General features: G+C 32.6%; 4 protein-coding genes and 2 long non-coding RNA genes across 8 annotated transcripts; 2 read left to right on the top strand and 4 right to left on the bottom strand.

The window, feature by feature from the left end:
• Positions 1 to 36,619: 36,619 nt before the first annotated feature.
• Positions 36,620 to 40,252, bottom strand: LOC120067230 (Leucine-rich repeat protein kinase family protein). The gene is made up of 2 exons (XM_039018756.2): positions 37,626 to 40,252; positions 36,620 to 37,365 (listed from the first exon to the last, which is right to left on the bottom strand). The coding sequence occupies exons 1-2, from the start codon at positions 39,898 to 39,900 to the stop codon at positions 36,848 to 36,850; spliced, it is 2,793 nt and encodes a 930-aa protein (XP_038874684.1). The 5' UTR covers positions 39,901 to 40,252; the 3' UTR covers positions 36,620 to 36,847.
• Positions 40,253 to 61,446: 21,194 nt separating this feature from the next.
• MTR4 (RNA helicase, ATP-dependent, SK12/DOB1 protein) lies at positions 61,447 to 72,589 on the bottom strand. Of its 2 annotated transcripts, none has more exons than XM_039018846.2 (14): positions 72,121 to 72,589; positions 71,150 to 71,350; positions 70,840 to 71,058; positions 69,963 to 70,304; positions 69,111 to 69,215; positions 68,140 to 68,250; positions 67,114 to 67,364; positions 66,261 to 66,384; positions 65,219 to 65,501; positions 64,966 to 65,120; positions 64,518 to 64,664; positions 63,327 to 63,559; positions 62,401 to 62,665; positions 61,447 to 61,864 (listed from the first exon to the last, which is right to left on the bottom strand). In XM_039018846.2, the coding sequence occupies exons 1-14, from the start codon at positions 72,388 to 72,390 to the stop codon at positions 61,586 to 61,588; spliced, it is 2,985 nt and encodes a 994-aa protein (XP_038874774.1). In that variant the 5' UTR covers positions 72,391 to 72,589; the 3' UTR covers positions 61,447 to 61,585. The 2 variants fall into 2 exon arrangements, with proteins under 2 accessions (XP_038874774.1, XP_038874775.1); XM_039018847.2 differs by having other exon boundaries at positions 71,150 to 71,382; positions 72,121 to 72,505.
• Positions 72,590 to 81,637: 9,048 nt separating this feature from the next.
• LOC120067925 (phloretin 4'-O-glucosyltransferase-like) lies at positions 81,638 to 85,014 on the top strand. The gene is made up of 2 exons (XM_039019566.2): positions 81,638 to 82,912; positions 84,475 to 85,014. Exons 1-2 carry the CDS (start codon positions 81,906 to 81,908, stop codon positions 84,896 to 84,898), a joined length of 1,431 nt encoding a protein of 476 aa, XP_038875494.1. The 5' UTR covers positions 81,638 to 81,905; the 3' UTR covers positions 84,899 to 85,014.
• Positions 85,015 to 95,611: 10,597 nt separating this feature from the next.
• On the bottom strand, positions 95,612 to 97,499 carry LOC120068340 (phloretin 4'-O-glucosyltransferase-like). Its single transcript, XM_039020078.2, has 2 exons — positions 96,633 to 97,499; positions 95,612 to 96,321 (listed from the first exon to the last, which is right to left on the bottom strand). Exons 1-2 carry the CDS (start codon positions 97,436 to 97,438, stop codon positions 95,727 to 95,729), a joined length of 1,401 nt encoding a protein of 466 aa, XP_038876006.2. The 5' UTR covers positions 97,439 to 97,499; the 3' UTR covers positions 95,612 to 95,726.
• Positions 97,500 to 103,953: 6,454 nt separating this feature from the next.
• LOC120068342 (uncharacterized) lies at positions 103,954 to 105,330 on the top strand. Of its 2 annotated transcripts, XR_005479172.2 has the most exons (3): positions 104,016 to 104,583; positions 104,731 to 104,760; positions 105,125 to 105,330. It is a non-coding gene; the product is annotated as an uncharacterized LOC120068342 (long non-coding RNA). The 2 variants fall into 2 exon arrangements; XR_016525359.1 differs by lacking the exon at positions 105,125 to 105,330 and having other exon boundaries at positions 103,954 to 104,583; positions 104,731 to 105,027.
• A 31,837-nt stretch (positions 105,331 to 137,167) lies between these two features.
• On the bottom strand, positions 137,168 to 140,707 carry LOC150032181 (uncharacterized). Its single transcript, XR_016524965.1, has 2 exons — positions 137,571 to 140,707; positions 137,168 to 137,364 (listed from the first exon to the last, which is right to left on the bottom strand). It is a non-coding gene; the product is annotated as an uncharacterized LOC150032181 (long non-coding RNA).
• Positions 140,708 to 142,990: the final 2,283 nt, after the last annotated feature.

A 142,990-nucleotide genomic window follows, 5' to 3' on the forward strand; every position in this document is an offset into this window, starting at 1 on the left:
ACCAACATTATACCATTAACATTATCACTAGACAACAACCGCATTAATCCAGTAGGATTGAATTAAATGAATTATGGTGATAAAGAATTGGGTGATACTTCAGTTTTTGGTAATGAGAGATCATCCATACTAGATTATATGGATTGTGGTCATCTAGAGCAACGTTGTGGTCCTTCAGTAGATGGTAATGAGCAACCAGCAGGATTGAATGAAATGAATCGTGATCATAGAAATGTGTGTCGATCTACAGCAGTTTCAATGGTTCCACTATCTGTGTCTTCAAGTCATAAAGGAGAGTTGATTATGTCTAGTACCTCTTCATCTGAGATAGACGTTGAAGTTGGTCAACTATTTTTGAGTAAAAAGGACTTGAACATGCGATTACCTATTTGTCCATCAACAAAAAATTTGAATTTAGAGTCAGGAAGCCAACCAAATCTTTGTTCACTGTCAAATATATTGGGGAAACTTATAAGTGGAGCCTTCATGCAGTGAAAACAAAAAGGATGTAATATATTCAAGATCACAAAGTACTCACATTCGCACACATTCCATCACAATTCTGAATCATGACCATAGATAGGCAACTACTATGGTTGTTGGTCAGTTGATTAAAGATAAGATTACAGGCATAAGATGTATTTGTTGTTAGGGATTGATGCCCTAAAGTCTAGTGTCCTGTAGTTTGTAAACAGTTTGTACGAATGCTTGTGATGTATAATATATGATATTTACTTCATTTCTTGACTGTACACATTTGGATGTTTTATTTGCTTTAACACAAACCAATAAACTAAAATCTCTGGTTGTCTTTATGTAATTTTAGCATATATGTGGTGACATACAAGTGGATCATGTCTTAAGTGATAACCAAAATGGTCTGTAGTATATGGATATAGGAGGGAAACCTTATCCTGGTAACGCTATGGATGTGGCCCATTTTGTGGAATAGTTACGAGTGTTATGACTTGTCACAGATAGTCTGATCTTAATCATTCGTGTAGGGGACATGCGAGCGGTGGCGTCCTATACAAAGAGTTTGTATAAGACCTAACCACGAAGTGTTAACGTCTCGTTATATAACGCTATTCATGACAGAGACTTCACTTCACTAGGATGACCATAAGTAACATGACCTCAATCCTGAGTTAGTTGGGAACTCCTTCCATTGAGGGCAGTCCTTTGATTTGCATGGGTGCGAATGGCCAGGCCGCCGACTCAAACCTACGCAAGATGGAATTCACTCCTTCCCCGAAGCAGGGGTAAGTAGATAGATAGCTCCCTTAAGGGCTAATCCCAGGGCTTGAACGATGTGGCGTCACACATCTTCTCATGGCTCGAGAAGTGTTCACACATAATTGGACTATGTTGTATTGTTCATTAGAGGAATCGATGGTACTTAAGGAGTGAGATGTAACTACAGGGGAAAACAGTAAATTAGCCCAGCTGTACTTATGAGCATCTGTGAACGGTTATCGTACTCATAATTGGTTATACTCAATGGACATAGAAATATATTTGTGGTAAGAAGAGTTCAATTATCGGTCTTTAGTAGAATGCTTGGCATTTAACGGATGGTAGATCTCATGGCTAAAGAGTTTAGTCAGCTATTCATGTACCGTTGGAGCTTCGAGCCATAGGTCTATAAGGTCCCCTTGGTAGCTTAGATACAAGTTGAGAATTAGTTTTTGGGTCAGTTTGAAATGTTCAAATTGACAAGAGAGAGCTCGATTATATATGATATCAATGAACTAGTTAATTATATATTATATGATTTACTAAATGTATGAGATACATTAATTGGGAGGAAATTAGATATAAATATGATTTATATCAAGTAGAGGAGAAAAAACTATGGTTAATATATGATATCAAACTATAAGTTATGAATATAATATGATTATATTTATTAAATTTATTAATTGGACAGTTATGGGATAGTTGCCCGACATTTTCTCCGCAACCATAAGATAGTGGGAAGTTCATTTTGATTTTCGTAACTGAAGAATAAAATGAAAATGGTTTTCATTTTGCAAAAGAGACGCATAATTGCTCACGGTGTGAATCGCAATCGATCGCATAGTACTTGAGAGCCTATACGATAGCACATCACGTTTACTAAACGATCGCACACCCACGCGCACATTCTCTAAATGATCGCTTACCATTTCCTAAACGATTGCTTAGCACCTGAGCTTAACTAAATGATCATATAGACGATCGACTAGTTTTTCCTACACGATCGTGTACCTTGCCTAAACGATCAAGCATCCCGACTATACGATAGTCATTCCCTTCTCCCACTTGCTTGATCTTTGTACACAATAACCTTTCCTCCTCACCTCTACCAAATCCGAACAATGCTCACACTTTGGATTCTCACTTCGAGAATATTGGGGGCTTCGAGTGGTGGTGTCATCCTCATTTCCTGATGTTTGTGCAAAGCCGTTCGTGGTAGATGACTGGAGGTGCTAAATGATTGCTTGTTGGTCTAGCGAGAGTGAGTCTTGCTGAGAAGAAAGTATTCAACTGGTATATTTAATCGTTCTCTCGATATTTATCCTTTAAGTATACCAGTGATTTAGTATTGTTAATGCATATCTGCATGTATGAATGTATATGTGGAAATTCTGTCACAATGAATTGAAAAGATCCGCTTCCGCTCATAGATACTCTTGTATAAGAGTTCCTTCATTTATAAACATCATCATATCATTGAGAATATGAGGAGAGATTATGACGTGAACATAAGTTACGATAAAGCGTGGCATGCAAGGGAAGTCGTATATGATCTCACTAGAGTTACTCCAGAACATTCATAGTTATACTACATGCTTATGAGAAAACGTTAAAAATAGAGAATCATGTATAGTGTTTGAGATCAAACTTGAAGGTGATGTACATTTCAAGTATATGTTTATGGCATTAGGGCCTTATATTAGAGGTTTCGCGACCATGTTGGTTGCAGTTTCTATGGATGGGAACAATCAATTATACCCACTAGCATATGTAATAGTGGACAATGAAACCAATCGATCATGGAAATGGTTTATGCTGAATTTGAAATGCACTATTGGAGAACCCGATAATCTGGAATTTGTGTTCGATCGGATGGTATCTATCAGCAATGCTATTCGTACATTTTTTTCCACGACATTTCATGGATTGTGCGCGTGGACCATAGAACAGAATCTTATTACATACTCCAAGGACAATACAGTCGTTTGGATGTTTACAGATGCAACAAGGGCATTTCGCATGATAAAGTTCCAAAAAAAATGGGATGAACTTCGTAGTTTTCAAGACGGTGTTGTCACGAAATATCTGGAAGATATTAGTCTTCAAAGGTGGACACGAGTTTATCAAATAAAACAAAGATATGACAACATGACGTTCAACAGTGCGGAGTGTTTCAATTCGTTAACTAAAGAGTATCGGCTATTGCCTATAGTATGCTTGATTGAACATATTAGAGGAATGCTCCAATCGTGGTTCTACAAATGGGGGAATTATTGAGCATCTCGAACAACATTGCACTCTGACTACTGTGAAACCTAATTGGCAAGTGAGGTCGATAAGGACAGACGATATCGGGTTGAGCCTATTGATTGTTATTGGGTCCACGTGCAAGATTATCGATTGGATGGTATTGTGATTCTTCACATGAAGAAATACGCGTGTAAAGAATTCGACTCACTTGATATCTGTGGTTCACATGCAATTGTGCCGCCAGGGAATGAAACATACCCATCCAGAGTCTTTGCAGTCGATTTTATACAGTGGATTCTCTAATGACTGTGTATATGGAGCCTATAAATCCACTTAGGCACATATTTGAATGGAAGAAACCTCCTGGATATGTAGAAAAGATTATCCTTCCTCCAAAGTTTGTGCCACAAGTCGGGCAGTGGAGAGTGAGAAAAATACCATCTGAGGAGAATTTCGCAAATAAATAAAATGTGGTAGGTGTGGGAATTGTGGGCACTATCGAAAAAACTATAGTGAACTGCTTACAACTGTGCGACATGCTGAAAATGGCAGAACTGACTCAAATGTTGGTCGAGGTTGATTGTCTAAATATAGACCCAATTGGCACTTTAATTATCTCAATCTACTCCCTTTGTATGTCTCGATCTCTCATAATGTCACTCATGCTCTTGTTATATATACTTTTACAATGTCACTCATACTTGTGCATATATTCATGCATAGACTCATGTTTTATGTATTAGAGTCTTCGAATGTCACTCATGCTTATGTACAAACTCTTATGAATACTTCAGAATGTAAGTCTCGCTCTCTCAATGTATCACTCTCTCCATAAGTGTTGCTCTCCCTAAAAGTCTTGCTCTCTCAATGTATCGCTCTCTCCATAAGTGTTGCTCTCCCTAAAAGTCTCGTTCTCTCTTAAAGTCTTGCTCTTTAAATATATAGTGTTAGAATAAGTTACAGATTCTAATGAAGTTTTATATACATAAAAAATACATGTTTCACATACATAAAAAAAATATATTTTTTATACACATAAAAAAAATATATTTTTTATACACATAAAAAATACAGAGTGTTTGCCCACAACTGACATGCTAACTGCATCTTATATTCACTCGTTCTCTCCTGAGTGATTACGGAAGGATCAACACCAGTCACCAAATGTCCTAGTAATTTTACTGCAAAGATGCCACAATCAAGCGACCCGTGCTGTATGTTAGCATTGATAGGTCAGGAGATTTTTCAATGGGATGTGGATAGGTCTGGCTTTGAACGTTTCACGTTACAGTAGTGAAGTAAGAATGGTACTGTGGCAGTCAATGGCTCCAATCAAGTTCCCTGCTTCGTCATTAGTGTGTATGATGGAAGTGAATCGAACACGAATATATGGCCTCTGCTAATGTCCATAGCAAGGACCATCCAGTGTTCACTGATGTTCATTATTGTATACATGAAATCCACATCTGTCCATTTGACATCAAATTTACCAGTGACGTAGTCCTTGTACATGTCTTCATCTTCCTATACTAAAGCAGCTTTCAGTCTCTGCTTATTCTTTATCCATTTAAATACCTCACTACGAGCATTAAGGTGACTCTGCAAAATAAAATGAGAAGTTAAGTAATGAAATATATCATAGTAAAATGACTCTACACAACAAAATATATCAAAGTTTACCCTTATTGCAATTGGCAAGTTGGTGAACTTGTGCATGCATATGTCAGATCGGTTATTAAACTTTTCTTTCATAAAATGAAATAAAGTATTTACGGTCTGCACAAAAAATTACTATCTCAGTCAAAGTACAAGATATCCAATTGTGAAGGAGTCAAGACTAGAAAACTTACATCGCACTCAACCCACGAACTTGGTTAAATCAATTCCTTGAAAAATTGCTTCAATAGTGGCTTAAAGGAATTCTCTCAAACCTCGTTATTTGTATTCTCATCGGTGATCCAGCCCATCATTTTTGTAAAGATAGTAAGTGGAACATCATGTGCTACATTGTACCCAACAATCGTTCTGAATAGTGACGTAAGCACAGCCAGGAGAGGATACTTAACCTTTTGACTTTCAGACGGAAGGTGTACCCTAGTTTTGTCATCTTTTGTTATTTTCTTCTTTTGTTGAGCTTGAGGTGTATAATTATCAACATCTTTCCTCTTACGACTAGTTCTTCGAGATTCCTACATAAATTGATAAGTAAAAATTACTCATCAAGAAATATAAAAAAAATATAATTTCAAATCACGAAATATAAACAAAGATTACCGATCAATAAATTACTCACCAATGTAACTCCTTGCGTGGTCGTAATAATATTAGAAGGATCAGCCTCTGGGATGTCATATGTATCGGCCTCTGTATATGGCATGGTGAGTAAGACAGACATGTTGGTCTCTAGATGTGGGATATTAGTGGGTGAGGTAGACACGTCAGGCTGTGTAAGTGGGACGTCGGTCTCTATAAGTTGGACATTAGTGGGTGATGTTGTGGTATCGGGCTCTAGAGGGGGGATGAAAGTAGGTGTAATGGTGGAATTTTGAGGCTCTAGAGGGAGGATGAGAGTATGAGAGGGCAGTGGTATTAGGATCAATAGGTGGGATGAGTGACATCGTGGCATCATCATTTGCATGTGGGATGGATGACCTTGTCGTCTTCTCAATCACCGTGGAGCCCTTCAATTAGTAAACATAAATCGATGAGTTCACGAACACGTAAAAACTAAATATAAAGCAGCGATAGTAAATACAAACCTTGCACATAGACTATAACAGTGACTGGATGGCCGACAATTGTGCTTCCATGTCTGTCATATTTTTCTCGATCTTGGATACACGACTATCTAAACTCGATATACGGCCATCCAACCTCAATAGTGAGCTATCAATGCTCCAGAGGTACGAATAAACATAATCGTTGGGATTGGCTCCCTCCCTACGACCAACACACTCAAAACACTCCTCATCCATAGATCACTCTCTATGGGAATCCACAAGATGGATATCACGTGGGTTCAACTCATCCTCATCGCGTACTCCCCCCACACATCATGGAATATATCATCACTAAGTGTGTATGTCTCTCCTTCCACCCTTTTACATTCAGCATCCTCGTGCTCAACATGCTCGTGTTCATCATTCTTACCTCAACGATGATCAATTGCTTTCAAGACTACATCCACTACTTGACCTACTGTCGCTTTCAACACTATCATCATTGGCACCTAGATCGAATATAGATCATCTGTCCACTAAGGTATCCCAAAACACCCTCTCAGCATCGGTCATGACAAGACCCTTTTTAACCTTTGTCTACATTAGCATCCCAGTAAAATGGTGAAGGAACTCGAGTGATGAGAACCTTGAGCGGAAGCGGATCGACCAAATTCCATTAATTATCGAATACTAAGTTTATGGTAAACATACAATAGATATGAATTTAAAATAAATTACAGCATGCTATTATGAGAAAAGAGTTCAAGAAATATCACCTTTGTAGAACCCTTTTCTTCAAGAATCCTCCCTTGAATGGACACGAACCTTTTGAAGACCTTCTTAAAAAATAACCTCAAATAGAAACCCGGACACAACCACAATGGAGTCCTCGGTATTCTCAAGGTGAAAATCCAAGAGTGGTGGGCTTTGACTATTTTGGTTAGGAGGGAAAAGACTTGAGGTGGAGGAAGAAGAAGAAGATTGAGAGTTTTTCACACACTACTCAAAAATACAGAACTCTTCTGTAAAAATCCTCTCAATTGTTTAACACAGTTCAACGTAGAAGAAAAAGAAAAATTGTTTTTCTTTTATTCTTCTATTGCCAAATTTATTTGCACTAATTAAACCACCCTCATAGGTAGAAGTTCACAACTTACTCAGGATTCAGGTCATGTCACCTATAGTCATCCTGGTAAAATGTAAGTCTCTATTATGAACGGTATTATATAATGAGACTAAACATTTCGTGGTCCGGTCTTATAAAACTTCTTTGTATAGAATATCCCCGCTCGCATGTCTAATACATGAATCATCAAGATCGAATCATTTGTAGCACTTTACAACAATTGTAACACCTACAAAGCGGGCCATACTCGTAATGTCACCAGGATAAGGTACCCAAACTTATTCATATACTGTAGACCATTTAGGTTATCACTTAAATATGATCCACCTGTATGTCTCCACATACATGTTTAAGTTACAAAGATAACCTTGAATGTTATTTATTGGTTTGTGGTTAATGCAACTAAAATATCACATATTTTATAGACAAAGTGAATAAAATATCATATATTTTATTAATCACATAAAGAGTTTGTTCATACAATATTTACAACCTATAAGACCCTATGAGACTTAGGGTATCAACCCCAACAATCTCCCATTTGACCTAAAGCTAGTGGGGTGTACAATATAATAAAAATACATAATACACAAAGAATAAACTACGACATAACATGCCTAGTACAATATCTTCCACATGCCCTGATCCAGCAGTGGTCTATCCCATAGACCCATACTCTGCAGGTGACCCTCAAACACTGTAGCTGTGAGGGTCTTCGTAAACAGATCAGCAACATTGTGCTCCGAAGCTATCTGCATGACAATCACATTCTCTCGATGCATAATCTCTCGGATGAGATGATACTTCCGCTTTATGTGTTTGTTGCACTTAGGACTCCTAGGCTCTCGGGAATTAGCCGCAACACCACTATTATCACAATAAAGTGTGATGGACTTTGACATGTCTGGAATAGCTTTTAGATCAGTCAAGAATTTCCTTAGCCAAACGCCTCCTTAGCAGCTTCATAAGCCGCTACATATTAAGCCTCCAGGGTGGAGTCAACGACGCACCCTTGCTTGGTGCTTCGCCATACTACTGCCCCTCCGTTAAGAGTGAACACTGATCCTGAAGTGGATTTCCTAGGATCCCTATCAGTCTAAAAATCAGAGTTCATGTATCATGTAAGGATCAAATTCTTAGAACCATACACAAGCATGTAGTCCTTCGTTCTCTATAGATACTTGAGGATATTCTTAACGGTTGTCCAATGATCTAATCCTATATTAGATTGGTATCTACTGACTATCCCTACTACATAGCAGATGTCAGGTCTAGTACATAACATCACATACATCAAACTGCCCACGACAGATGCATAGGTGATCCCTCTCATCTTCTCAACCTCTTGAGGTGTCTTAGGACACTGTTCCTTAGACAATATAACTCCGTGCTTGAAAGGCAATAAGTCGCTCTTGGAGTTTTGCATCGAATATTTGACAAGCATTTTGTCAATATATGACGCCTGAGACAGTGCTAGCATTTTGTTCTTTCGATCTTGAAAGATTTGAATACCCAAAAAAAACTGAGTCTTTCTCAAATAATTCATTTGGAATTGGGTCGCTAGCCAGATCTTAACTGTAGTCAGTAAACCTACATCATTCCCAATGAGTAGGATATCATTTACATACAACACTAGAAAAACTATTGAACTATTGATGATCTTCTTGTATATACAAGGCTCATCAACGTTTTGATTAAAGCCATAAGATTTGATCGCAGTATCAAACCTTATGTTCCAAGATCGAGATGCTTGTTTCCATCCATAAATAGATCGATTAAGCTTGCAAACCTTTTGCTCTTGACCTTGGATTATGAATCCCTCGAGTTGCACCATATAAATGGTCTCCTCAAGATTATCATTCAGAAAAGCAGTCTTGACATCCATTTGTCAAATCTCATAGTCATAATATGAGTCAATGGATAGGAGGATTCAGATAGATTTAAGCATGGCAACAGGCAATAAAGTCTCCTTATAGTCAACTCCCTCAACCTGGGTATAACCCTTTGCCACCAGTCTAGTCTTAAAGGATTGCACCTTCCCATCAACACCCTGTTTTCTCTTATAGATCCATTTACAACCTATAGGTGTAACCCGATCAGGTTGATCTACAAGATTCCATACTGAATTGAAGTACATAGACTCCATTTCGAGAACCATGGCTATGATCCATTCATCTCTGTCAATATCCTCCATTGCCTTCTTGTAAGACAATGGATCCTTAACTTTGCCTTCAGCTACCATAGCTAGGGTTTCAGTTAAACCCATGTAGCGAATAGGTGGGTTCGCAACCCTCCCACTACGTCGAGGTTCCTTTAACATTTGAGGTAGATTTGACCAACTAGATGAACCTACTTCAACAACTCTTGTTGAGATACTAGGCTCTTCAACAACTTTTGTTGAAGATTCAGTAGTTTCATTGGAAATCTCATCCAACACAATTTTGCTTCTAGGTCAGTGCTCCTTTATTTTGTCTTCCTCAAGAAAAGTAGCATTTGTCAATACAAATACTTTGTTTTCTTTAGGATCAAAGAAATAACCACTTCTTGTTCCCTTGGGATAGCCTACAAATAGGCACAACCTCGAACGTGTTTCCAATTTCTTAGGATTAGCCTCAAGCACATGTGTTGTGCAACCCCACATTCTGAAATGATGTAAACTAGATTTACGACCATTTCATAACTCCAAAGGTGTTCTGGCAACACTCTTGGAGGGAACGCAGTTCATGATGTACGCTGCAGTTTCCATTGCATAACCTCAAAACGAGTCAGGTAAAGAAGCGTAACTCATCATAGACCTAATCATGTTCAACAGGGTTCGGTTTCTCCTCTCTGATACACCATTTGGCTAAGGTGTACCAGGTGCTGAGAGTTAGGATACTATTCCATGTTCTATCATATAGTTCTGGAAAGTTAAATCAATAAACTCTCCACCTCGATCAGATCGAAATGTTTTAATCGTTCTATTTAATGCATTTTCAACTTCATCTTTGAATTGTTTGAACTTTTCAAAAGATTCAGACTTATGTCGCATTAAATAAACGTACCCATATCTTGAATAATCATTAGTAAAAGTGATGAAATATTCATAACCTCCCCTAGTTTTTACATTCATCGGACCACAAAGGTCTGAATGTACTAGCTCTAGAGGTTCTTTGGCCCTATGACCTTTTCCAGTAAAAGGCCTCTTAGTCATCTTACCTTCAAGGCATAACTCACATATAAGTAAAGAATTTTCTTCTAACTCACTTAGTAGTCTATTCTTCACCAACCTCTCAGTCCTATTAAGATTAATGTGTCCTAGTCTTAGGTGCCAAAGTTGGGCATTTTCCTTAGGAGAAATTCTAAGTCTTTTATTTTGAATTACAACAGTTTTAAACATCTCTATGTTATGGAGGGCATTCGTTGCTAACGGCCTTAGCACATACAAATTATTTTCCAGTTTTGCAAAACATATATCAACACCATTCTTTGTAATAAACACTTTATTGAAAGAAAAGTTGATTTGATAAGAATGTTCTAATAAACACTTTACAGAAACTAAGTTTCTTTTTAAATTAAGAACTACATATACATCATTCAAAATGAGAAATTTTTTCTGTAAAGTTAACCGGAGACCTCCCACAGCCACAGCTGAGACTACGTGTCTGGTTCCAACTCGCATCGTCATCTCACCAGCATTAAATTATTGCCAGGAACTAATTCTCCAAAATGAAGAACAAACATGGTTAGTGGCTCTAGAGTCAATAATTCAGGCAGAACCATCATTCTCCACTAAACAAGTTTCCAAGACAAACAAATCACATTAACCTTGTTTGACCTTCTTCTTTTCTGCTAAATATCTGGGGCAGTTCCTCTTTTAGTTCCCATCCTGGTTGCAATGGAAACATTTTCCCTTGTCAATCCTAACTGGTTGTCTACCCCTTGGTGCAGCAACTCCTGGGTTAGCAGCAGCCTTCACCTTTCTACCCTTCTTCTCCTTCTACTAATTTTTCGTGCCAAAGGAAGAAGGTACAGACTTAGTTCCAGAGGTCGAACCTTTGTGTAACTTTTTGGAAGATGAAGCAACATTTGTTTCACCCTTCTTCTTCTTGCTTTTCAACAAGGATTGGAAAGTCTGCAGCTCGTTGAGCAGGATAGTCAGGTTGTAGTCAATCTTATTCAAAACAGCATTGCTACGGAAGTGCAGGAAACTTTCAGGTAAAGATTCCAGAATAATGCTAACCTAGTTGGCCTCAACGATGCTTGACTCGTTCATCTCCACCACGTTGAAGTGGATCATCATGTTGAGAATATGTTCTCGAACAGATGCCCCCTCTTACATACGGGCATTGAAGATGTACTTGAAAGCGTCATGCCTGAGCTGTACAGACGGTTGTCCGAACATTCCTCTCATGGACTCCATGATCTCACGGGTTGTGAGCATGGGCTCATGTTTCTTGGCCAAGACTTTGTTAAGGCTGGCTAAGATATACGCTCGAGCCTTCTCGTTTTCCCTTGTCCAGCGCTCATATGCTTCCCGAAAATTTCGAGGAGCATTAGGAGGTGGAATGGGAGGACACATCTCCATCAGGATGAAATGCAGGTCATCGATGATTAAAATAGTGTTGATTATGTTTTTTCGGCTAGCGTAGTTCTCTCCAGTTAATTTATCAGCAACAAGTAAACTAAGTATAGTGGTAGCCATTTTAAAACTTTGCTGAAAAAGAACAAACTTAATTTAGTCTACTTGTATTAAACCACTTTTAAGAAAACCAATCAAGTTTTAGCAAAATAGTCTAGTGTACCCTAAATGACATCTATTTTGCAATGATACTTCAGTGAGGGAGGACAAAAGTCACCGTAGGGTGATCAATTGCCCATTCACTGAAATGAGACATTCTCAACTATTAAATAGAAACAACTCTGTGTAACTGTAACTATTAATCACCATTGTTTGGTTTAGAATTTGTTAACATCCTTAACAATTATGTATAAGTGTAACCCCTTATTTTAGGTTCTTAAGTCTCAACTCAATGAGCCAACCGTAGGAAAAAGTAGATTGGAACAAGAAACTAAAGCAACGCTATCCATTTCTGGAGATCAAATAAAGCGCCATGCAATACAACCATCCTTTAGGGGGACACCCACGATGCCTCGAGGTGATGCATGAAATTTTATCCAACCTAATGAGAGAGACGGGGGGATGTGCTGTTACACGTCCCGTTCCCACTTATTATCAACACTCTCTCCATTTACCTTGGTATTGACCTACCCAAAAGCCATCTGTAGGAGAACACTCATTGTGCTCGATGTTGATAGTAGATCTCACGATGTGAACTTTTAGGGAGAAACGTGTAAAGGTAAAATTGAAGTATTATATACCCTATTTTCCTCCCACTGAGTATTTTACCTAGGGTTCATTAACTTAGGAAAATTTGGCTACTGATTTTTTATCTAAGTGTTTGTTTAATTTGCTCATAATTTTTTTTTTTTTTTGTCTTTGATGATTAAACAATTTTGATTGAAGTCCCATTAAACTCTTTAATAGACTTTCATCAAACTTGCATGCACGTAACAAATCTATCTAATTCACCTTTTTAGGTAGGTTCCTAAGTAGGGGTGCGATGTTTCCATTGACTTAAGTACCTCAGCCTAGCCAGAACCCGCCTTAGACAAAAGGTCTCTTATAGATACATTTGTTACATCTTTAATCTTTTATTAGGAATCAATTTAGTCCTATTATACCGATTTAAAAGATTAAACTCAGATTTCTAATCTCATTAGAAATGTGATCTTAGGTCTATCTCAATCATATTTTTAAAAAAAAATTAAAAATGATTATAACCTAAGGTTTGCATGCAACTCTTTATTATTGATTTTAATTCTAACTTCGTTTATTATAACAATTATAAGTAAATGAAACAATTAAAACTAACCATTGCATGCTAGACATACATAAGTTATTTATAACAATTATAAATTAACCTAAGATAATGTCATGCTTCATGCAATGTTCATTCATTACTAATATATAACATTTATATAACTAAGTAATGAACTATGCTATAGCATACATTCCATAAAATCATTCAAGCTTATATTATAAAACTTATAATATAAATAATGCATGGATATGCTATAATGCATGCATACATATACTATAACTTTTATATTATATGATGCATGAGAATGCTTTATGTAATTTAAATCATGCATACTAGTATGGTATAACACTTATAATATAAAATGATGCATGAAAATAAATGCATAACCTATGGTAGGTTTTAAAACTATATGACATACATTATGACATATAATAAAAACATACATCACATATATATTTATACTAAAAGTTGATGGACCAAGATAGAACCTCTCTAAAAAGAAAAATAAAGGCTAACTATTACAAGAATTTGAGTCAACCAGTTCGGAACAAGTGAACAGGGTCTTGAACCTTTCGACCCAAACTGCTCTTTAAAGAACACCTTGCAGTTGATCATGTAGCAAATGCATCATGCGTCGAGCAACTATGCGCCGAGTTTATGCAATCGCGTAACTAATGACTATGTGGTGAGCATAATAGTCTACGCGATCGTGTAGCATGTAAGCATGGGTCGAGTATTCAATATCGCACGATCGTTCAGCAAGCGAGCACCTATGCAATCATGTACCCAACGCAACATGATCGTGTAGCAAACACTACATTATCGCGTAGCATTAGCTATGTGATTGTTTAGCAAATGCTACACGATCGCATAACAAAAGCTATTCGAATGTTTAGCTCTAGCTATACGATGTGGTAACCTCTGTTTCGTCTTCTTCATTGAAACACCGATCTGCAACCCTTCTTTGAAGCTTCCGGAACACCAAGAGCGACTCAAAACTAACAAATTTACAGATCAATTGCAATATTTAATGTCCAAAAACATAGGGGCCCTTTACAAACCAACTTTGTAAATTTAAAGAAAGCCTTAAACGAAGAGTTTTATCCCAAAACATTCATCAACACAGCCATCCACAAACATTTATCACATAAATGCAATGCAAATAATAAAGCCCATCAGTACTGTAAACAATTCAATACAATAATGGAATTTGGAACCAGAAACCTACAACCTAGCTCTGATACCAATTGAAGGAACTCGGGTGAGGAGAACCTTGCGTGGAAGCGGATCAACCAAATTCTATTAATTATCAAATACTAAGTTTACAACAAACATATGCATTTAAAATAAATGACAACATGCTATTACAAACATGTTATTACAAGAAAATAGTTCAAGAAATATCACCTTTGTAGAACCCTTTTCTTCACGGATCCTCCCTTGAACGGACACGAACCTTTTTAAGACCTTCTTAAAAAATAACCTCGAACAGAAACCTGGACACAACCACCATGGAGTCCTTGGTATTCTCAGGGTAAGAACCTAGGAATGGTGGACTTTGACTATTTTGGTTAGGAGGGAAAAGACTTAAGGTGGAGGAAGAAGAAGATTGAGAGCCTTTCATACACTACTCAAAGATACAAAACTCTTCTGTAAAAACCCTCTTAATTGTTCAATATAGTTCAACGTAGAAGAAAAAGAAAAACTATTTTTCTTTTATTCTTCTATTGTCAAATGGAATAACCAACCTCACTAATGTGAGTGGAGAGAAAAGATGAGGAAAAGAATTGTAACTCTCTTCCTTATTATTCAAATAATAATAATATAATATAAATAAATATGATAACTAACTTATCACATTATATTTGTATTAAATTATATGTTATATGAAATATAACATATATCTTATAGTTTTAATATTGTACCATATACAATATAAACTATAGTTTATTTTCTCTATTATATGACATTTAGTATATATCATATTTATATTAAATTTAAAAATTATGAATCTCATTCATAAAAAATATAATTGAATCTCATTCAAATGTTTATTTCCTCCCATTAAGCTATAATGTATTAAATACATTATGACAATTATATCATATATCATTGAAATAATTTAATTATATCATATATAATTAAATCCTCTATTAATTGAAACATTCAAATTAATAAAAAAAAAAAAAAAATTATCAACTAAATCCTTTTGAGCTACCAAAGGGACCTCATGGACCCGTAGCTTGAAGCTCCAACGGTACATGAATAACTAATTGAAGTCTTTAATTACATTATTCACCATCTGTTTGTTGGGATTGATGCCCTAAAGTCTCGTGTACTATAGTTTGTAAACAGTTTGTACGAACGTTTGTGTTGTATAATATATGATATTTACTTCATATCTTGTATTTGCTCAGTTGCATGTTTTATTTGCTTTAACATAAACCAATAAACTTAAAATCCCTGGTTATCTGTATGTAACTCAAGTATGTATGTGGTGACATACAAATGGAACATGTCTTGAGTGATAAACAAAATGGTCTGTAGTATAAGAATATAGGAGGGAAACCTTATCTTGGTAATGCTACGGATGCGGCACTTTGTGGAATGGTCACAAGTGTTGTGACTTGTCACAAATGGTCTGATCCTGATCATTCGTGTTGAGGACATGCGAGTGGGGGCGTCCTATACAAAGAGTTTGTATAAGACCTGACCACGAAGTGTTAACATCTCGTTATATAAAACCGTTCATGACAGAGACTTCACTTCACTAGGATGACCATGGGTAATATGACCTCAATCCTGAGTGAGTCGGGAACTCTTGCCATTGAGGGCGATTCTTTGATTTGTATGGGTGTGAATGGCCAGGTCGCCAATTCAAACCTACCATTTTGGGGATTCGTCTGATTTGGGAGCTGGGAACTCAGATACATAAGATGGAATTCACTCCTTCCCCAAGGCGGGGGTAAGTAGATAGATAGCTCCCTTAAGGGCTGATTCCAAGGGTTGAACGATGTAGCGCCACACACCTTCTCTTGGCCCTAGAAGTGTTCACACATAGTTGGACTATGTTGTATTGTTCATTAGAGAAATCAGTGGTACTTAAGGAGTGAGATATAACTATAGGGGCAAAACGATAATTTGGCCCAGCTGTACTTACAAGCATCTGTGAAGGGTCATCATACTCATGATTGGTTATATCCGATGGACACAAAAATATATGTGGTAAGAAGAGTTCAGCTATTGGTCTTTAGTGGAATGTCTGACAGTTAACGGGTGATGGATCTCGTGACTAAAGAGTTTAGTTAGCTATTCATGAACCGTTGAAGCTTCAAGCCACAGGTCCATTAAGTCCCCTGGGTAGCTTGGATAAAGTCGAGAATTAGTGTTTAGGTTAATTTGAAATATTTAAATTGATAAGAGGAAGTTTGATTATATATGATGTAATTGGACTGGTTAATTATATATGATATAATTGGCTAAATGCATGAGATACATTATTTTGGAGGAAATTAGATATAAATATGATTTATATCAAGTAGAGGAGAAATTACTATAGTAGATATGTGATATCAGACTATAGGGTAAAAATATAATATGATTATATTTATTAATTATTTAATTAGTTAATTATATGATAATTAACCTAAAATATCTCTCGGACGTGCGTTAGTGGGGAACAACGTCGGTTATTGTAACCGATGAATAAAAATGAAATTTGTTTCATTTTGAAGAGTTCGATAGTTCGAAAAAAGATCGAAGGTTTGCATTGGTGTGAAAAAGTAATCGATTGTTTAAACTTGAGAGCCTATGCGATAATTGCTCAGCGCCTAAATGATCGCATACCTCGCGTCTAAACGATCGCCTACCTAACGCCTAAACGATCACACACTAAGTCCTAAACGATCAATTAGCTTTCCTAAACGATCGTATAGTGTGTCGTGTTTGCTAAACGATTGCCTACTGTTTTCTAAACGATCGTTTAGTAAAATCTACATGATCGTGTAGTTTCTTCTAAGCGATAAGCATTTTGCTATGCGATAACTTCATGTTCTCTCCCACTTGTTTATCGCCTACACGATCAATTCTTCCTCCTATCTCTACCAAACTCACCAAAGACCACACTTTGGGTTCTCACTCTGAGAATACCTGGGACTCTTTTCTGGTGTATCGTCCCCACTACATTCGTGTGTTTATGGTTGTTCGTGCTGCTGTAGTCGACGAATTTGTTAGGCGTTGGTTGATCGGGTAGAGGTCTTCCGCTGCTTGAGTTCTAAAGTTTGAAGACCATCTTCAACTGATATGGGAACTTTCCCTTGTTATTTCGTGTTCAAAGCATGCCGTTAATCACTGTTTGTTTGCATAACTATGTGTTTGAATGTATATAGTGTATTTTGGTCACTATGAAATTGGAGTGATCCGAACATGCTCATGGAACTCTTCGGTAAGAGATCCTTCACTGTTGACTATTGGGCACTCCACTGAAGACCGACAGTTACACTCTTCGCACTACAAATATATTTATGTATCCATTGGATATAACCAATTAACATACGATGACCCTTCACAAATTGCTTGTAAGTACAGCTAGGCCAAATTATCGTTTTTCCCTTGTAGTGACATCTAACTCCTTAAGTACTATTGATCCCTCTAATGAACAATATATCATAGTTCTACTATGACTAAACCCTTCTCGGGCCAGGAGAGGGTGTGGTGCCACTTTGTTCAAGATCCGGAATCAGCCCTTAAGAGAGTAATTTATCTACTTATCCCTACTTCGAGGAAGGAGTTAATTCCATCTTGTGTAACTGTGTTCCCAACTTCTCAATCAGACGAATCTCCAAAATGGTAGGCTTGTTGAGTCGGCAATTTGGCCACTCTCACCCATACAAATCAAAGGACCGCCCTCATAGGCAGGAGTTCATAATTCATTTAGGATTCAGATCATGTTACCTATGGTCATCTTAGTGAAATGTAAGTCTCTATTATGAACGGTGTTATATAATGAGACTAAACATTTCGTGGTTCAGTTATAAAACTCCTTTGTATAGAATATCTCCGCATGTCTAATACATGAACGATTAAGATTAGATCATTTGTAGCACTTTACAACACTTGTAACACCTACAAAGCGGGTCATACTTATAGTGTCACCAAGATAAGGTACCCAACTTATCCATATACTACAGACCATTTAGGTTATCACTTAAACATGATCCACCCGTATATCTCCACATACACGTTTAAGTTACAAAGATAACCTTGGATGTTAGTTTATTGGTTTGTGGTTAATGCAACTAAAATATCACATATTTTATAGACAAAGTGATTAAAATATCATATATTTTATTAATCACATAAAGAGTTTGTTCATACAATGTTTACAAACTATAGGACCCTACAAGATTTAGGGCATCAACCCCAACAAATGGTTAATATCAATTTAACAATCAAATAAGAATATTATGCATAAAGTAGACTTACATTGTTAGACTCGAATATGTCTCTCTCGAGTACTTTGAAGGACACTGAGTGGGAGCATGACCATCGTAATATACGAGGCAAAGCCACTTTGCTCCTTCGCTCAGCAATGTTGTAAACCCCGTACTCCATTTTTCCTACATAAGTGAGTAATAAACATGTTAAGTAAAATTATGAAATGAGATAAAGAAAGTAGGTAGATGGAGGAAGAAAATTCTAAGTGTTAGAAATACTTAGTCAAGGGTGATTTTTAGATAATATAACAAGTGAATATTGGCTAAGTATGGAAGCAAAGTGTAGGCATGCGTTGATGGAGAGGTGTGGACACATGGGGTTACGTGTGTAGCAACCAAGGCTTGTAAAGGTTAAGTGTTGAAGGCAAGGATAAACTATGCATTGGTACTAAGGATGAACGCATGGGTTGAAAGGCATAATGCATTGATAAGGCTTGCGGCAGCCTCAAGTGTGTGCGAGCAAAGGCGCTGGACGATCGTGTAGCAGATGAGCGACGCTATATGATTGGGTATGCGATCGTCTAGTAAGTGAATGGCACTACACGATGAGGTAGGCGATCATGTAGGCAGGCGCTGGGCGATCGTATAATAAATGTGCAGAAGAGCTAAGCGATGTGGTAGGCGATCGTGTAGTAATTGCGCGGAGCTGAACGATGCGCTAGACGATACGAAGGATCTCACTAAACAATAGCGCTATACTTTGGACGATAGCGCTAACTGATGGGAAATTGGCACTGCACGATCGGCATTAGCACTAGACGATGAGCTGCACGACAAGCACTATCCGATAGACATTGGGCACTAGACGATGGACGATAGACGTTGGGCGCTAGACGATGGACGTTAGGTGCTAGACGATAGACGATAGGCGTTAGGCGTTAGACGATGGAGTATGCGATGTATGCAAGGCGTTGAAACTCGATGCACGTTAAATTTATATTATGAGGAAAAGGCGTAATGTGGGTTATGAAGGAAGGGAAGGAAAAACAAATTAATTAAAGAAACTCATTAATTGGAATTGGTCGGAAGCACTAAGTGCTGGATGAGGTGGCGGTTTGACCATTGAGCAGGGGAGGCAGCAAGAAGTATAAAAGGAAGAGGAACTTCAAAAGCTCGGTTTTCGCAAACGACTTGAGCAAATTAAGTGAGATCAGAGCCATTTGAAAGCTGGGAGAACCTAAATTTTGAGGTTGTTTTTTCGAAGAAAGATCTCATGAGGAGGAGAACAAAAAGTGAAGAATTTGCAGAAGGGGCAGATTCTCGGATTAATCAGGGCTTGGAGTGAAGATTGGAAGCTTCAAGCCACAAGGAATTTGGATTCGAGATTTTAAGGTAAGAAATTAACTCAATTCTAAACAAGTTTGTAGAATAAAGTTTCTTAAAAAGAGTTCTGGATTTTGAGTTATGAATTTTTGAAGTTGAAATAGAGAATCGGTGCATAAACAGGCAGCTGCTTGGGAAGAATAAGCAAGCAGCTCACCATAGTGAGCGAGAGCGAGAGCGAGGGCGAGATAAGAAAATGAACGAGAGAGAGAGTGAATTAAAGAAGAGGTGGATCTCGCTAGAAGTCACAAATCTCGCTGGTTTTGCGCTAAATCTCGCTAGAAGTCACAAATCTTGCTGGAAAGTCACAAATCTCGCTGGAAAGTCACAAATCTCACTAGAAGTCACAAATCTCGCTGGAAAGTCACAAATCTCACTAGAAGTGGTAAATCTCGCTTATGAGGATGATCTCGCTCATGAGGATGATCTCGCTCATGAGGATGATCTCGCTCATGATGATCATCTTACTAGTAATGTTGTTTTGTTGGTGAAAGTTCCATTAGTAAGCGAGCTACATGAAGCATTTTGCTGAGAATTCTAAGGAATCTAACTGAGGATTATGTCCTTTCAGGCCTAGAGGAGCTAGAAGAGGCATATAAACCGTTAAAAGCCCCGACGAGCTGTGAGTGACTCTAAATGCTTTAAATGTTTTTAGTAAATTATTAATGCTTATTAATGTCTAGCAATGTATGTTTACTAAAAGCTATTTATGACAAAATAGTTACCAGAAAACGCATCTCACATTAATATTATGTTTATGCTATGATTTTCAATGAACAAAAGGATGCGTTAGTATAGAAAGCTTTTGGGCAACTAAGTCATTAAGAGATAAGAATAAGCAAGTTCAGTGTGAGTAGCTCAGTACTGAAGGACTAGATGAGAAGGTACTGAAGCTTAGTCCTAGGTTTGAATAGCTCAGTACTGAAGGACTAGATGAGAAGGTACTGAAGCTTTGTCTTAGAATTTGAATAGCTCAATATTGAAGGACATGGAGAAGGTATCCGAGCAACTCGTTACTGAAGTACACGGAGAAGGTATCTGAGCAGTAGTACCTAAGGTATGACGGTACTTAAACTAGAATCACATGAATGTAAGAAAAGTTGTTATTGGTAGTGTTGAGATCACTCCACACTGGCTATAGATTGACGTTGAGGCATTGGGTAAAGGTTCTCTCTCAACTAAGGATGTAAATTATGTTTTTGGAAGTGAACAAAAGGGTTCCTTCCCAGTTAAGTAGTAATGTAGTAAGGAATGATAAAGAATGAGCAAAAGGGCCACTCTAGACTAATAGACTAAGGGCATAGTCTAGCAAAGTAAGAAAAGTGCTATGTGATGTTGATGATGACATAAATAATAGTTGCCAAGTTTATGTTTTCAGTTTAACCTTTCAGTTTTAATATCAAATTTATGTATGAAAGTTATGCTTTAAATATTAGTCACTCACTGGGCTTCTAGCTCATGTTTTCAAATGTTTTCCTTTTAGGTAGCGGTCAGTTCCCACTGCTCTACCACTCAAAGGATCAGGTTGAAGGAAGCTTAATTAAAGACCTGTATTAGTTAGTACACATGTGTCAATCAGATAGGGACTAGTATTCTAGATGAGGCTCACTAAGTTGTAATATTCATGTATGAACAATGCTATAAAACCCTGTAATGTAAATGTGTTAAGTTCTAAGTTAATTTGTTCGTATATTGATGAAATGTACATATTCAGGGTTTGAGCAAAATCTAACAGGTTAGATAGGTAGTTAGTGCCAACAAAGGGTTGGTAACTGCTGTAGTCACCATTCAATCAAGGTTAAGAGGGTAATCTGGAGTGGGGTGTGACAAATGTTCCCAGCTATCGATACTGCTAGGATCTCGTACATCCATACCTAAATAAGATTTAACATATGTTAAGAACAATAGTAATATTAAATCAAACAACACGATTATTATGTTAAGCACATTTACCTGGAACGCTTGTGGAAATCCATGCAAAGAGTACTTCGCGACATAATTTTTATTTCCTTTCACCTTCGTTCTGTATAAATTAATCTTATCATTTAATACAGTCTTTAGGGCATTGAGTGTCCTCTCCCAAATAATGGTACCCCAGTTTAGACAGTTGTAATACTCTCTGTTCTGAACATCCTTAAATCGTCTAAGTTCCACTACACTTTTCTACTTGTTCTTTCTCATAATTGCAACCTTCGTGTAGTACACTAAGGTGATCTTCACAGCATCCTCATCATCTTTGAACTCCAACTCCTTGTATCTTTCTTCTAGTTGACTGATATGTAATGTGTCCTTCGTCACTCGATTACCAAAATACTCGACTGCAAGTTCATATGAGGACTCCTCATTCTGATCAACTCGCGTAAGGGATCGCCATAAACCAGTCATCAACAAAAAATCATACTTCGAAAATGTGTAGACCTTTCCACCAACAGAGAATCTCATTGAGTCAGCTCTCATGCTTTTCACTTCTCTCAACAACATATGGTGGATAATTGGGCTGTTGAACACCATGTCAATGTCTAAAAATTACCCAAAAATTGTTCTCTTGAACATCTCTAACTGTCGTGGGGTAAGCTTCTCCTTCACAGTCTTGTTCTCATTAGCAAATGTGGGCCATGCTCGTTACTTGGCCGGGAAATTGGTCAATTATAGGTATTTTGAAACATGTTGGCATCTTAAATCACTCTTGTATGAAATAAAGATTTAATCAATAATTCATTCAGAAAAAAATTGTAAATACAATATTTTGTTTAAGTCTTACTAGAACCATTCTCACTAGACATTGTCTTGTTAGTGTCCCTCTCTTTCTGGTGTCGTTCTTTCTGGTGTCACTCTCTCTGGTATCACTCTCTTTGGTGCCATTTTCTGGTGTTGCTCTCTCTGGTATCGCTCTCTCTAGTTCTGGTCTCGCTCTCTCTAGTATCGCTCTTGTCGATTTCACTCTTACTTATCTCACCCACATTCTCTATTTTTACTCGTTTTCAACCTCAGAACACATCGAAAAAAAAAAAAAATAAAAATTATAGGTTCACGATATTTCTAAACCCCAGAACGACTCACTACTTCTCCATTATCGATCAGTTTAGGACATAATCAGCACAGATTGAAATTACTTATCGATCAGATTCGATTTGTCAAAGGTAGTAGAAGATTTTGCAAGCTCAAATGATGGATTTCAAAAGCAGCGAGACCGTCCAGAGCTTATGAGCGATACGAAGCTATTACCTTTGAAGAATTTTTAGTTTGGTTGATTTTCAGTAAAAAGGTAAGAAGACAAAGAGGTGACGGCATTTACGTAATCTAGTATGGCGATGATGTCAGCAGATGGTCAATTGACTTTATTTTTAAAAAATGGGTCATTTGACATTTTGGGCCCAAAAAATAGGTCATCAATACAAAATTTTCATGTTTTTTTTCCTTTTTTTTTCCTCCACAATATATTTAACCGGTAATTGAATATGTGACTTCCAGATTCACATAGTATAAGCATTATGTTAGTGTTCATTCTAGATTCTTCTATATTTTATTTCTCATAACTTGAGATAAATTACATAGTTGATTAAAATTTTAGTACTAAAATAAAATATGTCTCATTTTAAATGTATTTTTTTAAACATTTTATTTGTAGAGCAAATAGTGAAAGAGAAAAAATAGGAATGAGGAACGATAAAATCTAAATTCAAAGAAACAAGAGGAGTTAGAGTAAAAGAAAATAGAGTGAGTGAGGAGTGAAAAAAAAATCGAAAAACCAATGGAACAAGAGTGAGATCCCAACTCGCAAGTACGATGTTCCATTTTATTAATTTTACATTGATATGACGTAAGCAGAAGATGAATAAAACATACTTTTTAAAAATAAGGTCAGATTTCTTTCTAAAACGGGTCATTTGTACTAAAAACCCTCCTAACTTGAGAAAATTTGAACATTTAATCTTTTAAAGGTATATATGTAAATTAATTAAGTGTATGTTTGGGAGTGTTGGTTAAAGTAGTAAATTTAGGTACTATCATATTGATGTTTGATTCTACAATTTTAAAATTGGTTTTTGTATGTCTTTAAAATGATTTTGGGTTCTCATATTCGTTTAAAAATAATTTTAGGATTACCAAATTAGTAAAAAGAACATTTTTATTTAATACATAAATTAACTAAATTATTGTGATAAATATATATTTTTATTATATTTTTTATTTGTTTTATTGTTAAATAATATAGGATTGATATATTAAGTGAGAAAAATATACCTAATAAATATAAAAAGTAAATAAAAAATCTTAATTATGGAAGACATGAAGGAGACATAAGAAGTTCATACCTAAATAAATAAAGTCTTCATTAGTACTATGGAAGTTCACAACTAACCAAAGTTTCCATAAACAACACATTGTCAAGCCATTTTTTTTCTGGAAGCCATCCAATTTTTGTCTCAAGCTTTATATAACAATGAACACTTTCTCTATTTTCTCTTCTAGTAAAATTTTGTTAGTCTTTAAATGCAACTTGTCACATCCTACAATCTTAGGTAAGTTCATTGAAGTATCCACTACCTCATAATGTTTATTGTTGTAAAAATGTATCATTGATGTAATAGAATTATTTGAATATTAAATACATAAGTTTGTATTTTGTATACATAAGCGAGGACTAATAGGATTAAAGTCGTTGCAAAACCTTTTTGAGATGTTAAAATTAGTATAGTTCAATTCTATACCTAGATTTGGGTTGTGGTTGATAACATGATAGTTAATGTTATTTAAAGAATTCCATTATTTCAGATGTTATTATCTACCCTTTCAAAATAAATAAATAAATAAATATATAAATAAATAAATAAATCTGTCTACCTAACTCAAGATCAATAGCTATATCTGGTTGAGTGGATTCAATCCAAATAAATTAGTTGTTTTTTAGATAAATTGGTTGGTTAATGCCTTAATGAGTTATATATATATATATATGATCCTCAATTTTAATCTTAATATTTGGAAATCTTTAAATTGATCAATTATCCTGCTTTTAATTGTATTCAATGAATCAATATAATTTTGTTGATAATAATAAATTCATTGCTAATATTATGGGTCACGTACATTTCTCCCTTCAAATAAATTTATTGCTAATATTGTGGGCTACATACATTTTTCCTATTCAAATTTCAGCGTAAATATAATTTATCAATTTTATGATTTACAAGGAACAATTTTATGTTAATTCATAATTAAAGATAAAAGCAATAATATCGCTCTAATTATATACAGCAATAAAGTTTCTAAAAAAAACAAAACTCAGACTAGACAACTTCATATTAAGCTAAACTTGAACCGTTTATAAATATTTTTATCCATTATATTAAATTAAAAAATAATTTATTCTCATAATTAAATATTTTTTATTTTTTATTTTAAAATTAAAAAATGATTTATTTTCAAAATTAAATATTTAAAAGGTTAAACCAACGGATTGAAATGGGTGAATATTATAGATTTTTGGAGGTTTGCATTTTTTATCCTAATTTTTTTTTTTCTATTTGAATTAATTTACACTCCCTGTTGAAGTTTCGTTTTTAAAACAGCCAATCAATAACCCAAACTAAGTTTTATTAAAAGTAAAATTTAACTAAAATTCTTACTTTCATACATGAATCAAATTATGCCCTTAGTTAAATATTGCGCTTTTATTTTATTTAATGAATCAATTTAATTATTAATTTCAAACTTTAATTTAAATCAATCTAATTAATTATTTAACTATTAAAAATATATATTTTTTAAATTTTGATTTGGATAATTTTATTATGCACTTAATTACAACCTTTAATTTAAATCAACGACTTTTCTTCTCAATTTTTTTTTTTGTTAAAACTTCCGTATTCGTTATTTGGTAATTAACAATTTATTTATTTATTTATTTGATTTGGATAGATTTGATTATGTGCAAAATTTAAAACTCTAATTTAAACTTTTTTTTTATTCAAATTAATTTTATTAACTATTTAATATAAAAGATATTTTTCTTATTTTTATTTGGACTGATTTGATTATCTACCTTTTTTTTTTATCATGTTAAGTTTTTAATGATTAAAAAAATATTTTTTATTGGGATAAATTTGATTACCCACTCTTAATTTAAACCACAACGTTCCGTTTTTTTATTTGTTTAAAATCATACTCATGGTCTAGTAGCTAAAATAATATCTTTTATATATTTTTTTTTTTGTACAACATTATTTTTTTATATTTATTTATATAGATTCAATTATCTATTAAATTTAAAATATTAATGCGAACTAAATATTTTGATTCAAAATTGAAGTCAAATTTTTCAACGTAAAAATGGATCTTAGCAATATATTATTTTGAATTTAATACATTGTTTAATGCTTATAATTTAATTATCTAATATAATCCTATAATCATCAAATAAAAGGGACAAAAGGGGAAATAAAAAAAAATTTCCTGAGCCCCATTTAGATAATATAGATTATTTAGACAAAATTGTATGACATTTTTTCTTGCTATATTGGTTGAAGTTTATAAGAATAATTTTATTTAGGCAATTGTGAGATGATTTTAAATGAAATCGAGGAGTCTAAATTAATTTAGTCATTTATAATTCAAGTTGATATAATTATAATTTCTAAACCACATAATTTAGAAGTACAAATCTTTCTTCCTTTAATTTAGTGATGGTTCCTATACGATTTCAACAAGAAAATTTAATTAGTACAAATAAATTTGGTTTTATTGATTTGTAGTAGCATTATAGTCTCTAATTTATAATTCTCTTATACTTTCTCTTCAATGTTGACGTTGATCTGAAGGCTGATGAGTTTCTTCTCAAATTAGGGAGATAAATTTTCACTTGGTAGGTGGTGGAGAGACGATCAATTTGTTGAAGTTTTCTAATCTTTAAATCTTCTGAATTTTGAATTTAAGAATTCTCTTGATCCCCTGGCTTCTAACTAAAGGCTCTAACTTCAAATTCAAATTCAAGAGACCCTATACGAGCTTGGGCTTGGTTGAATTTGAACTCAACTTTTAGGCTTGGGCTTGATCCAATCTATTTTAATAGGTCTATTTAAATGTTGTCTAATCCATTTTAGTAAGTCCCGAGCTAACCTAACTTCAAGTCTAATCGTCACGTGGCATAGTTTGACTAGACCAGTTAAGAATAATTTAAATTAATGACATGATAATTTGTGATTGATCGAAATTTCTTAATCAACAGTGACTTTTTTCAAAACATATATAGTCCTTTGAGTCGCCTTTACTCACTCACCCCTTTTTTGAATTCTAGATATCCTAAATATTTCTTTAGTAAAGTAACAAATGTCCAAATGTTAAGATAATCTAGAGCCTTTTTCAAATATTTATTTACAATCTTTAACATAAATAAGAAAAAAATTATATTTAAGATAATTATATAGGGACAGTGAACATTCGATATAATTTGAATACCTAACACAATAATCTAAGTAAACAACATCAACTCATATATCTTGAAACTAATGACATGCTCAATGTAGTAAAACATAGAGGATATATGAAAAAATCGACCTCATTAAAATTAAACCCTAAATCATAAAGATCCAAATTGGTAAATTAACTTAGGTCCCATTTGATAACTAAACCATTTCGTTGTTTGTTTTTTATTTTCGAAAATTAAGGCTATAAACACTATTTTTACATTCAAATTTATTTATTTGTTATATACTTTTTACCAATAGTTTAAAAAACCAAGTCAAAATTTGAAAAAAAAAATAGCTTCTAAAAAATTGTTTCTATTTTTGAAATTTGGTTAAGTATTCAGCAATTATATTTAGAAAGATATAAATGATTGTAAAAAAATGAAAGAAAATAAATTTATTTTTTATAAACAAATAAAACAAATACGAAATGATTACTAAATGAGATTAGAAATAATGAAAAAAGAGAATAAATAAAGTAGGGAATTTGCGTATTCATCGGCATCACATGTACACTACAACCACTCTCAACTAACTACATATCACCGGTACGCGTAACCTCACCTTTTTAAATGTCACCATATTCCGCTTTTCAACTTTAAACCCACATGGAACATTTCACACCTTATTCTAATTTCCACTATAGTAATGATTGTCATATAATATAGTTTGAGTGTCAACTCAAAAATAACAACAATAATATTCCCATATATGTTTCTTGTCCATTAGTATTTTAAGTTTACACATAGAAAACACGTAATCAAATTATATCTTTTTTTAATTATATAATATATAGAGATCGAGTCGTTGATCTTTATAATGATAATTAGTGTCTTATCTATTCACTATGTTCAGATTGAATAAAAATTATTAGATATTTAAACAACGGAAAATTTTTGAAAAAGATTAGTATTCTTCTCATTCAATACAAAGATATATATTATAAGAAATATAGCTAAACAACCCCTACTTCTAAATGGTTAGAATTTGACTTTAATTTCAAAATATTTTCAACAAGTAAATTGCATCATAAAAAATTTGTTAGTTCACAAACTTTTGTTTTAGTAAAACAAATTTGGATATAAGGATTTAAACCTTAAACTTTAAGAAAGGTAGTACATGATAATTATCGTTGAGTTATACTCACTTTTAGTAAATTACACTTTTATTAACATTATATTTATATCTTGTTTGGGAACAACAATTAAATAGTTAAAAATCACTTTGAAATATATATTCAACCGAAATCTGTTGAATCAACTATGGCCTAAAGAGCCGAGTTTTATGAATAGCTCAAGGTTGAGCCTTAGGCCAAGGCATAGGGCATGAGGCTAAGATAATAAACATAAGACTTAACACACAAGGTATGAGGCTAAGACAATAAACATAAAGCTTAAGACACAGGACATAAGGCTAAGACATAAAGAATGAGACTAAAGCATAAGGCATGAATCCCAAGACATAGGACCGAAGACATGAGGTCCAAGACATAAAGCTTGAGGCCTAAGGCATAAAGCATCAAGTATACGATATGAGGTATGAGGTCTAACGCATGAGAAGGCATGAAATCTACAATATAAAAACATATGTTACCTAAAGCCTGGGACTTGAAACGTTAAACATAAAGATGAAAGATTTGTGCATGAGGGCTAACGTATGAGGTTCAAAGCTTTAGGTCATGATCACAAGACACCACCAAAGTGAGAAATAACTTGTGAAATGAGCAAGAGGCTAGACTCTCAAGGAAAGTTTGAAGCCCAAGGTTGATCTTCATCATCAAAAGCCTAAGGTCAATTGTGGCTTGAGGAGGTTATTCCTTAATGCCTAGTACAACCAATTACTATAAGAATCGACCATATTTAAAGAGACTAGTCCTTATAAGAATCAATCATAGTCTTGAATCAATGAGTTTAAATATCTAGTCAAGCCTATAAGGATTCATTATAATCATGATGTATATAATGATCGAGAATCCTAGTAGATTCTTAGACTGCATTAATGAGAAAAATAATTCCCTAGCTTACAAAACAAGACTTCTTTATAAGCAACGAAATGTGACAATCCTAAATATACATCAATATATAATACTTTTTCTACTATTTCAAAGGTATTCATAAACCTAATGCAAACTTAAGTGTTAGAATGTGAGTGGTTTGACGCCACATTAGGGCACATGTCTATTTGTATTGTAGGATAAGTTTAACTATCCAATATATAAATTTAAAGTTGATCCGTTGTTTAGTATCTACATTTGGGGCCATTTGTGGGGTTCTCTTTAATTTTAACAAGAATTATCTTTATTGGTCATACTCATAAATGATTTTGACAACTAAAGATGAAATTGAAGGGATTTAATCTCAATACGAAAACGATTTATCATTTTGTTCCAATTTTATTACAAAAAAATTACAAAACAGAAACACAAAAAATTAGGTTAAACATGCTTTATACTGTAATTAATTAGGGAAGATGAATTACAACCTTTGTAGAACCAATTCTCAAAGATCTTGTCCCAATCTTTTAGATTCACTGCACGATCAAACCACAAGCAAGACACGACCACCGATCTTCTCTATTATTCTCTTTGGAACAAGGAAGCTTATGAGAGCTTTAGTGTTCTTGGAGAAGGGGAAGGCAAAAAAAAAAAAAAAAAAAAAAAAAAAAAAGAGTTATGATTTTTTTTTCATTTTACGAGTGGGAGAGAGATATTTTGTATCTCTTAGTCTTATAGGATCCAAAATAAAACGTGTCCCCTCATCCTATTAACCATTCCCCTGCAATGCATGGGAGTTAACTGATTAATCTATTAATTTAGAATTTAAATTAGATCTAATTTAATATAAATAAATAATTAATCAGATTAACATTTATTTAATTTTTAATTAAATATCACATATTTAATTAATTTAATATTTAAATCATATTCAAATATCATTCTCTCTCATAACCTATAATTTAATATGAATCTCATTCACATTAAATTTACTATATAGGTTCGATATGAACCAATTCATATTATTCAATATTTGAACCTCAAATATTATTCTTTCATATTATAGAGTATTAATTTTGAATCTAATTTAAGTAAACTATATATGATAATGTATTTATATACATTATATTAAATTGTATCGTAGACAATAAATTCCCTTAAACAATAATTTGACCACTTCAAATTTACAATACCTAAATCCTTGGTTAATCCTGTTATGAGCTAGTAGATAGATCTTATGAACCTACAGTTATAAGCTCCAATGATACGAGATTAATTAATTAAACTCTTTAATTAAATTAATCAACATTAATTAATTACTATGGGGCACTCCACTATAAACCCATAATTGCACTCTTATAAACTATAGAATATTTATGTGTCCATTGATTTTTAATCATTTCCTATAAGTCAATCTTTCATAGGTTGTCCGTAACTACAACGGGTTCAAATTACAATTTTACTCTTGCAGTTACTTCTTGTTTCTTAAGTACTACTGATCTTCTAATGAACAATCTATTTATGGTCCAATAATAAACAAAATCTCTCTCGACCCAGTAAGAGGGTAAGGCCTCATTGTTCAAGTCCTAGAGTTAGCACTTAAGGGAATAATCTATCTATTTACCTTAAAGGAGGGAACGAGTGAATTATATCTGGTGAGGCTATGTTTCCACCTCCCTACTTGGTATCGTCCCCAAGATGGTAGGCTTATATCAAGTTGGCAACCAGGGCCACTCTCACCCATACAAACGTTTCTTTTTGTCCAAGTTACTTGTTTTTTGTCCAAGTTTCTTCTCTTTTTGTCTAACTCACTTCCTTTTTTCTTTGTGAGTTTCGAGAATATCCCCATTCATAGGTCCGAGATCCACATCTATGAATTGAAAGGTCCGAATGATCAACTCTGCAATCAATTGTTAGAATCAATAGGTCAAAAGATCATGACCCTCCTGAGCAGGAGTTCATAACTCACCCAGGATTTAGATTTAGTTCCATGGTAATCATTTGAAATATTAATTTCTTCAGTTAATGGTGTTATAACGACAGATTATATATTTCACGATCCGGTCTTATACAATACCACTACATAGGATATTCTCACTCATATGTCTCCACATGAATGATTTGAATCAAATCGTTTGCAACAATTATAAAGTGGGTCGAATCCATAATGTTACTAGGATAAGACACCTAACTTTGTTCATATACTCTAAACCTTTTAGGTTATTACTTGAACATAATTCACTTGTATGTCAGCCACATACTATTCAAACTACATTAAAATAATATCGGATCTTAGTTTATTAGATTTGAAATATGTGATTAAATCAATAAAGATTATTTATTAAAGATAAATAACATTCTATTTATATAGAAAATTTGTTCACAAATTTACTGACTACGAGTTTAGGACATAAATCTCAACAGAAATCTATAACCTAATTTTGAGAGTTGGTATGGGTTTTGTGACCCGATTGTTAAGGAGTTGGGACTCGAAGAGACGATTGACACACTAACTATTGAGACAATAAGCAACAAGTCAAGATCTATAAAATAGAGATCCAATATATAACAATTCTCCACCTCTATAGGAGGTCAGAACAATTTTCTTTGATGATCAAGCAAGAGAAAAGTTCTAGAAGAAGTGCAAAGCTAGAGTGCATGAAGCACAAGGCACTCCAAAGTCCAAAGAGATATGCTCAGTGAATTTAAGTAGGTCGTCTTTCTATCAAATTCATAGAAGAAGAAACAAACGCAGATTACATTATCAACCATGTAATGATATATTTATTACGATATTAATAATTTCAAATATCAAGATCCAACATATCTAGGTTGCGCTTAGGTTGGGGCATAGCCGCATAGGATATGAGACTAACTGAGGCATAAGACATGAAGTATAACACATAAAGCTTATGGCATAAAGCATGCACGAGACCTAAGGCATAAGGAGTGAGATGTGAGGCTTAAAGCTTAAGGCACGATGAACGAATTTTTAACATTTAAAAGGCATTTGTTCACACAAAAACAATACCTTTTAACTATCATAATATCCTTTTATATATATATCATTTTTTCAACACCACAAAAATAATGTAGAATCATTCCAACTCCAAAGGAAAAAAAAAATAGAAACTTCATTAATTTTTAATTACTACTAAACTAGGCTCATGTTGACTATCATTTCTCATTTAAATTTCATGATATGCATTGAATAGAAATTTAATTAAGAAGAAAATTGATAGCATAGAAAAGTATTTTCTTAATATTATTTTAAATATGAAATTCGGATGATATAAACTTAGTTTATAACTACCGAATTAAGTAAGAAATAATTCATTGATGTTGTGTGTAATAGAAATTATGGATTCGAATAAACTTTTATGCATTTGCCCAAAAACAAAATTAGAAAATAAAAAAGAAATATAACAAACTTTTGTGTAATCAAATGATTTTGTGGGAAAAGCAGGGCACATGGAGGTGGCAGTTGAATTATGAACTAAATAAATTATTGTCTCACCGGTAGGAATTAGTTCTTTTTTATTTTTATTTTTTAAGTAATGTACTCGATAAAGTTATTGTGTATATCTTCTTCAATTTATGTCACTTCTATTATTATAATAAATTTTGGCTAAAAAAATTTTAAACGTAGTTTCAAAAAACTTTTAAAGCAGGGCACATGAAATATATATATATATTAAAAAAACTTATAAAAGTGGTTTAAAAAACTAACAAAAGTAGTCTGACATTCAAATACAAGTTATGGATATTTGAGAAAGGGATGAAAACTCATAATTATTTCACCACTTAATATAAATTTAGAACATAATTTAATAGTAGCTAATCCAAACATAATTCAAAAAATAGGAAAACAGGCAAGAAATCACCATTCATACGAGTCAAAAGTTTAATTTTCTAACTTAAAAGTAAAATGATCAAAAGTAATTGACATAGTTTTCAGTTTAATCTTCCATTTTCATTATACCGTTGTTGTACTTAAAAAAAAAAAAAAAAACTCTATTAACTTAAAAGAAAATTAGATGAAATATAATATTAAAGAAATCTGTGAAAACATATTATTTGTAATGTATTCGTGGGTATTATTTGTAGGTTTTTATTTATTTATTTTGGTATAGACAAAAAAGTCTTAACATTTCAAGTGTTAAGTGAATCAAAGCTATTTATTGCTAATCTTGGTCGGATCTCCGATAACGATGGTTGGTAAAAAATGTGGTTTTCAAGGTACTCATTATCTGACACACCCTTGAACAAACCAAACCAATTAACATATATCTAATCATCTTTGATCTATCTCTTCAAATCCACAATATTTTCAACTATATCAACTTTCTATCAACAAATTGTGATGGAAGTAGGTCAGGAGGAGGATAGTGTAATTAACCTAATTCCCTCATCATTTTAGTGTGTTTTTGGTGACTAGTTAGGCTTCCTGTAGTATCTTGGACTAGTCTCACATTTAGTTTCGAGGCAATATTTTCAATTTGTTGTTCGGAATCAATTACAAATGTGAGAATGTATTAGTAGATGATGTTTTAATATTCTGAGTGACTGTGTTCAGTGAACTAATTGAATTGGGTCGAAAGATCATTTATTTTTCTTAATGTCTTTTTTAGTGAGGTTGTTTGGGAGGACATACTTTTCTGGGGAATGTGTTCCCATAGAATCTCACATCGGGATACACAACTCAATTTGATCTGGAGAGTTGCTTGGTATGTTATTATTTATCATGTTTGACGCAAGTGTAATATGTGTGTTTATGGTACTACATTGCATCTTCTCCAAGTGATTAGTTTGGATGTTTGGTGTGAAGTTTTTATTTGTTGTTATAAGTGGATCGGGGCTCCTCTTGTAGAGATTCAGTTTTTATGTTTTGTTTAAAAATCGAAGAAAAATCTACTAGAAAAAAATAAAAAAAATTAAGCAACAAAATGTTTAAAAATCACAAAATGCTAAATTACTAATTTAAATTTATGTTTTGTTTTTATGATGTTTCCAAAAATATCTACCGAAAATGATATTTTATCGATATTTCAATCGAAATTTTCATAAAATTAAGATCTCGATATTTCCATTAACATCCACATCTTAAACCCTGATACGAAGGGACTAAAATCGAAAGTTTTGAAATTTGTATTAATCAAAATTGAATTAAACACGAACAACATTGATGAAGTTGATAGTTGAATGAAATTTAAACCAAGAGATTGAAGAGTAAAAAACCAGTTAAAAATCGTTATCCTTAAAATAGAAAGCAAAAGAAAGTAGAGAATTAATAGAATGAATTAAAAAATTCCATAGCCTTGAAGACACGTAATTCATAATTATCAAAAGCACCCAAAAAGCTATAAATAATCTCTAAAAATGCCCAAAGAAAGAGAGACACGTAGTTTCAAATATTTGCAAAGAGCCCCATGTGCATTCATTACCAAAAAAGCAAGTCCCTTTTTTTCCCACCCCACAAAACTTCACTCAAAATAAAATATCCTTTTAGTTTTTATATTTTCAATTTTATTTTTTGTACTTAGATTTTTTCTATGTTTTTACTATAAATTTCAAAAATATATTGACATATTTTATTTTATTATATGAAAATTATTATTTAATCAATTTTGGTAAAGATTTATCTTAAAGGACTAAATTTAGTATTATTGAAAATTCAGGGATTAAAATTAAATAATTGAAAATGTAAAGACTAAAATTAAACAAATTTCAAAATATGGAAACCAGAAATGCAATTCTGAAACCACAGTTTAAAAATTTTATTTGATCTATATATTTTTTATTTTTAAAAGCATTTTAAAAATATGGAAACCAAAATTAACAAAAATTAAAAGTACAAAAGTTAAAACGAATATTTTAAATACAAGAACTAAAATACCAAATACAATATATGGATAAAAGTAGTATTTAAGGGGAAAAAAATACAATCAACATTCTCTCTTTTTCTCTTTCTTCCAGCTTTGTTACAACTCATTTTATAGTTGCTTAGAAAAAGACATGTGAAGTGTTTTGCTGGCCTTTAAAGAATCCCAAGCTCTCTTTGTCACCTTTCACAGCCTGGAAGAATCATTGGTTCAAAGGCTAAACCTAACTAGCACAAGCTGTATGTTATGAAGCAAAGATCAAAGATCAACTTCAATACACATATTTCAAACTTTTCTTACCAATAATCTAAAATCATAAATTTACTTAATCAAACTTGTATTGATCCAAATATTACTTGTAAACTAGTTTATAATTTTTTTTCGTCGACATGATACATTGAATTATTGATGTAATTAAATTTACTATAATCTATAAGTCTAAACTTTTGAGTTGATTAGTGATTTAACTAATATCGAGAAGACGTTTTACGTTCGGATGGTTGAGATGTCATTTCCTCCTCAATTAATATCACATTTCCATGACCCATAAGCTAAATTTTTTGATTGATTAGGACATGTTTGGTACACAATTTAAAAACTGAAATTTGAAAACAAAGAATTTAATGAAAACGAAATTGTATTTTATGTTTTCAAATATGTGTTTGGTAGCAAATTTATAAATTAAATTTCAGGTTAAACAAATTTTTAAAATGTGATTGAAAATATATTTAACTACTTAGTAAATACTAGGTTGAATATAAATGTTACTAATTCATTTCGAATGTGTTTTATGTTAAAAAATTTGTATAATTACTATTTCGTAATATCATATAATATACATAATATATTGCATATTTTAAATTTAACAAAAACAATTGAGTTTTTAACATGAAATAATATAATTGTCATTGCTTTTAACATTTTCAATATAATTTTGCATTTAATTTTGAATTAAAAATCTAGATATACTGAAAACATAAAAAAAATGTTTTCAATTTGGATCACAGAATCCCAATTTTTGAAAACAAAATGCAAACTGTCAACCAAACATATATTTGTTGAATTAAGTGAATCTGAAAAACGTAAAATAGAATTGAGTTACATACCAAATGGGCCCTTAGGGATTTGAGGTAATCACATTAGTTAATAGTGCAATTAATAAAAATTTCTTACAATTATATTATAAAATATTTAGCATTTAAAAAAATTTGTAAGAACTACATAAGATTGTGGTCAAATTCGACTCCAGAAAAGGAATGAATTTGATTTAAAAGGTAAGGAGTATATTTATATATAGATATATATATACTTATCATACAAAGTGAAATGGCTTAAAAATCCAAGAACATGCAGCAAAATTCCATCGTTAGGCATTAATAAAAGAATGAAGCAAACAAAGAGACAAATGAATTGCACTAAAAACAGTGACATCCACTAAAACAAACAGCTCTATGAGATATTTTGGTATCTTGTTTTTGTTCCCTTTGGTCTATCTGCAATCCATGGAGTCAAATGTGTCAGCAAATCCTGAAGGTTTTGAAGGAATGCTTGTGTGGGTCTGGGAGTAAGAAATGTCACTGAACATCATTGTGGATGTTCCTTCATTTGCTTGCCATCTTTGAAGAGCTTGAGGTAGGCTCATGTGCAGATCGATCCCATCCGTTTCTTCTTCGTGTTGGCTCGTAGGTTTCCATTGCTCGACGAGAGGGCCAAGGATGTTGACAGCGTGGCCCATGTCAGGTCTTTGATGTGGCTCGCGAGCTGTGCAGTGTCCTGCTAACTCTGCCACCTTTAATATGCTCTCCATGCTCTCCTCGTCTGGGTTGAGAGCTTGATCGATCGCTTTTGGAATGTTCTCTTTCATGATCAACACTCTTCGGAACCATGTGACCAGATGAGATCGCTCGTCCGGCATTGTGTCATCCAATGCTTTTCGACCTGTGATGATTTCCATCAAAACTACTCCAAATGCATATACATCGACTTTCGTCGTCACCCTTCCTGTTGCTGTTAAAACAAGATTGAAACGAAAACAAATAATTGCATGTCATTGAAGTTCAGTTCACATAGACTAACAATGCCTACCACAAACTAAATAAAAGCTTTGCAATTGCACACAAGAGTCCATCGTTAAATTAGCACTAGACTCAAGTTAAACTATAACCTATTTGATCGGATATCCTATTATGAAACCATGCTAAATTACCTCATGATTATAAATTAAGCAATTAAGTTTAATAGAACAGGCGAAGGCGTTGTTTAATTACCTGCATATTCGGGAGCAAGATAGCCAAACGTTCCGGCCAATCGAGTTTCTACAGAGTATTTTCCGTCGGGTGCATTTCGAACCAAACCAAAATCAGCAACCTTAGCTCTCATGTCATCACTAAGAAGTATATTAGAAGGTTTCAAGTCTCTATGAATGAAACTTTGTTGGGCTAAGCTATGTAGATATTCTACTCCTCTTGCCACATCTAAAGCAATTGTAATTCTTTGCTTCCAAGTAAGAGGAGGATAACCATTCTCTTGCCAATCAAACAAATGTTGAGTCAATGTCCCTTGAGGCATGTACTCATATACCAATAACCTCTCATTGCCATTGATGCAATAACCCAAAAGAGCAACCAAATGTCTATGCCTAACTTTGGTAAGCACAGCAATTTCCGCTTGAAACTCACTCATTCCTTTGGTACCCATTGCCCCAGATTCCATCCTTTTCACAGCAATTTTAGTACCATCATGTAACTCTCCTTTGTATACAACTCCAAATCCTCCCCTTCCCAACACATTATCCTCACTAAAGTTGTTCGTCACCTGCTTCAAAACTTGTATCGAGATGGCCACATTTCCGCCCTCGAAAACATTAATATCATTGCTAAAATCCTCACTACTCTGGCTTTGCAGCTCACTTGGAACTCCAGCATAACCGTTCAAGCCACTCCCTGCATCACTCTTCACAATCTCCTTGCCATTTTCAGGATTATTCACTTTCCCAAACTTCTTATGCCTGTTGCTTACATAACATTTGAAGCCAACAAACAGAAAAATAGCAACAAAAACAACGACAGCAATGACAACACCAACAATCACACCAGCTGAAACGGAGGATCCATTGGAAGATCCTGAAGTTTTCCCATCAATGTTGGTGCCATTGGAATCAATCTTTCCACCTCCAGCTCCACCATCATGTCCTCCATTTCCAGGGCTCAAACTAGTCCCAAGCAAAGGATTACCCTTCGTGATCAAGCGAACTGTTGTAGCAAACTTAGGTATCTGTCCACTCAAATTGTTGTTCGAAACATCGAGATTCTGAAGTTGTGACAACATCGTCAAACTCTCCGGTATCTCGCCAACCAAATTATTGTCATTCAAATACAAATTCTTCAAACTCGTCAAGTTTCCAAATGCAGGAGAGATCACTCCCACCAAATGCTGCTTTGCGAAGTTAACAGTAGTAACCTTCCCTACAGTACAAACCACAAAGCTCCAATCCTGGCAAGCATTATTTCCTTCCCAAGCATCTGCCAGCGAAATCGGGTACCCAAACGCCCCGGCAACCGCAAGAAGCACCGAAACCTGAGCATCACACGGCCCTGGCGTCGTCTTACAAAACCTATTGACACTACTAAAAGTCGCCTGAACTCTTGAATCAAACACAGGCAATGGCCCCTGAAGCTTATTGTTATCCAAACTAACATTCGACAAGCTAGAAAGGCTCATAAGAGAAGGAGGAACAATCCCAGTAAACTGATTATCACGAAGCTGAAGATCAAACAAACTTTCACACTTGGAAAAGTCTGGAATCTGCCCTGTGAACTGATTCTTCTGAAGCCAAACCTGAGCTAATTGAGTCATAGACGATAACAAATCAATAGAACCCGACAACCCAATTAGCTGATTGTTCAACCACAAGCTCTTAATCCCAGATCCACCGAGAGATTTGGGCAAAACGCCAGTAAGATTGTTGTAAGAAAGACGAAGCTCCTGCAAACTAGAAAAGGAATCGAAGAAATCCGGCAAAGACCCAACAAGGTTGGCATTGCCAGCATAGAAACTAACCAAACTAGAAGCCTGAGTCAACTCAGTCGGAATGGACCAAGAAGCAAGATTAACATTCTGGGTCAGACTCAGAATCTGCAAGCTAGTAAGGCCTTGGAAGGCACCAGGAGAAACAGAGGAGAAATTATTGTTGTCGAGATAAAGAGATTGAAGGAAAGAGAGATTAGCAAAGGAAGGGATTGGACCGGTGAAGGAGTTGCGTTGAAGAGAGAGAGAAGTGAGCTGAGAGAGGGAGTTGAGATCGGAAGGAAGGACGCCGGAGAGAGATTTGGAAGCTAAGTTAATGGAGGTGACTCTGTTTGAAGAGTCGCAGCGGATTTCTTTCCAGCTGCAGAAAGGGGTGTTGGTGGACCAGCCGGTGGGGGTCGGGGAGACGGCGGCGGCGAGCTTCTGGATGACAGCGGCGTCGTCTGCGGCGGCGGAGAGGAGGGAAAGGAAGAGGGTTAAGGTGGAGAGAGAGAGGATAGGGTTGAGAGAACCCATTGGAGGGTGAGAGAAAGAGAGAGGGAGAGAGAGAGGTTGAAGATGAAGTCGAGTTAAAATGGCGGTACGGCACTTGGTGGGATGTTGCAGAAGAAGAATGAAAGAGGAAACTGTGGGGATTTCGTTAAAATTACATCTCCATGTGAAGCATTTTGCTTACTCATCTCTGTGTTTTATTTTTAATAATTGCCAAGCAGCTGCTCAATTATTTACTATTTTCAAAATTTTAATTTAATCCATAATCAAACCGTTCTTCACTGTTTTTTGTTTTTTGTTTTTTTTTAAAAATAAAAATAAAAATAAAAAGAATAGTTCCTCGCTGGGTTTAAAATGTCTATTTCCATGGAAACATAGAGTTCTTGATTTCACAGAAATGTTGTTAGAAATATCACTAAAATGTCACTTTCGATGATATTTCTTTTAAGAAATTATAAAAATAAATAAATAAATAAATTTAAATTTATAAATAAATATTTTATAATTTTTAAATAAGTTAACCTAGATCATTTATATTATATTAATATTATTGACATATTGTTACTTATTTTTTCATATTTGGTGGATGTTTCTAAACTATAATAAAAACATCGATTTATTTCTCATGCCAATATCGAATGCCTGGAAATATAGACATATCGACGGAAATTTAATATTATGGCTAAAGGTATGAAAGAGAATCATTTGTTTTTTTTTTTAATTTTCAGTTTTTAAAAATTAAGTTTTTTTATTTTCAATTTTTTATTATAGTTTTCTTTTTGAATTCTTTAGTAAATTTTAAAAATAAAAATAAATTTTTAAAAATTATTTTGTTTAGTTTTCAAAGTTTGACTTGTTTTTTAAAATATCGGTAGAAGGTAAATAACAAAGTAAGAGATTTAGAGATTGAATGGATATTTAGGATAGTTACAAAAACTAAAAATAAAAATTCAAATGGTTATCAAATGGGAAATTATATTTGGTAATTATTAGAACTATGTAAATTTTTTAATCCGCAACCAATGATTATCATGAGACAATCACATAGTAGTGGCCTAAAACAATGTGTTTAAAGCTAAATTATACAAAATGCCTATCAACTTTGTACTTTGTGTCAAAAATACCTTGAACTTTCAAAAGTTTCAAAAATACCAGATTAGTTTTTGGATGAAAATTGTTGGTATTTTTATAAAAAATGCCCCTAAACTTTCAAAAGTTTGAAAAAACCCTTAAACTTTAAAAAAGATAAGAAAAAAAAATATATTTGCTGTTATATGAACCGAAACGGTTAATACTGTCTTATATCTTTATTTTTCATCTTTTTTCTCCCCTCCCTTCTTCAATACTCTCTTACTCCCTTTTTGTTAATTGTTTAACATTTATTTATCTAAAATAACTTGGTTCTTTTTTAACTTAAGAAAATTTCAAACAAATTGATTGAAAGCGTTTTTAAACTCTTTTTAATTTATTTTTTAATTATTATTATTTTATTTTTTATTTTTTTTTGCTATTAGGTATTAAATGTTTATGTTCATATACTAACGGTGAATCTATTTTTGAACTTTTTTTTAAGTTAGGGGTATTTTTAAACTTTCAAAAGTTTAGGGATATTTTTGAAACAAAACATTAATGGTTTCTATCCAAAACTCACGCTAAGGTATTTTTTTTCTTTTTGAAAGTTATATTTTTTTAACTTTTGAAAGTTAAAAGAAGTTTTTGACACAAAGTTCCACGTGCAGGGTTTTTTTTAAAAAATAATTTATCATAGTTTAATACATAATATTTTGTCAATGTGAGCATAACTTATTTGGCATGGATGAACTTATATTATCAATTCAAGATTTGAAGTTCGATCCCCCCACCTTATGTATTATAAAAAAAAAAACAATACATCATTTTATTACTAACCATTTATCTTTATAATTAGGATAATTATGAGCTAATACAACATTTTTACATAATTGCAAATATAGCAAAATTTATCAGCAAGAGACTCTATCTTTGATAAACTTTTATTAGCGATATAATCTATTATTGATAGATTTTGAAAATTGAATCTAAATTTTATTATATCTATAATATTTTTGCATTTTATTATATTTATTAATACTAGGAGCCTGACTTTTACTAATGGACGGTGATACTTTACTATATCTTTAAAAAAAATTATTTATTTTATTATATTTAAAAATAATCATTTTTTTTAAAAGATATTAAATTTTGTTTAACCATCCAAGAAAATTCAGGCGGAAAAAGCGGGGAAATTTGTAAGCAAAAGCCGCAGCTTTATGGTCCAATGCAGCCAAAAAATCTCAAATCGATGTTTAGTTTGAAGCTCATTTTCAGCCAACCGACTTCTTTTCCCTTTTTTTTTTCCTTATTTCATTAGGATTGGGATTTAAAATTCTCTAAAAATTACTTATTTCTTTTTTTTTTCATTGGAGGTTTGAAGATTACGTGTATTTGGTCAATAAAGTTTTCAAATTTAACTTTCATTTAACTTTTTGATTATGTGTTATTAAGAATATGGTTTTTTTAATAAAACAACTAATTATATGAAATAAGAACTATCTATTCTCTCTTAAATTATTTTTTCTAATTTTTTAAAATAATAAAAGAATAATTTATAGAACTTCTAAACTTATTTTTCAAAATTAAATAACTAAAAATATATATTTTAAATAATTAGGGACCAAACATATTTATTCTTAAAAATTTAAGGACTATAAAGATCAATTTAAAAAATTTAGAGGATATTTAAACCCAACTTAAAGTTGATGGGTATAGCTCATCCAATGTTTGGGGTTTTAATTATAATAGTTGGTGTTTCTAATTATTATTATCTACAATTAATCACATCATTATTATTTTAAATTTCTCTTTGCACATTTTATTATATTTTTAGTCATAATCTATTTTCCTTTTTGTTATAATTTTTACTATTTTCAATCAAGGCAAATTGATTGTACCTCGAACACCGACTATTATAACTCAAATTAAAATAGCGTACACCCCAAATATAGACTATTAGAATCTATAACTATAATGACTAACCCAACATCCCAAACACTCCCGAATTTGAAAGGATAATTTTTCCTAAAAATTCCCATCAACACCTTAATATTTCCACAATTTCACATCGATTTTCGTGATGAATAACCTTTCCATTATATTTTTTAAAAGTCGATGAAATATAACAAAAATAGCAACTATATCACTAACATTAACTTAAAATTAATAATAAGAAAACTAAACTATTTTAAATATTGTGAAATATTTATAAGTGAGTTTAAGTATTAAGTTTTTTATATGCATATTTTTTTAAAACTATTTTTCGACATTGATATTTTATTGATAGTTTCAATTGTATTTTTATAAAATTGAGATATCAACATTTCATTACCTTTATTTACGACTAAATATATGTTCTAGATTTGAATACTTTTAAAACATTTTATATTTTATCCGTTCTCAATTATTCTAGTCATGTTTTTAAATGCAATAATACAAAATACTTCTAAATATATACATAAGTTTCAATTATATCCTTAAATTTCAATACATTTTATTTTAACTTTTAAACTTTGAAATTGTTTAGGAAAAAAAAATAGAGAAAACCTTTTTAGAATTTGCTATAAGGAAATTTTATTAAAATATTGGATGAAAATTGATCTGAGATTCGATATGTAAGAACAAAAAGGCATGCATGACAACATTTACTCATTTGGAACATTAATCAGGTAAATTAGTTTACCTACTCACTTTCTAAAATTTTATAGTCTTACTAAGTACTACGTCATATAAGTTCATCATTAATCAATTTAAGCATTCATTAGCAATGAGGTAGATTGAGGTAAAGTGAGTATAGCTAATTGACGATTGACATGCACTATCTTTTTTGAGGTTATAGGTTTAAATCTACATACCCTACTTGTACAAGAAAACAATAACAAATAATAAGCACTAGATTACAAAAGAAAAAGAGAGAGAAAGAAATTAAGGATTAAAGAGAATTTGTCAGAAACAACACGTTTAAGTTTTTACTTTATAAAACTAGTATCTTTTTTTAAAACTCGTAAAAATAGTTTTTCTCAGTCCATCTCGGGCGAGAGATGAGATTTTAGTTAAAAAAAAATCAACTTTTTCCAATTTATCGATTGTTTGGGACTTTTTCAGTACATCTCGCTAGATTATATACCGAGATTATGTGCATCTTGTGTTGGGAATGTTCTAGAACTCGCATTTCGTGTTAAACATTCTATTTATCAATATTAAATTGTTGATTTTGCATTCAATTATGAAAATCCAATAAACATATTCATGGCTATATCTGAATACTGTAACTTTATATAGTGACATAAACATGATCAAGTTAACAGTATATAGCCTAAATGGTCTAATAAATATAGGGATAAAATTAGGTATCTCATCTTGGCAACACTATTGGATGCGACCACTCTATAGTTGTTACAAAGAGTTGTAAAGTGCTACAAACGATGTGATCTACAAATTGTGCATGTTGAGACATGTGAGTGGGAGCATCCTATGCAAAGAGTGCACATATAGACCGAACCACGAAAATAGTCACTTTTCTTTATAACGACCGTTTACTGTTAAAACTAACTGTTTCATTTATTAAATAACCTAAGTTAACTCGATCTTAATCGTGAGCTAGCTATGAACTCCTATTTATTCAGGATTATCCTTTGATCTATAAACAGTGAGAGTAAGCCAATAGTACTGCTCAATAAGCCTCTCATTTTGGAGATAAGACCGGATGAATAGCTAATGAACTCCTATTTGTTCGAGCTTGGGTGAACTTTCGAATAAAGGCTGCACAAGTTCCAGTCACAATGATATCATCAACATATATTAAAATAAGAATGAAGATAGATTGTTTGTCGTAAATAAACAATGAGCTATTTGATTTTGCAGCAATGAAACCCCAATCAATTAACCATGAATTCAGTTTAAGAAACCATGCTCTAGGACTTTGTTTAAGACCATATAAAGCCTTGTGAAGCTTGCACACATGTGAAGGTTTTTCTTTGTCAACAAAGCCGAGAGGTTAAACCATATACACATCTTCATGTAGATCCTCACTAAGAAACGCATTATGCACATCCAATTGTTTAATGAACCAGTTAAAATGAACAGTTAAAGATAACACAATATGAATCATTGTAGGCTTAAGAACCGGGATAAATGTTTCAAAGTAATTGATGCCATAGGTCTGATCAAAACCAGGTGCAACCAACCTAGCTTTGTATCTCTCAATGTCACCATTTGGCTTTAGTTTCAATTTGTACACCCATTTGTAGCCAATGACTTTGTATTCAAACAAAGGGTGCATAAGAGTCCATGTATTATTTCGTTTTAGAGCATCAAACTCAACTTGAATAGCTTGTTTCCATTCAGCAAACTTAACATCAGTCTTAAAGGTAGAGGGTTCACTAGGGATAGAAGGGGAAGAAGAGGCAACAGAAGCTAGCCATACTTTAGGCTTGACAATACCAGCTTTAGAACGAGTAATCATGGGATGATTGTTGGTAGTAAGTGAAAGAGATGAATATGGAATAGATGGAGATGAGGAATGAGAATTCAACAAAGGAGAAGATGAGGCAACAAAAGGAGAAGAGGAAGAAGTCATCGAAGGAGAACATGTGTTGGAAGGTGATGCTTCAAGATGTTGAGAAGAATTTGGATGAAGGGTAGTAGAATGGTGCTGAGCCATAGAGCTCGTTGTCAATGAAGAAGAAACGGTAGGAAATCCAGGTGGTTAAAGAGGAGAACAAAAGGCGAGAGAGATAGGGAGGTCAGGTTGTAATTAGAGATGTGCATGGGGCGGGGCAGGGCCGGGGATGCCATTCCCCATCCCCGTCCCCGCTCCCCATTTCATTCCCCATCCCCATGAAATTCTCCACAGGGATCGAGGCAGGGATTCCCCACGGGGAATTTGCGGGGAAAAAATTACCTCCCGTTACCTTTTTTTTTTTTTTTGTAAAATGACAATTAATTTAAAGCACTAATGTAAGCAAATTTTAATTAAATAATTAACTTTATCACTAAATTGTTTATTATGGTTAGTTTTATATGAAAATTTGAATTTAAAGATAAATTACTTAAATTTTGGCCCAAAAAAACTAATTAATTTTTTAGTAGAAAGAAATAAATATAAATCAAATTATTCACATATATAATCTAAATTTAAACATTAAATTTAAACATATTCATTATCTTTCCTAATAAATAATCAAATCTGAAATTTAAATGTAATATTTATATAATAATAATAATAACATAATATTAGATAACTATACTAAATCATTCCCCGTCCCCACCCCTGACCCCGTCCTCGCCCCGTTCTCCGTCCCTACCCCGATTAGCTTTTACATATTTATTTAGTATAGTTATCTAATATTATGTTATTAAGAATGCATTCCCTGTCCCCATCCCGTTTAGCTCACGGGGAATTTTTTTCCCCACTATCTTCCCCATTTCCCGCCTAATCGAGGAATCCCCGTCCCCGTGGGGAAATTGGACATCTCTAGTTGTAATGGAGATATAGGAGAAGGAATAAATAATTTTGTGGCTGGTGAACAATGTTGGATGAAGGGAACATAACAGGAGGCTGAAAGGTTGAGAATGACTGATTAACATGAAATTGCTTAACTGACTCAAGGGAAACAGAGGAAGTTACAGATAGAAAGGATCGTTCATTAAAAACCACATGTGGAAAGATATAAACACGATCAGATAATGGATCAAGGCACAAATATCCTTTGTAGTTGACATTGACTCTAATAAAAATGCATTCTTTAGAATGAAACATTAATTTGTTAGAGTTATAAGGACATAAAAAGAGAAAACAAGAGCAGCCAAAGGCACGAAGTAAATGGTAATCAGGTAAGACATTGTATAACATCCCATAAAGGGATTTAAAATATAAAATTGAGGTTGGTAATCAGTTTATCAAATGAATAGCCATTTGAAAAGTAAAGCTCCAAAAGGAAAGCAGTAACTTAGAACGAGCTAATATAGCTAACCCCATTTCAACATGTCTAATTTTTTACTCAATATGACCATTTTGCTGTGGGGTATATGGACAAGATACTCCATGTGTAATACCAAGGGATGTGAAAAAATAGGGGGAACATTGGCTCGGTTTTGAATCGACATAACAAAGGCATTATACTCAATTTCTAAGCCTTCTAAAATGTAGCCCAAGTGATCTCTATAAGAAATTGGTTCCCCAGTAGCAACAAATTGATCAACAATTTCTTTAATCTGGGACAAGTATTGAGAAATAGACTAATCAACTTTCATTATTTTGTGAAGTTTAGCCTTAAGACCCATAATTCTAGCAGTAGTTTTAGAGTCATACATCCAACTAAGGGACTCTTAAATTTCATAAGCAGACTAAAGAGAAACAACTTCACCCATTTTTTCTTCATACGGAGAAGAGTAAATTCAGCATATTAAAATCATATTTAACCGTTGCTAGTAAGTAAAAGCATCACTCACCTGGGTTTGATTTAACATCAAGAAATTGAGGAGGACAGAGAACCCTTCCTTCCAATTAGCCTTCAAGCCCATTCACAATAACAACATTGAGAAGTTGAGTCTTCGAGAGAAGATAATTTGTGTCATTCAACTTAATAGTGAATGGCTGGGGTAGAGTTGGAAGCAATGGAGGAAGGCCAGGATAAGAAGATTTGGGAAAAAACCAGTATAGTTGGGGGGAGGATAGGTTGAGTATGAAGGTGAGAAGAAAAATTGTTAAGTCGGAGGTATTATTTGTGGGTAAAACTAAGGTTGAGGGTGGGTTGGGATTCGAGGGAATTGAGGTTGGAAAAATTAGGGTCGTCAAAGAGGCACATTCTGAGGTCGAGTAGTATAGATGGGGGTTTGGGGGAAAGAGATACTGATCAGTGGAGTAATAACATTAGAGGATGTGGGTGGGATAGGAGGATAAGTTGTTTCACTCACTGGTGGAAGAGAAGAAGAGGAAGAAGCTTCACTGGTCACCATTGACACCCGAATTCTATATATTTGAGCTTTTTTGGTGAAATCCCGAAATTCATATATTTAAGCTTTCTCAATGAAATCTCAGACAGGATTAACATCACTATTTTATATATATCCCAAATCTTATCCAATTTTTTGAAAATTTTAATCTTTTCCAAAATTTAAAATATGTTGAATCAATTTGGAAAATCCATTTTGATAATAGGAAAACCCATTTAAAATTTTCGAAATTTATATAATTGTGAAAACATAAATTATGCTAAAGATTTGAGAAATTACGTAATAATTTGATATAATATTTAATAAACATAATCGAATTTAGAAAAAATTTAAAAATAATATAAGATTTGAGAAGATTACATAAAAGAAAGAAAAAAACTTTAAACTTCAAAATTAAAATGAAACTTTCAAAATTCATATGTACAATTGATAATAAACCTAAAGTTTTGTAACTTTTGTACATAATTTAACGTAATTATATTTTAATACAGCTAATTCAAAATGTGGTAGTTAAATTAACACGACGACCTTGGAAATTGCAAGTTTCAAATACCAATTAAAAAAGGAAACATAGAACATGGGTATGCTCTTATGCTATTCTACTTTAACACATTTCAACTCTAAAAGGATAAGTAAATAAATAAATTTTGTTTTACAAATGTTCCCTTCCCTTTACTGATTGCTAATTCACCTTCCACAATATATACTTATATAATATAATATTTATTAAAATAATCCCATAGTATACAAAACTTGATTATTGCCACCCATGTTCTACGGTCTCATTTTGTGTCATATTTAATAAAGAAATTAATAGAGAGTTCTCGAATATGTTTTATTATGGTTGGTTGAATAAAATACATATTGTTTTGTCTATCTAATTTTAGTTTCTTAACTTAAATTTATGTCATAAATATTAAAGTGGGAACTACACTTTTGCAATTGATTATGTCTATTAACTTGATGTGAATATAATCTATCATATTTTCACTTATAATACCCAAATCATTAATAAATGTCGACATTGATTTATGTATACTAGTGACTTGTATCAATAGTTAATATATATGTGGATTTGAGATAACAACCACTTTTTTCTCCCATTTCAAAGGCTATTGTTTGGATTGGATTTTTAAAAATATTATGTTGATGCCAAATTTTGACCAAAGAAGAAATGTACCTAAATCATTGTGACCAAAATCTGTACGTCGGTGTGGAGTAAGCCTACACACTCTGACACCTAAATCAGAAAAGTTGAATGTTCACAATCAATCTAACTCAAAGTCTAGAACTTAGTTGTTCAATGTATGCCTTTCCTTCTCTTATTAATAGTTTTTTTTTTTTTTTTAATCTTTTTCCTATTCTTTATCCGTTTTCTTCTCTTTTCTTTCCTTATCCTATTAGGATTTTTCATTGGACGATTGCATGCGGATCTCTCTTAGGTCGAGGTCGGCTGACCCAGCATCCTTGCTAGGTGCGCTAAGGTTTCATCCCTTAAGGCCTAGTAATGTTGGGTCTTTGGTCATTGGGCCAACATAAGAGGCTTGGCCTCGGTTGGGGTCGAGATCGACCAAGCCCAATTTGTCCTTAGGCATATCCCTCCAGTCTTCTGTAGCTCTAATTTGACCATTTTACCCTTGATTCCAAAAACCACCCTTGAATATGATGGTAGCTACAATTACATTTTCAAACTTTCAATTGTAAAAATTAGATATCCTCAAACTTATACAAGTGCTAAAATTGAAAAGTTGTCAGAAATAACCCTTAAATGTTTCCATATTTCAGAACTAGCACTCTTTTAGAAAATTCTTTGAAATAGTTTTTCTCGGTCCATCTTGATGAGATCTACCATTGAGATTTAGATAAAAAAAAGTTAACGTTTTCATATTGTTTTGGACTGTTTCGGTGAAAGTAGGCAAGATTAACACCGAGATTCTATATATTTTGACTTTTTCGATGAAACTCATGCATGATTAACGTCGTGACTCTATATATTTTCTAAATCTTACTTACTTTTTCTTAAAATTTGATTTTTTTTTCCAAAATTTAAAAAATGAAATTATAATTATCTATGATCCATAGGAAAAATCCATTTAGATAATTATAAATCCATTTGGAAATTTGGAAATTCAGATAATTGTGGAAATATGAATTGGATGAAAGATTTGAAAATTTATGTAAGATTTGATAAACCTAAGACAAAGTTTGAAAAGATAAAAGATTTGGAAAAAATTACTTAATATTTGGGAAAATCGTAGAATCTCGGTGTTAATCGGAGTGTTCATCGAGAAAACCGAAAAAAATCAATAAGATGAAAAAGTTGGGTTTTTTTTTTTTTTTAATCTAAATCTGGTATGACTTAGAAAAACTAGTTTAACTAGTTTACTAAAAGGGTGTTGTTTTTTAAAGATGGAAACTTTAGGGGGCTACTTTTGACAAATTTCCGCTAAAATTGAAGTCTCAAACTTATAATAATAATCAAGACTCATGTTTTTAATGGTGCTTTTAGTTTTGTAAGTTAGATCTATTAAACTAGGTTCACATTTGTACTTATGTAAGGTGATGTAAATTTTGTATCACAATCTTGTGTATCACCATTTTGTGTATCATAATTTTGAGCATCACGAGTTTTTTCTACTTTAATAAGAAGTTTGAATTTTATCCTCTTATTTTCATTTTTCTTTTTTTATTTAACAAATATTCAGATATTGATTAGCTTCCACAATATTTATTTTTCCATCTATTTCATTTTCTTAACAATATCAAAGTTGTTTTGATTACACAATAGTGATAGCAGCTCCAACATTTCCCTCACACCATATATTTTTCTAAAGTACTAACTTTTCTTTCCTTTCTTTTTATGTTATTTTTCAGTCCAAGTATAATATTAAAGTGGAGATTTATGAGGCTCTATTGGATAATCATATAGTTTTTTAAAATTAAATCTATAAACATCATTTTTACCTCTAAGTTTCTTGTCTTGTCATCTACTTTTACTATAGTTTTCAAAATCAAACCAAATTTTATAAACTAAAAAAAAACTTATTTTTGAAAACTTATTTTTGTTTTTTGGAATCTAGCTAAGAGCTCGACTCTTTTACTTAAGAAAATGCAAAGTATTGTGAGAAGATGAGAAGAAATAGGCTTAATTTTTAAAAACTAAAAACTAAAAACAAAATGGTTATCAAATGTCGCCTAAATTATAAAGACATATGTGTAATTATTTTAATCATAGCTTAAATTGTCAATTAGATCTACATTGTTAAAAAGATATTTGTAATAGATAGAACAATAAGGCAAAAAATCTAAAAGTATAGTATATCTTAAAAATATTTGGAAATATGGAAGTGTTGTCCAATCAACTTTTGAATTTTTTCTAAAATTTCCCTCACTTGTTTTGTGCATGCTTTCTTCTTCTTCTTTTTCTTTCCTTTCTTCCATTTTTTTATTTTCTTTCCTTTTCTCCTTTTTTCTCCTTTTATTTTCTTTCTCCGTTTTTCTTTTGAATTTTCTTTCCTTTCTCCGATTTATTTTTATTTTTTTATTTTATTTTCTTTCTCCAATTTTTACTTTCATCTCCCAATCTTCTTATCTCTCCAAGTATTTTCCTCTCTCTCTCATCTCTCCAAGCATTTTCCTCTCTCTCTCTCCAAGCATTTTCCTCTCTCTCATAAGTGACTTACCACCAACAAGTCAAAGTTAAATTGTTATAGCGAAACATTAAATATAAATAACAAATGAAAACGGATTTGAAAAAAAACTACTTTTTTTTAGTCCTCGAGTTTGCACCATTTTTAGAAACATTTATTAAAATTTTGAAATAAGAAACGATAATAGTTATTGAACAAGTTTATTTCTAAAAAATGAGAAATGAGAACGTTATCAAATAGACCAATAGTTTTTTTTTTCCCTTTTTATAGGACTTTAAGAGTATAAAGTCAATCAGTAGTATCACTGATAACATGTTATCAGTGATACTATGATATCATGCTATCAATGAAAACTTTTATGCACAATCAAGTAATTCCGAGGAGTCATTTCATCTCAAATACTATGTTACATAATACATAAATACTATAGTGATATCCTTTACATTGATAGCAATAGAAAGGTATCACTCACAGTAGCTATTAATAATATCCTTTATGACTATCAAAGTATTATTCTATACCTATATGCGTCAATAACGATATACAAACACACTACATGTATTAACAAATTAATCAAAAGACCCTGATTATTTACAAACAATATAATATGAAATCAAATTCAAACAATAAAAAGCATAAAAACATTATCATTAATAGAAACGTATTAGTAATAGCCACTATTTGGCTATCATTGATAGAAATGTACCAGTGATATCAATGAATAGTTCATTCTCAAATTGAAAGTTATAACTAATAGCAACATCATTAATAACAACTATCAATGATAGTAACTGATAGCAATTTCTCGAATTGAAAGCTATCATTGATAGCAACTATCAGTGTTATTCACCGATAGTAGCACCACTGATAGCAGCTATTAGTCATAGCAACTGATAGCACATTTCTTAAATTGAAAGTTATCACTGATTGCAGTTATCAGTGATAGCAACTAATAACACACTTCTCAAATTGAAAGTTATCTCCGATAGTAGCTATCAATAGCAACTGATAGCACACTTCTCAAATAAAAAAGTAATACTGCTAGCAGTTATCGGTGATAGTCACTGATAGCACACTTCTCAAATTGGAAACTATAACTGATAGCAGCTATCAGTGATAACTTTCAACTTGAGAAAACTGGAAAGCAACACGCAAAATAGTGGTTGGGCATGAGTTTTTTTTGTCTTTTACCATTTTTTATTCTATATATGCAATTATTTTATCTTTGTAATACGTATTCTATTATTTTGGATTTAAATTCCATTTATACAACTAATCTTTATTAAAATTCAAATGTTCATAGTAGATCAACAATAATTAACATGTATTTAAATCACTATATTTCTTATTTGTTGTATAAAGAGAATTGAAATTCAAATATGGCATAAGAAGCTAAGCTTATGGAAACTTAAGTTAGGAATTTAGGGAACTATTTGTCGGATATAAATATTTTTGGTGGTGTTATACAAATATTAAAATATAATGATAATATATAGTTGGATTTGGTGAAAAATCACTTCATTAAATAAAATGTAACAACATTAGGCGACCGCGTTCCTTCCAACCAACCACATGCATCATGCATATGCTTCAAATCCAAACTAAGATTTTATTTATTTATTTATTCTATTGAAGTACAATCCAAAATAAAATTTTATTTTATTTTTGTTCCTTAATTTAGTTTATATACGTTTTTTTAAAATGGTTTCAAATTTATAAGACAGTTTCAATCTAAATTTATATCCCCCCCCCCCTATAATGAACAATAAAGGTGGCTGAATGTATAACTAAAAAAGAAATTTGAAGTAATTGATATTAAACTATTTTTAAATATAGAAAAATGAGTTAATTTATTTACAAATATAATAAAATATTATTATCTATCACTGATAAATACTAACAGATATCTACTAGTGTTTATCATTAACGTTGATTAACATTGATAGATGCATATTACTAATGATACTGACATTTTGTTATATTTATAAATATTTTTAATAGTTTCGTCATTAAAATAATTACCTTATTCTTTTCGAATAAGATAAAATTATCTCATCTTCGAGAAAAGTAAAGAAGGTAGCCTCCTGAATTTTTGGTAGCAACATTCTTATTTCATAATTAAATGTCTTAGCTAATAATATAGATTTAAATATTTTAACATTTTGGGATTATCTAAATTGAGTCATTTTTTTTTAGTTTGCTACTAAAGATAAGTGATTTTGGTTTTTAGGATGATTTTTGTGTTTATAAAGCTACCTATTGGGATGTATGTCCTAAAGTTTTATAGTTAATAAGTTATTTAAAATAATATTTGATTATTTTATATATGTAATTATCCATTAAAGAAAGATCCAAGGTTATTTTATAAAACTGTGGATCATGTTCGAGTCATAACTGAAATGGTCTATAGTACATGAATAAGGTTGAGTGTCTTATCCTGGTGATACTATGGATACGACCCACTTTGTAATTATTACAAAAATAGTAAAATATTACAAACGTTTTGATATTAATCGCTCATGTAGAGATATTAGAGTGGGGGTATCCTATTCAAACAGTTTGTAAAAGACCAGACCGTAAAATGATTGATCTCTCTTTATAACATCGTTAACTGAAGGAATTAATATTTCATAGGATGACCATAAGTACCTCAACCTCAATTCTGAGTGAGTTATGAACTCCTGACTATGAAGACAATCCTTTGATTTGTATGGGTGAGAGTGGCCTGACTCGCTGACTCAATAAGCCTACCATTTTGGGAATTTATCCGAGTAAGGAGCTAGGAACAAGACTACACAAAATAGAATTCACTTCTTCCCGTCTTTAAGGTAAGTAGATGAATTACTCCCTTAAGTGCTAACTCCGGGTCTTGAATAATGGGGGCCCTCCCTCTCATTGGCCCGAGAGACTTTTGGTTATGGTAGGTGAAAGAGTTAGCTACACGCATGTAAAAGCAATTTGAATGATAAGCACTCTAACTACATTAATTTTAGGATTCAAGCATGCATGTTTATATCATGAAATAGGGTTTTAGAAAGCAACCTTGGAAGAACTCCAAATTGATGCAATCCTCATCTTAATTCAGATCACGAACGCTTTGTGGACTACTGCTAGAATCTTCTCTACTATTTTTCAACCTTAAAATGGATGATGGGATCCAAATTGAGATGAGATCGAAGGGAACTTTGAGAGTTGTTGTGGTTTGGTGTAAAGAACAAAAGAGAGGACAATTCTATTTTATTCTCCAAATTGCATGAAGAATTTTCCAGTAAATAGTTCTTCTATTTAAAGATGTTCATGCAATCAAATTGCATAAAATGTTAACACCAAATCAATTTTAATTTAGTGGAAAATGTGGTGTTTAGGTTAGAGGAAATTTTGGGAATTTTCCACTAAATTTAATTGATTTTAAAAAAACCAATTTATATAAGAAATTTTAATTTTAAATAGAATTAATTTAAAATAAAATAATTTCTTTTAAAAATAAATTTTAAATATAATTAATTCTAAATAAAATTAACTTTAAATAATTAATTAAACAACTTAATTAATAATTTAATATTTAATATTAAATTAATAATAAACACCAATTCCGAACATGAATATTATTCATGTGAAATATTTAAATAAATATTTAAAACTCTCCAATTTGTTTAATTCAATAATTAAATGCTTTAATTATATCACATATAATTTGCTCCCTTAATCTAAATTTGAACATTTCAAATTCTCTCATCACACTATCCTAAGGTTTAGTTTGATATGAGCTAGTAGGGAATTTAAGGACCTACAGATCATGAGCTTCAACAATCTGAGATTAATAAGCTAAACTCTTTAACCTAATTAACCAATATTCACTAACTACCGGGACACTTCAGTAAAGTCCAGTAGTTGCACTCTCCTCACTGTAGATATATTTCTATCCACTTGATTTAACCATGATTAGTAAGCCGAGATCATTCACAGGTTGTTCGTAATTACAACTGGGTCAAAATTACCATTTTACCCCTGTAATTACATCTTGCTCCTTAAATCCCACTAATCTTCTAATGAACAATTGGTTTGTGGTCCAACCACCAAACTGGGTTCCTCTCGAGCTGATGATAGGGTGGGGCCCCTTTTTCAAGACCCAAAGTTAGCACTTTAGAGAACAACCTATCTACTAACCTTAGAATCAGGTAAGAGTGAGTTCCATCTTATAGTAATATGTCCCCAGCTATCTACCCAATCTTACCCCTAAAATTGAAGGCTTATTGAGTCGGGGATGTTGAGCCACTCTCACCCATACAGATTAAAGGATAATCCCGAATAAAAGGAGTTCATAGTTAGCTTAGGATTAAGTTCGAGTTACCTAGGTCATCAAATAGAAATAGTCAGTCTTATTGGTGTTATAAAGTAAAAGTGACTATTTCGTGGTCCGGTTTTATGCAAACCCATTGCATAGGACATCCCCACTCACATGTCTCTACGTGACCGATTCAGGATCATATCATTTGTATCAAATACAAAGTGGGTCGCATCCATAGTATCCCTAGGTTAAGGTACCCAACCTTATCCTTATACTATAAATCATTTTGACTATTACTCGAACTTGATCCACTTTTATGTCTCCACATAAAGTTCAAATATTCATGCTATAACCAGAGGTTCTTAGCTTATTGGATTTAGGATTTAAAAAGGTGTAATTCACATATTCAATAACATTTTTACTGAATAACCTCAATAACAATTTTATTGTCAAATAGAATATGTTTAATGTTTACAAACCACAGGTTTTAGGACATACAACCTAACAGTAGGACCATAAACAGGTTGTTCATCAGAGGATTAGTGGGACTTAAGGAGTTAGATGTAATTACAAGAATAAAACGGTAATTTAACCCAACTGTAATTACAAACAGTTAGTGAAGGATCAACTTACTGTTGATTGGTTATATCCATGGACATAGAAATATATCTACATTGCGAAGAATGTAGTTGTGAGTATTTATTGGAGTGACCTGCAATTAATGAATGTTGATTAATTTAATTAAAAAGTTTAATTAATTAATCTAGTTTAATTAGAGTCTCTAATCTATAGATCCATTAGGTCCTATTGCTAGCTCACTAAAGGTAAAACAAAAATCATCTAATTTTGGATTAATTTGAATTGTTCAAATTATATGAGGAAATTAATTGTATGAGATACGACTATTATAATATGTATAAATACATTATGATATAAAGTTAATTTTGAATAATATCTAAAATTGTACTTTATTAAATGAGAGAATAATAATTTGAATAAGATTCAAAGATTAAATAATATGAATGATATTCATATTTTAATTATAGGTTAAATTTAATATACATGAGATGCATATTAAAACTATATGTTAAATTTAATATGAATAAGATTCATATTAAAATTATAAGTTATATGAGAGAAATAAATATTTGAATAAGATTCAAATATTATTTATATGAACGAATTTCATATAAACCTAAAGGTTAAAATTAATATGGAGATTCATATTAAAATTATAAATTATGTGTGAGAATATTGTTTGAATATGATTCAATTGAAATTAAATATATGATATTTACTTAATTAATATTTATTTAATTATATGTATAAATTTGATTTAATATATATATTAAATGAGAATGACTCGTGAGGGAAATTGTAACTCCTCCTCCAACAAATTCTTTCACTCTCACTTTAAGAAAATCGGGGTAGAGATTTGTTGAAGAAGCTCTCTACATTTTTCTCTTTAACACATCAAAGAATTCTCTCTCAAAGTTTTTATAGAAAAGTTCTCCGTAAAAACTTTCCCATTCCAAAAGCGAGATCTCACCATCTCGATTCTTGTTGGAGAATAGTACAGTTTCCAACTGGTGGTGTCCATTGTTTATGGTTGTTCGTGTTTTTGGACGTAGCTTTGAGTTTGAGGAAGAATTTCATAGTACAAAGTGTTCGTGACGTGGAGAGGATTTCAAGTTTTCAAGGGTAAGTTTTTCTTTCCCTAATACTTATCATATACATGTTCTATGTATTTTCTTTGTTTTTCAAGTTTTCCAAAACGAATTTCATTGGCACATGCTTTCCCGCGCTTCTACTGAGGAATTCGATTCGTTCACTACCATGTGTGTCTTCACCAAGTTGTAAGTCAAGTCATGTGGTTTGTTATTTTTTTTTTCTTAATTGTTCGAATTGGCGTTGGGCTTTTGTTACAAGGATTAAGAGGTAGTTTGTACCTGGGATGTCTTTTTTTCCTAAGTGTATGAAGTGTTTGGTTGTTTTGTTGTCTTGTCTTTTAATTTTTCAACTTGTAATTTGTTTGTGCCTTCACTTAAGGTGGTGAAATTCAATTAACTTTTGAAGGGGGAAAAAATCTTAGTGCCAAGTTTAATGTAATTATGATGTTTCATTTGTTTAATTGTATGCTTACATTTATATATGGTTGCATTATTGATATATACTTTTGAAGTTGCATCTCACGTTATTTTAAAAATCATGTCTCTTCATAATCATACTATTCTCACACAAAACTTGCTTAGGCCTAATTATAAGTTGATGCCATCAACCAATTTCTACATCTACTAATGAAAAATACACAAGTGAAAACAATAAATGCAGATGGTAGATTGTATTCAAACTTTTTTTTTTTTTTTTATTAACCAACAAGAGCTTAGCTTAATTGGCACAATGTTCATACTATCGATCTCAAGATTTGAGGTTTGATTCTCCCACCTCACACTTTAATTATAATACCTTTAAAAAAATAACTTTTTTTAAAAAAAAATTAAAAAAAAAAAACAATAGTAACTAAATAATAAAAATACTCAAAGGATTATAGCATATATTTGAATTTGTTTTCATATAAATGTAAACAAAAACATTATAAATATGGGGTGAAAATACAAACTTTTTATTAGAGATGTCAAGCTTTTCCAAAGATCCACTCAATTAAGGATGGTGCATACTTTTTCCTCAATTTTAATTAAGTACAACGCATTGAACATTATCATTGCTTTGAAGAGTGCATAAGAGGACCGAGAAGGCTTCACCAATCTTACCAATACCCTATTAAGGATATATCATATTAGAAAGACGATGGAGATAGACTTCACAATTTTTATAATATATAAGTGTTACTTCTCTCTTCGTCAATTGATTTTGAGATATACCACATGTTTATTTAATAGATAAAACTCATATAACTAATATAAGATTATACTAATGTCTTAGCCAATCGAGTTATGTTTGAAACTAAGTTTATGGTAACAATTTTCATGATAGAAAAGTTCCTTATTTGCAAATTTGAGCATTATTTAAATCATTCTTAAACTTCTAAAAGTTGTATTTATTTTTCTTTTAATACATTAAAAAGTTTCTAATAATTCCCCAATCGTCTTCTGGTACGTGATTTAGGTTGTATGTATTTGTTGTTGAATGGGTTTCAATCAATATTAGAAAGACCTTTTTTAGTTCCCAAATTTTGAAGAATATATGTGTTTGGTCCCTATATTTTCAAAACATATCTTTTTAATTCATGAATTGTTTTAAATATGTATATTTAGTTCATAATTTTTAAAATCTTCTTTTTTAGTCTCTCAATTTTTAAAAATAGATTTAAAAAGTTTGCAGTAATATTTTATTACAACTTATTTTTGTTATTCAAAATGTCATATAATTAGTACTTTAGGAACCCTTAAGGGGCCTTTTTAAATATAAAATATATTTAAAGATATTTATATTTTATAACAAAAAGTTTCAAAAGAAAAAAAAATACTTTTGAAATTTTTTGCTATAAAATGTAAATATTTTTTAGATTTTTTTATTTATAAAAATTTCCCACCCTTCCTTTTTGCTTTAAACCTATTCTTAATAACTTAGGACTAAAAAGTTACAATTTGAGAACTCAAAGATTAAATGCACCCATTCTAAAAGTTTTGGGACTAAAAAAAATATGTTTTGAAAACTCAAGGACCAAACGTACTTATTCTTCAAAACTCGAGAACAAAGTAATTTTTTTAAGAACATTTGTTTATGAAAGCTATTTTTTTAATCCAAATAATATTTTTTTTGAAAAAAAAATACACTTCTGATGCTTTCTATGACACGCAAGTAGAGAAGGGGTACACAAATATGAATTGAGGCTACTTCCGAATGAGAAGAGACCCTCAGCCTTTGTAGGCATGGTTCATAGTAAGTTCAAAAGAATTTATAAATTACTATATATCTATATCAGCAATGTGTATCATTCTTTTCAATAGTTCTAGCTTGGAGCAATCCTATTTGAGATATCCTGTTGAGAATTTTCTTTGAAAATGTGAGAGTGAATACAAAGTATGCTAAAAAAAATTGTATTGATCTGTGAGGACAATCTCCACTCTCACTATTCGTCTAAGAGAAATTGGTAATGTGACTATGTTGCAAGTGATGTAGGGAGTTGTCAGATTCGTCAAGAGTCAAATCTAGATTATGAATCTTAGACATGTGGGAGTGGGCGTTACAATGGTATCAAAGTGGAACTTTTGCTAGTGTAATGTGGTTTAAAGGCAAACCAAGGAGGAAGCCAATAGGCATGTGATACTTGAGTAGATAAATACATTAACAAACCAATATCACATCTAAATGAGAGAATAAAGGTAAAGTATGTTGAATATGAAATTATGTTGGATGGTATGAACTGCCTTCACTCTTGTCTCCCATTAGTCGTTCAAGACTACTAAGTAGCATGACTAGGGTGTAGAGATGCAAGGAAAGAATGTGTATATTTTAGGAAAATTGTATTGGGTGGCAAATTAAGTTTAGTATTTAGCAATTATGACTTTCACTTTTCAAACTTTGTAAATATGGAAAATATGCAATCCCTAAATAGTTTATTGGTTAAACAATTATGAATTTCTAATTATTTTTTATTACATAAATCCCTAAACAATTAATTGGTAGAGAGAGAAAGAAAGAAGAAGATAAAAGTAGCCACTGATGGTCAGTGACTAAATGTGCGATGGTCGATAGAGGTAAGCGGCGGAGAGATGAAGTAGTGATTGGCGACAAATGGTGTGAGATTGGTGAAAGAGAGATGTTGGGGGAAAGAAAGAAAGAGAGAGAAGAGAAAACCGACAACTGACAACCGATGATCGATGACCGGACATGCAGCAATCGACAGAGATAAGCGACGGAGAGGGGGAGCAGTGGCCAACGAAAGATCGTGTGGAGTAATGCTGGTTATTTGAAGAGAGAGATGTTAGGGGAGGGGGAGGGATTTGTTGCTTTCGAAGAAGTTCAAGGTTTTTTTTTTAAAAAAAAAAATAGGTGTACTAAGAGATATCAAGTATATCAAAGGCATCAAATATATCAGGTGTATCGATTGTCTCGAATGTATCCGATATATTAAATGTATCAAGTGGGTCAAGTGTATCTATATATTTTTTACATTTTTTGTTTTAAATCATGGAGTAGACTTGTTTTTTACTACAGACCTAATATTAAGAATTTATTTTGCACAATTTTGCAACAAACCCGACATATATATATACACACACAGTCGCACATATTTCCTGCTTGAAGAAGGTGACTCTTACCTTTCCAGAAGGTTGATGAAGACTAAACTGTTAATCAACGTCTGAGATAACTAAATTTATTACTTTTCTGAAGAAAAATCATGGGCTTGAAAATACTAATTTTAAATACAACATAACCTCTAATATTAAGAAAAGTAAAATTTATTTTGAAAAAAAAAAAAAAAAAAAAAAAAAAAAACCCTAAGTTTTTGGAAACGTCTCCTAAGCATATCCTCTTCTAACTCCTAATAATTTGAGTAGAAACAAACGGAATAAATTTAGGTAAGTTGCCAAATTCATTTTCAATATGAAAACATGTAGCGGTACTACCAGAATGAAATTTCCATCATATAAAATGACATTAATATAAAGTTTTGGCAATGAAATAAATATAAGAAACTTTACAAAGAGCCGCATATAATTATAAATAACCACTCGATGTTGTACAAAAAATAAAATTAAAAAGATATGGGAAACTACTACAAGTACAGAGAAGCAGCAAAGACAATATCCCTCTTGATTTTAGAAACAGCCTCTTCAAACTTGGTTTCAAGTTCAGTTTCACCAATGGACTTTGCTGCAAGTATAAGTTGTTGAAGAACTTCCTCCAGTCTTCTAATTGCTCTAATCAAGCTCCCCTCAAAAACCTGTGTTATTTCCATTATCTCATAGAATTTGGATCCTTTTGCCCAACCATATACAGCCTCCATAATATCCGGTCTAAATGAATTCACAAAGCCTTCTACATCAATTTCGACCTGCAATTCGACATGCATCTATCATCAAGCATTCTCCTCTTAGTGTATGCAATCACTCACTAAACAGAACACTTGATATGAAAGAAACAAACTGTTTCCATTTTAATGGTTTTCCTAGAGAGCTTTTTTATATAAAGCACAAATCACTTCATTAAAAAGAGTATTTAAAAAATGGGGGTAACAAGAAACGCTCCCCACCTAAGAGTCAAAATGAGATTCAGTTATTCAAGAAGTTTTATTTATCTAAATTGGGAAATGCAGTAAATCAACACCATCATATGGATCTATGTCTGCGTGTGTGTGTATAGTTCAAAGGGATGTGGGATGGTGGATTAATGCTTCAATCTAATGAAAAGTAATAGGTGCCTTATCCATTGATCTATCATGAAATAGATTAAAAATTCACAGTGAACAAAAGAACCAAAAACTCAATGTGACACTTCTTTAAACTCATTGCCAGCTGAGTTTAACAACATAAAGAGTAAACGAAAAGGATCGAGTAAATAAACTTTGGACAAATAAGAACTAGTGCTAACCTTGCATTCAAGCTGAACCTTAGCAACCCTTCGAGCTGTGTCTTGTAATTGAATGAAGAGCAGCTCAAGCTCTTCCCTAGGCTTAGCTGCATCCTGAAGTTTCTCTTGCCACACGAAACAAGATAGCAGAGCGACAACTTCCTCCACTTTTATGTCCTTGAAAACCCCATTGAACATCAGCTCTGAAAGGGTCAATTCATTTGCACTACTGATTTCACAAGCAACCTTGCCTTTGAGTTCCACGACATCATCACTTGTGATGTAACTGCAATGGGGGAAAAATTAATTACTTACTGTTAAGTCGATGCATCTACAATCAACAACATTGCCATTCTGTCATGAAATCTAAATGATCAATTCAAACGGGCAACCAGACATTCTGAATCCATGGTACATGACAATGTATTATAGACAGAGAGTTCCTTTCACATAATACACTAGATTCTTAGGATATAAAACAACTCAGCAATTTGGAAGGTCGAAACCAAATATGAGATCACGTCATTAAGAATGGAGTCAGACAACTATGTAAATCTCTACCTTTTTTTCATAAAAAAATGTGAGATTTCATTCTAAACAAATCATTTAGGAGTGTATCCTTGTTTAAAATAAAATAAACTATTCAGAATTACCTAAGTAAACAATATAGCTTTCAACATTTACCATATACATCTAAAAAAAATTTTACAATCAACAATTTTATTGATAAAATGATGTATCCAGAAGGGGAGCTCCTACGCTAAGGAAGTAACAAAATGAATTAAGCTGCAGTAGATGAATTCTCTCATAGAAACAGATTATTTGGAATTAATTGAACAAACTATGCCCAACTTTTTTAAATCGTCACTATAATAAATATTTACCTATTTGGTGACTTAAAAAAATCCAACCTAAAGAGTTGCTAGAGAAGAAAAACGATCAATTACCCAAGCCTCCGCAATACTCGTTTCCTGGCCTTCAGTTCATCTTTGAAAGCCAATGCAGAAGAAGAACGCAATGTTTTCTTAATTGATCTAATTTTAGCTGTTAACTCTTGCTTTAAATGTAATGCTTTGAGCTTCTGCTCAACAAGTGTTGATTTTGCCACCTCATGCTTGTCAAAGAGGCTCTCCAAAGCCTCTGTTCTACGCACCGCCTTTCTGTATGAGCTACTTTGAATCTGAATATCAAATGAAGTTAAAATAAAATTAAAATCTAGAAAAAAAACATGGCAGAGGCAAATAGATGCTAGGCTGAACTTCCATCCAGCAAATGCTCAAACTGAATCAGAGTTGGGTTTTTTTGGACGAATGAATTCAAGTATAGATCCGTTAAATCACAATTTAGTCCTCAAACTTTCAAGTTCATATCAAAAAGATCCTTAACTTTAAAGAGTGCCTAATAAGTCTCCAAACTTTCAATTCTATATCTAATAGTTTTCTTAACTTTAAAAATGACTAATAAGCCCCTAAACTTATAATTTTGTGCCTAATAGGTCTTTGAAATTGTGAGAGTAATGATATAATATTAAATTTACCTTCACCCATCAACTTAAGCTTTTGGGTCTGGTCAATCGGTGATTTAACATGGTATCAAAGCAAAAGGTTCTACATTCAAACCCTTGTAATGTCATTTTCTCTCCCAGTTAATATTGATTTTCACTTATTTGGTTTTCTACAAATTTCAAGCCCACAAGTGGGGAGTGTAGAAGTATTGATATAATATTAAATTTACATTCACCCATCAACTTAAGCTTTCGGGTCAAATTAGTGATTTGATATGAATATTAAAATTTGAAAAAATCAACTTATCCATCAGGCTTGAAATTGAATTTAATGAGTAATAGAACAAACTTACAATTTTGTGTAGAGTAGGTCCATTAAATGAAAGTTTAAGGACCCATTGGGCACATTGAAAATTCAAAGGACCTCAAAGGACTTATTAGACACTTTTTAAAGTTCGTGGACTAAATAAACACAAACTTAAAAGTTTAAGGACTAAAGTCATAGATTTCGGTATACTGACCTAAATACCACCAAAGATTACAAACATACATGAAACCCATAGACTTCGATCTAATAGAAAAAGAAACCTTCACATCAACCAAAAAAAAAGTGTATTAGCATAGAGTTACGTACTTTCATATCCTCTTCTGGATCTAAAAGGGGCACTCCCTTTGGAAATCTTGATAGAACTTCAGAAATCTTCTTCAATGTATTTTCTCGAGCTTCCAACGGCAAAAGATCATTCGGTATGAGTATACGAATACTAGCTAAAGTACTGATCTGTTATAAACAAGAAATAAATTAATTAAGCTGAGAATAATTAAAACACAATAGTGTATATTTGGGAGTGATTTTAAAATGGTCAAAATCACTTTTGTCCAAATATGCTCCGAAACGTGTCTTTATTAATACAATATTAATTTAATGTTTGATTTGGAACTTTAATCTAGATTTTGTCACTCTTAATCTTGGTAATCTTTGATCTCTATTATTCTCTTTCAGGAAGAGAGCTAATATTTTTAATTCTGTACTGACAGTTCACATGAAGCATGTGCATATAATAGATCATCTAACTCAATACCTGAGATATTGGAATGGAAACAACATGGGGTTCTCCGTGCTCTTTCAATCGAACGATCTTAACATTCTTTTTCCCAATGCCATCTTTACTGACAATGCATCTTGTAAGAACGTCCACAGAGTAGTTTGCAGATTCTGGTTTCATGCTAGCATCCTCTGCAACAAAAATTGAAGTTCAGATTCAGAAGAAGACTAATAGGCTAAAATTTGAATTAAAGAATATAAATGCAAGAGAAATTATCGAGATACATCACCTTCAGAAACACCTTTCACCCTTTGAAAATTAATTATCAATCCCCACGTAACCTGGTCCTTAATGGAAAAGGTTGAAGAGATTTCATCATTGCTGTTGCATTCAATAGATACAAGCCTGCCAGGTTGCAGAAATGGTAAGCAGTATCTAGGAGACAACACAATATCACGAATATCCTTCTTTAAACTTTTGTACTGCTTTAGCAAATCATAATAATTCTTCAAATTATCTTCCTCTTCAATCACTATGGAATCCCTCTCCTCTTCAAGGCTTTTCACTTGTTTCTGCAGTAATAACTAGAATTAGTATGTCATCTTACATTAAACATTACACCACAATATGGTTCAATCTTCCATGTGTTATAGGATCGTCCACAAAGGATAATACGGTGCAGCTATTAAGTAGACATAGTAATGTAGGGAGAATTAGGGAAAATTAGGCTAATATTAGGTGATTCCTGGGCTTAATCCCTTTGCTACTAACTCAAATTGGAGTATTTTTTCAATTCCTGAGAGAGAGGTATACAGTAATCAGAGTAGCATATCTAACATGAGTGAAAATTTAATATGAAAAGCAGATTCTTTTCAAATTATACGATAACTAGAGCAGCATTCTCAGCAAACTAGGTTTCATCATTAGAGGAAAAGTCAATCGTCAAAGGATTATAGGTAAGAAGATAACTGATAAGTTGCATATGCAGTGGGAAGGATACAAAAAAGGAAAAAGATCTTTCCCATACTCAAAAAATAAAAATCACAGAGGTTAATGGTAAAAATATGAATGGTTCCTCTACGCCATGTTCTACAAATAATACTCAGAGAGCTTAGTGATAAATAATTTTAAAGGATGAAAAACATTACTTTTTTTTTTTTAAAAAAGGAAACATAATTTTTCATGATGAAAAACATTAAATAAAATCATGCTAACACATTATCTCACCATTTCCCGTTAAAGATCTTTGATTCCATTTTCAGTTGCCCACAATTAATTATCTTCGTTTCAATTAACTTTATTTACAAGACACCTTATCTGCAAAAACTAACCTCGAGGTTGGGTATGTTGCGGTCGGCTTGGAACTGATAGAAGGAATTACGCAGCAGATTTTCAGGATTGCCGTCTTCAGAACGGATTTGATTCAGGAGCATGTTATAGCTCAAGTGAAAAGCACTAAAATGAATTTATATATATATATATATATATATAAAAGAAGAAGAAGAAGATAAGATGTCAAAGCTACTCATTTAAACAACGGAACAAAATAAGGTTGTAAAAATTGTAACTCTCTGATGCACAACCCTACAGGCACAATTAGACACAAATTGATCTAGTCTATTTTCTTTTTATAAAAGCAACAACTTTCATTGAGAAAGAATTGAAAGAATAAGAGGCATAACGTGATTTCATCTGTGGTACATCTTGGCTAGCCAGGTAGCTTAATGGCTCAACTAAATTAATCTTTGGACTATTGTTTACCAGTTCCATAATGAGGGAAATTTGACCCAATTATCAAGTGTTTAGAATACCCTATATCCTCTAGAAACTCTCAAAGTTCTTCCCTTGATGCTGCAGTTTCCATAATTATCCTTGCAACTTTTTAAAAAAAATAATAAAAAGCAAACTTATTGAAATGAGTGCAAACGCATTTTTTCCTCACATATTTTCAATCCCACCTCATCGCTTTAGGGACTTCATATCTCCACACTAGAAATATTTTCTTTTATTAATTACATTTGAGGGTAAAAAACTCCTAATAAAGTGAGAACAGCAAGAAAACTTTGCAACATTCCATACTGTTTTCCCGTACTTCCCAACGTAGCATATCCACAGCTTACATATAAGAAGTTTATCACAGTATTAATAATTCTGACATATTGATAGTGAACATATTGTAGCTACCTGTTCAAGCAATCCGCATTTCCTTTAAGCATCGTTTTAGCAGTTGAAGGTTCCAGCTTCTCATCCACCATCAGGATACATATCCCTCGTTCATCAATTCCTCTCCGTCCAGCTCGACCACTCATTTGTATATATTCACCACTTGATAACCATCTAAATTTATCCCCATCGAACTTACGGACATTACTGAACACAACAGTTTTTGCAGGCATGTTTAAACCAATGCTGAAGGTCTCTGTGGCAAACAAACACTAAAGACAATGTTTTAATGACCAAGGAATTAAAAATATAACATGACAAAAGGAAATCAAATATTTTAGAGTGGAAAAGATAAAAATGTTTATTTGTTTTGCTCTTTAAATGCATTCTAATTAGAAGAAAAATCATGAAAAAAAAAAAAGTAAATCAGTAGCAGTTGAAGTGTACAAAGTGTCTTACTTTCTGTTTCTTTCTTATTTTATTTTTCTTATTATTCATTTTTCATTTGAGGATAATAGTGTAAAACAAATTTCTTGCAGAATTTTGGAGAATTCTTGAAGAACTCTTTTATTGCTCTTAGAACTAATACCTCTTACAACGTAGGGACCCCTATTCAAAGGCTACAAACCGGCCTTTAAGAGATTTTAAAAGAATAACTAAAAATAACTATCTAAAAACTTAGAAAACTACCAGCTGTAAAAACAGGGAAAGCAAAAAATAAAAATAGAGGACTAAACTAAAACCTTTAACCGAAAGTGAAAAGGGACTTTATTGCCATATCAATTACATCAGATGAGAAACTATTTCATCAAAGGAAAAAGAACTAAAGCAGATGAAGAGGAAGAAGAATAGAACTAAGGCAGGGGTAGAAAGACAAAAGGTGCACACACCTTTCTCTTGCCTTAATGGGGTTAATAAAACAAGATCACAACTCGCTCCCAACACAATTACAGTACCAGTACCATGTGAGACAGCAATCAATCAGATTGTATGACAAACACACACCAAATAAATAAATATATTTCTTTCTAGCGCCTTAGTTCTAACCTTGATTAGCCCTTCTTGAAATAATATCTCAATTACTTCCTTCAAAATAGGGAGCAAGCCAGAATGGTGGACCCCAATTCCACGCTTCAAGAGTGGCAACATATTTGAAACCTATTTGAAAGCAATAGAAAAAGGAAGGGGTGATTAACTTTTAAAGAAACAAGACATTAATCAATTAAGCAGCAATTCTTTAAGATTAAATTATCTGTCATCCAAATGTTTTTCTAATCCCAGAATAACCATAAGACATAGTACCTACGCAGCTAGACATTAGAAGTAAATAAATTAAAAACCCTCAACTTAGAATGTGAAGAGGTTTTGCAGTAGCTCAACAATTGCAAGTTTCAATGAAGAGAAACAAGGGGAGAAGCATAAGGATTTGATCTCTTTAGGTTTGCATGCAACAATGGGAAACAGAACTCGAAGGCTGGAAGACAGAACTCAAATATACTTGACCTAGTTATATAGTAAAAGGAGAAGAAACTCACCCAAAAAAGGCAAGAACCAAGAAGTTATACCTAGAATTGCATGTCTGTTTAAAATTCGTCAAATTAAAGAGCTACAACATATTCATTAACAAAAGATATCAAGAAAATCCAATTTCCTTCAATTCCCATTAACTGTAAAATATAAGTATGCCCACAAAAATATATTTTATGAAAAAACATGCTTTTTGAGAAACATGAAAGAAAATACGGACATACAAAAAACATTGCCCAAAAAAGAACATCAATGACTAGCTAATAGCTATACAGAAAGAAGGATCCAATCCAAAATAACAAGTCCATATGAATCGTGACAAAACTCTTTAGACTACAGCTATTGAAGCCCAAAGAGACACATTATTCCTAGCTCGAGATAAAATTCCTTGCTAAATCTCTGTCCCCAAAAAACCCTATTATTTCACACCCTACTCTAAAATTGCAACCTCGGTATTTTATACAGAACTTTGCGGAAAATGAGTGGCTTACCTGAGGGAGCTTCTTATCATCATCCGAAAGCATATCCATAGCACTCCAAAAGATGGTTTCTATGTTTACCTTTTCATCATCACCATTTAGATCCAATTTTGCCATCTGTAACAAACAAGGACACTGTATTAAAGTTGATAGATAGGAAAGAAGCAATGACCAAGATAGAATAGTTAACTACAACGTGCTCAGAAACCAAACAGTTCTCATTTAAAAAAAACCGAACAACATAACTAACATGCAAATCTCATTATTCAAATAATTATAAACTGAAACCAAAACTGCCTCCCCCCTTTCTGTATGTAATCACCCTCAAGGTTCTACTTCAATTTTTAGATACAATAGGGGTTTAGGGGATTCGAACCACAGCCTTCGTGCTCTCTTTGGCTAAAGATTCTGATCAATTACTACTAAGAGTGGGAGCTTATTCAAAGAAATGCCTCTTTGTCATGCATTCATGCAATAGAATTTATGACAATGTTGATAAAGAATTTTCTGTTTTTAGATTCTTCGCTTCATCTTGGTGTACTTTTCCAAGGGTTTTGTAATGCTACTTCTGTTTCAAAATTATCTAATAGGAGCTTTTTCTTTCATATCTTCGGCCTCTATTAGGCATCTAATCTCCAGTCATTTTAAGTTTTTGCCCTTGAATGTAAGTAGTATTGATTCTTAAAAGATAAAATAAAATAATAACTATAAAGTAACATCTACCATCATATCTTGGATCCTTCATAAGCATCAAATTTCTAACAATGTTGCCACATCTAACAAGTCCATTAAACAAAGACCATAAACAAGCCGACACCTAGTGTAGATCAACTAAGCAACCACAAGAACACCATAGGACATTACCTGCATTGCAAGAAATTCACATTCTCTTTTGCTAAAGCTGAAAAGTATAACAGGATCATATTGACGCTGAATTATCATCTTCACCATCTTAAATATATCACTCTCTTCACCTGTTTTGCCCAAAGTCAAACTCTTCTGCCACTTCCCATTATTCTCCCTTTTCTTGTCGCCATCACTAACAGGGACAAGTGCATTTAAAGCTTTTTGAAAGCTATCCTCACGAAAATGCCCCTTTTCATCAACCACCAAGTATAAGCCTTCACCACCAGATGGGAAAATATAGTGTTGAAGAGGTGTTGGCCGATAGTCAGTATAAACAATATGACATGGTTGTTGGTGGACCTGCATTAATACGAATCAACCAACACATCTACAACAAGACCTTATAATTTTTTATACATTTATTCATTTATTACTTCATATAAAATAATTGTATTGAAAAGGCCATAAAAGTGAAGATTAAAGAGTAATGCAAGGCAAGCCATCTAATGTCACAACCTAATGCCATAGTTTCTTTTCTCCAAGATCAATCCATTCCCAATTTCCTATAAAGATAAAAATTATGCAGTGGAGGACAATCAACAAAATTAATGTAGGAACTGATAAATGGGAAATGGATTAATCAACAAAATTAATGGCAGCCCATACACTCAAGAATATCAAAAAAAAAAAAAAAAAACTGATAAATGGGAAGGACAGACAAAATTGACGTTCAAAAGGCTTCCATCAGCATCATGCCAAGAACTAATCAACAAGCACTTCCCAGAATAGAACATGGAAAATTATCATTTTTAGCTCTATTTGTAGTTGACCCAAAACATATTTTCATTTTCAATTTATTTCTGATAACAAGATTGAACCAAGAAGTGGAGAAAACCTTCGCAACCCAATCAGCAAATTCTTTTGCATTTGGAACAGTTGCTGAGAGGAAAACAAATCGAGCATTTTTTGGAGCCATGACAATGCTCTCTTCCCAAACAACACCTCGCTCCCGATCACGCATGTAATGTACTTCATCAAAAATAATCCATGCCACTTCCCGTGTAACCTCTGATCCTTTGTACTGCATGCTACGCCAAATTTCTGTGGTCATGACCTGAATTTGGAAAAAATTCACCCATTTATCAATGGTTCAAAATTTAGAATCCTACAAAAATGAAGCAGTGAATAAAAGCCAAGAAGCACACCAGACAAGAAGCATTTGGATCAATTGTCACATCCCCAGTCATTAAACCAACATCCGAGAATTCTTCTTTAAATTCCCTATATTTTTGGTTGCTGAGGGCCTTGATTGGTGAGGTGTATATGACACGCTGTTTATTCCGAAGAGACATGGCAATTGCATACAATGCTACGACAGTTTTACCAGCTGATGTATGGGCAGACACCTGTCAAAGAACTGATTATCACTTACTGAACCCTACATAATAAAAAGTTGTGACAATCAACAAAACTAGAGTTGGAGTGGCATAAAAATGACCGAGTTAGAATTTTTACATGGAAGCTAAGCGTACTTGTTATTAATAAGTCCATTCATGTTATTGAAAGTTCAACAAAACTAGCATCTACCACTTTCAATTTGTTGGCAAAATAAATTATATAGTATGGTTCAAACCTTTCTACAATCCGTGTATTCAATATACATGGTCAGAACTCCTATTCTGCCTGAAACTGAACGACAAATATTCACCGAGTGATCTCTAGGTAAAAACCAAGGGGGTCTTAACATTATGATCAACTAATGAATTACTGCACAAAATTACCTTAGTATCGGTTTCCAAACTAAAGGGGAAGTATAATCAATTATAGTAATCCGATCAACTAAACATTTATGGCATTCGACATTCAAATTTTGGAAGGAGGAGGGGTACAAGGGGTTTGAAATATAACTACTAAAAAGCATGGTCAAATTCAGCCTCCTATTAAACACTTGTGCTTTCAAACTGAAACTAAAGTTCATATTACATTTTATTGCGAATGGAGCAGAAGCCACACAACTCTAGCATTGCCTTCAAAGTTTACCAACAAAAAGGCCGAATGCATTCACTTCAGCAAACATGTTCACATGATGTATTCCCATAGAAGAATAAAAACCATTATTGAACTCGAGCAATAGGCAAAGAAACCAATGAGAGGTTGGTTAGATAAATAAAGTTACCATGACAGATTCTCCAGTTTCCAAGCACTTGATAGCCTCAGACTGAAAGGGGTCCAGAGAGAAAGGGAAAACCTTAGCCGGTTCCAACTTCTCTGCAGTCGAAGAGAGACTTGAAGATGGGAGAGGATTAAAAGAACCCTCGGGGTAGGAGACATCATGGATACACGCAACTGGTTCGTCTTCAACAATGGCAGGGCCATTGGTTCTATGTTGCTTCGGCGAAGGTTGTCTAGGCGGATTTTCGACCTGTTTTCTCTTCGAAGAGCCCATGGCAGCTTCGAATTGAGGACGGATGTAACCAAATTGGCGACGAGAGCTATGGAATTGGAAGCAGACTCCCTCAAAGGGTTTTTCTCTCTGAATAAACCCTAAGAAAGAGTTGCGTGGAGGACGGCTGAAAACGGCGCGCCAATTTTGTTAACCGAAATTTTGTGTACGATTCTTCTCAACCACGGGCTTTTTTTTTTCCCTCCGGGTCTTCACCGGTCTACAATTGCCAATTGGTGTTTGAGGTTTTGGGTATGACAATAACGGGTCCTTTGATGCGCCGGTTCGTAATTCGGAAGGTTAGATTCGGGCTAGGTTAGGAGGTTTAGTTAATCTAAATTTAAAATACAATTTTTAAGAGATATAAAAATAAAGTGAAAATTCGTAAATCTTGAATTGGTAAGATATTTCTCTGTAATAACGGTTTGATTTTAAATTAGTTTAAATTTTCCATTTTAATTATTTTAAAATATTTAAATTTAAATAAAACTAAAAAATTTAGAAGAATATTTGTTTTTTTAATTTTAAAATAGAGATCTAACTAAATTATAATAATTTGATATTTTGATTTCATATTTGAAATAAATTTCATAATTTTTTTTTTTTACTTGAGTTAATTTGAAAATGATCTATTTTTTTATCATAATATGCTAACTTCAAATTAAAATAAACTAGTATTTTAATCTTAAATTCAATTATTGAAAAATTATAATTTTTTTTTATCAAATTAGATTTGAGGAATAAAAAAAACATAAAATTTGAGTTCTAATATTTATTTGGCCGCTAAATAATTTTCAACATTTTAATCATTTACGTTTAAAAAAAATGATCCTAAAAAAATAAAAAAGTTATTAAATTAAATTAGGGTTTTCTATAGCCTAAATAAACGTACATAATTATGCAATTGCAGTTCAAATGGGTTATTATTTTACACATTTTTCAACCCACCTTACTATTTAATAATAATAATCATAATGATAATGATAACGATAACAATAACAATACTAAAAGAAAGCATTATAAGGGAAATTTTTTGTGGTTATAAACTTTCCAAAACAATTTTCCTTTTAGAACCTAGGATAGTAAGAAGAATTTCTCCAAAAAATCGAAATTTGTTGCCCTCATAAATGAAAGATATAATCAACAAGAAGCTTTGGATGAGAAAACAAGGTATATTTGATATATATAGCATTGTTTTGTTGGCTTTTCGACCCTTAATCTCAAATTATTTGATTTTAAATATTTAATTAATTAATATTTTGACGATAACAAGCCTAAATTAGTTTGTTAACAATTTGGATATTTTGAAGTATTTATTGGTTAGAGCTCGAAACAACGATTCCATCGCAATTTGAATCACCCAAATTGGAGCTCAAATGAAGAATATATAGTAGGTGAAATGAGCTTAACGGAAAAAGCTCGAACCGATGACATGATATTTGTTTCATCAAAGTGGCCTAATTGAAAGGTTGGAAGGAATGACAGGCTTTTAACTTTTGGATCGGTTAAAAATGAAAATGAATTTAAAAGGAAAATAAATATAATATTATTTGATGTTTGTGTCTAACGTGTTGTTTGACACATGATGAACTTTTACTTTTTGTTAGATTTTAAAAGAAATAATTTTAAAAGATATATATTATTATATTGTTTTTTGTTTGTGTTTAACGACTAGTTGAGTTTAAATCTCCAACATTCAATTTTCTTTTACCAACGTCCAATAGCCTAAATTAAGTTAGGATTTCATCATCCTCCTCTATTTAAACACATCTTCTTCTTCAAATCAATACAACAATTTTAAATTATTTTTCAATCCTCCATAACTCAAACCCATTATTGTATTCTCTCTCTAAGTTTCAATTTTTTTCTTTTCATCTAATTCTTGAGAGATATATCTTATGTATTATGAGATTAATTTGTCGTGAGCTAAAATTTGTAAATCTACTATTGTAGAGAGTTTATCAAGTGTGCTATTTATTTTTACAAATATTTTGTAAGGGTTGCTCTTGATCCTGAAAAAGAATCGTTGTAACGGTTTGATCTTCAACCGTGGAAAAAATCAGATTTGTTCTTGTGCCCAGAAAAAGAACGTTGTAGCAGTTTGACTCTAAGCAGTAGAAAGATGCAGAGACTTGAAGTATCCAAGAGGAATTTGGGAAGTGGATGTGGGCCGGTTGTGCCGAACCAGGGTAAAATTTTTGGTGCTAATTTCTCTATCCCTCTCCTACTTTAATTTTACAATTAATTTGTTGTTAGATTAGCAATGTTTATTTAGGTTGGTTGAATTTACATATTTCATATCAATTTTTGTATTAAAATCAAATTTGGTGCTTAAAAGTGTTATTTTTAATTACTTGACTATTTGATTAAACTCTATTCACCCCTCTAGGGGTTGTCATACAGATCCTACATATTTATTTGAATTTTTTAAAAATAAATTGTATATTTGATAAGTGCATGAGCATTACAATTTGTACAATATATCGACTTATATACCAAACAATATAGTCGATGTTATTTACATTTTTCAGTATATTGTCAGGATATTCAACAAATGCATAAAATCTCAATAGATAGTCAATCTAGGAAAAATAAGAAGAAAATAAAAATATAAGTAAACATTTATTTTAAACAAAGAAAGGAAGAGAGATAATTAAAAAAAAGATAATCCAATAATAATAATAATTAAAAAACCCAAAAGAAAAAAGAATTATAAAAAATGAAAGTGTATTTTAAAAAATATTATTGAAATTAAACTAGGACATGTTTGAAATAACTTAGAAAAAAAAGTTTTTCAAAAATCAATATATATTTCAAAACATTTCATAAAAACTAATTAAAATAATAACACATATGTGTTTGACAACTCTATTAAAAGTATTTATATATAAAAATTTGTTTGTTATATACTAAAACTGTTTTTATTAATATTTTTTAAGGTTGTCCAGTGACGATCACTGGAGTTGGTGGTTGAGAAGTTCGCTGGTATGGGTCGCCGGAAGTGACAACCAGAGTTTGACCCGTTGTGATTGCCGGAGTTGGTGCCCCAAAGCTCGCCGTAGGGGTCGTCAAAAGTGCTAGCTGGAGGTTGGTTGAAGGCGGTCGTCAAAGTTGGTGGCTGAAAGTTCACTGGCGGGGGGCGTGGAGGTTGGCCGATGCGGTTGCCGGAGTCGGTGGCTGAAATTTTGTCCGAGAATCGCCGAATGTGGTGTTTGGAAGTTGGTCGATGAACTTCTTAAATTAAATTAGGAAAAAAAATAATAATAACCCATGGGTTTGAATAGATGAAAAAAAGGTGTAGGAAGTCAAAGATTTCCTAGATATTTGCCCCAAACAAGGGTTGAGCTTAGCATGCCTAACCCATCTAAGTCAAACCCTTGAAACAAACATCTTCTAAGTGTGCAGGTCCAATTTATTGATTTTATTTTAGATTTAATTACTAAATTGGTTAATGTGGTTTGAAAGAAAAAAAAAAAGATAGAGTTTAGTCCTATAATTTTAAAAACTAGAATTTAGTTTTCATAGTTTGATAGTTTAATAAATTTTCATGATCACTCTCTATAGTTTGATAAAATTCTCATATATAGTCTCTACATTAGAGACTATTTATGAAAAATTTATCAAAAGGTTTACTACATGTGTTGTTGTAATTATAGGCCTATTCTCATATTTTCAAAGATTCTATGTTTTTTTTACATTAATAGACTAAACAACTATCTATTTTCACAATTGTTTTAGTTTTCGAATCAAAACTGAAAAGAAAATCATTTTCCAGCCCATTACAATAAGAATGCATGTCAAATTTATTGGTTTTTTTAGTACATTGGAATAAATTTTTACGTGTTTGTCTCAAAGAGTTGTAACTATATGAAGAGAGACTATATTAGAGTTTCTGAAAGGACGAATAATGTAATATATGTTCAAATACATATTTATTATTAGATTGTAATCTTTCATATTTATAGTCTAAATTTTGCTGATATAAGTATATATTACTTCATTGTGTAATTACTTTGATAGGAATAGTAGTTTCAAAGCAAATGACGTGACTGTCTGTTCAAACATATTTCCACCATCAGATTGTGATACATCATATATATGGTTTAGACTACACTAATTCATGGCATGATACACTACTTTGATTCAAATAGTTGTAAGGAGGCAAAAGACATAACTATTCTTTCAAACATATCTTTGCCTTTAAATCATGTTTTTTTTTATACTTTTGAGCTAAATCACATTCATATATAAAAGGATACACAACTTTGACCCAAATAATTGCAACGGAGGATAAAATAGAAATTTACAAAAGTTTTAAGGGAAAAGTAGAATTTTATACCCTATGGCCCTGTTTGTTAACCATATGGTTTTTCATCTATAGTTTTTGAAAATTAAGTCTATAAAGACACATTCCACCTAAGGCCCCATTTTTTGTTATCTACTTTTACCATGTTTTCAAGAACTAAGTTATTCGACGAGATTTTCTGAGAAATTTAAAATTCATTAAATGAACTTGTATTTACATTGATTTATGTATAGTAGGTATAGTCTCCAGTATATGTTTCTTTGATGTTTAGTCTCTAGTATAGGTTCCTTTGATGTTTACTCTCAAATGTTGAATATACTTTAAATTCCTAAGTCTTCAGTCTTAAAAAAATTTTAATCTTGAGATTGATTAGAGTTCCAATCTTCTGAAATTCAAGGAGATTTTAATCTTCCAAGTGTCTTTAATCTTTAGAAGGTTGCAATCTTAAGATCGATCAAAGCTTCAGAGTCTTGAAAGATTCAGAACTGCAAATTCTAAGTTTTTAGAGCTTCAACACTTTGTCTTCTCAATTCTTCCTAAAATTCCCCCCTCACCCCTCCATATATGGGTTTACGCCCGTTCACTTTTGGGCCCAAAATTGAGTTTGGACTTGGGCCCCGTCTTTTCTTTGGCCAAAAATTTCACCATGGACTTAAATTGAGTTGGACTTTGGATTTGGGCAACTTTAATTACTCGAATCAATCCAATTTATGATTTTGGGATCAATGGGACTTCTAGCCAAATTAATTGATCGTGATCCAAGCTTAATCACTATTGAATTTGATAAGCCTACCATTGTCATGATTAGATGACTAGAAAAGAAGACACGTTTTTTTTTAGTTTGTTATTTATTTGTCTCCAAAATATAATGTAAGGATACAATGATTCTTAATTGGCCCTAAATTTAGTAAATCGGTCGGCTTTTGCTATGATGATGTGACAAGTTTTGATTGGTCGGAATTTCTTACAAGCCAATTTTTTAAAGCCAAGAAAAATAGTTCTTAAAATCGTGTGTTTTATTTTTGAACCTTGTCTAAGAATTCAACTTTTATATTTAAGAAAAATGTCAATCATTGTAACAAATCAAAATGAAGTATCTTAATTTTCAAAAACCAAAATTCAAAACAAAATTATTACCAAATAGGGTCTAAACTTTTGGTTTGAATTGTAGTTTTGTTTAATGTTTGAACACTTGACATGCTGTTGAAGTAAATATTCTTTAATCGGTGGGTCAAATTTTGCTAGGAATGTTTGTGGGTTGGGTTGGGTTAGGTCAGGTTGAATGATTTTTTAGACAAAACTCAATTGTTTGGGTTGTAAACTTCTTCACCCCAAATAACACTTATTAAAAAATGAACTTAACCCAATCCAACCCAACCATGACATATTTGGGTCGTGTTGATTTGGATTACTCGGGTCATTTATTTAAAATTTTGTTCTAAAAAGAAATAAAATGTAAATGCATAAAAATCTACTTCATTTATTTTCATATATTGAATTAAGATTAACAACTCAATTTTAATTTATATAATAAAAATTTTATTTTGAAAGTGCTAAGAAACTGTTTTTAAGAGTCGTTGGAGAATAAATTATTAAAAAATAATAAAATTAAATAAAACTAAAATCAATATATATATATATATAAATATAATTGTGATATAGATAACAAAAAATACATATTTTAAAATTAATAATAAGTTCTGATTGGTTTGATCCATGGGTTGTTCATATAGGTGAATCATGAACCAACCTATCCCATAAAATTTTCATTTATTTGAACCCAACCCAACCCACAGGTTAGATTGGGTGGATCGATTTTTTCGATTTAATCGGATTTTTTGAACACCCCTAAATTTTATTATTTCCCTCAATATCAAATTTCATCGTATATCCCTATTTAAATGCTATGGATTTTGAAAATAACTAAGACTTAGGGTACGTTTCGTATGGTATGTAATTCAAATTATGTTTTCTGTTTCTTTTCAAATTTACACTAAAGCAATTTTTTTTACAACAATAGAAATAGGTAAAAATGAAGATCATGTCAATTACTGATGAGTCAAACTCACATTAATGCAATAAATCAAATCAAATATGTGAATATTTGTTTCTCTTAAATTGTTTCTTGATTCTATGATAAATAAAAAATATATATTTTGAAAACAACATTTTTAGTGTATAGGATATTTGTAAACAACATTTTACTTATTTACAAATATAGTAAAATGTTATTGTCTATTTGTAACTAATAGCCAGGGATAGATTGTAATATTTTACTATATTTGAAAATATTTTCAGCAATTTTACTATTTAAAATAATTATCTTTAATGTATCAATGTTTCAAGCCAACTGACTGAAATCGAACTATATTCTAAAGCCCTCATGTTTTCTACTCTTGTACATGTGACCTCTTACAAGTTATCTCACACATTTACAATTTCTCTCTTTTTATGGTTTCACTAATACAGATTCATTTTTATTTATTTTCTTTAATCCATTACTCCTTAGTTAGTTGTATACAAATTTTTATATATTAAAATGTACCTATTCAAATTGCACTCATGTATTTAAGATTTTGCAATATTTAAATGGAAGATTATATGTTGTAATATTGAAATCTTGACCTTTAGAAATTATAGTTGAATATTTTGATTATATTTTGGGATATAGAACATTATTCATTTTATTAGAATATCCAAGATTTTTTAAAATGAAAACTATAGAAAATACCCGATCAATCATATAAGTTTCCGTTTAAAAAAAAAACACTATAGTATTTGATTGAAATTATTTTTTTAAAAAACAATGAGAATAGTCCATCGCGAGGATGGTTATCCGTCCCACCTTAAGTAGTATTAAGGAGCGAGCAACAGTAGCTAGAACGAGAGAGTAGGATCTCAGCTTACATGCACAATATTTTGTTACATTGGCAAAAATTTATGAGCAAGAAATTAAATGCAATACTATATTTGTAAAGTATCCTTTCACAAAAATATGCATACTATATTTGAAGTTCTTAATGCAAATGGGTCACTGTATAGATGACAAAGGGTTGTACATTACGTTTATAAGTTTGTATTAATAAAAATAGTTTAGCTAACAAAAGAGTTATAGTTATGACGTTTTAAATGAGAAAAAAAAAATATTTAGGTAGATTTTTGCACATTCCGCACCCTAATTATCAAGCCACACTTTACAACGTGACAAACTCTTTGTTTTTTCCTTTATTTATATATATATATATATATTGCTATATGATTAGAGTATGTTGTATAAAGATATAGTTATAATCTAAGATGTACTCATCTTTATGCATCAAGCTCTCACCACACATAAAAAATGAATTAAAATATTTTAAAAAAGAATGAGAAGAATTTACTAAATATGGGTGTAGTCTAAGATCCACTTAAGTATTTTTCAATAAAAAAAAAAAAGAAGGAAAAGTTCAAACCTTGAGTGAATATCAATTTTGGAATGCATCTCACTCTAATTACACAAAAAGAAAAAAAATAAAAAAAATAAAAAAGAAGTAAGAAGAATTTGCCATTATGATGAAACAATTACACAAGATGCATAAAGATGAGTGTAAATTTATAAGGAATTGTTTGGTAGACAATTCAAATTTCGTTTTATGTTTTCAGATTCATTAGGTTAAAAGAATATGCATTTGAATTTTGTTTTCAAAACCTGTCTTAAAGTTTTATTATGATCCAAGCAGTGTAATTCTGAAAAACACTTTTATATTTTCAATGTTTCCAGATTTTGCAAAATTATATTATGAAAGATAAAAACAATAATATATATATATATATATATATATATACATTATCTCATGTTATAAACTCAATTAGATTTGTTAAATTAAAATATGTATTATATATTATATGATATTACAAAAATAATAATTATACAGAAATTTTAACATAAAACAGGTTTATAAATTAATAAGTAATAGTTTACGGTCATCCTAATATTTAGTAACTATAATAAATTTTATGGTTTATAAATATATTTGAACACATTTTGAAAAATTATATAAATTGGAATTTGATTTCTAAATCTACTATCAAATGCATTGTTGTTATGATGACGTGGCACTTTTATGATTGGTCGAAATCTTTGAATTTGTTCGACAAAATTTATAGGAAAATTTAATTCGTTTAATGAACTTTGTATTTGTATTAATTTCAATATAGTGATTACAATCTCTAACACATGATCATTTAATATTTTCTCTAAAAAAGTAAATTTGTCTTGAGAGCTTTGTAATTGTTCCCAATATTGATCAATTTCAAAGGCTTTGCAGCTTATTCTCGAATATAGATTCACCTCAAGCGTTTTGCAACTTGTTCTCAAATGCAGATTTGTCTCGGGGCTTTTCAGCTTGTTCTTGAAGCTATAGTTCTTGGGTTTGGAAGTTGTCTAATCTTTTAAGTACTTTTGGTAATTCAAAAATGTGTTTGATTCTCAAGAGTTAGAGGGGTGTTATGCTTTCTGAATTCTCTTTACAATTTCCTCTAGAGCCTCTAACTCTTGCTCTAGATCATCTCTAAAATTCCTAATTTCAAGAGCTTTAGAGAGTAGTTTGATCTTCTGGAAGTTTTTTTTGATCTTTAGTCTTTAGATCTTCAAAACCTCAAAGATTTGAAAGTTTCGGTCTTCAAATCTATATAGCTTGACTTCAGTCTTCAAAACTTTAGGACTTAAGAGCATTGATTTTCGAAGCTTCAAGCTTTAGTTCTTCAAAACTCCTCCCGAAATGAGAGAGTAAGACCACTATTTATGGAAGTTTTCATGGATCTTACATGGTCTTGAGTATTGCTTTCGAGGCCAAAGATCCCAATCTTTTTTTGGCCCAAAATTTCACAATGGACTTAAATTATATTGATTTTACACCGGGATGACTTTAGTTACTTGACACATGCAATCCAATCTATAATTTTAGGTTCAATAGGGTCTCTAGCCAAATTTATGGATCCTAATCCAAGCTGTCATTATTGAACTCAGTGGTACTAGAGTACTTAGTGGTACCGCGTTTCTGGGCATGTTTTTTACTGTCGAATGAAATACGTAAGAGCAAACGTCAGTTTTGATAATTGATCATATCCGACCAGTCCTTTTTATCCTTCCTCATAAACAAAATCGAACCTTAAATCAGCCAAAAGGCTTTTGTCATCTTCCAATTTCCATATCCAATCACCACGGCCCAATATGGAGCTGGACGACAACACCACCGGTGCCAAGCGCTGCCGCGTACTCTTAGTAACATTCTGTGTTCAAGGCCATATCAACCCTTCCCTCCAATTCGCCAAACGCCTCACGCGCCACCGCCTCCACGTCACCTTCTTCACCTCTCTCTCCGTCTACCGCCGCATGTCCCAAATCCCATCTCTCCCAAATCTCTCCTTCGCCTCCTTCTCTGACGGCTATGATGACGGTTTCAAACCCGGGAACGACCCCAAGCATTTCTTCTCCGAGATGGAACGTCTAGGCTCTGATGCCATGAAAGAAATGATTACAACAAATGCCGAACAAGGCCAACCCTTCACTTGTGTTGTATATTCCTTAATCCTCCCATGGGCAGCTGCGGTGGCGCGTTCACTCCACCTTCCGTCATATCCTCTTTGGATTCAACCCGCCACCGTTTTTGCCTTGTACTATTATTACTTCAATGGCTACCAACAAACATTCCATACCATTTTTAATGACACTTCCAAAACAATTCAGTTACCTGAACTTCCTTTATTCACTGGCCATGATGTTCCTTCTTTTTTTCATTCTTCTGATATTTACCAATTTGCCCTCCCCATTCTTCAAAAGCTTTTTGAATTATTATTGCTCAATGATTATCATCAAATTCCAACGATTCTTGTCAACACGTTTGATGAATTGGAGCATGATGTGCTACAAGCAATGAACAAGTTCTTTCCTTTGTTACCCATTGGACCATTGATTCCTTCTGCTTTTCTTGACGGTCGGGATCCATCTGATGTCTCTTTTGGTGGGGATTTATTTCCTTCTAGTAAGAAGAATGAGGATTACATTGATTGGCTAAACTCAAAACCCCAGGCGTCGGTCGTTTACGTATCGTTTGGTAGCATCTCGACGTTGTCCAAGCTACAGAATGAGGAGGTTGCCAGAGGATTGTTGAGCCTCAAACGACCGTTTTTGTGGGTCGTTCGAGCTGTTGATGGAGACGAGAACACATTGAATTACAGGCAAGGATTAAAATATTTTATGATATTAAGAAGGGAAAAAATATTCTTTGACAAGTCTTTTTTACGATGGTTCATATCAACAATAATTTATATGAGCCAGAATTTGATAATTATTTTGGTTTTCTTTTGTGATATTTTTGTTTTTCGTTTTTTTTTTTAAAATTAAGTCTAGACACTATTTTTATCTTTAATTTTTTTTTGTTATCTATTTTTTACCAATGTTTTTAAAAAATCAAGCCAAATTTTGAAAACTAAAAAAAATAACATTTAAAATTTGTTTTTGTTTTTGGAATTTAAAGATGCAGATCCGGGTAAAAAATGGGTAGGAAATAGACATAATTTTTAAAAACAAAAGACGAAAAAATTACCAAACAGGGCCTTAGGTTTTGAAAAACAAACTTATAAATATTAACTTTCACTCAAAACTAGATGTGTTCAAAAAAACCCAAATGACCTAAAAAGATCGGGTTAGGTTGAATTCAAATAAATGAAAATTCTACCATTGAGTTAGTTCATTGGTTTATCTAAAGTAACCCAAACCAATAGAAACCAACCCAAATTTATAATTAACTTTAAAATGCATTTGTTTACTCATAGTATAATTAAATATATATATTTATTTTAATCTTATTTAATTTAATTTAATTTTTTTTTTGCATAATTCATTCTCCAAGAGCTTCTAAAATTAGCTTTTAGTCATTTAGAAAGAAAAATTCTATTATATAAATTGAAATTGAGTTATTAATTTTAATTTAACAAATGAAAATAATTAAATTAAAATTTTATTTCTTAACATTTACTTCTTTTTAGATAAAAAAATTTAGATAAATGATCTGATTTACTTAAACCAACCCAATCCAAATGTTTCATAATTGAGTTGGGTTATATTCATTTTTTTAATAAGAGGTATTTGTATTGAAGAAACTTATAATCCAAATAATTGGGTTGAGTTTACAATGTCTTTTAACCCAACTCAACCCAACTCAATCCAACCATGAATATTCTTACGTAAAAAATTTGTATGTTTTATATTCACTTTCTACTAACATTTTTTGAAAAATTAGATCAAGTTTTGAAAAAGAAAAAAAAAAAAAAGAGACTGATTAGGTAATAATTTTGTTTTTAGTTTTCTATTTCGGAAAATAAAAGCTTACCATCACTACTTATATATGTTGTCTTTTATTTTTTCATTACCTACTTTTTAAATATATTTTAAAAAATCAAACTAAATTTTAGAAACTAAAAAAAAAAAAAAAAAAAAAAGTAGTTTTTTGAAAATTTAAATTTATTTTCAAATTTTGCTTACAATTGAAATGCGTTTCTTATGGAGGTGGAAAACTTTTGAAACAGAAAAACAAAAATAAAAGGATTATCAAATTGAGACAGTAATTTTTAAAATCTTATTTTTATTTTTAGAATTTGAAACCAAATGTTTCTTTTTAGATAGGTAAAAATAATAACAATAAAGAAATTGAAAGAAAACAAATATAAATTTCGTGAAAAAAAAAAAAACTAGAAACGAAATATTGTCAAATAGTATTTTAATCTTTTAGTTTATACAGCGAAGAACTAGAACGTGAAGGGAAGATAATATCGTGGAGTTCCCAACTGGAAGTTCTATCAAGCCCTGCAACAGGATGTTTTCTGACTCACTGTGGTTGGAACTCTACTTTGGAGAGTTTGGTTTGTGGGGTTCCGATGGTAGTGTTTCCGCAGTGGTCGGATCAAGCGACCAATGCGAAGATCATTCGAGATTTTTCGGAGACGGGAGTGAGGCTGGAGGCGGACGACGACGACGACGACGGCAGTGTGGTCAAGGGAGAGGAGATAAAAAGATGCTTGGAGTTGGTGATGGGAGATTCAGAGAAAGGGAAAGAGATAAGGAAGAATGCTGTTAAATGGAAGAAGTTGGCTAAGGAAGCTGCTAGTGAGGGTGGTTCATCACATTCCAACTTCAAGGCTTTTGTGGATCAAATTTGTTCTTAGATGATAATGTTGGACAGTACCCTTGGATTTCATAATTTGTAATGAGTTAGTGTTAAATTATTTGTCATATAGCCTTGAGATACTATCTTAAATAATTGATTGATTTAAAAGCTTAAGTTGGTAGGTAAAAGAAAATTTAACTTGAGAGACGCATTAGTAAATCTTTCAACAATAGAAATCTATCATTGCTATCACTAAATCAAGACTTTCAACGAAAGAGACACGCATAATCTCCTATTAGGTTATCATCGAGAAATGCAAAACCAATTCTAAAGATAAAATAGAAAAACATGAAAATATAAACAAAATTATTAAGTTATCATTATTTGATATGATATGACATATGAACACACATAATAAAAATGTCGAGTTAAATCAAAATTTCATAATCTTTGAAAATTCAAATAGAATAAAAGATCATGAATTAAAATCATACACACAATGATAATATAACGATAATTAATGGGAAATTGATTGGAAGTTGTGATTTTCACTTTTAAGGATATAATAAAATAAAGATAAAATAAATTAGGAGCTCATGATTGGAGAAAATTATTATATTTACCAATACCTCGTGGCACAGTGTTTGATATGAGGTTCAATCCCCCATTCCATACTTTAATTACAATATCTTTATAAAAAAAAATATTATATTTACCGTTGTTTTTGACACTAAAACAAATACTCCTTATTTTAGCTTTGGAAGATGCTAGTAGATTCCCTCAATTGGGTCTTTCATTTTCTTTTCTTCTTCCTTTTCTTCACTTTCCAAGGTACAATCATCTTTCGATCTGCTTTTTTTTAGATATCGTATTCAGTTTTCAATTGAGATTTGGATTTGTTTTTGCTGCCATCTCTGTTTTTATCGCTCTTATCAATATCTGCTTTGGTTTTTGTTAATGGATACTTTTTTAGATTATATCCATCGTCTTTAGATCTTTGACCTTTAGCTTACTAGTTATGATATCAATATATATTTTTTCTGCTGCCAAAAATATAAACCATGTGTTGTTTTTCTTAGTGGTTAGGGATTTTGATTTCTTACTTATAATCTTCCTTGTTGTTCTTTGTTTATTTTCCTTCTTTTGTTATGCATGTTCTACAGGTTACAATAAATCTATTTACGAACTTGTCTATGTGCAGCTGTAAATTGTCCATCTATATTTTTTTTTAGCTATGTGAGATGAGTTTATGTTTGTCGCTTCTAGTTTTGTGAGCTTTTCAATCACATATTGTAAATATTTCTTACATCATGGCCACTACAAGAATTTTCACCTTTTTCCATGCAAAAAAACGTCGGGATAGGTTATGCAACGTATTTTTTTGCATCGGCATAATCGTCATCGTATCCATGTCAGGAGAAGTTCCTCCTGACGAAAACGATTTTCTTTGTCATAAATACCATTTTTGGCACCACAATTGCTTGCGTCGGTGTATGTTTTTTTTCAACAAAATATAATTTATGTCGGGAAAAGCATAGTCCTAAACAACAAAATTTCAATTCAATAGATGGATTTCTGCCAACGTTTATTTGCATCGACATAAGTTGTTTATAATTTTATATATATATATATATATATATATATATTTTTAACAATCAAATAACCAATTTTTTTATTTCCTTAATACCTAATTATGCACAAACAAAAATTAATCTTCAAACAAATCAATTGAGGATAAATATAACAAAAGTAAGCTTATATATTTAAAAATAAGACTAATATTAAATACACAAGCTATAAAATTTTACGAACAAAAACGGTATATACAATTAAATTTGAGCTTTTCTAACTTCTTACAAATCCCCTATACAAAAAAGAAAATTTAATCTTTCCTAAGTCAAATACCCTATGCCAAAATAAGTGAGATACTAAATCAAACTAAGTAATCATCTCACAAAATCTTCTTGCAATCTCCAAAAAACAATCTTTAAGAATTTACACGAACAACAAATAGGAAAAACAAAATATCTAAAATGATTACGAGGAATGTTCCCTCTCTCAAGCTACAAACATGTTGTCAATGCTTATAATTAGCATGAATACCACAAATAGCGATTTTACTATCTAAAATGTGATTAAAATGGTTATAATTAAAACGTAAACCCCTCCCCCACATTACGAGCATATCGTAAATTCACTTAAACAAATAGGTAAACGCCCTTTAAACCTCCACAACTATCGGATCCCTATAAATAAGCCAAGAACTTGTTCCTTTAAAGTCCACAATTAGGCTTCAAGATAATCTAAAACACAATTACAATATATATATCCCCCTCCCCTCCCAAGCTATGAACGTATCTTGGTTCCACCTAAATGCCATTTAAACCACAATGTAACAACAAATGCATAGAAAGCGTCAAAGTGAATCCCTCCCCTCTAAATCCACCTAAATTTCTTTCAAGGCTAAACCCGTCATTCGATAGTCCTAAAAGCATATAACTCAACTCTCGGATCTCTACAAATAAATCTAAGAACAAAGTTCCACATATACTTCCCCCCTCTTCCCCAGGCTATGAATGTGTCCCAGTTCCACCTAAATGGCATTTAAACCACAAAGTGACAAAAAGTACACTAAAACACATATATTTAAAGTGGCTACCATAACTGTAGGATAGCCACAAAACAAATAAATGAAGTTCCTAAATCCACTAGAACACTCATATTTGAAGTGGCTACCATAACTGTAGGATAGTCACATAACAATCAAATTAAGTTTCTAAATTCACTAACCAAGAACTGAAAGTTGTCATAACGTGCCTAGTTGTTTGAAGGTCTATCTCCTTGCTTTTGTTGTGCACCTAAATGTCATATTTGAAGTGATTTCAGTCAAGCATGTGACTTGAACATTAGTAAGGAAAAAGGGCAAAATATTTTCGATTGTGAACGTTTATTGATAAAAGCTAAATAAATGAAACTAAAGGGTCAAATGTTTTCCATTTTCTATCTTTTTTTTTCAAAGTTTTCATTTTTCCTCACAATCTTTTTAATCAATCAAACAAAACGACTCTTTACTAGAGTTTTTTTTTTTTTTTTTTTTTTTATATAATATAAAATTTACCTTTACCTATCAAATTAAGTTTTTTGGGTCAATCGATGATTTAACACTAGCAAGTAAAAAAATGTGAAATTTAGTTAATTTGCTTTAAACATCACTAACAATTTCATTTTAAAACTTAAAGTATATTATATCCATAAAAAAGGAAAGATTAAACTTCAATATTAACAAATGAATCTCATGTACAAAATTAAAACCAAAATACACAAATAATTCATCCTTCATTATATCCATATACAAACAAAAAATAGAATAACAATTTTATTCATAAACAAATGAATATCCTAATTCCAATCTGAAACAAAACTTTTTATCGGAATAATAACACAAACACAACCTACGAATAACATTTATTAGAAAAAAACAAAGAGAAGAAGAGAAAATAATAGGGAAAGGAGAGGAGATTTGAATTGATGGGGGGACTTAGGGGAAAAGGGGGACGGAAGAGAAAGGAAACGAAACGGGATGAAGGGACGGGGGGATGGCAGGGTGTGGGGGATGAAGGGGAGGGGGACAACAGAGAGGGGGGACAATATATATTTAAAGTGGATACCATAACAAGTACACTAAAACACATATTTTCCCCTTTAAATTTTAAAACTATAATTTTTTTACTTCTAATGTTTCTTTCATTGTCACGAGTAATGCAAATAATTATATTTTGATTGATAGTGAAATGTTGCGAAATTGACAATTAAAGAACATAAAAAGGAATGTAGAGTAGGGAAGATCGACACACAGATATACGTGGTTCACTAATAGTGTGTTAGCTACGTCCACGGGTAGAGGGAGAACAATATTATTTGAGAGAATGTTTTCAAAATTACATAAAAAACGGCGTCTCTAGGTTAGAGAGTTTATATATCGCACTACTCTAAAACCTAGGGTCAAAATCGTAAATAATTGCAGATAAATAAATAGCGAGACTCCCGTACTATGTTGTTCGAAGCGCCAGCAAACAGATTCAAGGCATTTCAACATGAAACATACACAAAATATGGATTATTTGCCTTAGATTTAGGATTGTTTTTAATATGTTTTTATCATATTTGCAACGATTTTCAAAATTTATAATCGAGAAGTTAATTACACTCAAAATAAGCCAAAAAGGACTAAATTAGACTTAAATGAGTCAAAACCAAGTAAGGGACCAAAGAAAGTGAAGAAAAGAGAGGAAAATTGCTATGTATCAAAAGGTAGGGGAGTGTTGCAACACTGGTCGCCGTAGCGTTGCAACGCTACGATGTGGGATGGTGTTTAACGTTAAAAAGGCAGTAGTTGCACTTTAGGAGGCAACATTGCAATGCTAAGCCTGGGCGTTGCAACACTTTGGCAAAAACAGACCAGCGTTGCAACACTGTTGTCGAAGCGTTGCAATGTTGACTTTCCTTATTTGAAAATTTTGGTAAAGATTTGGATGCCAAATTTCGAGCCTCTGATTAATTGAACGACTATGAACACTGAGGGAAAATTTTGACCTAATTGGAAGACATTCAAACATAATTTTGAGACCAAAAAGAAAGAGTTCTTGTCCAAGAATAGTGAGCGACGATTGATTGTGGAGACTGTTCAACTTTCCAACTTGCTAGCGGAGAGAAGAGTGACGATTTCTACCAAAAGATGAGCATTTTGGATGAGGTTTCTCTGATTCTTCCTTTTTCTCTACTTGAATGCTATCGATTTTGTATAAAATATTTTGTGGTTTGTATAGGAATAGACCACATAATATTTTATCTCTCTTTATAAAATATCTGAGTTGAAAATACTAATATTTTATACGTTTATTGATTTACATGGGTGTAAATGACCAATATAGCAAATTCAATAGACCTACTATTTTGAAGACTTAGGCAAATATGCAGATTTTTGGTGTATTGGAGGGGGTTCCTTATGAGAGCCGACTCAGAATCTTTGCTTATAGCACGAACATTGATCGACGTCCGAAGAACGCTCGACCGATGGAGGCTCGAAAAGTGTCTTCACTTCATCAAATTCAAATCGAAAAGAGGAAAAAACGGAGTCTTTGTCAGTTTAATCATACCAAGTTGATTATGTAGTCGATAACGATAAGCTTTAGCACCTGATCGCATTTTAATACTTCCAGCATCCGGCTTCACCACAGCTGCCTGCTCTCTCCTTCTTCGGCGAACCCTTCAAGAAGTTAGAGCCAATGGGCCAAATAGCATAGCATGTCGTAGAAGGAGATAACAGGTGGAGCCAACGACGCCCGGTCCGAGCAAGATCGTCGAGACGCCTACGCGTGGGGCGTAGTAACATAAATTTCAAGACGAAATTCATACGTTCTCGTACGTGAATGGTTCTTTTTAGTACTAATTTTAAGATTTAAACGATGGCGCTTCACCTTTCATTGTTACAAGAAAAGTGATTTAGGGCTCGTTTGGATTGACTTGAGAAAAAAATGTTTTTCAAAAATTTCATTTTTATTTAAACACTTTTGACAAAGAAAATATTGAAAATACATTTCCACATCTTTTTTTAGTGGTTGTCAAACACTCTAATATTTTTTAAAATAACCTATTTTTAAATTAAATACTTGAAAATACATTCTAAACAGACGATTGAATGACAAATGAAATTTTCATTAAAGAATCTATAGTAATTTAGAAATACGATGTATTTCACGGTTAAAATGGTTTTGTATTGTTTTTTTTGTTAAAATCTTCCCCACTTTTTCGAAGTCCACAATCACAAGTCTGATATTTCTAAAATGAAATCGACAGGGAAAAGAATCACAATCGTAATCCGTTGCCTTTGTTCATTAATTTGGGTCCCAAATTTTGAGTCTCGATTATGACTATGAAAATGACGTTAACCAAACCAACTAATGACCACTTCAAAGCCAACTAGAGTTTAATTCTATTGGTATCTAAATATATTAAACATCAAGAGGTTCGTAGTTTAAATTTTTTCATCTTTAAATTTGGTGAAAAGCAATAATAACTCCATTCGAAAATATTCATATTTCTTGTTTCGTTGGTCGTTTTTATTTTTATTTTTCAAGAACTAAAAATAAGATGGTGTTTGATAACCAATCCAAACATTAAATTTATAAATTATTGAGGTTAAAAAAAATACTTAGTCTTTAAACATTTTAAGGAATAAATAACTTAGTCATTGTACGTTAAGTTCTATTACTAGTCTTTACCCATTAATTTTATAATAATTTAATCTTTATCATTATTACGATTTATTAAAATTTCTTGCATACATAAATTAATGAGGTGATAAAGTAACCAAATGTATTAATAAACTAAAAAGAAACTAATTTTAAGATTGAATTTGATTAGATGATTTGAGTTGAATATAGAAGAACTACCAAGGTAGATGAACACAAGGTAAGGTGGAGTTTTCAAACTAAGTTTTAAGGTGAATCTAAAAAAGTAAAGCTTCAATGGGGTAAAATTGACCAAAAAAGTCTTAAAAGTTCAAAATCGTACTGGCCTATTCAATTGATTTATTTTTTTGAGAAAAATACACTTTCAATCATTGAAATTTAGTTTAAGATGTATTTTATTCTTAAATCTTCAAACCCAACATTTTTTTCCCATAAGGTTTGTTTTTTGTAGCACATTTGTAACTTCATTTTATGAAATGTGGATGAAAATTGAAGAAGATAAAAGTATAAACTTAATTTTACACCTACGCTGACTTCATCTTCATCAGCAAATGGACCCAGAAATAAGTTTTTAAAAGATGGGCCCACTTTCATAAATGAAAGCTGAAAGAGATTTTTATTTAAAAAGCATATCTTTGGTCATATATTTTCATAAAGGTCTTTAAATTTAATTTTTTTAAGAAAAGTCTTTTAGTGTTATTTTTTTAACGGTTTTACCATTTTTTATATTTATTTATATTTGTTTTTTTAATATATTTTTCATATTTTTGAAGCTATTTTAACGATAGAAAGAGAAAATACATTTAATATAGCTTTTATCATTTATCAATTGGATAGAGAAGATGCATTTATTTTAATTTTTTTTTATTTTTCAATTTGAAAAAAATGCATTTAATGAAATTTTTATTTTTTTTATTTACGTTGATTTTCACAAATTAATTTATTGGTTTTTTTATTGATTAATGATCATTTTAAATATACCTTAGAACATTTTGACAGATTGCTCAATGTTTGCCATAAATCACCGTCTAAACCAATATATGAAATATACCACAATATGTAAATCTTCATAAATTTCATTTACACCACAGTATATAAGTCTTTATAAAGTTCATTTACACCACAGTATATATATCATAATATAATAAGTCTAAATAAAAAAAATACTCCTGTATATTATATAAACGAATACATATACCACAGTATACATCAAATTTCCTACAAAAACTAAAAAGAAGTACATATATATCACAGTATATATAAAAAATAGGAAAAAAAGTAAAGTCCAACTTCATATGGTAGTTTATAATACATAACCCTCCATCTTCATATCTTATTCTTCAGCCATGATCGTCATGGATCTCCCTGTCGTCGTCAATCGGATTTGCTCACCTTCTGTGCCTTCGACCGAATCTGCTCAACCCATCATTGTCGATTGGCCCCATGCCATCTGCACCATTCATTTGTCCCAAGTCGTTCGTGTCATCTCGTGTCGGGCCATCAATTCGCCCCGTCTACCTCCTGTAACTCACACCGCCGGAAGGAGAAAAGAGAGGAAGGGGAAAGGAGAAAAGAGAGGGAAGAGGAAGATATTGGTGTGAATTATGGGGAAGAGAATATAAGAAATATATTGCTGGGGAGAGAGAATATATGCCTGGGGTAGAGAGAAAGTATGCATGCGTGGGGGAGAGAGAATATACATGGGAGAGAGAAAGTATGCATGGGGTAGAGATAATATGCATAAGGGAGAGAGAGTATGCATGGAGGAAAGAGAAATAAATAAATAAATAAGTACATATAGAATATATAAAAAATAGGAAAAAAAAACTAAAATTTGAATTGGGATCATCGTTCATCTACTCCGAATCCGTCTTCGCCGTTCATTTGCTCTAAAACCATCATTGTCATTCGTCCGCTTCGAGTATGCCATTGTCGTTCTTGCCGTACCGTACTCGCCCCATCGCCAAATCGCCCCATGCCATCCATCTCTCGCTTGTAACTCACATCACCAGAAGGATAAAAAAGATGGAAGAGGAAGAAATGGCCTTGAAGCATGGGGGAGAGAATATATGCATGAGGGAGAGAGAATATGCATGTGCATGAGTGAGAGACCATATGCATGTGCATGGGGGAGAGAGGATAATATATGTATATATATATAACATAGGTGAGGGCTAATTGTAAATAACCACTGATATTAATGAAAATATGGAGACTAATTGGTATTTTTTGTAAAAAAATGAAATGTTCAAGACATTAACATAATATGAGTTTATTTTTAAGGCCTTTTAGGTAGAGTTGGCAATGGGATCGAGGCGGGAAACTCCTCATCCCTGCCTTCAATTGGCTGGGACAGGGACAAGGATTCCCGGGAAACGTGTCCCTATGGGGAACCATTCCCATTTTTTTTATATATATATAGAAATATAAATATATATAAATATATAGATATTTTTCATTAATATATATTTATAATTGATATATATATATATATATATATATATATATAATAACAAATTTAATCAGGGATGGGGACGGGGCAGGATACTCTTCCCGTCCTCGCGGGGACTCGGTTAGGATCCACAGTTTGACCCCCATCTCCGGTCAAATTGGGGATTACCCACCCCAATCGGGGCAGGGATCCGACCCCGCAGGGATTTTTGCCAACCTTACTTTTAGGTAGAAATCCCAATTTGAAACGATGAGTTCATAACCTTACTATTTTCCCCTTTAAATTTTAAAATTATAATTTTTTTACTTCTAATGTTTCTTTCATTGTCACGAGTAATGCAAATAATTATATTTTGATTGATAGTAAAGCACACACAAAATGTAGATTATTTGCCTTAGATTTAGGATTGTTTATGTTTTTATTATATTTGCAATGATTTCCAAGATTTATAATCGAGAAGCTAATTACACTCAAAATAAGCCAAAAAGGACTGAATTAGACTTAAATGAGTCAAAACCGAGTAAGGGACCAAAGGAAGTGAAGAAAAGAGAGGAAAATTGCTATGTATCAAAAGGTAGGGGAGACATTAAAACATAATTTTGAGACTAAAAAGAGAGAGTTCTTGCCCAAGAATAGTGAGTGACGATTGATTGTGGAGACCGTTCAATTTCTCGACGTGCTAACAGAGAGAAGAGTGACGATTTCTACCAAAAGAGGAGCATTTTAGATGGGGTTTTCTCTGATTCTTCATTTTTCTCTACTTGAATGCTATCGATTTTGTATAAAAATATATTCTCGAAAACCATGAGTGGCTAGACTCTTTGTTTTAGGGTGTTATTGGATTTACATATGGATTTGAGTTAATATTTAGAGATTTCAAAGAATTGTATAGCTAATTATCTTTTAATGTTACTGTTTAAATTGACTTTGATTGGCCATCGATAAATGTTAGATTGTATGTTCAATTTGGTAGATTGTATGTTTGATTAGACTTGTAATATTAAATTGCTATTAAACCTATTACGTATGTAGTTAGAGGAGTAGTAAAAGTTGATGAGGAAAATGTTTAATGTCATGGATTTTAACTCGATATCACGACGTTAGTTATCATTTAGGATCGCGCATGAGAAAGAATTGTTTTCAAAAGACAATGATTCAATACTTAGTTTCTATACTTAGACAAACGGTATGCTTAATTCCATGATTGACCTAAATATTGTTCAATAAATGAAGTATGTAATGAAAATTGACACCCTAGAACATTTTTAATTTTGAAATTTCAATTTTTGTCTTGTTTTCTCACTATTATTTAATAAAAACCATGCCGTTCGTCTTTTCAATTTCCTAGCTAAAATCGATACGGTTCTAAATAGTTAAGTGAAAGTTGTTTGTTGATCCATGAGGACGATATTCAACCTCTTAAACCGTTTTAATATATTATAACTTGACCGCATTTGCTTGCGCGTAACCATTGCACATCAGATAGCTAATGCATAAATATATATAGCAAATATATATATATATATATATTTATTGTGTAAAAATTTTAGGTCTCCATACTCTCACATTTTCTTTACTAGATAAAATAATATAAATAATAATTAATATATAGACAACATAAAACAATGGTCACTTGTTAATGGTTCTATTCACCATATTCTTCTTTTTTTATTTTTTTTTATTTTTTTTATTTTAATTGTTTTCAGTTATCAAGAAGAGTACTTCCAAATGAAAAATATTTGATTGAGTGGATCATGAATTATACCAATGGTTTTAGCAATACCCATCCAAATTGTGTAACCAAAATTTGTGGCATCTCTCATGTGACAAACTCAGCCTAGTGTTTCTTATCCAATATTGTAATCTTTTTTGTGGTTACATAGTACAAAAATCAAATTTTTATTAAAAAAATATGACAAATTTTCATTAGGTAATTACGTGAACTACACAAAAATAGATGCAGTCGAGCCAACATGTACCTAAATAATTTTTCCTTTTTAAATCCGTTTTTAATTAATTTCTCGATTGTATGGTTAAAATGGGTGCATTGAATACTATATTCTCCTTATTCACTCTAGAAATTTGTCTTTGTAAATATTAATAAATCTGAGATATAGTCGAACCCCACACTATTTTAAAACAAGAAATTTTCTTGCATGGGTAGGGCCTTAAATCATCAATATCTAAGAACAAACTTGATCCACAAAAGCCTTTAAATTGGCACATGATGAACCACCCTCACTAGCAGCTTCCCTAGCCAACTTCTTCCATTTCATAGCATTCCTCCTTATTTCTTCCCCTTTCTCTGAATTTCCCATCACCAACTCCAAACACCTCTCTATCTCCTCTCCCTTAACCACGCCGTCCTCCGCCACCTTTAACCTCACTCCGGTCTCCGACAAGTCCTGGACAATCTTGGCATTGGTCGCTTGATCGGTCCATTGTGGAAGCGTCACGGTCGGAATGCCGCAAGCCAGACTCTCCAAACAAGAATTCCAACCACAGTGTGTGAGAAAGCAGCCTGTGGCTGGGCTTGATAGAACCTCAAGTTGGGAACACCATGAAACTATCTTGCCTTGAGTTTCTAGTTTCTCTTTAAAGCTTAATGCATCTTCTTTTTCTTCTTCAATGTCTCGGATAACCCATAAAAATGGTCGCTTTGTGCTTAATAATCCTCTTGCTATCTCCTCTTTCTGTTGCTTTGATAATGTCGAAATGCTTCCCGATGATACGTAAATGACGGATGCTTTAGGTTTTGAATTCAACCAGTCGATATAACTGTTATTTCAAATTTGAAAGTTCATAAATAAAAATCAACATTTCCAAATTATGCATTTCATTTTAACATAAAGCTTGTTTTGAAAAAATTAAATTCCGTTTAATAACGATTTCGTTTTTGTTGTAGGTTAAAGAAATTTATATATGTTTATTTTTTTAACATAGTCTAAAGTAGTGTTTATAAGTCTAAAATTTTAAAAACTAAAAATAAAAAATAAAAAATTTTTAAACAAGATTTAATGGGTAAATTTTTATCATTTTCTGTCAACTTAAGCTTTTGAGTTGAATTGTAATTGGACGATAAATCACACCTGCTAGTAGATCGGAATAGATCACATCCAGATGAGACTTCTGATGGGTCATGTCCGTCAAGAAAAGCGGATGGAATCAATGGCCCAATAGGCATCAAATGAAATTTCTTAATCGCTCTCACTGCATCCTTCTCCAATTCCTCAAACGTGTTGATTAAAACCTTTGGATTGCTCTCTTCCTCTAGTAATTCAAATTGCCTCCTAAATATTGGGAGTGCAAAATCGTAAACATCTGAACTCCCAAAAAATGATGGAAGGTCACGAGCACTCAACAATGGAAGCCCAGGTAATTTAATACTCATGGAATTAGGATCATCACTAGAAATAATTCTTTGAATTTCGTCGTAATATCCATTGTTGTAATAGTAATACAAAGCGAAAACGACTGCCGGTTGAATCCAAAGAAGAACAGACGGAATGTCGAGGGAACGTGCCACTGTAGCCACCCAAGGAAGGAGTATGGAATACACAATACAAGTGAAGGGTTGGCCTTTGTTTCTACTTTCCTCGATTATATTCTTCAAAGCTTCAGAACCGCAACGCTCGAGCTCTGACATGAAACGATTGACGTCGTCACCAGGTTTGAAACCGTCGTCGTAGCCATCGGAGAAGGAGGTGAACGAGAGATGGGGGAGAGTCGGGGTTTGGCCAATGCGGCGGTAGGCGGAGAGAGAGGTGAGGAAGGTGACGTGGACGTCGCCGTGGCGGGTGAGGCGCCTGGCGAATTGGAGGGTAGGGTTGATGTGCCCTTGAGCGCAATATGTTACTAATAGGACACGGTGGGGATGGGGTGTTGTGGTCTTCATGTTGATATGATAAGAACTCTAAAATGGGTGAGTTTCCTTTTTATAAGAATTATTGATGAAGATTTGCAAGTGTTAGAAATGACATTTGCTATGACGATTTTTACGATATTTTGTGACATTTGCTATGACGGATTTGATTTGGAGTTTGTGCAATTTTTCTTTTTGGAAGGTGGCTCTTTTGCGGTCATGATTTTCAAGCACGTGGCCTTGTAAAAAATTCAAAAATGGAAGCCATATGTTTTCCTTGGCCTAAAAATGGTGTTAGTATTTATTTTTTTCAACAAATTATAAATTTTTGGGAAAATTTTCTAGTTTAACATATTTTTAAATATAGCAAAATGTCATAGTCTATCACAGTCATTACTGATAGATTATGACATTTTGCTATAATTGTAAATAAGTTAGTTCATTTTTCTTTATTTAAAAACAATCATAATTTTTATGTATACTACAAAATTGGTAAAGTTTTGATGCAAAATAATATTGAAATGCTACTAATTTTGTCATAATCGAGTAAGCTTTAATGAAGTTATTCAATGGTTAACTTTTTGTATGGATGTAATTTAAATTTGTCTAAAACTTGATATTATTAAAATTAATGCGGTTACAAAACAGTCTATTTAATAACGTTTTCGTTTCTTATTTCTATTTATCATTAAGAAAAAAATGATTTGTTTCATATTCATTCCTATTTTTATTTCTAAATTTCAAAAGACATTTTTTAAAATGGGCCAAATTTGATAAACAACCAAAATTTGTCAAGAAGACCTTTGGTTGCATTGGTACTTGCACTGTATTTATAGCTCCTTCTTCACTGTGGGTTCAAATCCCTTGTGTTTTCTTTTTCTTTTTATTTTTTAATAGTTCTTTTTTCTTTCATTTTTCTTTTTACTTTTTTATTAATATTTCTTTTTCTCTTCTCTTTTTCTTCTTTACTTTTTGAAAATATTTCTTTTATTTCTTAATTTTGAAATACTTATATATTAGTTTAACTTTTAATTTCAAATTTTCTAATATTTATATTTATATAGTATTTTAATTTCAAATAGACATATTTAAATATTTTTTTTGAATTTTTAATTTCAAATTTTACAATATACATGTTGGTATAATATTTTTATTTTTTATCTTTTATTTTTAGTACATTGAAACGGGTTAGAATTTTACAATATAATTTGTGTTTGCTAAAACATTCGTTTAGCTTTTGTGTAATATTTTACAACCACAATATTTACTTAATAATATAATTGAATTGGATTTGAGTCGACATCATTTAAGAAAAATAATTTATGTGAGAAATGATATTGTAAATCAAAACGGAGCAACATATGAAAGATATAAATAATTGTATTATTGTTGTTAATTTTACGTGGAGACTTATTTGTACTTGATAATGTAAATGTTTATATAATTATTTTGTATATTTTAATGTGTGTTATATATTTTTTTTATTTTTCATTAATTAAATTATATTTAAACTATAAAATAAAGGAAAAAGTAAGGGAAAGATGCAATAAATTAAAAAGCAAAAAATCGTTACCAAATAAGTTTATGCTTCTATTTTTTTAGAAACAAGAAACAAAAGTAGTTATCAAACATATTTTTGTTTCTAGTTCTTAAGAAACAAGAAATAAGAAATAAGAAACAGGAAGCAAAAAAACAAGGAACATGAAATGAGAATATTATCAAACGGCCCGAAGATTTTCACTTAGCCATTTCACATTAGTTCTTACTAAATCCCTTGCGTTTGACCCTGGACTTACCAAGAAACTTGAGTTGGATTTATACTTGGGGTTCTTTTTAAGAAAACTTGTACTTAACTAGGACTAAATTTATGCATGAATCATTGAATCTTATCCTAATTACATCACTTTACAACATAATCAACGTATCCAGTCGTAAAAGCAACAAGTTTTTGGCTGTTGCCAGGGATTTAGGTAACGTAACTAATTTTGATTTGGTTTATTGAACTTTTTTTTTTGTAGGACTTTCAATCATTGGAGTATTACAGGCTGAGCTTGAGTTTGTAAACTTTTTATGAGCAAAGAAGGAACTTCTGAGCCCATATTTGATCCGGAGATTGAGAGAACCTTTCGTCAAAGAAACAAATATAATAAAAGACAAAGATAAAGGCAAAGACAACTAGAACAACTAGAATTTGGCTCAACAATTGGCAAATGCTACCACCAATCTCATCCTTATGGCGAATAATAGCACACAACCAATGGATGAATACGCCTCACCCATCCTATATGATTTCTCGTCCGGAATTTATATATCCAACTCATGACGGAACCAGATTCGAAATGAAATTTGTTATGTAGCAAATGTTGCAAACTGCTGGGCAGTTTGGTGGTTCTTGCATAGAAGATCCTCATGGACATTTGAAACACTTCCTAGAAATGTGTAACTCATTTGTGATTCATGGAATCACGCTTGGAACAATAAGACCATCCTTGTTTCCATATTCTCTAAGGGATGATACTAAGCAATGGGTGAACTCTTTTGAACCCGTCGAAGTGACAATCTAGGAGAAATTTTCGGAAAAATTTATGCAGAAGTATTTCCCCCAACTGTCGACGCAAGGCGACGAAGGGAAATTATGAACTTTGAATAAGGAGACTTTCTTTTTATTTTAATAAAATATAAGAAAAATACCTTTTTAGTCCCTGAATTTTGAAGAATAGGTGTATTTGGTCTCTCATGTTTCAAATTAGCTATATTAGTCGTTGAATTTTTAAGAATATGTTTAAAAAGTCTCTCTATAATATATTCATTAAATTTAAATAGAAAATTTATAAGATGGCTTACATGGCAAGATGACATGAAAAAGAAAAATATATTTTTAATATTTTTCCTCATCTTTCTTATTTCTCCTTTTCTCTCCTCTCTTGTTCTCTCTCCTTCCCTCCCTCGAGGTCGATGTAACCAAGTGTGACTTAGAAAGCACCTAGCAACAACCTAACGTTTCTCTGTACTCAAGATAGAGATTGGGATAGTTCATCCACTGCTCTCTTTCTGACAGATTGAACTAATTGATATCTAATCTTAGAATCAGGGGATTAGTGTGTTTGGGTCTGTGTTTCGACTGTGCACCTTCTAAGATCCTTTTATATAGTTGTGTAAGCTTAATACTTCTCTCTTCATTTGCTTAGTCAGCAGCGGCTTCTTCCACTTCAAGGCCCTAATAATGGAATGGTAATCCAATGACGACTATCCTAGGAAAAATTGACTGTTTAAGACCGGAATTTCTCTCCATTGCCAAATCTTTGGAAAGAACTATAAAAAATCCGGAAAAACCCCAACCCTCCGCCTATTTTTTGTCATTTTCTTGACATTTTTCTTTAAAATTACCAATTAATTGACTTTTTTTAAATAAAAATGTTAAGTAATTAGAATTGCAAACGTCAAGAAATATGATTTTTCTAGTAGTGTTCCTTCCTCTTTCTTATGTCTCCCTCTCGCTCCTCTTTTTTTTTTCTTTCTAAAATTAATTAATTAATTAATTTTTTTAAGTTCTTTCCAAAGATTTGACAATGGAGAGGGAACGAGAGAGGAAGGAAATATATATATCTTTTGATTTTTCTCGTATTTATCTTTTTTAAATAACATCGACATGATTGTTTTTTTCCTTTGAAAATACTTGACAACTTTTCTTTTGCTTTGCCATATTTTTTTTTTTTTGTCATGGAAAAGATATTTATTTTGTTTTTTTCTTTCAATAATCAACCTTCTCATCTAATAATAGAAATAAGACCTTTTATTTTGGATAACGATTTCAGAGATGCCCTACTTAGTCTATCGGATAAATTGATTGCCCCATATATATGAAGTCTCGAGATTTCTCACAAAAGTTAGAATTTAGACAAATAACTTTATAAAATTTGATGAATAGTTTCTATTATCGGATAAGGTCCTCATAAATATTCATATTATTCGGACTATTTATGAGATCGGTTTGATCAAACTATAAAGATTTAAATTTTAATTATTAAATTTGGGGTTAAATTTTTACTTCTCTAAATTATATGTGCCAAATTTACAATTTAACCTATTTTTTTAATACTCTAACCAAATATAGCTTGTGATGTTTTCATTTGAAAATATCATATATATATATATATGTTGATAAATCTGTTAGGGTATTTATGTTACAAAAAATTTGAAGTTTTGACACTTGAGTATGAGACCTTTTATAAAAAAAAAATTCTATGGAAAACATTTGTTTATCTTCATGTTTAATCTTGTAGGGCCCATTTCAGAAATATTAGGTTTTTAGTTCTTGTATTTCTTTTTTTACCTATTAATTAGTTTGTCACATAATGTATATTTCTACCTTTTAAAAAATTAAGTCAAATTTTTAAAAATAAAAAGAATGTTGTGAAATTGAGAAATACAACGGAGACGGATATGAAAAAAATATAATATAATAATAATAATAAATAAACATAATATATAATATAATAAAATAATTAAAACTATAAAATAATTTAAAATTATGAAAATTTAGTGGAAATTTGAAGTGAATTTCTCACTAATGTATACGATTTTAAGATCCACAAAATATCACTACAAATTGGCAAGTAGGATGTGGTCTTACATGGACACCAAGCATAAAAACTACAAGGCACATGAACATAATGAAGATTGACACATGACTTTTAGACACTAAGCAATGAACATCTATTTTTTTTATAATATTTATAATAGTCCCCTTAGATGACCATATATATATGAAATATGTCTCAAATTTTACTAGAAAAAACCCAATGGGAAAAAACCATAATGAAGTAAAAGAGTACATATTTCATATAATATATACTCCTAAAAGAATACAGTATATTTACTCCCCCTTATGAAAACATCACTTAAGATCTCTGAGTTCGTCGCATTCCAATGTTGTGTACCAATTTTTCAAAAGTTGTAGTTGGTAATGACTTTGTAAATAAGTCTGCCAGGTTATCATTCGACCAAATTTGTTGTACAGCGATGTCGCCATTTTCTTCAAGATCATGAGTGTAGAAAAGTTTCTGTGAAATATGTTTTGTTCTATCTCCTTTAATATGTCCTCCTTTGATTTGAGCTATGCAAATTGTGTTGTCTTCATATAATATTGTTGGAAGATTTTTATTAGAAGACAAGCTACATGTTTCATGAATGTGCCGAGTCATTGATCTTAGCCATAACCATTCTCTACTAGTCTCGTGAATTGCAAGAATTTCAGCATGATTTGAGGAAGTGGCCATTATGGTCTATTTCATCGATTGCCATGATATAGCAGTTCCTCCACATGTAAACAGATAACTTGTTTGAAATCTAGCTTTGTGTGAATCAGATAAATATCCATAATCCGCATAATCAACCAGGTCAAAATTTGATTTATTTGAATAAATCAAATCCATATCGTTTGTTCTTCGGAGATAATGGAGTACATGCTAATTCCGTTCCAATATCTCGAAGAAGAATTATATCTACCTAATAAATTTACTGAAAATGCAATATTTGATCTTGTATTATTAGCAAGATATATAAGTGTACCAATTGGATTAACATATGGTACTTCAGGACTAATAAGTTCTCCATTATCGTCTTAAGGTCAATATATATCTTTTTTTATATTTAATGAATGGACTTCTATTGAAATATTTAATGGATGTGCTTTGTGCATATAAAATTTTTTCAAATTTTTTCTTGTATAAGTTGACTGATGAATAAATATTTCATCTGTTAAATGCCTAATTTGCAAACCAAGGCAAAATTTTGTTTTTACAAGATCTTTCATCTCAAGTTCTTTATTTAAGATACTCTATTTCCTTTGAAAATTCTTCAAAAGTTCCAATTATATTTAAGTCATCAATATATACAATTATAATAGCAAATCCTTATTGTGATTTCTTTATAAAAACACATGGACATATTGGATTATTTTGATATCATTCTTTCAATAAATATTCACTCAAGTGATTGTACCATATCCGTCCTGATTTTTTCAATCTATATAGTGATCTCTTTAACTTTATTGAATACAATTTTCGGGAATTTGATGTATATTTTTCAGGCACCTAAAATCTTTATGGGATTCTCATGTAAATATCATTATCAAGAGATCCATATAAATATGTTGTGACTACATCCATAAGATGCTTATCTAGATTTTCATACATAGTCAGACCAATTAAATATCTTAGTGTAATTGTATCTGAGAATACAATACCAGGTCTTTGTGAAAAACCTTGTGACCTCATTATTTTTATTTCATTTACTCACAAATACCCATTTATATTCCCCATTGCTTCTTTCCATTGAAGCCAATCTTTTCTATGTCTATGTTCTTCAATAAACTTTGGTTCAGGGTCCTCATTTTTAGATATAATATCACTACAAGAAATTTGGTCTTTTATGTCGGTTGGAAAAACTAAAAACGGATGTATAGTGTTGGTTTTTTTTTTTTTTTTTTTTTTTTTTTTTTTTTTAAGTTGATCCTTAACATCGATTTTAAACTGACATTAAAGTTCGGTTTTAACTGACATTGAAGATCCCCATCTATTTTTTTAGTAAAATATCCTCTCTCTCTTTCATTTTTCTAATAATTTTCTTCTCTTTCCTTTCTTACTTCTCTCCTCTAAATCTTTCTTTGTTGCCTTCGATTTTCGACTTCACCTTCCAAATCCTCGTTGTCCTTCACGGATCTGGGTGGAGTTTGTTGTGGTCCGTTGATCGTTGATCGTAGGTGCAGATCCGGCCTTCATTTTTCGTCAATCATGTAACTTTGCTATAGATCCAACCTCTGCTCATCGGTCTGCATCTGTTTGTCATTCACGTGTAGGTCGTTCGCCATTCATGTGTAGTTCGTTTGCCATTCATGTGTAGTTTGTTTGCCGCGCCTCGCTGTTTGCGTGTAGGTCGTTCGCCATTGGGTCGTCAACATGGGTCTAATATGCTCTTCGGTTTTTCGATCTACTTTTGGGTCTTCCGATCTGGTTGTCGGTCTGGTGATTTATCTCCGTTTGCCAGGTTCGACGCATTTGTCAGATCTATCGGTCTTAACTCAAATCTGTTCAAATCTTTGAATTCTGGGTCAGATCCGTTCAAGGTGGATTGAGTGATGCTGTTCACAATTTTTGGGTGGGTTGTTAGCTCGAAAGGTAAACTTTTTCGTAGCAAGATAGCTGGGCCAATTCCAATACTTTTTCTATTAACCCAAACATGCCCTTTTCCCATGCCTATTAAATCCACTATCACTGCTTGGCCAAAAATACCCCTTTTGATATATGAATTTAATCAAAATGCAGAATTATGGAGCACGGTTTGAGAATGCTGAGGTAGGAGTTCATGGTCCAGTCGAATTAATTGCTAATGGAGAAACCATAAGAGATTTATCAACTAATGAATGGGCTTACAAATTTGGTTTGGATGGTGAAAATTTTGAATTTTTCAACCCTGACCATAAATTTAAAAAGCCATGGCACTCTGATAAGAGATTTATCAACTTTGGTTTCTTTTATTTAGTTTTTTTTTCAACTTTTTCTTTCCATTCACTTAATGTAAAGTTTCATTTCTTGTTAAAAAAAGTCATCTCTTTCTCTCTAGCTATCTGCTGAAGTGAGTCACATTATTTTGCATTTAAACCATGTTGAAGCATATTAATGATCATAAACTTGCAATGTCTCCTCTTTTATGTTGTAGCCTAAGATTGATCGGGAGGCTGGTGGAAACAACGGTGTCTCATACAAGCAAATTCGTCTCGAAGACCTTTTCTTTCACATCTTCTCCTTGTAATATATGATAAAGTAAATTAACATGCAGTGGAAGAAAACAAAATCAATAACCACTCTAATTACACTTAATTTGAGTTTTAAAATATGCAATAATTTTTTTCAAAAGAAGTATTTCTGAGAACCAATACCTTTGATGAACCACTGAAATTCTTGCTTCTCCCTACGAATTATACCTTTAAATTCACAGTAAACCACCACAAAGATCTTCTCTAGTATTCTCTAACTTGGATTGAGAGGTGAAATCATTGGTGAATTGGGTTGAGAAGGGAGAGGGTTTTTGTGAGAAGAAAGACCAGAATTTCTCCAACTTTTCAACTTGCATTAGAGTCAAATTGAAGTCAATTACTTCAATTTATTGTGCATGACCATGCAATTGAGATTTGCAAAGATGATGCCAGGTGGATCAATACGTGGAAAAATCCAAATTTGGATTTTTCCACTTTCTAATTTTAATCAAATTTTAAAATGACATTTGATTAAATTAAATAAAGCTCAATTTATATAAAAATTGATTTTCAAATTCAATTTAATATTAAGTTTTATAATTTTGAATTTTCAAAAAATCCAAAATTTCAATTAATCAAATTGATAATTTTGAACACGAATTTCAAAATCGAATTTTATTAAATTGGATAATTAATTAAACTAATTTAATTAATTTAATTTAATATCATATTAAATTTTATATTTCACCTCATCAAATATTTAAATCATTATTTAAATATTTTCGAACTCTCCAATTTAGTTTAATTTCGATAAATTAAACGTTTAATTGTATCGAATATAATTAATCAAACCCTAAATTGAATTTGAACACTTCAAATTCAAAACTCTAATTTCGAATTTGAACATTTCAAATCTGCTCAATTTACTAATCCAAGATATAATTTTACGAACTAGTAGAGAGACCTTATGAACCTACAGATTATGAGCTCCAACGATTTAAGATTAATTGGCTAAACTTTTTAGATCGAATTAATCAATATTCGTCAACTACCGAGACACACTAGTATAGCTCGATAGTTGCATTCACCTCATTGTAGATATATTTCTATCCACTTTAACCATAATCAGTAAGTCAATCTTTCACCGGTTGTTCGTATTTACAACTAGGTCAAAATTATTGTTTTACCCCTATAAATATATCTTGCTCCTTAAGCTCCTAATGATCTTCTATTGAACAATTGATTTATAGTCCAACTAATAAACCATGACCCTCTCGATCATGAGAAGGTGGAGCCCCGTTGTTCAAGACCAGGAATCAGTACTTAAGAGAACAACCTATCTGCTAATCCTAAATTGGGTAGGAGTGAATTCCATCTTGCAGGATTATGTCCCTAGCTATTTATCCGGTCTTATCTCCAAAATGGGAGGCTTATTGAGCAGTGCTATTGGACTACACTCACTTATGTAGATCAAAGGTAATCCCGAATAAACAGAAGTTTATAGTTAGCTTAGGATTAAGATTGAGTTACCCTTGGTCATCAAATTTGAAAAAGTTAATTTTAACAATAAACAGTCGTTATAAAGAAAAGTGACTATTTCGAGGCCCGATTTTTATGCAAACTCATTGCATAGGATGCTTCCACTCACATGTCTCCATATGAATGATTTTGGGATCACATCATTTGTATCATTATACAAAGTGGGCTACATCCAATAGTGTCACTAGGATGAGGTACCCAATCTCATCCATATACTTATAAACCATTTTGGCTATATACTAAAACTTGATCCAGTTTATGTCTCCATATAAAGTTAAAGTATTCATAATATAGTCAAGATTCGTTTATTGGATTTTTGTAACATAATGCAATACCAATAACAATTTATTGAATGAAATACTCAATAATACTTTTGTTGATAAATAGAATATATTTTCAACATTTACAAACTGCGAGTTTTAGGACATTCCCAACATTCTCCCACTTGGACCAATATTCTGGTGAGTTAGAAATATATACAAATATATAATGTTTATAGTGTTGAGAAAATAGAGAGTAAGTACAATAAACTAGGGCATCTATATACCTTTGACATTCTCCCACTTGCCCTAGATTGTGAAGCTCGTAGTCCTAGTCCGATCAGGTGTCCCTCGAACACTTTAGCCGAGAGGGCCTTCGTAAATGGATCAACAAGATTATCTTCTGAGGCTATCTTCGTTACTATCAAGTCTCCTTGGTGTACTATCTCCCTGATAAGATGGTACTTTCTTTCTATATGTTTTTCGAGTTTGTGACTTCTCGGTTCCTTTGAATTGACAACTGCTCCACTGTTATCGCAATATAGAGTGATAGGCAGATGCATATTTGGAACTACTTCCAAATCTGTCAGGAACTTGCATAGCCACACTACTTCTTTAGTTGCTTCACATGCAACTACATATTTAGCTTCCATCGTGGAGTCAACGATACAACTCTGTTTGAAGAATCTACATCAGTCTGAAAATCAAAACTGGTGTATCCCGTAAGGATCAAATCCTTAGGCCCATACACGAGCATATAGTCTCTTGTTCTCGGAACATACTTGAGGATATCTTTAACAATAATCTAATGACTGTGTCCAGGGTTAGACTAGAACCTTCTGACAGTTCCAACTGCAAAGCATATGTCAGGACGTGTACATAACATAGCTCAGACTCCCAACTGCAAATGCATATGTAATTCTTTTCATTTCCTCAACTTCTTGAGGCATCCTAGGACACTGCTCCTTTGACAAATGAATTTCATGTCTAAAAGGTAACATACCCTTTTTGGAATTTTTCATTTTATACCTTGACAACATCTTGACAATATAAGATGCTTGAGATAGTGTTAGGATTCTGTTTTTGCGATTTCGAACAATTTGGATCTCAAGAACGTACTGAGTATCTCCTAAATCTTTCATTTGGAATTGCGATGATAGTTATCTCTTCACGCCAGCAAGGAAACTTGTCTCATTCTCAATGAGCAAGATATCATCAACATAAAGAACCAGGAAAGCTACAATTTTGTTGACTACCTTCTTGCAAACACAAGGTTCGTCAACATTCTATTCAAAGCCATAAGATTTGATCGCAGTATCAAACCTTATATTCCAGGATCTAGATACTTGTTTTAATCCATAAATGGACCTTTTAGGCTTACAAATCTTTTGTTATTGACCCTGTTCAGTGAACCCTTTTGGTTGAGACATGAAAATACTTTCATCAAGATGACCATTCAAAAAGGCTGTCTTGATATCCATTTTCCATATTTTATAGTCATAATATACGGAAATGGACAAAAGTAAATACTGTCAACATATTCATAGTCATAATCTTTTGTCCTAAACTCGCAGTCTACAAAAATTGTTAACATATTCTATTTTTCAATAAAAATATTATTGAGTATTTTATTCAATAAATTGTTATTGATATTGCATTATGTTATAAAAATCCAATAAACGAATCCATGGCTATAAATATGAATACTTTAACTTTATGTGGCGACATAAAAGAGGATCAAATTTTAGTATATAGCCAAAAGGGTGTATAAGTATATGGATGAGATTGGGTACCTCATCCAGGTGACACTATTGGATGTGGCCCATTTTGTATACTGATACAAATGATGTGATCCCAAAATCATTCATGCGTAGACATGTGAATGAGAGCATCCTATGCAATGAGTTTGCATAAGACTAGACCTCAAAATAGTCATCTTTTCTTTATAACGACTGTTACTGTTAAAACTGACTATTTCAAACTCACTGACCTAGGGTAACTCGATCTTAATCCTAAGCTAACTATGAACTCCTGTTTATTCAAGATTATCCTTTGATTTTCATAGGTGAGAGTAGTCAACAACACTACTCAAGAAGCCTCCCATTTTAAGGATAAGACTGGATAGATAGCTGAGGTCATAGTTCTACAAGATGAAATTCACTCCTACCTGACTTAGGGTTAACAGATAGGTTGTTCTCTTAAGCATTGATTCCTGGTCTTGAACAATGGGACCCCGCCCTCTCGTGATCGAGAAGGGCATGGTTTATAAGCTGGACCATAAACCAATTATTCAATAGAGGACCAGTGGGAGCTCAAGGAGCAAGATGTATTTACAAGGGTAAAATGGTAATTTTGACCTAGCTGTACATATGAATGACCTGTGAATGATTGACTTACTAATTATGAAAAATATGTCTACAGTGAGGAGAATGAAACTATCGAGCTATAGTGGTGTGTCTCGGTAGTTAATGAATATTGATTAATTTGGTCTAAAGAATTTAACAAATGAATCTCAAATCATTGGAACTCATGATCTGCACGTCTATAAGATCGTTTTAGTAGCTCGTAAAATATATCTTGGATTAACGTATTGTGCCAAATTAAAATGTTCAATTTTGAAATTAGGGTTTTTAATTTGAATTGTTCAAAATCAAATAAGGATTTGATTAATTATATTTGATATAATTAAAATGTTTAATTTGGTTTAAATTAAACGGAATCGGAGAGATTGTAATATTTAAATATTGATTTATATAAATAGATTCATGTGTGAATTAGGTGTTTGATTAATTTAATAATTGATATTAAATTATTATTTATTTAATTAATTAAAATTGTTTGATTAATTATTTAAATAAAACATATTCAATTTTTGAAAATAAAAAATTAGATTAGATTTAATTTTTAATTTAATGAAAATTAAAATTAAATTAAAAAAAATTGATTTTAACATGGAAAATTTCACTTTGAGTAGACTTATCCAACATTTCCTTTCTAATTGGGGTGTTTTCACCCAACTGAAACATCTAGCCCACTTATATTCAGTAGCTTGAGATGTCTTTAGGCTGAGGTTAAGATGCTTGCATGATTAACTTGCTTAAATTAATCTGATTTGATTAGACTTGAACACTCATGCAAGCTGAAGTACAGAAATCTGTTACTCCTCTCTAACCCTCCTCTTCCCTTCATCAAATTAAGCTCAATCTACGTTTCCACCACACAATCTAAATTAGAGGATAGTAAAGAATACCTTTATGGTAGTCCTTTGGCGTTTTGGAGAACCAATTTGAGTAGAGGAGCTGTGATTGAAGAGAATCTTCAAAGGTCTTATACTCATTGAAACTCTCTTCTGAAATTTTGTTTCAAATGTATGGTTTTAAACTCAAATTAAGTGTATTTAGAGTGCTTATTGATTTTGATTTCTTTTGCTGCATGTTGGTTTACTCTATCATAAGTTTCAAAAAATTACTTTGGATCTTAGTTTATTGGATTGAATTAATGCAATCTAAGCATTAATAAAATACTTCTTATTTTATTAGATATATATTTTGTCTTTACAAACTACAAGATACAATCGATTTAGGACATTAACTCCAATAGAGGCCTCATTATTCAAGATCTGAAAATGAATAGGACACTCGATTTAGGACACTATTCCTTACACTAAACGATTCCATGCCTGAAAGGTAATAAAGCCTTCTTGGAATTGTGCATCGAATATCTGACAAGCATCTTGTCAATATACAATGCCTGACAATACCAACATTTCATTCTTACGATCCCTGATGATCTGGATCCCTAGAATAAACTGCACCTTACCCAAATCTTTCATTTGGAATTGGACGACTAGCCATTTCCTTACATTCGTCAGAAAGCCTACATCATTATCAACGAGTAGGATATCATCCACATAAGCATAAAGAAGCTACTAAGCTGTTGATGGTTTTCTTGTAAACACAAGTCTCATCAACATTTAGATCAAAGCCATAAGATTTGATCACGGTATCAAATCTTATATTCTAAGATCTAGTTGCTTGTTTCCATCCTTAAATGGATCGATTAAGCTTGCAAACCTTGCTCTTGACCTTGTTCAATGAATCCTTCTAATTCAATGATCTCTTAAAGATTACCATTAAAAAATGCAGTATTGACATCCATTTGCCATATATCCTAGTCATAATATGTGGCTATAGATAAGAGAATTCGAATAGACTTTAATACGACAATAGCTGAGAAATTTTCTTTATAGTCTACTCTCTCAACCTAGGTATAACCCTTTGCCACTAGTTTAGCTTTAAAGGTGTATACCTTTCCATCTACATCCCTTTTTCTCTTGTAGATCCACTTGCAACCTATAGGTTCTACCCCATCAGGTTGATTTATAAGCTCCCAGACAAAATTGAAGTACATTGACTCCATTTTCTAATTCATGGCTTTAATCCATTCATCATCATCAATATTTTCCATTGCTTGTATGTAAGATAATGTATCCTCAACCTCATCATCAGATATGATGTCTTGGGCTTTTATTAACCCATGTAGCGAACAGGTGGGTTCACAACTCTCCCACTACGTTGAGGCAATCTCAATTCTTGAGATGGATTAGCTTGACTAGATGAACTTCAACAACTCTTGTTGAAGTCTCAATAGTATCATTAGAAATCTAACTTAAAACTATTTTTCTTCATGGTTTGTGGTTCCTCATGTGGTCTTCTTCCAAGAAGGTAGCATTTTTCAATACAAACACTTCATTTGGATCAAAGAAATACCACCTCTAATTTCCTTAGGGTAGCCTACAAATAGGCATACTCTCGAACGAGATTCCAACTTTTTGGGATTTGTCATGAGCACATGAGCTGGACATCTCCAAATCCTGAAGTAGCGTAAACTGTTGAGGTTGATGCCCTAAATTTCATAGGGTCCTATAGTTTGTAAACATTATTGAAGGCCTATAGTTTGTAAACATTGTTGAACAAACTCTTTATATATTTAATAATAAAATATTTGATATTTTATTCATTGTCTATAAAATATGTGATATTTTAGTTGCATTAACCACAAACCAATAAACTAACATCCAAGGTTATCTTTGTAACTTAAACATGTATGTAGAGACATACAGGTAGATCATATTTGAGTGATAACTTAAATGATCTATAGTAGATAGATAAGGCTGAGTACCTTATCCTGGTGATACTACGAGTATGGTTCGCTTTGTAGGTACTACAATTATTGTAAAGTGCTACAAATGATCTGATTCTGATCATTCATGTATTAGATATGTAAGCAGGGATATTCTATATAAAGGATTTTGTATAAGACCAAACCACGAAATGTTTAGTCTCATTATATAACACCGTTCATAATAGAGACTTACATTTCACCAGGATGACCATAGGTAACATGACCTGAGTCCTGAGTGAGTTATGAACTCCTGCCTATGAGGGCTGTCCTTTGATTTGTATGGATGATAGTGGCTAGATCGCCGACTCAAGAAGCCTACCATTTGGGTTTTCGTCTGATTGGGGAGCTGGGAACACAGCTATACAAGATGTAATTCACTCCTTCCCCGAGGCAGGGGTAAGTAGATAAATTGCTCCCTTAAGGGCTGATTCCGGGTCTTGAACAATGTGGTGCCACACCCTCTCCTGGACCGAGAGGGGTTTAGTCATAGTAGGACTATGATCTATTGTTCATTAAAGAGATCAGTGGTACTTAAGGAGTTAGATGTAACTACAAGGGAAAAATGGTAAATTTGGCCCAGCTGTACTTACGAGCAATTTGTGAAGGGTCATCGTACTATTGATTGGTTATATCCAATGGACACAGAAATATATCTATAGTACGAAGAGTGCAACTGTCGGTCTTTAGTGGAGTGCCCTACAGTTAACGGATGGTGAATAATGTAATTAAAGAGTAATTAATTATTCATGTACTATTGGAGCTTCAAGCTATAGGTCCATGAGGTCCCCTTGGTAGCTCAATAGGATTTAGTTGAGAATCAGTTTTTGGATTATTTTGAATTGTTCAATAAATAGAGGGATTTAATTATGATTTAATTAAATTGTTTCAATTAATTGTCATAATATATTTGATATGTTATAACTTAATGGGAGGAAATAAATATTTGAATGAGATTCAAATATATTTTCTATGAATGATATTCATAATTGTTAAATTTAATATAAATATGATTTATATTAAATGTCATATAATAGAAAAAAGAAACTATAGTTTATATTGTATGTGATACAACATTAAAACTATAGGTTATATGTTATATTTGATTGTCAATTTGCAAATTTCTTGTTTTTGACAATAATTTTGACAAATTTCAGGAGATTTAGTGCATCCATATTCATTAAAGCAACTTAGTGTTCTCTCGAAGGAATCATTCATCGTTGATGAGAAGCTAGCACTAAAACAACTTCATTACTTCACTGCCTCTTTTATTTGAGAGAAAATTTAATATTGTTGATTCATAATCATATTGCTATAACATAAACAAACACATTTTCAAAGATTTCTAATGTAGATAAAGTTGAATTGAAATGCCTTAAGCTTCAAATTCCTTTATTGTTTGCTGAATTATTGTTTATCTCATAAGATGACTTTCACTTAGACTATTCAAATTGTAGTATGGAAACTTTGATTGGTCTCTATTTGAGATTGAAACTTGAACATTTCTTTCCCTCGCATTATAAGGTCAATTCATTAATCTACTTCTACCTCATTAGAAAGGAAGGACAAGATACCCATGAATAATTACAAACGAGTTAGAAGATCATGAAATGAGGTATTTTTCATCAAAGGACAAGTCATAAAGACATCCATTCTTCAAAAGAATGCAGAATGAGTTTATATATTATTTTTCATGTAAGTTATTATGGTTTTGTTCAAAATTGATTTCTCCATGGTGTGTTTTATGGCGTGGTTGCATTGAGTTTATCATGTTCCATTTTCATATTTTGTAGATGATAGAGATCATAGAAAAGAAAGCCAACTTTTGTTAGAAGGTGAACTCATCAACTCCTTTATGCTTACATTTGATAACACTTCCATTAATTGTTTGTACCCAGTTATTTATTCTTTTAGGTGGAAAAAGAGATACTCAAGATCATATTATACCACAAACTCCACAGGATCCTAGTGTACAAGGCCAAACACCAATTCAACATTGTAGCATATGTCTTCTTCTTTGAGGTCCTTTTATGCACAACACACTTCACTTGAACTTTCTTCTTTTCTTGTTGAATATTGTAGTTGCACTATTTTATATCTTTATCAAATTTCCTATCATAGGAAGGTTGGCTCTACTATGACCTTGTTGGGAACTTGGAATCTTGCTATGTTCTTTAGGGTGAAAAATTAGCTTACAATAGTCAATTTTGTTGGGAACTTTTACCTACTGACTGTGAAATTTGGTAGAAACTAAAGCAAGCTAGTCATACATTAATTATACTTTTTCTTGCTAAACTCTTTCTATCCTTTATGAATTAATGAAAGGTTTGTTTCTTATTCAAAAGTTTTCTTTTTCCTCTCTCCCTCTTTATTTTTACATTTGGGATGCGAACTGAGTGGTTTCAAACTTCTCTATTCTTTCTCATGATATTATGTGTAGAAAGTAATGACCAAGAATTTGTCTTTTTATTTTTGAATATGACCAAGAATTTGTCTTTGTCCACTATAATCTTGGATGCAGTTTATACACATGTAGCATAAGTGAATTTTGTTTGAAATGATTATTAATATCATTATAATGTTATAGTATAAAATGCATGCCTTTTATGAATATTAATTCGACTTTAGTGTTGTTTAATGATCTCTTGCATATTGTTTCCAAAATGACACTATTCCTGTTTCCTTGACATATCAAAGAATGAGGTATTTCATTGCTATGTTTTTCATTTTATTGTGTAACTTCTTCAAAATCTAGGCCAATAAGTGAGAAAGTTCTCTTTCCCGTTAGGACTGGTCTGACGATGAAAATACCTTATTTGAGGATGGGGGAGACATCTACCTCATCCCGACCACAAGGAGAGGTTCACCATGATGGGGCACTTTTTTTTTTCAACCGCAAGCTAAAGAACGTAGGTCACCTTAACCGGTCATACCCATTTATGGAGATTCAGGATCTAAAGCTCAAATTAATGCCATGAAACAATAAGCTATTCCTACTGCAATTTCAATTGGGGGTTTCTTTTAAGTCAGCCCACCAAAGAATTCCATCTCGACTCCCTTCTACCAGAGAATCCATGAATTCCGGGCACCTTCAGTAGCAGTAGGAATGGAAAAGACAAATAACCAGCCAACTATGTATGCATTCCTCTCATCTTCCTTGAATGGGACCAACAGCTCTAAAAATGGCTATTTTCGCATTTGGATTGACCTATCGTACATTGAGAATACCTTGCCACTCGCGTATAGAGGCATGAAAAGAGATCCGACCGCGAACAATTTTTTCTCAATCATCCGAGACTCTGGCCAACACTCATGGTCTTTTTGAGGATTTTTCGAGCCTTGCAGAAGGATCCGAAGATGTTGAAAATGAACCCCACCTTCCAAACATGGGAGATGATCATAACATTATTGCTTTCGATGACCCAAAAAGTCTTTTGACTGCGATCTTAGATCATTTTTCTTTCTAGTTGTATGTTTTTTTTATATAGTATTAGATGTTTTCTTCCTTATTTTTTCTAAACTTAAATGAATTTCATATATTAAAATGAGATCATAGATTTGGACATGGGATTTTGAAAAACAAGATGATGATTTTGCAGCAAAAATGAATTGAGAGCAAGCCAAACCTTGGAAATTTCTTCTATTTGTTATATTTAGCCAATGTGTTTTCAGAGTGTTCTTTCCTCATTTGGAGATTTATTTGAGTTGTTAAAGGTGTGCTTAGTGGCAGGTATCAACATGCATGGGGCTATTGTCCTTCAATTTTTGTTGCTTTTCCAGATCATAGAGAAGGCTTGGATTTTTTCTTGCATCTTCAACATTGGTGTTATCATTTATTAAATAATTTCTTTACTTACTTAAATCCATATTATTGGTGCACATAATCACATACTTATATATATTTGATATATTTATGTAAGTGAAGGAAATGATACTTTAACAGGACAAAGGAATCAAAGATGACAGCTCAACTACACGATATGAAATTTTTGAACATTTGGTGCATTTTGTATTTTGTGAACTAATTTATGTCGTTGGTAAATTACATGTCAAGGGTATACAGATGCCTTAGTTTATTGTATTTTCTCTCTATATCTCAACATTATGTACATTGACAGTAGTCTTTTCGATGTCGTTTAATTTTCGAAAAGGACTACCAATTCAAAAGAAAATTTATAAAAACCGTACTACTCCTATTACTACTAAAATGTGAAACAATGGTAAGTCCGAGTCGATCCGCAGGGAAGCACGATTAGTTTCGTTAAGTTAATTTCCTTAACTAGAGCGGTGAATGGGGGGATTTGGTATGGAAGAGATAAATGCGTGAAATTGAAATAAAAGGGGTAAATGTAATGTAGGATAGGGCTCTATCTAATTTCTACCGCAAGAGAGAGTTTCTTATGCAATTTCTATCATGAATATCGATAATTAAACAAACGTTCCATTCTATGCATGCACAACTACTAAATTGATTCAACTTAACTAATCTCTACAAAGTCCGACAATCAATTAAATCAAAATCAATCAACTGACCTAATTATTAATTAAGGTCAGAAATACCATACCCTAATTAAACTATATTCTCTTAATTCTACTGGGTTCTTAGCGATCATATAGAATTAGAAAAACATATGCATTAAGAATGAGGATTCAATCGTGTCAATTAAATGTTAAGAAAAGCCTTTTTCAAATAACCAATTTATTCTTCGAATCTAGATTAAACATACAATGCCAAAATTCAAGGACAACCTATAAATCTCAAGCATACATGTTCAACCATTGCTACAAGGTAAAATCAAGCATAGACGAAGTATGAGGAAATACACGAGCTCAAATTTAACTGATAGGGTTGTCAATCTAACACACAAATCCAAATCTAAATTCATCGAGATTCAAAGAAAAACATAGAATTGAAGAACACTCACAATTTAATTATAGAAAACTCAAGAAATTAGACAAATCCGAGAAGTTAGATAGAAGTTAGCTCTTAATTCATAGACAAATCCGAGATACACATCTGATCCATCGATTACAACCCCAAAAAAAAAAAAAAAATAGAGAGAGAAAAACTAACCTAAAGACACTAAATTCTGACGGGAAAAGAAGAAGAATGAATGTTAACTTTGGCCTCCATCAAACTCAGTCCTAAAATTCAGCATATTTCAACCTAAAGACAAAGAGATATATTTATATAAATCATCGCAGCATCGCGACGCTAGGAAGAACGTTGCAATGCTGGTGTTGTACAAACTTCGGAGCATTGTAATGTTGTAGGTAGCGTTGCAACGCTGCACATTCTGCCTTATAGCGTCAGGCAAGCGTCAGGCTAGGGTTGCAACTCTGTGACAGTGATATTTTCGTAATTTCTGCTCCTTTGAAGCCCGGATACTCAAATCACCTTCAAAATGCTTCAAATTAACCTCGTTCTTCACCAAATGATCAATTCTACCTCTTGATTGCTCGGTCTGTTATTTCCAACAACAAGCTCAAATTAAGCTAGGAAATATAGCTCTTTTCTAGAGTTATCATACATTATATATTTGTATATATTTGTATATATTTATATATATTTCTAAACTCACTGGAGTATTAGTCCAAGTGGGAGACTATTAGGATTGTCCTAAAACTCGCAATTTGTAAATATTGAAAACATATTCTATTTATCAATAAAAGTATTATTGAGTTATTTATTCCATAAAATTTTATTGATATTGCATTTTATTATAAAAATCCAATAAGCGAATCCATGGCTATAATATGAATACTTGAACTTTATGTAGAGAAATAAAAGTGGATCAAGTTTTAGTATATAGTCAAAATGGTCTATAAATATATCGATGAGATTGGATACCTCGTCCTGGTGACACTATTGGATGTGGTCCACTTTGTATACTGATACAAATGATGAGATTCCAAGGTCATTCATGTGGAGACATGCGAGTGGAGGCATCCTATGCAAAGGATGTTTGCATAAGACCAGGCCATGAAATAGTCACTTTTCTTTATAATGACCGTTTACTGTTAAAAATGACTATTTCAAATTCGATGACCTAGGGTAACTCGATCTTGCTTCGGTAAGGAGTATTTGACTGACCCTCAATAGCATCTATTCTGACTCACTGAAGTATCATTGCAAATAAATAAGAAAATATGGGTACTTTATTACTTTTGCTAAAATTGGATTTAGATGCATAAGTCTAATAGAATTTGTTTGTTTTTTAGCAATGTTAACCTCGATTACACAACTATTAACTTTCGATAAATTCAACGGTGAAGGGTTTTCATACTAGAAATCAAACATAAATACGATACAAGTGGTTAACGATTTAAGGTTCATTTTCACGGAGGAATGTCCTCCTCTTCTCAGTTCAAATGCTAACTGAAATGTTCAAAAAGCCTATGAAAGAGAGGTTTAGGCTAATAATAAAGTTAAAGCCTATATCTTAGCAAGCATATTTGATGTGCTTACTAAGAAGCATGAAGCCATGGTCACTGCACGTGAGATCATGTCGTCGTTGCAAGAGATGTTAGGGCAACTGTCTTCTTTAGATGACATGAATCCATTAAGTACATTTATAACTCCCACATGAAAAAAGGGACCTCTATCAGAGAATATGTACTGGACATGATGGTCCATTTCAACATTACGGAAGCTCATGACACTGTCATAGATGAAAAAAGTCAAGTTAGTATGATAATGGAATCTCTTCTGAAAAAGCTTTTTAACATTTCGTACTAATGTTGTAACAAATAAGATTGAATACAATTTGACCACTCTTCTGAATAAACTACATACTTGCCAATCCTTAATGAAAAACAAGGAAAGTGAAGCGAATGTTATTTCACAAAAAAAAAATTCTTAAGAGATCTTCCTCTGGAACAAAACCTTCAGAGAAAAAGCAAGAACAAAACACCTGCAAAGAAAAGCAAGAACAAAGCACCAAAATAAAAATGTTTCCATTCCAATGAAGACGGGCATTAGGAAGTAATTGCCCGCAGTATCTTGTTGAAAAGGCAAACCAAGGTAAATCCGATTTACTTGTGGTAGAAACATGTTTAGTGGAAAATTTTCATTTAACCTAGACACTATATTCAGACACCGTTATACATATTTATACTTTTCTTCAGGAAACTAGTTCCTGGACATAGCTATCGAAAAATGAAATGACTTTCAAAGTGGGAACGGGTAAAGTCATTTCAGCAGAAGCAGTGGGAGATGTCAAGTTATATTTCGGAGATGCTTACATTTTATTTGAAAATGTATATTGGCACCTAGAATGAAAAGGAACTTAATCTCTTTGACTTGTCTGCTAGAAAATATGTACAAAGTAATCTTTGATAATAATGAAGTGTTCATTGGTTCAAGAGGTGTTCATATTTGTTCTGCTAGACTTGAAATTAAATTGTATGTATTAAAACCAATTGACGCAAAAGCCATTTTAAATATAGAGATGTTTAAAACAATAGAAACTCAAAATAAAAGACAAAAGATTTCTCCCAATGCCTATCTTTGATACTTAAGATTTGGTCACAAAAATCTCAATAGGATTGAGAGACTAGTGAAGAACGATCATCTACATCAGTTAGAAAATAGTTCAATGCCTCCATGTGAATAATGTCTTGTGTGAAACCCGGATTTCCATTATTCCTACTTAAGTAGGTGGTTAAGGAAATTAACTAAGTAAAAGTTAAATCCTATGTTGAGTGAAGGAAAATTTCTAGGTGTTGAATAGATTTTCCTTGAGTGGTTTGAGTTAAGCTTTAATTGATGAAAAATTGACTAAGTGTTGGACTAGGCAGTGCTATGCATTGGCCATAAGATCTTGGAAAGATTACTTGGGCAAAGGGAGAATTTAAAGTGGGAGTGACGAATGCCTTGGAGGTTAGACCAACGCATTAGACTCAATGGATGCGTTAGAAGAAAGTTGAAGGGATGCGTTGGTGGTGGTATACGTTGGTGAAGGAAGATGGTTGTGTGGGATGCGTTGGAAGGGACCAATGTGTTTGAAGGGTTATGTTGATGCATTGGAAGGGTTGTTGGTGGATGGCATGTGGCTGAAGGAAGGAAAATGGAAGGATGCGTTGAAGGGTGACAGGCGGTTGAAGGATGGCAGACGAGGGTGAGGCATTGGGATGGCACGAGGGCTAGAGGGTGGCATGCGTCGAGCAACCTCGGCCAAATGCCCAGCCATGCATCGAGTAGCCTCGGCCAAACTGCCCAGGCATGCGTTGATGTACCCAGCCCATGCGTCAAACACTGTCGAGCATGCCGAGCACCCATACATGTGCCAAGCGCCATGCGTCGAGCGTTATCGAGCCTGTCGAGCGACCATGCCCATGCGTCGATGCCTATGCAGTGAACGCTCTGTCGAACGGCCATGCCCATGCGGCCAAGCATGCCCATGCGTCAGTGGCTAGCACCTAAGCCACACGCCCATGCGTCGAATGGCTAGCACCTATGCCAAGCACCATGCACCCATGCCGAGCATGCCTTGCGGTGATACCTAGTGGGCCATGCGTTGAGGATGAGCGGCCATCCTATGCGTTGGTGATGGCTAGCTCTTGCGATGGGTAAGTTGGATTGCGATGGTAGTGAATTGGCTTGCTATGCATTGATTATAGGATATGCTTTGAGTATAGACTATGCGTTGAACATCCAAGGGTTTGTGGACGCATAAGAAGGATGAACTCATGGAGGATGTCATCTGGACATGTGGCTTGTTAGGAGGAATTCTTAAACCTTAAGCAAATTAGGTGGAGGCATAAGAAGACATGTAAAGGATGGGGGCTATGCGTTGGTGAAAGGAGAAGAAGACACTTTGACTTATTCTGATGCAAGATTGCATTGATGGTGTAAAGAAGAGACACTTGGTCATGCGGCCAAGTAGGAGATGTGGGCCATGGAGCAATCTTGGACGCCTATAAATAGGGCCAAGGATTTCAGATGAGAACTCAAATTCTCTTCAAAGGAAAAAAAGAAGAGTGTTTGAGGTAAGTAGAAGAAGACCATGCATTGGTAGCAAGACCATGTGTTGGTCAAGAAGTTCCAATAGGGGAGATGCTGTCGGGCAGAAAAGACAGAAAGTAGCATCAACTTGGAACGAGGAGTTCTCCTAGAATACTCGTGCGTTTCGAGTGATTCAAAGCCATTTGAAAGCTAAAAGAGTCTAGTTTTCATGGTGGGGCTGTCGGAGAAGAAGCTCCAAGGAATCCGACTGGAGAATGAGAAAAATAAAGAAGGGTCGAGCTGTCGGGTAAGCTAGACCATTCTTGATGTTTTGATGATTCTGGCCAAACCACAAGCAGTTCTAAGTTACGATTTTAAGTTAAGATTCCTGAGACATTTTAGAGTATATGTGTATAAGGAAGTATCTCTAGATAAAGCCTATAACTATGAGTAATCTGAGATTTAAGTTGAATCTGGATTTTAGGGTTCAAAAGGGAGCCCGAGGTGACAAAGGAACTTCTAGAGAGAAAGGTTCCTAAACGATCAAGGTGAGTGACTAAAATATTTAAAATGTTTTAAGAAACCATGTGCTAAAGAAAGATCTTTCAGATAAAGACATGTTTTTTAGGTTTTATTAAAGAAAGTCATTGTATGACTAGTTTTAGTTGAAACTCGATACCGAAGGACATTTAAGAAGATATCTGAGTAGCTCGATACTGAAGGACATAGTTGAGAAGGTATCTGAGCAAAAGTACCCAAGTGTGGGGTAGTTCTTTTGATAAAAAACAGTTTTCTGGTCGCTCACTGGGCTTTATAGCTCATGCTTTCCAAATATTTTTCTTTTTCTTCCTAGGTAGCAAAAGGTGAGGAGTTCGGGATAGAGAATATACAGTAGTGGCACATTAAGTAACTTCACAACATTACTTAATGAAAATCCTAACATATGTTGTTCTCTTGCAGTATGTCTTTGTGTATCCTTTTGTTGATACATTCCACCTTTCGGACAAAGACCTCTCATGGCAGGAGTTAGTATAAACATGATTGCATTCATAAACAGAAAGGAGTAGTTTCACTGTATATAATCGCATATCATATTCCTAGGTAAATTACCTAAAATCTCATATTTCAGTCCCATGTTCGGTGGAGCGAAAACTTTACTGCAAAAAAGCTTCGACGAAGAAGAAACAACATTGGTTCTTAAAAGAGAAGGTGCATCAAACATTGCATCGTTGTCTATTCACGAGCAGGTCAAGGACAGGTTCCGGTCACTCTTTTGATGCCATGCCATTGTGGTGGCACGGGAACCATTGAATAGGGGCGGTTTTTATCTCATCGCTGGCTTGTGGAATACAAGTGGATCCAAGCACAGCGTAGCCAAGAGGGTCCAAGATTGCTTCGTCGAATGGGCTGTTTAGAGAGCAGTAGAATGTTGGGTTAGCTCTGCCTTGTTGTGATAGGGGGGTGAGAGGAATTTCTTCAGAAATGTCTTAGTTGGTTGAGGGGTCTTTTGAAGAAGGATCATGAGACTTCCTGACCCGAGGCTGGTGCTTATAGTAAACCGCCACAGATACTAGGAGTAAGCCTGCAAGTAGTCTTTATTAAGCTGTAAGCCCTAGAGCTCGAGATTGGTTGTTTAAGGTGCTAGTTTTGCAGCAAGAGCTAGTCAATCCCCACGTTGTAGTAGCTTGAAAGGTAGAAAGAGGATAGATAGTAAACAGCCTTGTTGTAGGATAAGCAGTATATCTTGTCTCCGGCTTAGCCTATAACCCTATAATCCCTGGCGCCCTGTCTTGTAGACGAATTCCCTTCTGTTCCTGTTGCGCTTTCTGGTAGGTTGCCGGGTTAAGGCGTTGTTATTCTTCTTTCACGCTAGCCCTTGACTTTGACCTTGTGAAACTCTCTTATCTTATTGAGATTGAAGGCTCTATTCTGCCTACTGCTAAAAGAGATGGTGTAGCTGCTTTGACTCTGTCTTCCTTAGCAAACGAAGCATTCAAGCCCTCAACTGAGGAACTCCCAATTCTCTGGCAAATACAGCCCTTTTCATCTCATCATTTCTTCGCATGTACCTGCAGTAGCATTCAAGTAATATCCCTTGATTTCACCTGTTTCAGCCTGTGATTTATAAAAGGCTTCCACACAAAATAGGAAACGGTCTCTCCAATGCATAAATGGTTGGGAATTCATATTTTCATCATTTTTGGTAAAATCAAGTCCACCGCGTAGACATTCATAAACTGCTCTACCATAATTCTTAGTGGATAATCCCAATTTTGGTTTAATAGTACATCCCAATAGAGGGCGACCATACTTGTTCAATTTATCTCTTTCAACCTGGATACCATGAGGCAAGCCGTGGAAAGTTTTAATATAAGCAGTAGGGATTCGCAAATCCTCCAGACGTAGAGCACGCAGAGCCTTGAATCCAAATAAATTACCCACAATGGAAGTCAACATGTTAGTAACAGAACCTTCTTCAAAAAGGTCTAGGAGATAAGCTACATAAGCAATAAATTGATTTTCTTCTCCATTAACAGGCTCGATCGATTCCATAGCATCGTCCTTTGTAACGATCAAGACTGGTAAGCCCATCGGTCCACACAGTTGTCCATGTACCAGTAGAAGATTCAGCAGCTACAGCGGCCCCTGCTTCCTCAGGTGGAACTCCGAGTTGAGGAGTTACTCGGAATGTTGCCAAGATATCAGTATCTTTGGTTTCATATTCAGGAATCGAATAAGTCAATTTAGAATCTTTAACACCAGCTTTGAATCCAACACTTGCTTTAGTCTCTATTTGTGGTGACATAAGTCCCTCCCTACAACTCATGAATTCTCGCATTTCTTCTTCAATTTCTCAAGCCGCAAAAGTGAAGGATCGAAAGGGTCTCGCATTTTACCGGGAAAAACGATAGGAACTTAGTTTTAGGGTAGAATGATCAAGGAAACCTAATTTCATTTCATTTTCCCGGGTTTTTTGATTGCAACTGTGTTTTATGAGTGAAGGATCGAATGATCAGTTGTTTCATTTCATTTTCCCCGTAAAAACGACAGGAAACTCAGGGTTCATTAGTGAAGGATCGAGTCCAATTTAGCTCTAATCTTGTAATACTCGAGTTCCGGATTACAATTTATATATATATTCTCCTTTTTCTCATTTAAAAGATAATCCTGCCAATATCTTGGTCTTTTGGAGAGAAGATATCCTTGACCTGTCCATGATTGAAGCCAATGCCCAATTCATTTCTACCAATGCAAAGATCAAATCTGAAAATACTCAAGGTGGTTAATTACACAAAAGAAATCCATTTTTTTTCACGAGGTAGAACTTCAAATTCCTATTTATTACTGAATCGACCATAGACCAATTCCTCTTTTATTTGGGATTGGAGTATTGACTACCTTTGTAGTCTTAATTCTTCTCCAAATCCACTCCAATCTTCTCACAAACGGTTTGTAGACCACCACGAGAGTCTTTCCAACTATTTTCCAGCCTTAGAACGGGATGATGGAATCCGGTGAGTGATCAATTTAGATAGGAAAAGGGTAAGGAATTGAGAGAGAATTCGGTTACGATTTTTCTTTAAAAAAATCTCATAAAAGTCCACTTTGCCAAGAATAGGTCAAATCACGTAAATCATGCAAATTTAAGTTAATAAGAACTTGACAATCAAATTTCACCAACTCAAAGTGGGATTGACACCTAGCAATGCAAAAATAGGATTTTTCCCACTAAAAAATGTTAGATTTTCCACTAACTTAGTCAAAAATCTATCTTTGACTCTAAAAGTCCAAAGTCCACAATTTGACTTTTTGACTTCTCAAAGTCTAAAGTTAACATCTTGAGTTTTGTTGCAATTTTGACCTAGACAACAATTTTGTCCAATTCTATTTAATTTCAAAATTAATTCTAATAATTAATTTAAAATTAAATTAATATTAAATAATTATTTAAACAATTTAATTAATTTAATTTCATATTTAATTATTAAATCCAATGTTAATCCCAATCAATATAAATCTCTATTCATAGTTTTGATATTTAAATCTTATTTAAATATTTCCAATTATCTCTTTATATGTTTAATTCATAATTAAACATTAGGTTAAGTATATCGGATATATTCAACGCTTCACTCCAAAAACTAAATACGAACACTTCAAACTCGTTTGTCACATTGTTCTAAGGTTTAGTCCGATATGGACTAGTAGGGGACCTATAGATCATGGTCTCCAACGATGAAAGATTAATCGGCTAAACTTAACAAACATTTATTAACTATCGGGTCTGTAAATATATTTATGTCCACTCGATATAACCATCCGTAAGTCCACCTTTTGGGGTAAAAAACTGTTTTATCTAACCATTAGTAAGTCAACCTTTCGGGATAAAAAACTGTTTTATCCCCGAGATTACATCTTAAGTCTGATCCTCTAATGAACAATTGGTTTGTGATCCAATCACCAAACCAAGTCCCTCTCGGGCCAATGAAAGGATGGGCCTCTATGTCCCAGCTATCTACCTGGTCTTCCCTAAAATGGGAGGCCTATTGAGCCAGCAGCAATCAAGTTACGTAGGTCTTTCATCTCAACCTTCCATATCCAATAAAAACCCTCCCACCACCCACCTTTCAGTGACAATTGCAAGGTAACCTTGCTGTGACGATTGCAAGTAAATCGGCAACTTTTTACTCTTTATTAAATTAGAAATTATAACTAAAAATTAGCAACCATATCCAAAAAAATCTCTCTAAGAAAGTTAGTTTTAAAAACGCAGATATTGCTATACTTGTAGAAGATTATATCACCATATTTGAGGAAGCCGTTAGATCTGTGGGGCAAAAGAAGGGGCGGTGGGATTCATTTATAAAAGAAAATAAATCTTGAAGGAAAAATTGAGGTGTGCCGTGAACTTCAATTTGTTGCTGAAGAAGAAAAAAGAAAGGGCTGAAAGCACTGGAGAGCTATTTTATTCTTCAGAATTTAGTTCGACAGTGAGCATATATTAGAAAATACAGTTGTAGTTTTCTTGTTGGGTTAGGAGTCTTATCGTCTTATTCCAAGTCACCGAGTTGTGGTATTGGATTCAAATAGTTCGTGTTGAATTATTTATAAGTAAGAGAGTTTACTAATTGGAACATACCACAAATAGGTATTGTGACCATCAAACAATACTAGCTACTTTGTGAACATAACTAAAGTTCTATATAAATACTTACAAAAAAATGGTACATGGACGATATTTAATTCAAAATCATAAATAATAAACAAAAATTCTCAGTTAAATAAAAGAAATCCTAACAAGTTTTATGAAAATGCAGAGAAATAATAAAAAGGTAAAAATTAAATAGTAAAACCAAAAATTTTAGATAAAGTGATATTTGTAAATAACATAACATTAAGAAGAAGAAGAAGAGATAAATGGAAAATTTGATTAGAGTGAAATTTAAAAAGAAAGATTTGGATACTAATTAAAAAAACGGAAAAAGACAAGAAAGAAGCATATAATGGTGTTATACCTTGTAAAAATGGTAAAATGGTATGATTCTATATAATTTTTTTTTATTAAAACGCCATTACACCTTGTAAAAGGAAAAGAAAGAAACAAATAACAAAAGATCAACAAAAGAAAGAAGTAAAAAATGAATTTTTTAAAATCATTATTCACTAGTTAATTAAATTGTAATTTTAATATGTTATTGAAGAAAGGTTGGTGAACAACAAAAGAAAGAAGTAAATAATGACTATTTTATCTCATCAAGCTTCCATCGCACTTTATTTTGTCAATAAGTTATCTAAAAGATTTGTTGCTTCATCCAAATCTTTCATAGTTAAAGCGATAGGTTCAAAGTGCGATATATGTTTGGTGTTTAGAAAAGAATTGGCATGATTATAAAATAAAAGGTAAGATGGAATAATAAGGACAATACAATATTTGAAAGAAATAAAAAAAAAAAAGAAAGGAAAAGAAAGGAAAAATCGTAGCAATTAAGGATAATATGAGATTTGAAAAAGAAATAAAAGAGAGAGAAAACAAATGAAAATTTGAGATAAAAGTGAGATTTGACAACAAAGTTTCGATATTATCTCAATATTCAAACAAATAGGGAGATTTTGTAGGGTATAATATAGAAAGACCAAATTTTAATTACGGTGTAATATATAACAGAAAATCACATATGTGCAATAGAGGTGTTTTGCCATAATTCAAAAGAATCTAGTGTAATTATTGCTCTATGGTTGAATATCCCATGAGTGGAGCCCTAAACTCCTTAAGGCCCATGTGCCACTTTTGGCCTATTTCAATTAAACTTGCTCGACAAACTTGGTGAGGTGTGACATATGATAATCAAGAAAAGGTAATTTGACAAATATCTAAGGTGTTTGTCCTATAAAAAAAATATATAATATATTAATGGTAATTTAAAAAGTAAGCTTCATTTGATCACTTTTGTTGTCATTACCTATGTTCTATAATTGTTATAAAATATAAGTTGTAATCGAAGAATGCAATTCAATTAAGGCGTAGATGGGGATCAATTTGATCACCTAGGATCCACTAGCTAACAGTAATGGTAAATCATAATTTTAAATAAACGTGACTAAAAACAATCAAATTACGTTTGAGATTGAGGCCCATTACGATTACAGTAATTTTCATTATGGATCTATAAACGTGGCCTAAATCAGAAAAGTAGTTTTGAAATATGATTAATGGTTTTTTTTTTTTTTTTTGTCTGTATAAATAGTTAAATGAATAATTAGAAAAAAAAATCTTTTAAATAGGTTAAGGGACAAACACTAGAAGAATATTGGGCTTTAATGTCAGTTTTAAACCGATATTAAAGGGCTTCAATCTCAATTGACAACCGACATTAAAGATAGTGTTATTAAAGCCCTTTAATTTTGGTTGCCTTTAATGTCGGATTTAAACTGACATTTAAGGGCTTTAATAACACAGTCTTTAATGTCGGTTGCAACTAAAGACCAAGAATCAAATGAAGCCCTTTAAACCGACATCGAAGCCTGGAATCTGTCCATTTTATCAATTATTTTCCATTTTTTTTTAAATTTCGTTGCCGAATCCATTTTTTCAGTCAAAAAATTAAAAAGAACATTATATGTCTCGTGTTGGGTCAGGAAATGTCCGTCATTATTTTTATTAAAAAGTATAAAAAAAATATGCATGGCAAGCCATCAATATTTGTCTTCCCCCTATGAATTTATCCACAAACAAGAATCAATATTTCCAATCCATTACATATACTCATCAAATAGGAAATAAACACACTAATCACCAACATTTGCATAACAATAACAAACTTTCATAAAATACTTATGAAGAAATTCTTATTTAAGAGTACCTACGAGCGGAAGCGGATTTTCCAATTCATTGTGACAAAATTACTGCATATACATTCAAAACATACTAATATCCATTCATAATGCTAAAGAGATCAAGAGATCATACCAAATGAAGATTTCTTCTTCACAGCGAATCTAAAACCCAACTATCTACCTCGAACAATCACCACTCGGACAGAAGGAAACGAAGAAGACACCACCACTCAGAGCCCTCAGTATTCTTGGAGTGAGAATCCAAAGTGTTGGCTTTGTTCAGATTTGATAGAGGGAAGGAGGAAGAGAAACCGTACACAACGATCAAGCAAGTGGGAGATGAGGTCGTCTATCGCATAGACAAGACGCTTGATCGTTTAGGTGAAGTATACGATATTGTAGGAAAAAGTAAGCGATCGTCTAAACGATCGAGCAATCATAGAAACGATTGTGTAGGAAAAGGGTAAGCGATTGTCCAAACGATCACATAGGAAAAACTAGGCGATCGTCTATACGATCGTTTAGTAAATATCGGGAGCTAAATGATCACTTAAGAAAAAGTAAACGATCGTTTAGTTAATAGCACGCGAAGGTGTAATCGGTAAGCGATCACTTAGCGATATCGTATATGTAAGCGATCGTGCAGGCGCTATCGTGTAGGCACTAATTTTCTAAACGATGACACTTTCTTTAAAAAATGTCCATGCCTTTGACTCCTACACACCGTCAACTATTTATAATTCACTCATCTGTTATTTAGAACAGAAGAGACGGCTTCCCTTTTCCTTTATAACCGTCCAATGAATGTGATCTTATCATATTCATAACATATAAATTAATATCATATATTAATTATAATATTTTTCTCTACTAGATATAAATCATATTTATATCCAATTTTCTCCAAATTAATATATCTCATACATAAAGTTAATTATATCATATTTAATTAACTCGTTCAATTATATCATATATAATCGAACTCCTTCTTGTCAATTTGAACATTTCAAACTGACCTAAAAACTGATTCTCAACTTGTATCCAAGCTACCAAGGGGACCTTTTGGACCTATGGCTCGAAGCTCAAACGGTGTGTGAATAGCTGACTAAACTCTTTAGTCACGATATCCACCATCCGTTAACTGCCAGGCATTCAACTAAAGATCGACAGTTGAACTCTTCTTGCCAGAGATATATTTCTATGTCCATTGGTTATAACCAATCATCAGTACGATACCCTTCACAAATGCTCGTAATTACAGCAGGACAATTTACCATTTTGCCCTTGTAGTTACATCTTCCTCCTTGAGTACCACTGATCTCTCTAACGAATAATACAACATAGTCCTACTTTGTGTGAACATCACTCGAGCCATGAGAAGGTGCGTGGCGCCACATCATCAATCCCCAGGATCAGCCCTTAAGAGAGTAATCTATCTACTTACCCCTACTTTGGGGAAGAAGTGAACTCCATCTCGTGAAGCTGAGTTCCCAGCTCACAAATCAGAAGAATCCCTAAAATGGTAGGTTTGAGTCGGCGCTCTGGCCACTTGCACCCATGCAAATCAAAGAACCGTCCTCAATGGCAGGAGTTCCTAACTCACTCGGAATTCAGGTCATATTACCTATGGTCATCCTAGTGAAGTGAAGTCTCAGTCATGAACGGAGTTATATGACAAGACATTAACACTTTGAGGTCAAGTCTTATACAAACTCTTTGTATAGGACGCCCCCGCTCGCATGTCCACTACACAAATGATCAGGATCAGATCATTTATGACAAGTCACAACATTTGTAATAATTCCACAAAGCGAGCCGCGTCCGAAGTGTTACCAGGATAAGGTTTCCCTCCTATATCCATATACTACAGTCTATTTTTGTTTTCACTTAAGACATGATCCATTTGTATGTCACTACATACATGCTTAAGTTACATAAAGACAACAAAGATATTAAGTTTATTGGTTTGTAGTAAAATAAAAAAAAAAATCTAAATGTGCAAAGTCAAGTAGTGAAGCAAATATCATTTATATTATACATCACAAGTGTTGTACAAAGTTGTTTATAAACTACAAGACACGAGACTTTAGGGCACAAACCCCAACAACTTTCACCAAACCATTATTTCTCTCATTCACAAAATTAGTACTAATTTCATGAATACTTAACACCAAATACCCATAAACACAAAAATATTATACATAAATCTTCCAATAAACAGATCATGGTTAGATAAATTTGCATTCATTCTAAGCTAGCATTTGAATTCTATTGAGACAAAAAACAAGAATTACATCCTTATACAAATCGGCCAACAAAACTTGCCCATTGGGTTCGAATTACGTTGATCTCTCCTTGGGTATATGCATTTTTTGTATTGAACTACAAAGAGGAAAAAAAATAAATTCAACATAAGTTTACATCCATTTATTAAATTAAAACTAGTATATAAAAAAATAAATAATTTACGTACGAGGCTAGTAATAGAAGTAGTAGGATTATGCACTATTTCGTGTATATACTTTTGCACATAGTACCCACATCCTACAGAATCTAATTGACGGGGGCACTGGATATAAAGAAGTTGAAAACAATTAATCTTATGTTCGAATGAACATAAATTGTTAAAAAATGAATGCAAATTTACCTTTACAGGTTCCATTTTGGAGAATATAGATGGTGTTGGAGATCGTGTTTGGCTTGTTATGTTTTCAATCCACTAAATAGTTTGAAAACATTAGTTAAACATAAATACTTCAATTAAGAGCTAAGAAAGTTCAATTGCACTTACATATTTATAACTCCATGAAAATCCTCTTGAACCTTACTTCAAAGAGAGTCCAAAACATAAACACCATTTTCTTGTAGTGATTACAATCAATATCCAATGATAACTATAATAAGCAACAATTTTGAAATGTTAGTACGTGTGTAATGAAAATTTAAAATAACTTAAGAACTTGTATTTACTTACCCTGTGTTATATGGAATAAGGACTAATTGACCTAAATTAGCCAATTCTAGTTGATTGGCTAAATTTCTGGATCAAATATCTTGAGACTTCACGTGTAGCGATATTCTTGCTTGATTAATTATAAAAAGCTTCTTCGTAATATCACGACCACATTCATCCCAAATATACCTAAAAAAAGTAAAAGCTATTATTTAAACATAAAACAAAGTATACATGAGTGAATCTAGATGAGTAACACTTACACAATGTATGTCAAAATACACATATAGCTTATTTCAACCATATTGCAATATTGGATAAGATCATCGCGACCTAAATAAATAAATTTGTCTCTTCCAAATATATGCTCGTCCAAAATGATATAGATCATGTCTACATCGTTCCTGTTATGCATGACATGTCCATTCAAGAGTTTGATGATACCATTGGCTTTAGTATATTTGGAGGACTGGCTGAAGCTCTTAATTATTGAATGGTCCTACCATAACCAAAGTTAAAAAAATTCAAAGTAGGAAAAATAATAAATAACCAAACTCATATACTGAAAAAGAGGCATACTTTGGGATGTTTTAATAAACCATTTGTTTCTTTCTTTTTTAGCATGCCACGTTAATAAACTTGTTGTTTCTTTACTTCGAAACATTCTTTCAAATCTTGGAATATGAGAGAAATACCACATGACTTTTGTTGGGATATTCTTAGCCCTTTCCTTTAAATTTTTTTTAAGCTTCCATCTTGACGTACCACAAATGGGGCATACATTTGCATTAGAGAATTCTTTTCTAAACAAGCAACAATCATTGCTACATGCATGAATCTTCTCATGTTTCGTTCCAAGAGTACCCAACATCTTTTTTGCTTCATAAGTAGAAGTTGGAATTTCATTAGGACTAGGTAATATGTCATGAATTAATTCCAATAACTCAGTTAAACTCTTATTGCTCCATCCAAATTTAGTTTTCAAATTATATAACTTTACCAATGTAGATATTTTGGAAAAAGTTTTACAATTTGGGTACAATGGTTTCTTCGCATAATCTAATAATTCTTCAAAATTATCGGATTTTCACTAAAATAGTTATTGTATGCAGCCTCAAACATTCCAATAGTATCATCAACATCATCATCATTCTCATCAACTTCATCTCTTTCACTAGTAGACACATTTTCATTGTTTCTCTTAATCAGTAATGATTCATCGTGAAAAATCCATGTTTGATAACTTTGATCTATACCATTAAAAAATAAGTGATCTCTTATTCTATTCACATTTAAAGTCTTTGCATTCACACACTTCAAACATGGACAACTCATGACATTCGTTATATTTGAATGTTGTAGACCATTTTTAATAAACATCTCGACCCCTAAACCATACTCAACTGACATTCTATTCATTTTCATCCATGATTGTAAAATATGCAATAACTTCGTCTTCTTCTCAAGTTCTTATTTTATTTACTTGTCTCTTTGATGATCCTATAAATATCATTAACAAGCTCTCCACTATACAACACTATTGTATTAGATTTTCTTCACCACCTTTTCTCTCAAACATAACCAAAAAAATTTCAAATAACACTTGAACCACACCAATCAATAATCAACAAATTTCAAGACTACCAACCAAGTATATATTCTTCAACTAATTTAATTCCAACATTCTAAATTTCAATAAGCTTAATCATTAAAATAAAAATAAAATGAATTAAATAACTTTAAATTACTAAATTGAAAATTCATATGAAGATAAAATTATACCTTTCCAAGCAAACAACTTAAACAACCCATAAACTTGAAGAGATCTGAACTGCAGCTAAAAGATTGGAACGCCGGTGAGCATCGAACCTTTGCGAACAGAGTTGAGACGGCAGATTTGACAAACAACGAGCTGACCACGATGCCGGTGAACGACCTCTACGACTGGAACCACCAAAAGCCCATGCGCCGACGACAAACCACACGAAAGCAACCGGACAATCGGATAACCCACACAAAACCAACCGAAAGCCGACCTATCGAAACCCCATGAAAGCAACTGGACAAACCCCACGAAACCCACCGGACAACCCACGAAAGAAATCAGACAACACTCGAACGACCAGACAAACCATGCGAACAAACCCCACGAAACCCCATGCGAACAACTGGACAACCCACACGCCGGCAAAGAACACTCCGAGAAAGCCCACGCGCCAACAGAAACCAACAGAAAATGACCGGAGAACACCCAAGACGATGACCCACCACTGGAAGAAGCCCACAACGATGGAGGTCTAAGGAAAACAAGTGACGACAACCCGAACTGAACCCACGAAAACCACGTGCCGACGAAAACCAACCGAAAATCCACGAATACCGGTGACGACAACCCACAAACTGATGTGCACGACTAAGCTGAGAGCACCGGTGACGACAACTCGAATCTAAGGCAATCGACCAGCTGAAAGAGGAGAGAGTTAAGTTTGGGTAAAGTGAAAAGAACACACGCTGGTCGAGGGTTTGTTTTGGTAAAGTTAGGCGGTGAAGATTGAGCTGAGAGAAGAAAATGAATTTTTAATAAAATTAAAAATAATAATAATAATAAATAATGGGAGGCCTTTAATGTCGGTTTTAAACCGACATTGTAGGCCATCTTCAATGTCGGGTTAAAATCGATATTAAAGATCCATTTTTTTAACCGACATTATACATCCGAGACTACTATTTTCAACCGACATTGAAGCCCAAAATTGTTGTAGTGAAAAATACTCCACATGACAAATTTTAAAAAAATGTAAACCCGCAATCTAAAATATAATTTCAACGAAAAAATAGAATCTAAATCATTATAATATGATGTAAAATTATTTAAAAACAGAAAATAAAGTTAGATAATTTAGGCTGTTGGGTAGAAAATCTAGACTCTGTTTTATGTTTTCAGATTTACTAGTTTAGTAAATATGTGTTTGTCAGACAACTTGAATTTGGTTTCTAAAAACTATATTTTGAATTATGTGATCCAAATAATACAAATTTTGAAAACAATATTTTTATGTTTTCTTTGTATTTAGATTTTGAATTTTCAATTTTAAAGTGCAGGATTATATTGAATAGAGATAAAAACACTTAGAATACAATATGTTATATTATAAATTCAATTCATTTTTTGAAAAATAAAACATGTATTATATAATGTATTATAAATTATATAATCTGAAAAAAAAATAATTATACAAAAATAGTTAACATAGAACATCTTCACAAAAAAAATAATAATGCTATTATCAACTAATATTTAGAGGGCAACTACAAGTTTTATAATTTACGCATATAATATCACTCACATTTAAAAAAAAAAAAAATTGTTTAAATTAGAATCATATTTCTGAATCTACTACTAAACACATATATGAAAATATGAAATACAACTACGTTTTCATTAAATCCCTTGTTTCCCAATTTTTGTTTACAAATTCTCTATCAAACAAACCCTTAAATTTTGTATACAAACCTAAAATATATACCAAAAGTGCTAGATTGACTGAAGTGATAGGTGTATGGATGCATTCTTTTCTAGACTGGGCTTTATCCTTGTCAACAAAAAGAATGATACGTACTTTTAGACCAGTTGAATTAGATTAATGTTGACCATTTATTTTTTAAATTTATTTAAAAATAATCACTATTATTATAAAAAATATATATACTCATATATAAATACATTTTGTGAGTTTTATTTAACATTATAATAGTCAATTTACTATTCAAATACTAAAATTAATTTTTTTTTAGTTCAACATGTATAATGGGATTTAAACATACCCCTAAGTGAAGTATATACTCTTTGACCTAAAATTTTAACTTTTATTGAAAAATTAAAGAAAAACCAAGATTTATTATTTTAATATTTAAAATATACTTTAACTAGTTAAAAATAAAAATAACGATGTGAATGAAAATTTTCGAAAAATGTTATGAGAATTGGGGAAATTAATAAAAAAAATTATTTGATTAGTCAATGAAACTATAATTATGACTTAGACTACCATTGAGAATTTTGAAAACTCATGTTATATATTGATAATTAATTATAAATTAAAAGAAACATGAAATATTGGCATGACAAATAAAGAAAAGCAAGATATGGAGTTAAAAAAATTAAAATGTAATTCATGAAAAATTTATAGGAAATTTTACAGATAGAAAAAATGTCTGTTTGCACGATGTTTTCAAAAAAACTCATTTCATAGAATCTGAACTTTTGTATTTGTATTAATTTCAGCATAGCAAATATAATCTCTAGTACGTAATTCTTTGATGCTTTCAAAATAAAATTTAATTTTTAAGCTAGTTGATCTTCTTGGATAATCGGCCTTTGAACTTGTTGATCATCTTGGATGATTGGCCTTTAGGCTTCTTTGTTGAATGCATACACTTGATGGATGGAAGTAGAGTGTGTGGATGTTCTTGAAGTTGATGGATGGAGGTAGAGCGTGTGTGGATGTTCTTGAAATTGGAGTATTGGAAGAATGTTTGTATCTCCAATAAACTTCAGTTTTTAAGTGTGGTCAACTCCAAAAGTCAATGAGTCTTGACTCTATGGGGTGAAGAATTGTTGATCCCACAAATGAAGAGAATTCCTCTATTCATAGACTTCTCAAGTTTGGACTTGGTTGATCTATGAACCTGACCCTTGGGTCTAACTAATTGGTTTTGGGCTATATTTGACGTTTGAGTCAAATTAAACCTATTTTTGGGCTCAATTGGAATTTAGCCCAAACAATAATATCATATTGGATCAAATTATTTGATTCAATCCAACCGTCATGATGAAAATACGTAACACTATCAAGATTTGCCAATTTATATCTTCAATTTCAATTTGGGACACATGTTGGTCTAAAATTTCTCATTCAACAAATACCCTCCTCGAGATTTATGCACATATATAGAGTTCGAGTCAAAATACAAGTTATATGTTCTTGGGTTTGATTATATTTGACGTGTCAATTAATCAAACTATGAATTTGGTAGATAAGTTTAATTAAAATTTGGAGTAAATTTTGGAATATGATCAAATTTTAATTAGAGATAAATTTTAAACTTTATCTACAAGTTATTTTGATTTGAAGATAAAAACTCAATAATTTGAACTTGAAACAAAATTTGGAAAATGCCCAAATTTTAATTTGAGACAAATAGAAGCCCTCAAATTTAAAGAATTCAAACTTGGATTATGGGATAATACTTGGATAATACTTGAAATATGGCCAAATTTTGGTTGGAGATAAATTTGAGATTTTATTCTTTGCTTGATTTAAATATAAAACAAATAGGAATGATTTGAATTTGGGACTAAATTTAGAATATGACAAAATTTTATATCCCAAATTTTAATTAGAGAAAAATTTGGAGATTTTACCCTCAATTTAAATTTAATAAAAGATAAAAATGAATGATTTGAATTTGAGTAAACTTTGGAATATGACTAAATTTTTAATGTAGGAGAAATTTCAAGTTTTATCCCCAATTTAATTTGATTTAAGGATAAAAGCTTGAAAATTTAAATTTAGTATGAAATTTGGAATATGAAATTTTTTTAATTTGGGATGAATTGGGAGGTTCTACTCACCATCTCTTTTGACTTGATGATAAAGAGTGAAAATTGAATAATTTGAATTTGAGATAAAATTTAGTGTATGCAAGCTTAATCTATTTACATTATCAAATCTTTTCAAAAAAGTTTAATTAAAAAAATATGATAATGGAATTTAGATATTGGATTTCCTACTCTGAAAAGATTTTATTAGGATTTAATTTCTTTCTATAAATTGGTTAAATCCATTTAAAAAAAAAAAAACTTCAATCAACGTCAAGGTAATCAAACAAGTTTCAACTCCTTTTTTTTAATGTACACGATCGTCGCCTCCCCCCTCAATGATCTCCACCGTCCAAGGTGACGGTCGGATTGCCTTGGCCGATAGCCTTGGAAAGAAAGTATCAATAAGGAAAAAGTGAATATATCAGTAAAGGGAAAGAAAAGTCATTTTCCTATATTTTATCATTTCCTCACCACCAGTATTTATACACCAATAATGTAACTGAAAAATCAAAACTAACAAAATCTATACAATAGAAAATATAACAGAAGAAAATCTATACAACAGAAAATATAACAGAAGTTTTCGTACCAGGTGGATAGCCAACAAAAAAGGCAGCTGTGGCACGTGGTTGAAACTTGTTCCGGCCATTCTATAAAGTAGATGCAAAACATAAGCATCCGAAGGTTCGAAGAAGAGAGTAATCAACAGTCGTGCCATGTAAAAATTCATAGGGAGTCTTCTAGCTTAAGAGAGGTGATGGAGTACGATTGATGAGTAAGACTAATGTTAGGATACATTCATTCCAAAAATGCAAAGGCACTCGAGACTGAAAGAAAAGGGTTCGAGCAACATTCATTATGTGCTGATATTTTCTCTCAACAACAGAGTTTTGCTCCGGTCTTCCCACACAAGAAAACTGATAAATAACACCCTTCTGAAGAAAAAACTCAGTAAAACATAATTCGGAGGCATTGTCTAAACGAAAAATTTTGATTCTTTTATTGTATTGAGTTTCTACATATGCAAAAAAAAAAAAAAAAAAAAAAAAAAAAAAAAAAAAAAAAAAAAAAGTGGAATGATAGAAAGAACATCATACTTCTTTTTCATAAAAAAAAATACCTAAGTGTATCTACTATGATCATCAACCAAAGTAAGAAAATATCTATAACAAGCATATGAACATGTAGAAATGGGTCCCCAAACATCAGCATGTATAGTGTCAAAAAGAGTGGATGCTCGATGATTGTGTGATTGGAAAGCTAATCTCTTCTGTTTTGCCAACGGACAAATTTCACGAGGATGTGAATGGTGTAAAGAAGATGGTAGTGATAAAATGGTCTTTAAAGCAGATAAACGAGATAGAGAATGGTGGCCAAGCCTGGAATGCCACAACTCAGTCGAAGATTGTGAAACAGTATTGATAGTAGATGAAGATTGTACAAAATCAACAGCTTCATATGGATTCTCCAAGAGATACAAACCATCATGTAGTTTACCCCTACCAATCGTCTTAAAAGTGGATTTGGCCTAAATATCACAATATCCATTGAAAATTGAACAAACAGAGAGTTATCAGACATAAGAGCACTGATAGATAACAAATTGTATTGAAATTTGATGAAGAGTTATAGACCCAAAAAGGACAAGTGAGCCAGCATAATGAACCAGTATGTATGTTTTGTTAGGCAAAAGGACAGAACTAGAAAAAGACCTCAAATTAGCAAACATATGTTTTTGAAAACATATATGTGTAGAAGCACCGGAGTCAACAATCTAGCTCTCAAAAGGAATATTGGAAGAATAAGTACCTGCTACATGATTAATAGCATCATTGTCAACCTTAACAGCAGCAAGTTTGGACTGAAGCATAGTAAGTATATTATGACACTGAGTAAAGGTGTCATTGTTGAGGTTAACGGAGGATGTATGTGTTGTGGGAGTAGTATCAACAGTCGAGCTTGAAGTAGAGGTGGCAGCATTTGGAACCTTATGAACTTGATTAGTTGTTCTGTTTCTTGGCTTGTAACCAGGCGGGTAACCGTGCAACTTGTAGCATTTGTCAATGGTATGGCCTGAAATGTGACAATATGTGCAGATAGGTAGATTCTTGTTTTACTTGGATGAATTATTGGGATTGTGGTTAAGCTGGGACCGGGAATTATTTTTCAGGCTTGTGGACGGCTAAAGTGACAGCAGGTGATGATCGAGCAAAGGCAGAAATATGTTGTTCTTGTTGAACAATTAAGGAGTAAACCTTATTGATTGGTGGGGGAAGGTCCATAAGAAGTATTTGGGAACGAACATGGTTATATTCATCATTCAAACCCATTAGAAAACACAGCAAATATTCAAATTGGATGAAGTCATCAGTGGATGGAACACCACCACAAGTACATTTATCATATGTGCAACCCGATCGATAAGAAATATATTCATCCTACAAGCATTTAATTTTGAAAAACATACATAGTTACTGAATCTTGTTCTTGTTTCAGATTAGACGACCCATGTTTTAATTGAAAAATATGAGGACCATTCTTTTTCTGAAATCTATCTTGAAGATCAAGCCAAATCTCTCTAGCAGAATTGGTGAAAAGAATGTTGGATGAAATTTGCTTTAAAACAGAATTTAAGATCCAGGCAATCACAACATTGTTATTCCGAATCCAAAGAGGAAGGAGATCACCTGTAGGCTGAACGAGAGAGCCATCAATGAAGCCTAATTTGTTGCGAATCGATAAGACCAAAATCATCGAGCGGCTCCATGTAACATAATTGGTGTCGGTGAGAGGCTTGGTGACAAGAACAAGGTTGGAAGTATCGCTGTGATGAAGGATGTAAGGGTTATTATGAGAAATGGAAAAAAATTCTTGGCTGGAACTGGTAAAATCAATTGATGGGACAGATGGCGTCGGAATATTTGCCGGAATATTGTCCGAAAAACTGACGGAAGGTGGCAGAAGATCGGACGAAGGAGGGGTGGGATTCATGGCTATTTGCCACGGGAGGGAAGAAGATAAAGAGAAAATTTTTAAAAAACTTATGATACCATATTAATAAGGAAAAATTGAATATAGAAAGAAAAGTCATTTTTCCATATTTTATCATTTCCTCACAACCAACTAAAAAATCAAAACTCACAAAATCTATATAACAGAAAATATAATAGAAGCAAATCTATACGACAAAAAATATAACAAAAGCTCCAAAATTACAACTAGTAGAAAGGGGCAGCTTTAGATGTCGCCAGAACCTCCAGAAAGCATCATGTCCGAGGTTGGGGTTCGTCGCCAGTGAGCATAGGCACCGACTGCTGAGATTGACGGCGCTTGTCGGAGACGGTGATGGTATGGGCTCGTCGCCGACGTCAAGAGAGAAAGACATTGGTGCGTTAGAGAGGCAGATCGGAGAAAGAAGGGGCGGCTGCGTTAAGAAATCAGGATTTGACTTCTATTTTATTAAAACGTTGAACTCTTTTTTAAAAAATATTCTCTATTCTCTCTTTCTTTCTTTCTTTCTTTCTTTCTTTCTTTCTTTCTTTCTTTCTTTTTTTTTTACGTTTTCTTTTCCCCTTTTTTTCCCTTTCTTTTTTCTTCTTTCTTTTCTCCTGTCTCTCTCTCTCTTTCGGTTTTACTTCCTCTTTTTTTCTTGTTTTTTTTTCCTCTTTTTCTTTTTCTTTTTCTTTCTCTTTCTCTTTCTCTTTCTTTTCTTTTTTTCTTTTTTTACGTTTTCTTTTCTTTTCTTCTTTTCTTCGTTTCTTTTTCTCTTTTTCTTTCTTTTTTCGTTTTTTTCTTTTCTTCTTTGTTTTTTCTTTTTGTTTCTTTCTCCTTTTCTTTCCTTTTTTTCTTCTTTTTTTTCACATTTTCACATTTTTTTTATTTTCACTTTTTTATCCTTTGAAATTTTATTTATTTTTTTATTAACTTGCCCCCTTTTTTTTTTTTTACCGGAATACTATGAAGGAGTAACTTTCTTTTTTTTGCCTTGTTAATTTTCACATAAATCTGCAAAAGGTTTTTTTTTCCTTTTTGCAACTATAAAAGAAATGGGAGATAGTTCAGGGTTTCAACTTTAGCGTTCCTTCGACACTAACCATAGAGTTCTGCCAGCTTAATCTTAGTACTTCGTTGACTTCGATCTCGGTATTCCGTTGGCTTCGATCTTAGTGTGCAACCTGAGGATTCTGTCGGATTTGGCTATAGTCCTTGACTTGAGCTCAGTGCTCTACTGACTATGATCTCAGTGTTTCTATTGGCTTCGATCTTAGTATGTGACCTGAGGATTCCGTCAAACTTGGCTTGAGTCCTTGACTTGAGCACTCTGTTGATTTCAAGCTCAATACTCTACTGACTACGATTTTCGTGTTTCTGTTGCCTTCGATCATAGTACGTGACCTAAGGATTTTATCGGATTCGGCTTCAGTCCTTGACTTGAGCGTTTTGTCAGTTTCAAGCTCAGTGCTCTACTAGCTTTGATCTCAGCATTCTATTGGCTTCGATCTTAGTGTGCGATCTAAGGATTCCTTTGGACTTGGCTTGAGCCCTTGACTTGAACCTTCCGTCGGTTTCAAGCTCAGTGCTATATCGACTTTGATATCAGCATTCTATTAGCTTCGATATTAGTGCATGACCTGAGGATTCCATTGGATTTGGCTTGAGTCCTTGACTTGTTCGTTCTGTCAGTTTCAAGCTCAATGCTTTATCGGCTTTGATCTCAACGTTCTATTGGCTTCGATCTTAGTGCGCGACCTAAGGATTGTGTCGGTTTTAGCTTCAATCCTTAACTCTAGCATTCCATCAATTTCAAGCTTAGTGCTCCACCGACTTTGATCTCAGTGCTCTATTGCTTCGATCTTAGTGCACGACCTGAGGATTCAACCGATTTTGTCTTCAATCTTTGACTCGAGCATTCTGTCAGTTCCAAGCTCAGTGTTCTACTGGTTTTGATCTCAGTGCTTCATTGGTTGCAATTTTAGTGCGTGACCTGAGGATTCTGTCGGTTCTGGCTTTAGTCTTTGATTCGAGCATTCCATTGGTTCAAGCTCAGTGCTCTACCGGTTTTGATCTCAGCACTCCATTGGCTCTAATCTTGTAAATGTGATGTAGCAAAGAAAACTGAACCCAATCTTACATATGAAAACTGGACCCAATCTTGCATATAAAGAAAAGCTTAGCAGACAGGACTGGAGCATGTAGATTAGACTTGATCATGCAGAAAGAGAAGCAAGGTAGACCGGACTTGACTGTGCAGTTGGGGCAAAGTTAATAGACAAGACTTGATCTCACGAGTGAGACAACACCTTGCATATCGGACTTGATCTCGCATAGGCAAACCAGGCTTAATCTCACAGATGAGGTAGAACTAGGTAGACCAGACTCGATCTCATAGATGAGATGAAGCCAGAAAGAAAGAATTTAATCTCACAAATGAAGGAGAGCAATGCAGATTAGACTTAATCATGTAGATGAGGCAGAACAAAGCATACCAAACTTGATCTCCAATATGAGGTGGAGCCAAGCGAACTAGAGTTGATCTCGCATATGAGGCGAAGCCGAGTGGATCGGATTTGATCTCGCATATGAGACAGAGTCAGAAGGATTGGACTTGATCTTGCATATGAGGTGAGCAAAGCAGACCGAAATGATCTGCATATGGATGAAGCCAGCAGACTGGAGTCGATATCGTATATGAGGTGAAGTCAAGGGGATCAAACTTAATCTCCCATATGAGACAGAGAAAGGTGAACATAAATTGATATCTCATATGAGATAGAGCCAGACCGACCAAAGTCAATCTTATGTATGAGGTAGAACCAGGTGGACCGGAGTCAATCTCGTGTATGAGGCGGAGCCAAGCGAGCCAGAGTCGATCTCGTGTATGAGGTAGAGCCAGGCGAATCAGAGTCAATCTTGTTGGGAATGGTGTCCTAAATCTCCTTGTAATCTCGTAGTTTGTAAAATCTGTATAAACATATTGTTATTGATAGAATAAGTGTCATTTTATTAGTA

The sequence above is a fragment of the Benincasa hispida genome, chromosome 12 (assembly GCF_027475165.1).
Source record: "Benincasa hispida cultivar pf3 chromosome 12, pf3_genome.v1.1, whole genome shotgun sequence".
In the NCBI taxonomy this organism is placed as follows: domain Eukaryota; kingdom Viridiplantae; phylum Streptophyta; class Magnoliopsida; order Cucurbitales; family Cucurbitaceae; genus Benincasa; species Benincasa hispida.

Bases quoted from the DNA above. Each gene is read 5' to 3' on its own strand.
- LOC120067230 (XM_039018756.2), bottom strand. From the start codon at position 39,900: ATGGGTTCTCTCAACCCTATCCTCTCTCTCTCCACCTTAACCCTCTTC. The intron at 37,366-37,625 runs GTAATTAAACAA...TTGTTTTAACAG, and splicing joins TCTTGCTCCCGAATATGCAG to CAACAGGAAGGGTGACGACG.
- MTR4 (XM_039018846.2), bottom strand. From the start codon at position 72,390: ATGGGCTCTTCGAAGAGAAAACAGGTCGAAAATCCGCCTAGACAACCT. The intron at 67,365-68,139 runs GTTAGAACTAAG...CATTGTCTTTAG, and splicing joins TTCAAGAAGGGCTAATCAAG to TGTTTGTTTGCCACAGAGAC. The intron at 63,560-64,517 runs GTACGTAACTCT...TTTGATATTCAG, and splicing joins ATCCAGAAGAGGATATGAAA to ATTCAAAGTAGCTCATACAG.
- LOC120067925 (XM_039019566.2), top strand. From the start codon at position 81,906: ATGGAGCTGGACGACAACACCACCGGTGCCAAGCGCTGCCGCGTACTC. The intron at 82,913-84,474 runs GCAAGGATTAAA...TAGTTTATACAG, and splicing joins GAGAACACATTGAATTACAG to CGAAGAACTAGAACGTGAAG.
- LOC120068340 (XM_039020078.2), bottom strand. From the start codon at position 97,438: ATGAAGACCACAACACCCCATCCCCACCGTGTCCTATTAGTAACATAT. The intron at 96,322-96,632 runs GTGTGATTTATC...TTGAAATAACAG, and splicing joins CTATTCCGATCTACTAGCAG to TTATATCGACTGGTTGAATT.